General features: G+C 44.0%; 2 protein-coding genes across 4 annotated transcripts; one reads left to right on the top strand and one right to left on the bottom strand.

Annotated features, from left to right (window-relative positions):
* The first annotated feature begins 56,345 nt into the window (after positions 1–56,345).
* On the top strand, positions 56,346–80,752 carry RFXAP (regulatory factor X associated protein). Of its 2 annotated transcripts, XR_008443496.1 has the most exons (4): positions 56,433–56,968; positions 58,940–59,047; positions 61,025–61,209; positions 79,838–80,752. XR_008443496.1 is itself a non-coding variant. In XM_054015279.1 (3 exons), exons 1-3 carry the CDS (start codon positions 56,519–56,521, stop codon positions 61,133–61,135), a joined length of 669 nt encoding a protein of 222 aa, XP_053871254.1. In that variant the 5' UTR covers positions 56,346–56,518; the 3' UTR covers positions 61,136–62,608. The 2 variants fall into 2 exon arrangements, 1 of the variants encoding a protein (XP_053871254.1); XM_054015279.1 differs by lacking the exon at positions 79,838–80,752 and having other exon boundaries at positions 56,346–56,968; positions 61,025–62,608.
* A 135-nt stretch (positions 80,753–80,887) lies between these two features.
* Positions 80,888–143,953, bottom strand: SMAD9 (SMAD family member 9). Of its 2 annotated transcripts, XM_054015276.1 has the most exons (7): positions 143,844–143,953; positions 119,927–120,556; positions 113,298–113,555; positions 103,376–103,483; positions 95,141–95,362; positions 86,299–86,555; positions 80,888–81,707 (listed from the first exon to the last, which is right to left on the bottom strand). In XM_054015276.1, exons 2-7 carry the CDS (start codon positions 120,336–120,338, stop codon positions 81,564–81,566), a joined length of 1,401 nt encoding a protein of 466 aa, XP_053871251.1. In that variant the 5' UTR covers positions 120,339–120,556; positions 143,844–143,953; the 3' UTR covers positions 80,888–81,563. The 2 variants fall into 2 exon arrangements, with proteins under 2 accessions (XP_053871251.1, XP_053871253.1); XM_054015278.1 differs by lacking the exon at positions 103,376–103,483.
* Between the last annotated feature and the right edge of the window lie 226 nt (positions 143,954–144,179).

The raw sequence follows: 144,179 nt of genomic DNA, 5'->3' as shown, positions 1-144,179 counted from the left end.
TCAGCATTTGGGAGAGTTTTCTCTGGAACACCTCTGGTGCGGAGCTTATGCCCATTGGCATAAACAGCCATCTGTAGTGACAAATGGTGTTGCACAGATTGTCAGCATGCTGGACTCTCTATTCAAGATTATATGCCAAAACCCATTCCTCACATCACTGTCAAGATTCTGGCTTTGGAAAATTCTGGCAAGATGTCATCAATTGTTGGCAGTGAATAGAGGCATCTTTTCAATGCCTGGTTCAATGGCTTTGCATAATGCATAATTTGCCTGATGACTTCTTTACCATGACTATGATGCTTACCCAGGCTGTCCTGGCCTCTGTAGGAGCTATGATATCCCTGCTCTGCAGAGTTCCAATCTGCTTACTTACTGGATTACATAGTACCACAAATTGTCCTTTGTGGTAGGTATACACTTTCCACTATGGAGTCCATTTCCAGTCACAGCTTTCCTTCAAGGCACCCATTGCCTTTGAAAACATCCCCATATACTTTTAAAATTGTTTTCATTGCTGTCCAAGGGACTCCCCCCTTTTGCTTCTTGCACTTCAGGTATACAACTCTGATGCCGCACCCTGTTCAGAGCCCTGGCTTTATAAGTATTCCCTAGGAAGTGTATGTGGTGCTTACCATTCACCACTACAACTTCAGTTGGTACCATCTGTTTTGCAGGTTATTTACTTTGAGGTCATATTTTCCCATGGGCTGCATTATCCTCTCATTGCACATTACAGAGTGTGTTTGCTTTGTCATAGGTGTGTTTGAGTCCAATTCACCACTGAGCAATCACATCGCAGGAGGCCCTGGCTTTACCTTATTAATATTGTTGCATGGTCAGAGGTTGGTATTATCCCTTGTTACTTTCCTGTCCCAACCACCTGAACCTGATATGTTCCTGGACTCAAGGAAAGAGCCATGATGTCATCACTGCCATCTGATATGTCATCCTCCTCTTGTACATGTCTGACTGAATCTTTCAGAGACCTTCCTCTGCTCTTGCACACAATGCTAAAATGTTTCAACTTGCCACATTCCTTGCAATGCTGTGCTAGTGCGGGGCACTTCTCCTTTACCTGTGCATGCTGTTACCCACAGTAAATGCCTCTCATTATGGGTATGGAGCCCTGGCTACCTGCTGTCCTTTGCTCCGCACTGTATGTACTTCTGGGAGGTGCTGTACTGCTAGGGCTCTCATCCTCTCTCATGAGGCTTGTCTAAATATCTGTTTGATGGGAGATCGCCTTCCCAGATCAGCTGCTGGGAAGGCGATGGTGGTGATCCCAAGTGCTGCAGAGTATCCTGTTCCAAATCAGGGAGTCTGTCAAGTCCCCAAAATTGCACGTAGCAGCCAGTGTGCATGAGGCAGTAACACAAGGGCCTATCTCCTTCCCTTTGGATTGGTCTCTAGTGAAAAACCTGTGTTGCTCCACAGTTTCATTCTGCTTTGGGAAGCAATGGTCCCCCAGGGTTTCTAGAACTACTGTGATACTTGAGGCAATGGTGAGCTTCAGAGTGCTGCAGATCTCTTTCCTGATTTCCCAGTAAGGTAAAATAACACTTTTACTGACCTGCTGTTGTGAGCCTTCTGCATGGCCAGGTCTGTGTACAGCTCAAACTCCTTCTTCCACCGGGCCCATCACTGGGCTAGGTTTGCATCTGCAAAATCCAGGGCTCTGGGGGTCTTCAGACTGAGTTCCTTGGCTCATGCTGCCAGGTGCTGCATTGCAGAAAAGCCACAGCTCAGATGGTGCCACCTTGTTTCATTAGCAAAGAGTGAAGCTGAATGCAGATTAAGTTGAATAAGTGGAACCCTTGTGCACTGCTCTGTCTATGTGGCTGCCTTGCTGCCAGCCTAACTTTGCCTGTTTCCTATTCCTCTGGTGTCACCTCAATAACAGCCCCTCCAGAGACCATGGACCCTCTGACTTCAGTTCCATTTATAATGATACAGTGCTTTTAGCACTGGATGTTCCTGGTTCATTCCCAGTGTATAGGCCAATAGGGCAGCATAACACATGTTCTCACTTATGTATCAAACTCTGCCCTTCATCATTTTTGTTGCTCTTCTCTGAACACGCTCCAGTTTGTTAATATCTTTCTAGTAATGTGCCCAGAACTAATTATAATATTCCAGGATCAGAGCTGTATAGAATCATTGGCTCCCTGCTGTGTGATATGATGCCTTCACACAAACAGCCCCAAATCAGCCATGTCATGCTATAAACTCCTATTTAATAATTTCTTGTTCTGTCACACATAGGTTTGTTTCAACACCTCTGTTGCACTGGTTTCCTACTGAGAATCTGTTCCAGATTATCTTTTCCCAGTTACATTTGTGATGCTGGGAGACCAGATGGCAGCTCATGCCAAGGCCCTATGCATCAACTGAACACTGACAAATGCATAGCTGGAAACAAGTCTAGCTCACCTGTGTGTTAGTATTTGGAAAATAGGTATTATATTTATAAAAATGTGTTTAGACTTCATGAAATGCTTGTAAATTGCTGCATGCATTAATCTCACTTATAATGTCTGTAGCTCATGTGATAAGGTAATATTTTAGGGTTTGCTCCAAAACTGTAAAAGCATTTGCTCTGAAACTGTAAATCCCCACAGTCAGGAGAGGTGCATTACCAAGTGTGAAATATTAGTTTGCCACAGAAAGTGATATCTTCTACTCAACAAAAGAAGGCCAATAGACACCAGACAAATCATTGTGAAACAACAGGGGACAAAAGACTTCGTTGATTGCTCCCCTGACACCCATGAAGAGGAGATGTGCATGAGGACTTGTCCCATCAGCTTGAACTCTGGGGGAAGGGAATAAAAATCCCACCTTTTGGAACCTAAGACTGTAACTCATTTGTGTGTGTCTGTTTACTTGCTTTATCCTAGCAAATAATTCTCATTTTTGTTTTAGTTAATAAATCTTTAATTAATTTATTATAGGATCGGCTATAAGCATTGTCTTTGGTGTAAGCTCTGAGGTGCAATTGACCTGGGGTAAGTGACTGGTTCTTTGGGACTTGGAGTACCCTGAATATTGTGGTGATTTTTGGTGTAAGGAACCAACTATCATAAAGACAAGTTTACCTGGGTGGCCAGATGGATTGAAGTACCCGAGAGGACTGTTTGTGACTGCATGTTGAGGTTGTTGTAGTGCCTGACACTTGGTTAGTGAAATTTAAGTACGAATTTGGGGTGTATGTCCTGCTTCTTAACAGTCTGCTCTGAGGTTGGAACTCATGCTTCTGAGCCCCTCCAGACAGCTTGATAACATTAGTGTGCCTTTTTCCAAGATGAAGTTTATTTTATTCTCTTCTTCCTGTCTTTATAATCTATTTTTTTTTAGTAGTGCTGAGAGGCCCCAAGGGAGATTGGGGTCCCATTGTGCTAGGCATTGCACAAACAATGCAGATAGCTGACGCAAGAACAGTTAGCAATTATCTTCAAGAACTCATGGAGGATGGGTGAGGTCCAAGAGGACTGGAGAAGGGCAAACATAGTATCTATCTTTAAAAAGGGGAAGAAAGAGGACTCCAGGAATTATAGACTAGTCAGCCTAACTTCAATATGTGGAAAGATTTTGGAACAAATTATTAAAACGATCACCTAGAGGATAATAGGATTATAAAGAATAGCCAGTATGGATTTGTCAAGAACAAATCCTACCAAACAACCTAATTTCCTTCTTTGACAGGATTACTGGCCTAGTGGATAGGGGGAAGCAGTAGACATGATATATCTTGATTTTAGTGAGACTTTTGACACAGTCCCACATGACGTTCTCATAAACAAACTAGGGAAATGCCGACTAGATTACTTTACTATAAGGAGGGTGCACAACTGGTTGAAGTACTTTACTCTATGTGTAATTATCAACACACTGTCAAACTGGGAGGGCATATCTAGTGGGGCCCCACAGGGGTCAGTCCTTGGTCTGGCTCTATTCAACATTTTTGTTAATTACTTGGATGATGGAGTGCTGAGAACACTTATGAAATATGGGGATGACACCAGAGAGGTTGCAAGCCCTTTGGAGGGCAGGATTAGAATTCAAAACCATCTTGATAAATTAGAGAATTGGTCTGAAGTCAAGAAGATGAAATTCAATAAAGACAAGTGCAAAGTACTTCCTGTGATGGAAAAATCAAATGTGCTGCTACAATATGGGGAATAACTGGCTAGGTGGTAGTACTGCAGAAAAGGATCTGCAGGTTAGAGTGGATCACAAATTTGAGTCAATAATGTGAAGTGGTTGTGAAAAAGGCTAATATCATTCTGGGATATATTAACAGGAGTGTCATATGTCAGACAAGGGAGGTAATTGTCCTGCTCTACTCGGCACTGGTGATGCCTCAGCTGGAGTACTGTGTCCAGTTCTGGGCGCCACACTTTAGGAAATATGTGCACAAATTGGAGAAAGTCCAGAGGAGAAAAACAAAAACAATAAAAGGTTTAGAAAACTTGGCCTATGAGGAAAGGTTAAAAAAAAACTGGACATGTCTAGTCTTCAGAAAAGAAGACTGAAAGGGGACCTGATAGTTCTCAAATATATTCAGGGCTGTTATAAAGAAGACTGTGGAAATTGTTCTCCATGTCCACTGAAAGTAGAACAAGAAATAATGTGCTTAATCTTCTGCAAGGGAGGATTTAGATTAAATATTAGGAAAATCTAACTAATGGGGTAATTAATCTCTCGAATAGGCTTCCAAGGGAGGTTGTAGAATCCCCATCATTGTAGGTTTTTAAGAACAGGTTAGTCAAATACCTGTTAGGGATGGTCTAGGTTTACTTGGTCCTGCCTCAGGGCAGGGACCTGGACTTGATGACTTCTCACGGTCCCTTCCAGTCCTACATTTCTACGATTCTGTGAAGCAGACAATCCCTGCCTTGAAGAGTTTGAAATCTAAATAGATGCGGCTGGGAGAAAGGAAATGTTATCTCCACTTTACAAATGGATAAGTGAGGCACAGAGATTACCCAAGGTTTACACAGAGTACAGTCAAAAATTAACCCAGATCCCATGAGTCCTAGTCCAGTACACTAACTGTAAAACCATCCTTCCTCTCAGCATCTTTATATTATTTCCTTTGTCTTCACTATGCTCAACTCCTCCCAATTTGGTTTCCTCTCTGAATTTCTTTAATTTTCTGTTTAGTCCTTCTCCAGATCATTAAATAAGATGTTAAATGAGATTGGACATAACGCCAGTAAGCCACTAGGGACCAAACTGATCTATTAATGCTTAGCATTACCCTTTGGTTACAATTCAGGCAGTTCTCATCCCCATCAGTGTTCCTATCAAGACAATTATGAGAGTAATATTTCACAAGTCAATGTATCAAGTGCATTAATAAATCTAAATATACTGGGGCAAATGCTCAGCTGGAGTAAATTGACATAGCTGCCAATGGAACTATGACAATTCACAACGTCTGAGGCTCTATCCCATTATACTTATACTCCTTTTCCTTCACCTACTATTTTTAAAATTATATCCACAAAAGCATTCAGGAAGCCTGGCAAGATGTGAGATAAAATCCTGGTTCCACTGAAGTCAATGAGAGTTTTGCCATTGACTTCACTGAGGCCAGGATTTCACTCCTGTTCCTTACGATCCCACGCTACTAGGGTTCCTGGCTCTATAGGTATTTGATGATTTTCCTCTCTGAATATTTGCTCCTTTATTTTATGAGGGCTGGAAGCTGGACTTCACTGGAATGTAACTGCCAGTGTCACTCTTCTTTCCCTTCATGGAAACTGGAACCACATTTGCTTTTCTTCCATTTCCCAGGTATATCCTCAAGCCTTAAATTACCATTGAATTCCACTGAATAACACTGAGTTCCTGTAACGGAGACCTTCCCTTCATGTGGGACAGATGTAATTTTAAGGCTCTAGTGCTCCCCAGTTTTCCCTAAACTTTAAACAAAAATAATTGTCAGCAGAACATTAAAGGTTAAACTGCATCTTTGCCACAAGCCCTGAGAAAGGGGCAGGGCACAGAGGCACGGCCCTAAGAGCAGATATAGAAATAGATTGCAACTCAAAGTCACAATCTGGTTCCTCCCTTTCACCCAGGGCAGATTACTTCCCCTGGTACACTGGCTCAGCTACCTGCTCATTCCCCACTCACAGGTGCAGGATGGAAGTTGCCACAATGAAACTGTTCTCATCCTACAAGATGGGTAACCTACAGCCCTTCATTCCCTTGCCTGAGCACATAAATCAGCTCACAACTGAGCCCTATGCTTGTTAGGTAATTCCATGAATACCCTAGCATGTAAATTCCCTAGTATGTATATTATCTGAAATGGTTGATTTGTATATGTTCACATCCCCTGTCTGTTTTTCAGTCAATATTTGTTTGACAAGGTCAATATTATGCACTAATTGTTCAGACTTTTTTCCTTGTTAAAGATGGATTTTTAAGAGGAGTCCAGGGTCTTCACTGGTTTTGAGAATTTCATTCTCCTTATTTATTTATAGACACCTTTTCTCTCTCTGGTACCTCTTTCCACCCAATAGACGATATTTGTAAAACATGGGGATAATGATACTGCCCTCCTTTGTAAAGTGCTTTGACATCTACTGATGAAAGCACCATATAAGGGATTCATATTTATTAATTAATATTCGTAAAATTTATACATGATTTCTTATTCCCTTTTTGGGGTTAGTTCACTACCAGTCTTCTTTTTTTGTTTTGTTTTTGTTTTGCTGCCTCTGCTTTTTCCCTGAAAGCCTTAACTGGTCCTTTCTATTTTTGTTGGGTTGCCGCCACCGTTTTCTACTTGTGCTGTAGATTTTTTTTTTAACCTCAGATCTTTGAGCAGTCCCATTGGCCCCTAGACAGGGAGTCTGGCGGACGGTATGGAAGAAGTAAAACAGGGAGCTTCCCAGAGATTCAGTCCTTCCAGAATTAAACAAGAAAATTATGAAAGCAACAGCACATTCCAAGGTGACTTGATTCAACAGCCCTATTAATATTGGCTCTCCATGGGTACTTAACGCACTTAACCCTTCAGCTAGTGGCTCACAATACTCCCAAACATGCCATTATCAGAGTACAATGACAGAGCCATTCTTGTTATTTTTTGGGAATGTGGTGGTTTGAAGTACTAATAGACTCTGTGGAATTTATATAATTGACATAAGAAGGTATAAGAAGGGTTGAGGGGCTCAGTTTTTCACTGAAATGTTTGCAAATGTAACTTGTCTCAATATCTCAGTCAACATTAGAATTATTTGCTAAGGTAAATTCCACTGCTGCCTGAGTGGAAGATAGAAGTCTGAATGGAACATTTTCAAAAATCAAATGCTTTGCTCGGCCATATTTTGTCAGCTCAAAAAGCACTTTGCTGCTTGATGGGAGCACAAGATTCCATCCTGTGCAAAAGAGCTGAATGCCGACGTGATGCTTTTAGTTTTCCATGGCCTTACACAAAATCTCCACAGGTGTCTATTCAAAGCATTGAATCTGAGTTTCCCAAAGGAAAAATTAACAGTGGGTAATGTGCCACACATTAATACTGACTGGAATATTCAGAAATATTCTGAGTATATGCTGTACCTCAGAATGGCACCTTGTAACCCTCAGATTCATCATTCATATATGGTTGTGATATTTCATACAAAGGATGCCATATAAGGTATCATATGAAAGGTCATTATCTGCTGAAACCCGTTGTTCTGTCCAAATATGTATATCATTAGTATGTATAAAGTTATGATATTTTGCTGTATGGTTGTTGCGGAAATATGCTGTAAGTTTGCTAGGGACATACATAGGCCGCCCACCCAAGTGGGTGCTCCACAACCATTAATCAGCAGGGGAGTTGTAATCAAGGGATTTACAATTCAATGACAGTTGCCCAAGACCGCACAATGGGGATCTACTGGATCACTGTGACTCAGCAAAGCTCACTGGGACATGCTGGGCAAGTGTCTCCCAGGCACATGGATTGAGGGTATAAAATAAGGAACAGTTGCAGAGTGTCTTGGCCTTTCTCCTTCCCCACCTATGCTGGAAACAACTGGAACGCCAAGAAGACAAATGTCATCCGAGGAGACTGGTCCAGTTTAAGGACCAGTGTATTTAAAACGGTAACATCCAGTGGAGTGAGAAAACTGCTGATCTAAATACTGCCTAATGTAATAAGGTTTAAGATTTAGATTGTGCGTTTTTCTTTTATTTTCTTTGGTAACTTTCTCTGATGGTTTACGCTTACCACTTATAATCACTTAAAATCTATCTTTCTTTAATTAATAAACCTGTTTTATGCTTTACCTAAAACAGTGTATTTTGCTTGAAGTGGTTGGTAAACCTCAACTCAGATAGAAAAGCTGGTGCATGTCCTCTCTACATTGAGGGAGGGGCGGACTAGGTTATAAACTTACACTGGTCAGGCTATATGCATCCGAAGAAGTGGGCTGTAGTCCACGAAAGCTTATGCTCTAATAAATTAGTTAGTCTCTAAGGTGCCACAAGTACTCCTGTTCTTCTTTTTGTGTAAGTGCAGTATCTGCCAGAGGTTTGCAGATTAGCACAGCATCACACTGTGTGAGGGAGCATGGGAAAGAGGGCTCAGCGGTACCCCAGTTCCAGGTTGCACTCTGGAGACTCCATCACAGTTAGTTTAATGCTCTAACCTCAGCAGCTCTGTAGTACATTTTGAGATGAGCGTGAAGCTGTTTGCAAAAATCACAAAATATTCTCTTAATTCAAATAATTTTATGTAAAATAGTCATCAAAAGAAGCTTTCCTGGCAATACTTTTGGTATACTTCAGAAATGTGTTTGGACCTTTGCGCTGATCAGAGACACGTTTATATTTACATAAATTGAGAAGACACATGGAAAGGTGCACGTGACCTAGAAGAGCATTGGAAAACATGAAAGCATTTGTGTATGACTGTACCACTGTGGGGAAATCCCTCTTTAAATCTTTTCTCCTCCTCTGGCAGAGGGAGGAATTTAACTTGGATCTCCCACATCCCATCTAACTAGAGAATTAAAAGGTATAAGGTAAGTAACAACAACACTGCTTTTTCTAGCCAGAGTTTGATTGGGACACCTGGCAGATCAGGCCGTCCACATGACTTAGACATTCATCTACCTATCTTCCTCTAGTTTGTGAATCGCTCTAGGGCTTAGGTGAGAGATAGGTGTCCAATCACAGAGGCAGAAGTTTAGGTGCCAAAGGAATGCTTACCCTCAAAATGTAGTTGTCAACTGAGTTTAGACACCTACACGGTTCAGTGGAAGTTTTGTGGTTTGCAGTGAAGCCAAAAATGGGACTTAAGAACCTACATATCTTGTGGATCTGGACTAGAGAGACTGTGACTTTCGCAAGGTCACACAAGAAGTCTATGGCAGAGCTGAGAGTTGAACACAGATAGCCAGAGTCAAAATTCAATGTTTCATCTAATGGATTCCATTTCAAATTCAATCTTATGTTGAACATCTTCTCCCTGGCCTATGACTTTTAACCCTCTGTCTAATATAACAACCAAAGCCCACTCCCTGAGCCTCCTAGTTCCCTGTGCTAAAACTCCCTCCCCTTCAAATTTCAGTAACCATGTTGATCAAAATATGTAATGGAAAATTTCATGAAAACTAGGTCTGTTTGGGGTACCCTGGCAAATGAAAACAACTTTGAATATTTCATTTCCCCACCCCTCATTTTTCAACCAGCTCTACTGATTAAGAGTTCCCCTTTAATGGCTGACATACAAAGAGAATGTGAGCTTCTGTTGTCACCTGGTAAAGGAATTGCTCCTTTTACTCAAGTGGTGGAAGTTTGTACCATTGGTATTGAAGTGCCTGGCTTTTATCCCAGCTGCTAATCTGTGGTAGGCAGGCTGTTACAGATTGGCCTCCTATCTCCCCTTTCTGGACACTTCAAACCTTACCAGGTGTTGAACAGAGCCTCTCTCTACCTGCAGTGCTGAGCAGTGTTACTGTAGAGTACCCCACACTCCTTCCCCCGCCATGTGAAATGAGTGGAAAACATGCCATGTAGTGACAGATTAAAAGAGCTCAATCTATTTAGTTTAACAAACAGAAGGTTAAAGAGTAACTTCATCACAATTTGTAAGTACCTACATGTGAAACAGTGGGCATTTTGATTTAGCAGACAACAGTATAACAAGCTCTAATGGTTGGAAGCTAGACAACACAGAGTGGAAATAAGGCATAAAATTTCAACACTGAGGGTAATTAACCTTTGATACAATTTACCCAAGTGGCAATTTTTAAATCAAAATGGGATGTTTTTCTAAAAGACATGCTCTAGTTCAAACAGGAATTATTTGGGGGAAGTTCTATGGCCTCTGTTATACAGATCAGACTAGATTATCATAATGGTCCCTTCTGGCCTTAAAATCTATGTGCCTCAACCCTGATCTGTAATGACCACTGTGAGCTGGCAGAAAGTAGTTGTTTCTACACCCATTCAGCCTTTGCAATAGCAATACCAATAGTTTTGTGAAATTGAATTTGTTAATTTCACATAATAGCCCTCAGGTGGTAAAACCTTTTCATCACTATCACTCTGGGCCAGATTCCAACCCGAGACCTCAAACTGACAGGTTCCTGTCCTAGTACCCTCCAGTCTCCAAATAACTGGTATTTTAATGTACTGTGGAAGTTAATTTCTCCCCTTGTTAGTTTTTATAGTTTAATTTGGCTTGCAGTTTAGTTTGCTTTCTCTATGGGCTTTTGATGATCAATGGCTCCATGTCTAGTTGGCAGCCAGTTTCAAGCGGAGTGCCCCAAGGGTCGGTCCTGGGGCTGGTTTTGTTCAATATCTTCATTAATGATCTGGAGGATGGTGTGGACTGCACTCTCAGCAGATGACACTAAACTGGGAGGAGTGGTAGATACACTGGAGGGTAGGGATAGGATAGAGCGGGTCCTAGACAAATTTGAGGATTGGGCCAAAAGAAACCTGATGAGGTTCAACAAGGACAAGTGCAGAGTCCTGCACTTAGGACAGAAGAATCCCATTCATTGTTACAGACTAGGGACCGAATGGCTAGGCAGCAGTTCTGCAGAAAAGGACCTAGGGATTACAGTGGATGAGAAGCTGGATATGAGTCAACAGTTTGCCCTTGTTGCCAAGAAGGCTAACGGCATTTTGGGCTTTATGAGTAGGGGCATTGCCAGCAGATCAAGGGACGTGATCATTCCCCTTTATTTGACATTGGTGAGGCCTCATCTGGAGTACTGTGTCTAGTTTTGGGCCCCACACTACAAGGATGTGGAAAAATTGGAAACAGTCCAGCAGAAGGCAACAAAAATGATTAGGGGGCTGGAGCACATGACTTATGAGGAGAGGCTGATGGAACTGGGATTGTTTAGTCTGCAGAAGAGAAGAATGAGGGGGGATTTGATAGCTGCTTTCAACTACCTGAAAGGGGGTTCCAAAGAGGATGGATCTAGACGGTCCTCAGTGGTACCAGATGACAGAACAAGGAGTAATGGTCTCAAGTTGCAGTGGGGGAGGTTTAGGTTGGATATTAGGAAAAACTTTTTCACTAGGAGGGTGGTGAAGCACTGGAATGGGTTACCTAGGGAGGTGGTGGAATCACCTTCCTTAGAGGTTTTTATGGTCAGGCTTGACAAAGCCCTGGCTGGGATGATTTAGTTGCGAATTGGTCCTGCTTTGAGCAGGGGATTGGACTAGATGACCTCCTGAGCTCCCTTCCAACCCTGATAGTCTATGATTCTGTGAACTATGTACTCACCTGCACACTTATTATTTATTGATTCACACTCAGCATTGCTGTCATAGAATTAAAGGTCACATACTGTAGATTCTTCAGAGAATAATTCTACAAAGCATAAATAGCTCTAGGAGTACTAGTGCACTGAATTATTAAAAATTCCATCACTAAAAATGAAGATGTGATATCATCATCAGCCACTGTATGGTCTAATGCAGTGGTTCTCAACCAGTGGTCCGGGGCCCAGTGGGGGGGCCCACAAGTAGGTTTCAGGGGGTCCACCAAGCATGGCTGGCATTAGACTTGCTGTGGTCCAGGGCAGAAAGCCAAAGCCACACCACCTGGGGCTGAAGTCTGGGGTTCCAGCCCCACCACCCAGGGCTGAAGCAAGAGCCTGAGCAACTTAGCTTCACAAGGCCTCCAGTGGCATGGGGTGTTGTTGGACAGTTGCCTGGCTTGTTACCCCCTAACACTGGCCCTGCCTTTTATATGCAGAAAAACAATTGTTGGTGGCACAGATGGGCAGTGGAGTTTGTATAGCATTTTGCGGGGGCTCAGAAAGAAAAAGATTGAGAACCCCTAGTCTGATGGACTGAGCAGAGGACTGAGAGATGAGATTCTCCTGCTTTCTAAACCTGGGTCTGCCATTGGCTCACTGTATGACCCTAAATAAGTAGCTTAGGACCTAGGGACAGATCCTCTGCTGATGTAAATTATCCCTAGTTCCACTGACAATAGAGCTATGACAATTTGCTCCAGCAAAGAATCTGTCCCCTACTTTCCAGGGGTGCTGAGCACCCACAACTTCAGCTGAAATTAATGGCATCTCAGCCCCTCTGAAAGCTTGCCTCTGAACCTCAGCATATCTCATTTCCCTGATTTTTTAAAAAACTGCGAGATCAGGGGGTCAGCTGAGAAAACTGTGTCACAGGGGTCAGGCAAATGAATTAGACAATGTTTGAAAAGCACTTTGAAGATGTAAAGAGCTCTCTAAAGTGGAACTCATATAGGGTGACCAGATGTCCCGATTTTATAGGGACAGTCCTGATTTTTGGGTCTTTTTCTTATATAGGATCCTATTACCCCCCACCCCCAGTTCCAATTTTTCACACTTGCTGTCTGGTCACCCTAAACTCAGAGCAGCTGTGGTGTGTTGAGAAGCAAAAGTTTGTTACACTATCTAGCTGCCCTCTGCAATCTTGGGACTAGCCAAAAACTAGTTTGCCCCCCTACATAAATTAGAGAAGTCTCAGGGGTGCTCTAACTTATGTTGGCTAGGTCCCTATGAGGACTTTTGCCAGCAGAAGATCAGCTGGAGCACTGTGTGCTACCCTCTCCCCACCCCTTATGTCAGGGAAATCATCAGGAGTCTGTTTAAGGTAGTTTTAAATTCCTTTTGCATAGCTGAACCTTAGAACAGGATTGAGCCTGTGGTGAACATGGAGTTGAGCTGTAATAATTTTATGAATACATGACTTGAGCTGTTGAGATCGTCAAGGTACAACTGCACTGGGTTACTGGAATGTGTGAAAGTGTTGGTTCAATTTAATAGTGGGATATTGGGAAACAAGCAGGAAGACAACACAATAGCCTAGATAAGTAACAGCCCAGTAAACACTTAAAAGACAATAGCCAAACTATTAACTGTAGAGAGGCAACTTCCAAGCTCCAATCCATGTTACATAGCTGTTTCACCAAGGCTGAAACCCTAGAGATTGAAAGGGCACTAAGCAGTTAATGTTAAAAGACCCTGGAGATGGAGGGGTGAGCTGTCAGTTACTACTCACCTGCAGACTAACAGAGATACTGATGGAAACAGAGACTGCAGGTAAGAAGTCAGCCATGCCCTATCCAGTACTTGGGGGCAGGGGAGCACCTGGGGTATGTGGAATTGGCAAGGAAAGGCTGGGTTTTGGTAAGGTATATGCATATAGGCTTTTATTGTTACCCTGGTCTCTCTGCTTGTTAAATTACTGTGGACAAATAAATCATCCTTGGTTTTGAAGATACTGTCCTGAGGCACTGGATTTCATTCTGCTCACAAGCTCTTGGGGAGGATTTTATAGCTGGACTCAAACCCAGCTGGGCTGACTGAGGTAAATATGGTTAGTAAACAAGGGTGTTGCAGCCTGGTGATCCAGTCTAAAGTGGGGGTGAACTGCTAGATTCCACTCAGTGAAGTGCAATTGTAAGCCTGACACTTGGAAGAAATGCCCAGGGAAAGAGTGAGAAAGAGATCATAGGTGCAGCTCACCCCTGAACCGTAACAGAGTCCTGTATCTTCACTGACTGAACAGAAAAGACAGAAGTTTTGTCTCTCTAAAACTAATCAGAAACATGTTTTGTTTACAGAAGGTTTTGATACCACTGACACTTTTGCAGTGCAAAGTTGACTACAGTACACAAACTAGACTGTTCCTATTCAGAGGGGGGTCTCATGTGTGTGTACATTTTGCAGCACAACAGCTGGTGCAAACGAGTAATAATCATGAAGAAAATGTTAGTGAACAGTACACTGAAGATTCTTTGCTGAAAACCATCTATAAAAATGGCATTGTGGGGTTCCGGGTTTATTGTGACTTAGTGACTTCCTCTTCATATTTGCTCAGTAGACAAGATCCTCAGCTGGTGTAAATCAGCACAGTAGAGCTACAATGATTTACAGCAACTGGGGAGGACCTGGCCCATAGTTCCTAGATGTGAGTCCTGCGAAATCAACTTTGTCATTAGTAACAAAGATTCTGAGGGACAAATTCTGCCCTCAGCTAAACCATTGAAACCCCAGTATATCTGTTAGATATACCAGAGAGCATAATTTGGATCTGTCATTAGATATTCAGTTAACCATTCAGCTGATGAGGCATGAAGTCAGAACAGAATCCAAATCACTGTGTCAGATCTATGCCAGCTCTGCAGTGCAAACAAGTGTAAAAGTAATGGAAATTTATTTTTGTCACACACTGGGAGTGCATCTGTTGAGTAAAAATGTCATTTTTGCATAATCCCTTTTCACTGGAACAATTTACCAAGGGTTGTGGTGAATTCTCCATCACTGACAATTTTTAAAATCAAGATTGGATGTTTTTCTAAAAGCTCTGCTCTAGGAATTATTTTGGGGAAGTTCTATGGCCTTTGTTATATAAGAAGTCAGACTAGATGATCACAGTGGTCCCTTCTGGCCTTGGAATCTATGAATTATAAAACTGCACTTTACATGATCTTTCCATATTTGTTTAAGACATGATAATGGCCTATTACCATAATAAAGAGCAGGAGTGTTTAACTCTTGTTAATTTTCATTAATGAGTTGGTGACACATCGGGAATGATCCAGGTTTTTGAATTAATGAATAAACATGATTTAAAAAACAAAAAACCTGCCAAAGTAAGGCCCTTGCCCCACAAAGTGTTATTTTGTTCATTCACTTGATAATGATAATTCAGTTTGACAGTGTAGTTCTACTCTGAAAAGTGACTCTAAAAATGGCATTATAGGGTTCTATGTGTACTGGGTCACAGTTGCTTCCAGATCAACGAGGATTAGGTGTTCATAGCAGCCAGTTCTGAAATCACTACCTAGGATCTAAAAGTCAGGCTGTGTTCTTTCCTTCTCATGAACAAACACCCATAGCAAAAGTTCTCTAGGTCAAATGATGCTTTTATTTACAACGCTGCACCTCGTTGTCTTCCAATTGTGCACTCATTTACAAATTTGCAATTCCAATGCTCTGGAACTGGAACTTAGTGAACAATACTGATAGAAATAGTTGACCCAGAAGAATCCAGATCACTTTCCCTTACTTGTATTGGATGTTTCAAGGTGCTGGCAGGAATAAAAAGCAGTAAAAGTGTATTTGTCATAAAGTGAGCAGCTGTGACTGAGTGCACACAGGAATAATACTCTGCCTTGTCCTGTTGGGTTCTGGGAAGTGGGCGAGATAGTCTACCTTGGCTTGTTGGGTAGATAACACATCACAGAGACACAAATTAATGTTCTGTCTTTCAGCCATCTGAGTTTTGTTTGGAGTTGGACACTTTGGAGATTACGTGGACAGTGGAGTAAATATGTAGTTGACTCACTAGGAATCAAAAGCACATGTATCGATCTTTGCAGATTAAGACCTTAAGCTTGCTGGCCATATTGCCTGCTCCCAAGAAAAAAAGAAATGTCCTTGTATAAGACCAGGTCTACACCACAGACTATCTTGGTATAACTACGTCACTAAGGTGGGTGAAAAATCCACACCCCTGAATGACACAGTTATACTGACCTAACTCCCCGCGTAGACAACGCTATGTCAACAGGAGATCTTCTCCCATCGACATAGTTGCTGCCTGTTGGGGAGGTGGATTAACTATGCCGATGGGAGAAGCTCTCCCATCAGCATAGTAGCATCTTCACTAAAGCACTCCGGTGGTGCAGCTGCACCACTGTACATGAAGACAAGCCCTTAAAATTTGCAAATCAGAATAACAGCAAACAAGACTCCTAAGCATTGTAGAGACATTTCATTGATGAAATATTTTCTGTCACTTTGGCATACAAAAATGAATTCTCAAAAGCAAACTTCTATCAACAGAGTTGTCAGACACATCGGGGTTGAAACAGGAAAATCAGTTAATCATTGTCAGGCAACGTAGAATAAACTAATAAACCGCCCTTATCTTTATTATTACACAGATCTTCCAATTTTGCACATACGGAAAATTTAACAAGATCATAATAAACCTCCCTGCATAATACTGTTATCTTTAGTCATTTTAAGTTTTGCTGGGAGCAGAAAAGAGATGCAGCAGCCTAATGATAAAACATTTACACAAAGTGCCAATAGTGCTTATTACTATATGCGTTATTGACTTCACTTATATCTGGGCAAATCAAAATTCTTCTCTTTTGTAACAGTGTACTACATTTCAATCTCCAGACATTAGCTGTTGTCATCAATAACATTTCCAGCAGAAAGTGTGGAACCTGGCACTAAAGCATTTAGTTAAAAGGCCAGTAGGGGGAAAAAATGTGTCCATTGTTGGTAGAAATTTGTCAACACCTTCCTTAGGGAGGAAATATTGCCAATTTCCATTAAGGAAGCTGCTACAGTACTGCCTCTCAAAATGCCATCCCCTGAGCAACTATTTATTGTTCAGTGTCTAACTTTCTAATTTTGGTTAAGATTATTGAGGTAGTTGGGACAACAAAACTCTAAGCCCTGGTCTACACTGGGGTGGGGGGGAGGGCGATCTAAGTTATGCAACTTCAGCTACGTGAACAACGTAGTTGAAGTCAATGTACTTAGATCGACTTACCGTGGTGTCTTCACCGCGGTGAGTCAACTGCTGCCGCTCCCCCTTCGACTCTGTTTGCACCTCTAGCAGTGCTGGAGTACAGGAGTTGACGGGGGAGGGCTCAGGGCTCGATTATCGCGTCTAGACTGGAAGCGATAAATCGATTGCCGCTGGATTGATCGCTGCCCGCAGATCCAGCGGGTAGTGTAGACATACCTTTAGATTATCTGATTGCCTCAAATCTTGATCCTTGTTAATCTGGGTAGGGGCATCAGGGGCCAGATACAAAACTGGTATAAATCAGGATTACTTCATTAAAGTCAATGGAACTACTTCAATTGACACCAGTGAGAATCTGGCCCCGGGTACCCAGGCTGATGCTGTTCAATCTAACAGCTGCCTTGGATTTATAGGGCACAAATACATGACTCATTTTTTATCCAGACATTTGGGGAGAGGGAAGCACACTAAGGTGTGTCTACACTGCAATTAAACACCCGTGGCTGGTCCATATCAGCTGACTCAGACTTGCGGGGCTCGGGCTGTGGGATGGTTTAATCGCAGTATAGCCGTTCGGGCTTAGGCTGGAGCCTGGACTCTGGGACCCTCCCCCTTTCCAGGGTCCCAGCAAGCGTCTCCAGCCCGATCATCTACATTGCAATTAAACAGCCCTGCAGTCCAGGCCCCCAAGCCCAAGTCAGCTGACACAGCCATGGGCATTTAACTGCAGTGTTGACATATCCTAAGGGATAGTATAGTAGGCAGGATGGTTTACTTTTGGGATCCGGTTAATGTGATATATGTGGTTTTAGGGTAGATGGACCCTAGTGGTCCTTAAATTTTAATCCTTGTCCTCTTAAAAAGCCTTGTTAATCAGTACCAGTGTCTAAGTTAGACGGTAACGTTGGATTTCTCAGAATCTCAATCTGAGGTACTGTACTGAAGATTCTAAGGGATTGGAATTGTTCCTTTGTCAGATATGCTTTTAAAGTCTCTCTTATACAATTTTCATTTTATTGTAATTTTTCTTTGTACAAAAGGCCTAGATTAGAAGAAAAGCCACATATTGTATATTTTTAAATTCTTTGAGCCAAATCGTCTGCCCCTTGCGGATTTCCTGTCATCTGGGAGGGGGGAAGGAAGGTGTGGAAACAACCTGAGGAAGAATAAAATGTCCTTTGGTGCTAAAATGGGTAATAGGCTGATAATTCCTCTTCCAAGAAACTGATTTTCAGAGAAGGAAAGCTCTATAATTAAAGTTTCAGTGAAAAGCGGTCACAAGTAGTGATGACAGCCTTACATTTACATTTAAAAAGACCACTCAAAACAGGCATTTAAGAATTTGCACATCTTTCAGATTGCACAGCAGGCTACCAAAACTCTTTGTTTGCCATCTGAATATCCTTAGGATTGTATCAACCAAACTGAAGTCCAAAGCCACTTTATTTTCTTATATCAGAATAAATTAGTATTGTAAATAATTAATAATTTACACAGGTGATTTCAAGGACATACTGATAAAAGAAACACAGCATATTCAGCCCTGGGAATTCATTTACTGAAAGTATCTCTGGTTTTGTTCATTATTAACTTCCTTTTAAAGAGTTTTATTAATTCCCATTTACAGAAGCGATGTCAGAAGCCCTTACTCAGTTTTCAGAGTAGCAGCTGTGTTAGTCTGTATCCGCCAAAAGAACAGGAGTACTTGTGGCACCTTAGAGACTAACAAATTTATTAGAGCATAAGCTTACTCAGTGTTTACTCAATCATGGAAATGATGAGAGTTTTTGCTTGAGTAAAAAAAAAAATTAACAAGTGAATAAGGACTTCAAGATTTGGCCTATAAAGTTTATGTGAACAGATAAATACCAAAATGGGTTGAGAAATACATACAAATAGGTGACAGGAAAAGATCTGTATGCATGTATATATGTAGTTCAATGCAGTCAACAAGACAGAAACATTACTTAAAACACACCTTGTACTGAAAAAATTAACTCCCACACTAAAAGACAACAGGATAAATAGATATCCAAACACAGATGAAAGCCAAATATATACTGTTTATTCCAAAAATGTCTGGGTTGTAAACACAAGGATCCAACAGTAATCCGTGTTCTGAGAATGGAAATACTTAATGACCCTTGTCTCACTCTCCTCAAATCAAAATGCTCTTACTCACAAAAAGAATCCTCTCTGAAATGAATTGTTTCAGAGTGGTAGCTGTGTTAGTCTGTATCAGCAAAAAGAACGAGGAGTACTTGTGGCACCTTAGAGACTAACAAATGTATTTGAGCTTAAGATTTTGTGGGCTAAAACCCACTTCATCAGATGCATGCCATGGAAAATACAGTAGGAAGATATATATACACACACAGAGAACATGAAAAAATGGGTGTTGCCATACCAACTGTAATGAGAGTAATTAATGAAGGTGAGCTATTAGGAGAGCTATTATCAGCAGGAGAAAAAAACTTTTGTAGTGATAATCAAGATGGCCCATTTCCAACAGTTGACAAGAAGGTGTGAGTAACAGTAAGGGGAAAAATTAGCATAGGGAAATAGTTTTTACTTTGTATAATGACCCATCCACTCTGTCTTTATTCAAGCCTAATTTACTGGTGTCTAGTTTGCAAATTAATTCCAATACTGCAGTTTCCATTTATTCTTTTGTGTAGAGACTGTCCGGTTTGGCCAATGTACATGGCAGAGGGGCATTGCTGGCACATGTACATTGGCCAAACTGGGCAGTCTCTACGCAAAAGAATACATGGACACAAATCAGACGTCAAGAAGTATAACATTCAAAAACCAGTCGGAGAACACTTCAACCTCCCTGGTCACTCGATTACAGATCTCAAAGACGCAATACTCCAACAAAAAAAAACTTCAAAAATAGACTCCAACAAGAAACTGCAGAATTGGAATTAATTTGCAAACTAGACACCATTAAATTAGGCTTGAATAAAGATGGAGTGAATGGGTCATTATACAAAGTAAAAACTGTTTCCCCATGCTATTTTTCCCCCTACTGTTACTCACACCTTCTTGTCAACTGTTTGAAATGGGCCATCCTGATTATCACTACAAAATTTTTTTTCTCCTGATGATAATAGCTCACCTAATCGCTCACCTTAATTAATTACTCTCGTTACAGTTGATATGGCAACACACATTTTTTATGTTCTCTGTGTATATATATTTTTTCCTACTGTATTTTCTACTGCATGCATCCAATGAAGTGGGTTTTAGCCCACGAAAGCTTATGCTCAAATAAATTTGTTAGTCTCTAAGGTGCCACAAATACTCCTTTTTTAAAATGAATTATGTTTCACAATGCAGGCAAAATACACATGTATATTGATTTGAGGGGAGCATTTTTATTTGAGGGGAGTGGGACAAGAATCATTAAGCATGTCCATTTTCAGAATGGAGGAGGTCCATCTGGGACCAGTTTACCATAGGGAGCAATACTTTGATCCTGCTCACATGAAGTCAAGTTTTGCCATTGACTTTAGTGGGAGCAGGACATGAAGGGCTGAAAATAGTCACATGCCCTTAAACTAGATAAAACATCTGCTACAAGGAAAATGTATGCATAGATTTTAATATTAAATATTAGTTTTACTCAATCAACATACAACTAGATGACTCCAATCCTACATTGGGCACATTATGAAAAATACTAAATCTTAAAGATTCACTTATGTCTTATGGCAAACTATCAGTCCTGAAATGTTTAAATGATGAGACATTTTTAGGACAATTTCGACAACACTTTCATTGTAAGCCTTTTGCACAGCTGTGCTAGCTGAGCGAGTGAGCCTTTCTTGGCACATCCACAGTCCCCAAAATGGGGTCCTCCCATACGGGAAGTAACCGTGAGTGGGAATCAGGTATGTGTCTATTTTCCTGCCTTTCTTTCATTAAATGTAACAGCGTCACTAGCAGCAGGAAGTGTGATATCAGTGTACTCTCTTCCACCAATAAATGCATGTGGCTCCTCTGTTTAATTAAATTGTGCCTGCTGTCATTTTCCCAGTGCTGGTTTATGCAAACCCATCAATGAACTGATTACAAGGTCACATCACAGTATGCCAGATGTATTGTTAGTCTAAAAGTATAAGGAGGTGACGAGATACTGTCAGTGGTTTCCTGCAGTCATATGGTTTCCTTGCAGTCATATGGTTTATTAGGGAGTCATGATTCTGTTAACACTGTCTGCTGGAGTAATTGAAGAATAGTTCTGGTATTAAAGTGACACTGTCATGTTTATTTCAGCCTCAAAATGTAAGCTTTGTAAAAACAAGGTTTCCAAAAATCTATCAAGAGAAATTTTCTCATAATTTCTTTAAAATTCCAGTGGAAACTGTTTTTTAGTTGGATTTGAACATCTCCTGCTGTGTTTACAGTGCGCTGGGTGCTAATCACAGTGCTTAATCTATTATTGAAACTATGAAGGTTTCAGGACTTGAATAGAATAAAACCTACATATTCCAATATGAGAGCCAAAACATGAAACTGACTAGTAACAAACATGACACTGATTAGCTAATTTACATTGTCCAGCCCAATGCAGTGCACAAAGAATAGGGGTTGCATTAATCATAAAAGGGACCTTAGATTTTAAAGCCTTTTGAGTTGACTCTAACCAAAACCCTTTTTTTTTGTCAATCTCAGCAGAGAAACTAAGAACTGATTGAGCATAGAGACCGAACCCTTTTATTATAGCGGGGCAGTGGTAATGGTCCTTCCAATTTATGGAAGTGGCATATTGGCAAGATAGCATAGCTAAGTTTGTTCTGTTCATCCAATAGCTGATTTGTAGGTAGAGCTTCTTGCTCTCCAGTAGAACCAATCAGGAATTTTTTGATGAAACTTGGGGTGTGGGGGAGGGGTGTCAGAAAAGGCTGTTACATTTCTGCTGAAAGTTTCAATTAATCAGTTTCTGTATAACATGGGAGAGCCAGGGTTTCAAATCATTGCTCTGAATCAAGGAGCACAGGGACTTGAACAAATGGGTTTCCCACATCCCAGGTGAGTGCCCTAGCCTATTGGCTATTCTAAATTGGGTTTTGGGTGTGTTTTTTAGTGTGAAATTTTTTGAAAGATCTAGTTTCTCTTTCGTAGTGGAACAAAAAATGTCAAAACCTCAATTTTTCACAAAATGGAATTCTTTTTGTGCTATTCTTCAGGGCTTTCAATCTGGCATTAGAACCTGCATTATTAAAACAAAGCTAAAGCTTTCTCTTATATAGGACTAGACTGCATTAGGACCCACGTGAAGCCTCGCTGCCCCAGGTGAAGAACTGGAACGGACTGTGCCTAGTAGACGGTACTCCTGGATGGAGGGTGTCTGCAACTTGCCTTGTCTGCTAGCAGGGGCAGCTCTAGCTTTTTTGCCGACCCAAGCACGGCAGGCAGGCTGCCTTCGGCGGCTTGCCTGCGGGAGGTCCCCGGCCCCGCGGATTTGGCGGCGTGCCTGCGGAATGTCTGCCAGTCCCGCGGCTTCGGCGTACCCGCCGCCAAATTGCCACCGAATCCGCGGGACCGGCGGACCTCCCACAGGCATGCTGCTGAAGACTGCCTGATTGCCGCCCTTGCAGGGACTGGCAGGGCGCCCCCCCATGGCTTGCCGCCCCAGGCACGCACTTGGAGCGCTGGTGCCGGGAGCCGTCACTGCTGCTAGGCTGCTGCAGGCTGCCTACTTTGTAGGCCAATGTGGAGAGTAGGGTAGAGTCATAGCCCCTCTCCTCTCTACCCACTTAGGGTGGTTTGTGCTTTTAGGGTTGTGACATTACCCAAGGTACAATCTGGACTGTTGAACAGTTGAGTACCCTCAATTCTCTAACCTGGGGTGCCTTTTACACTGCTTTGCTGCAAGAACAATCACTCCTGGTCTGTTCACACATGGCCTCCAGTAGGTAATTCACTCCCTCTTATGTTAAATGAATGCTATGTCCAGACATTCGTGAATTATATTGCATAGTGAAAACAGCAAATTACCAGTCCCAGACTTGTCCCCAGAAATGTGCATCTTGTATTGCCCAGCTCTTTCCTTCTGGACAATACAAGTTCAGAGAAAGTCCCTCATTTCATTATTAGAAAATGATATGCTCTCTCAAATGGAGGTTCCCAAATACACTGGTTTAGATAAAATAATAAAACAAGTTTATTAACTACACAAAGAAAGATTTTTAAGAAATTACAAGTAATGAGGCATAAAAGTCAGAATTTGGTTCCAAGAAAATAAAAAGTAAAAACGCAACTAACATATAACTTAGCAAGCTAAATGAACTCAAAGCAAAGGTTTTTCTCATCACATGCTTTTGCAGTCTACTGGCTGGATGCCTTTCAGTCAGGACCCTTTCCCCAGTTCTGTGTCTTTTCAGGTGCTGGTGATACTGAGAGCAGAGAGAAAGGGAGGAGGAGTGATGTGTGTCCACTGTTCTCACTTCTTATAGCCATTTTCCTTCTTGAAGATCATCTCCAACTAGGGTTCAGGAAACAGGAGGTCTTGGGGATGGAAACCCCCAGCTGTTTCGTTGAAAATATGTAAATTTCTTGCTCAGACCCTTCTTCCTGCCAAAGAATGGCCACTTAACCAGGTGATAGTCCATTTGATTATATTGATACCTGGCTGAGGCATCAGTTTGCCTTTTGTTTCTGAGGAACTGGTTTCTGCCTGCTTTTTTAAACTTAGTAATGCCATACAGTAGAATCTTATAGCTTTACATACAATGTTGCTACACATATTTTACCAATACAATACTGTTCAGCAGATTATGAGTTTTCAAATGATAGCTCACAAGTCATACCTTGTACAAAATTTATCGTAGTCTCGTAAAAAGGGTGACCATAATGGTACAGACTGTCACAAGGGTATGCTGAGGGACTGAAATCATGTCTAGTCTTTGTGCAGGTTACTCAACAGGGGAAGGAGAGAGACCCCTGGCAACTTCCTCCCTCCATGTGCCTGCACAAGTGTCCCATAACATACCGCTTTATTTCTCAGACAGCTAATTGCCTGGGTTCACACTGAACTAGTGAATAAGTATCACACATGTCACCTTGATAACATTTTAGGTTCTGCTTTAGTTAACTGAACTTTACAATGGTAAAAACAGGAAGGTCTAATTATGTATTCATAAATTCAAAGTATCCTCATTTTTAGGCCATTTTTTATTTCCCACTTTGTTTAATGAAGGAGAAAACTGTCTTTATTAGAAATGTCTCATACATCAGGAAACTAAGATAGTGATAATCAGCAAAGAATGACATCATGCTGTCTGCAGCATTTGACTCCCGCAGCTCTTTGTAGAGCAGGGGTAAAGCCCTTGTAAGCAGAGCGGGGGTGGGCTATGCACTCCTCCCTAGGCATCTTTTATATGTCAGGATGCAATTTGTTCCTGTCAGGGACAGTTCTCTGGGGTGAATGGTAGTTGAGGCAGGGGATCTCTTCCCCTCTGCTCTCAGTTAAGATGCAGTAAGCTTTGCTGTTTCGCTTTGCTGCATTTGGTCAGACTAGCGCCTTAGCATTATAAGTAAGGATGGATGAGCCCAGACAAACAGGGGGTCATGTCACCATAGCAGGAGAGGTCAAAAGAGCAGCAGCTGCTCTCTCCAGCATGCTCCTCTGGGCACCATGCAGGTTTCCTAACTAAAATCTGCTTAGGAAGTAATGTTGTTCACAGCAGCATTAACTCCTCCCCTGTCGCGGCTAGCCTCAGGAGCAAACAGCCAATAGCAGCAAGACTTATTTGGATACCATGATGCCAGGGGTCTGGAAAGGTTAAGGGTAAATCATAGGGGGGATGGCTAACTGTATAAATGACCCTGGGTCATATGAAAAATTTTGTTCATCCCAGTTACCTGGACATATGGTCTTTTCAGTTGACACAGATATCCTTCCAACCCTCTGCTTCTTGAATGAGTGATACTTTCTTCCAGGAAAAATGCTGTAAGAAAAGCTAGGAAGGAATGAGATGCACAGAGAATTGCAAAGTAGTGGGAAAATAAATGTCATCATGTGATTTTTCCCATCCCTCCCTCCCTTCTTTCTGATGAGTGTAATATGGAATTAGAAACTTTAGTTTTAGAAATGATTAATGCCAGGTAAGAGAAATGAACCACCATCTCAAGCTGTCTCAATGCTATGTAAATAAGGATCCAGAATGAAACCCATTTGTCATAATGAAATGTGGTTTGGTGCCTCACTGCGGAGATTAGAAACAGAAGAGAAGCATCCAGTTTAGATTCTGAATGAACTTCCTTGCTGATTAATAACTGTTAAATTGTTGTCGGAGGTATTTGTACTGTGCCTTGAATGAAAATAAGATTAGACTATTACAGAGTGTGTGTGTGTGTGTGTGTGTGTGTGAGTGTGTGCGCACTGCAACACACACACAACCTCATTATTTTATTAATGCCTTAACATAAGGCTATGGACATCCACAATCAGTCAGTTAGACAGCTTGATTCTCCACTGAATGTAGACCAAATGTGACAGATAATTTTGTTGGATCAAACAGCAAGAGGTACATGAATGTCTGATCTTCAGTATCTGACATTTTCTCCCAGGTTATGTGTGCACTTCTTTCCACACAGAAAATCGCTTAGGAAAAAATACTTGGTATACTTTTGTCACTCTCAAATACTACAGCATGTGCCCCTAATTTGGAGATCATCTCAAACTGATGTGCTATGTGAACAAACTACCTCAGTGCACAAGGTCTGAAATATCCACAGTGACAGATGTACAGCGAAACTTTTAAAACATGCTGACTTTTTAAGGCTGTACATAAAGGGAACTGGAAGGTTTAGGGGACTGGTTATGGGTCATATTCCTCTGCTACCTTGTGTAGTTATTGATCCTTGAGCAAAGTGGGTGTAAAGCACTATAGGTCCAATTCTCATTTACACTAAGGCCACTTTACATCCCTCTTGCAAAGCAAAGTGGCTTTAGAACATAAGCACGGCTATCCTGGGTCAGACCAATGGTCCATCTAGCCCAGTATCCTGTCTTCCAACAGTAGCCAATGCCAGGTGCGTCAGAGGGAATAAACAGAACATGCAATCATCAAGTGATCCATCCCTTGTTGTCCACTCCCAGCTTCTGGCAGTCAGAGGTTAGGAACACCCAAAGTATGGGACTGCATCCATCACCATCTTGGCTAATAGCCATTGATGGACCTATTCTCCAGGAACTTATCTAATTCTATTTTGAACCCAATTATACTTTTGGCCTTCACAATATCCCCTGGCAACAAGTTCTATAGGTTGACTGTACATTGTGTGAAGAAGTACTTCCCTTTGTTTGTTTTAAACCTGCTGCCTATTAATTTCATTGGGTGACCCCTGGTTCTTATGTTATGGAAAGGGGGAAATAACACTTCCTTATTCACTTTCTCCACACCATTCATGATTATATAGGCATCTATCATATCCTCTCTTAGTCGTCTCTTTTCCAAGCTGAAAAGTCCCAATCTTATTAATCTCTCCTCATATGGAAGATGTTCCATATTCTTAATAATTTTTGTTGCCCTTCCCTGTAGCTTTTCCAACTCTAATGTATCTTTTTTGAGATGGGGTGATCAGAACTGCATATAGCATTCAAGGTGTGGGTGTATCACAGATTTAGATAGTGGCGTTATGATAGTTTCTGTCTTATTATCTATCTCTTTCCTAATGGTTGCTAACATTCAGTTAGCTTTTTTTGACTGCTTCTGCATATTGAGCAGATGTTTTCAGAGAAGTATCCACAATAACTCCAAGATCTTTTTCTTGAGAGGTAACAGCTAATTTGACCCCATCATTTTGTATGTGTAGCTGGGATTATGTTTTCCAATGTGCTGTACTTTGCATTTATAAACATTGAATTTCATCTGCAATTTTCAGAGGGGTAGCCATATTAGTCTGGATCTGTAAAAAGCATGCATCTGACAAAGTGAGTATTCACCCACGAAAGCTTATGCTCCAATACATCTGTTAATCTATAAGGTGCCACAGGACTCTTTGTCGCTATCTGCAATTTTGTTGACCAGTCACCAGTTTTGTGAGAACCCTTTGTAATTCTTCGCAGTCTGCTTTGGACTTAACTATCTAGAGTAATTTTATATTGTCTGCAAATGTTGCCACTTCACTGTTTACCCCCTTTTCCAGATCATTTATGAATATGTTGAACAGCACTGGTCCCAGAAAAGATATCTGAGGGACACCACTATTTACCTCTCTAGTCTGAAAACTGACCATTTATTCCTATCCTTTGTTTCCTGTCTTTTAACCAGTTACTGATCCATGAGAAGACCTTCCCTCTTATCCCATGACTAAGGCTACGATTTAATCACATTTTTAGTAAAAGTCATGGGCAGGTCATGGGCAAAAAACAAAAAATCATGGCCCATGACCTGCCCATGATTTATATCATAAATACCCAATTGAATCTTAGGAGAGAGGTGTTGCAGGAGTGGGAGCTCTGTGGGGCCTGTGGTACCAGCTGCCGGGGAGGGGGAGAGTCCCAGGAGCCTGCTGCCAGGGGGCCCCAGGGGAACCCACTGCCGGGGGGCCAGCAGCTACTCCGGCCGCCACCATGGGGGGAGTCTTGGGGGAGGGGGCAGAGGTGGCTCTGGCCACCTGGGGACCACTGCCGGGAGCCGTAGAACTGTGGTAGTTCCCTCCGCCACCGGACTGCTGCTCAGGCGGTCCCCAGGGCCAGCTGCTTCGGCTGCTGCTCAGGCGGTCCCCAGGGCCAGCTGCATTGGCCACTGCTCAGGTGGTCCCGGGGCCAGCTGCATTGGCCACTAGGGTCATCAGAGCAGCAGCTGGTGTGGTTGGTTGTGGGGCTACCTGAGCAGCTGGCTGCAGGGCCGCTCCAGCAGTGGCTGGTGTGGCTGTCACCAGGGCTAGCTGCTCAGGTGGTCTTGGGGTCAGCCATACTGGCCTCTGCAGAAGTCACGGAGGTCACAGGAAGTCACGCAATCCGGGACTTCTGCACCCTCCATGACAAACATGGAGCCCTACCCATGACTGCTTACTTTGCTTTACAGTTCCAATAAGTGGATTTATAAATCCTGGAACGAGGTCAAGTTGGCGATGGCTGCATCTGAGACTCAGCTAACTTCAAGGTTCAGCTGAAGACATGTGGCATAGCAAAACACCAGCCAGCTCTCTTACTTTTCATTTTCTGTAGCTAATACTGTAAATATATTGTATAGTTTTTACTTGTCTACTTATGAATATGAAATAGCCTTATTTAGAGCAAATCTCTGACAGGAGTTGTTTCATTACTAAGCTGATTAGAAATCCAGGAGCAACACAGCTGAGCTCTATTATAAGCTATCAGTAACAACCACTACTGGGAATTACTGTGTACTCCTGAAAGAGCAAAACCCATTTGAAGTCAGAATGAGAGATGTGGGAGAGTCAAAGAAGCTAGGGAGGTGACTGTGTAATGTTATCGGTTAATAGATTTTAAAAACATCGATTTCTTGAAGCTGTACTTACTAATGTACTGTAAAAGCAGGTCCTCTGGAACTCTCCATCTCTTCAGGGCCAACCGGAGTAGCAAAGGAAAAAAATTATGACGTAAATCGGTTCCAGTTGGTGTCCTGATTGACTTGACTTTTTGAAATTCCATAACCATCAAATATACCTGAACTTTTCAGAGCACTGAATGACACAGCAGACATCTCCAAAAAGGGTTCTTATAAGACAGCATGGGCATGCATTAGAGTTCACCATGAAAAACTGCTGAAGTGCAAAACCCTCAACGTGAATGAAAGCCTCAGAGACTGCATTCAGCTGACAAAGATGTCATTGAAGTTGAAGGATAGTTTGCTCTCTTCCCACTAGTGTTTGACATCACCATTGTAATTCATGTCCGATGCAGGCTAATTATGCACCATTGCATCAGCACGCGAGCTAACAGCATGCACACTACTGTCACACACTGAAGTGTAGGTCGTGTGACCTAGTGGTTAGAGCAGAATCAGAGAGCAGAGCCTGAGATATGTGGCAAGCCAGTGGTCGGAGCCAGGAGTCAGGAGCCAGAACAGAGCCAAAGGGCAGCGTAGGAGTCATGGTGGGGAGACAAGCCAGTGGGCAGAGCCAGGAATCGGGGTGGGGTGGGGTCAAAGGAAGCCAGGGACTAGGGCTGGAGCAGAGCAGGGGCTGGACAGGAAGTAGGTTTGGCACAGTTGCAGGCGTGGAATGCATTGAGCAGGCACTGTGCTGCTCTTGCTACCAGGTTTAAACAGGGATCTGTTGGCCCTTCTGTCCAATCAGGGAGCACAGTCACTTAGTGAGGGTTCATTGGGCCCAGCCAAGCTCATTGGGTTGCTAGACAACCATGCCCAGAGCCGGCTGAGTTCCTGACAGCTGCCAGCCTCAGTACAGAAGAAATCACAAGAGTCTTGGCTGATTTCTGTATTTTCTGGATAGGACATGGTTATGCACAACAGTACACCAGAACACTGTGACGCAATGGCTCGTGTGATGATGTAAGCCTTACACGGCGTTCGCAGTGATTTCACAACACAGTCATATGTGATGTAGAGAAGAGTACACAGAAATAACAAAAATAGCAATCTGGAATAGCCTCTGCGGGTAAACAGCGTGGGTTTGAGCAACATAAGGGTATTCCTTGTATATAAGAACAGCAATAAGGGAATGCAATGCTCCTGAAAGCAGGCAGTAGAATTATAGGCCTGTAAAATGACCGACAGTAGAATAACAGGCCTGCAATGACACAAGCAGAGGCAGTACAAGCTTGTCCAAGTTCCCCCTCTGATGTACTTCACCATGAACTTGGAGGATCACTTATTTTAGCAGGTCTATATCCACATTCAGCTCTCAGTATTTCTGTTGACATGGCCAACAAGCTTGACAACAGAATAGAGCAGCGTTTCTTCAACTGGGGTCCGTGAGGATACTCCAGGGGTCCGCAAGTCATATCCGGGGCCGCCAGCCCCACTGATCAACTCCTTCCCCTCCCTCCTGGTGCCTCCTGCAAGCCACAGAACAGCTGTTCAGCAGCATGCAGAAGGTTCTGGGAGTGAGGAGGAGGAGGGGGGACGGGACACACTCAGGGGAGGGGCAGAAAGAGGCTGGAAAGAAGAGGGGCAGGGGCAGAGCAGGCGGGGTGGGGCCTTGGGTGGAGTGGAGGCGGGGCCTGGGGCTGAGCCGGGGACTTAGGGGCCCACGAAAAAATTTAAGTCAAAATGCTGGTCTTCGGATTGCTAAAGTTTGAAAACCGCTGGTATAGAGGGCATTGCGCTAAGAATATTTATATAGTAGGAACAGGGCTGAGACAACTCATTCATTTCACATAGATCATCAAAGAGCCTTCATACTGTAACAACTTTTGGTTACTCACAACCTGGGCTAGATTTAACCTGGTGACCTAGTGTGTGATTTTCAAAAGCATCTAAGTGACTTAGGAACAATAGTCCCATTGGCTAACACTAGGTCAGCTATATAGGAAAGTACTTGCATACACAGCCCTCTGGCTGCATGGTGTGGATTAGATCTGCTCACCTGAACCAGTGTGGGCAATGGTGGAAAATCTTTCAAAAATTTCCCTCATGGTAAATGATTCATGTCAGATTCTGCATAAAACTTCCCAGCCTTAAATTACCCCACCCTCAACTTGTGGCATTTTTGTTTGTTTGTTGTTGTTGTTATTCCAAATACTGAGTATGCTTTGGTCTGTTAAATTGGGTTGTCCACCTTTTTTTCAACTGCACTGCGAGGCATAAAAACCTCCCTTTCAAACGGTGTTTACACTAGGGATAGTTTGAAAGAAATTTGTACCAGTGCTACTACTTGTGCAGCTGAACCACTGCTAAGAGTGGGGGGGTGTCCCAAAAAAGTCCCTAATGTAGACGTGGCATTCAACATAAGGGTGCAAATGTTGGGTGCTAACTGCCCACCTTCTATTACTCTTATTTAAGGCCTTTCAAGCACTGGAGTGTTAACCTGTCAGTGATCTGATGTATCTGCAGTGGCTCTCTGCAACAAGAGACTGGCAAAGTATGAGAGTGTTGCAATGCAGTGAGTATGCATCCAGTGCAACTGTATGACCTTTATCTGCTAGAGGTTACCAATCAGTCTTCTATGCATTCATATACTAGCCCCCACAACTAGATATTTATTAGATGGACAAAACAATAGCAAGGGAGACAAATGGATGACCCAATAGACTATACAAATACAGTCCTGTTATTTGCATTCATCTCATGTGTTTTCACTAAGCCATTCTGACTCAGTCCTTCAGAGAGAGGACCAAATACTCTGATTTCAGTGGAGTTAAGCCAGCAGCAAATTTGGCCCAGAGATTTATTTTTGTGTTGTCAGTTGTCAACCTTATATTTGGAACCAAAAGGAGCAGGTGGAAGCAATTCTAGTAACAATTGTGCCCTTGTAGTGTGCTTCAAAGAAACAAAAAATTACAAATAAGTCTTTTCCATCTATAATTGTATGTCAGCTATGATCTTCAGAAGAGCAGTAGTGCTGGTTGGCTGTAAGCCAGCTGATTTTTAATTCTCATTCATTTAGGGCTCTGGAAGCAACAGCAATACAATTTTACAGTACCAATTTCAGGATGGTTAGAGCATAAGCTATTTCATTGCTGTTCCTCCAGCTTCTGAGGTGCAGATATTTAGCCCCAGATATCCCATGATTTTCTGTGACAATTTCAATGAAATATTGCTATTATAACTATTATGTCTAATAATTATTTTAATATTTATGCAGAATCATTGGTGTGAGAGATATTTGCCTCAGAGACCTCACCTGCACTAGGAAAATGACCTCCTGCCGACATTGGGTCTCCTGGAACTAGTGCTGGAAGAGTTTAACCACAAGTGAGAATGGGACATGATCATTTTCAATGCTGTTACAGGTATTGTTCTTGAGACTTAGTTGGGGCAGCTCACGGGGACAAATGCTGACAACAACTGTCAGCAATGGGTCAATTTCCTAATGTTGATGAAGTCTCTGAGGCAAGGCAAGTCTCATGACATTAGTATCAGTAAAGAGCCAGTCACACCAATGGTGCTATATAAATAACATAATCATTAGCAATAATAATTAATGCTCATATTTCATTGAAATAACAAGAAGAGATCGTGGATTATCCCATGGCACCAGTTGTGTATGAACAGAGGTATATTCTACTCCATCTTCATACATAGCAGAGTAGCAACAAAGCAGTTAAAAGTGTAAGGATCAGGCAGTCATCCACTGCACTTTTATACTTCAGATTGCAAGAACCATGGAAAGATAATTTCCTCCTAGTAAACCCTAAGGAACTGGTTTTTTAACAAAAGTGATAATGCTTTTATTAACCTCATTTTTTTCTTCTATGTAGGCAGTGCTCAGTGCTTTGAGAAAGCTTTGCGACATTTCAAAGGTCATGATTTGAAGGGCATTTCATCATTTACTGAGCCAGAAGGAGAGCAAGATCCAGACTTTATGGTTCTCAGCTTGGGACAGCTTTCTAAGGCGCTTTAATTACCTGGCACAAAAGCTGGGCCACGTGTTGGGACCACATTCTGCCATTGTTAGTTGCTGGCTCAGAGGAATGCTCCTCCAGCAATTACAATTTTTCATTTGTGAGAAAGTACTTTGATGAATCAGCCAGGTGGTAGTTTAATTACAGAGATCAAGCATGATCTCATTTTGATTCAGGAAAAGGCTTTTGAATACTAAAATCATTCCATTAGCTCAATGTTTTCCATACGGATTTGGTGGGAGTCAATAAAGACACATGGTACTATTAGGCAGGATGAGGGGTAATGGGGAGGGAGACTTTTTTTGTGAGATTTCTCAGTTTTGGTGTGTGATTAGGCTTTTTGTTTTGAGTCCTGACCAGCAGAATTTTAATCTGGAATTAAAAGAGAATGCAAGTGTCTTAGGAAAATCACAGGGAAATAAATTAAAATCAAATGAATCAGGTGGCAAAAATAGGACTGCACTATTAGTGCTCTACACTTGTTTGAGGGGACATGACTGGATTTACGGGAATGAAAAATAGTGAGCAATTTTATATTTGTCTGGGACTATATAAAGAGACTGGGGAGGGGGCAAACAGAGATGAGTGTGTCCAGTGACAACAACCAACAAATTAAGGAAAAACTAGCCAAAGGAGGAGCAGGAGAAATGAGTAAATTAGAACCGAATAGTTTCAATAGGAGTGTAATGGGGTCCACTCACCTCTCGCGAGTGCCCCCGTTGGCCAAGTGTGTGTGCCTGCACTTTCTCTCTGATGTTTGTGGTGACTCCTGAGGAGAGACCGCTATCAATATACATAGCTCATGGAGCTCATCACCTTAGTAGATGGCTGCATGCTGTACTTGTGGATGATCCTCAGTGGGAAGACAATCACAGGGAACTACTTTGGGGTCTTGTTCATGACCACATACTAGTAGGGCAGAGTTGTACTCATGACATGGAATAAGCAGCAATAGCTGCAAAACTTTAGAATGGGGAAGCAGACTTTCCTGAGTGTCGTGGGTGAGCTAGCCACAACATTACAGTACCAGACCACAAGGATGAGAACTCCCCTCCTCATGAAACAGAGTGGTGTGAACACCTCGTGGATAATCAGTTGGCACCAGTTTGGAGGTGGGAGCTGGGGTGCTGGAACAATTTGTATAGTGGGGGTGCTGAGAGCCATTGAACCAAATTGTAAATCCAGTATAGAAATGAAACATTTCAAGCCAAGGGTTGCAGCAGCACCCGCAGCACTTCTAGTTCCAGCATCTATGGTGGGTGGTATACCCTGTTTCCCCGAAAATAAGACAGTGTCTTATATTAATTTTTGCTCCCAAAGATGCGCTAGGTCTTATTTTCAGGGGATGTCTTATTTTTCAGAAATGAAAAATGCCTTATTATCGGTGGATGCCTTATTATCGGGGAGGTCTTATTATCGGGGGGATGCCTTATATTACAACGAGAGGCAAAACTGTAAGTAGGCCTTATTTTCGGAGGATGTCTTATTTTCGGGGAAACAGGGTATGATGGGTGTTTCTGTGGGGGAGGTTTTCAGGGCAATCCATAGTGTGCTGCAGGGGGAGGAGATCAAGGTGGCCAACATTCCAGAGATCACTGAGAGAATTAAGAAGTTGGGGTACTTGAACTGTCCAGATTTCACTGAGGTAACCCATGTGCTACAAAATCCCAGGAGTACAGTAACAGAAAGAGGCACGGTCAACAGTGATTCAGGCTTTGGGGTTCATTGTGGAAGAGTCATTCATGTGTCAATAGGATGCCAGGCAGACTCCATCATGCTAGAATTTTCACAAATTTAGACTTTTGAAGATTGGACAAAGAGGAACTCTACACCTGCTGAACAACATTGACGCTAATGGTGTTTCTGCCCCCACTGTGATTCTGGGTGACCTGCTTACTCACTTTTACCATAGCTCATTTCCTGACTCCACAAACTCTGCAGGAGCAGGATGTCATGGTTCCTTCATATTCTTCATTTTATTTTTTAGTTATTCTTTTATTCTGTCTTCTCCACTGTTGGTCTTCCCTCAGAAGCATTTAAAGAAACATTTTGTAATACTTTTAAAATATTTTGGCTTATTTTTCTTATCATGATGGCACCTAGGAATGCCAATCCAGGATCAGGGCCTCTTTTTTTTGCAAGGTGCTATACAGACAAATAACAAAGAAACAGACCCTGCACCAGAGGGATTACAGTCTAGGTGTCATACAGGACACTACAAAACCACAGGAGGTACATGGGTAGAGCAGGCAACAAAGAGAACAGAGTTTAGCAAAAACACTAAAACCTTTTCTCAAGGTATTTTTTTCTAATTGTTTTCCTTTCTCCTCTTCTCTGTCTAACTTCAGGGTATTTTCTTTTCATCCACTCTCTTCTCCCATTCTCTCCCTCCATTCTTTTCCCATAACTACTGTATCCACTCTTGGTCCTCTCACTCTGTTACTCTCCTCACTATTTCTCTTCTCCTGGAGCCTCTATTATGGAGGGTATAGAGTATGTCTTGCTCATATTTCAGATATGGCTGGATAAGCATTTTGAGGATGAGTGGGCAAGAGGAATTTGCAGGCATTTCCCTCTAGCAGCCTGATCCAGAGATTCCCAATTGACATCAGTGGAGTTTAGATCAGGCCCCAAATATAGGTGAGTTGACAGGTTTGCTCTGCAGTGTCCTGTCCAGTCTTCCTCAGCTAGAATATTGGGGGCTGCAACGCAGGGCATCAAGAGTAAAAGTGAAGTGTAAAATACAGGAAAATGGGGTAGGTTTAGGGTTCTGATGGGGACATGGAAAAACTCTCCAGAAACAAACACAGTGAACATTAGGCTAAGTGATTCAAGGCCTAAACGATTTTACAGTGGTATTGCTCTTTACTAAGCCCTAACATTGTTACAGGAAAAAGTCTATAGCCTTCCAGGCTGCACTTAGGTTTAATCGCCAGTATAGCACATTAGCTGGAATTACATTTACTCCGTGTGCTAGCTAGACTCAAAGTTAAATTAATCCTTGGGAAATATATTATATCAAACCATTTGAAGGGTGGTTGGCAAGGCAGGAGTTTTTATTGCTATTCTAAAGGGTGGATTATGCAGTGACACACCTATCCTGCTTCAATAAATATTTCTCTTTTGGAATCATGCACCGATATTTTAAGGCTAGCTGTATATATGTTCTGCAGTAACTGCTGAACTTCTGCAAAAGGACACATTACATTCATCTTGCAGTAGATAATAGCTTTGGCACAAGGAGAGGCTAATTCCTAAACACTCTGTTTTTTGATGCTGTCACATATGACATTCTCATAAGCAAACTTGGGAAATATAGTCTGATGAAATTACGAGTGACCAACTAGTTGAAAAAACCATTCTGAAAGAGCAATTATCAATGGTTCACTGTCAAACCGGAAGGATGTATGTAGTGGGAGGTGGGGTCCGTCCCGGGGTCCAGTGCTATTTAATATTTTAATTAATGACTTGGATAATGCAGTGGAGAGTGTGCTTATAAAATTTGTAGATGACACCAAACTGGAAAGGGTTGCAAGCACTTTGGAAGATAAGTTTAGAATTCAAAACAAGCTTGACAAATTGGAGAATTGGTCAGAAATCAACAAGACAAATACAAAGTATTATATTTAGGAAGGAAAAATCAAATGCAGAACAACAAAATGGGGAATAACTGGCTAGGTGGTAGTACCACCAAAAAGAATTGGGAGGTTATAAGGCATCACAACTTGAATATGAGCCAACAATGTGATGCAGTTGCAAAAAAGGCTAATGTCATTCTGGGGTATATTAACAGATATATTATGTAAGGCACGGGAGGTAATTGTCCTGTTCTATTGGTACTTGTAAGGCCTCAGCTGAAATACTATGTCCAGCTTTGGGCACCACACTTTAAGAAAGATGTGGACAAATTGGAGAGAATCCAGAGGAGAGCAACAAAAATGATAAAAGGTTTAGAAAACCTGACCTATGAGAAAAGTTTAAAAAAAAAAAACCCTGAGCATGTTTAGTCTTGAGAAAAGGGAGGAACTGACAACAGTCTTCAAATATGTTAAGGGCTGGAGACATTATTTTATCATCCAGCTTCAACCTAGAAGACACCTGGCAGATGCAATGGACAGGCTCTGATGTAAACAACAAGCACCTCATTGATGATCCCACCATCTGGTTTCTTGCTCTGCCGAAGACAGTGGATGACCATCAACCATATTAGGATTTTGCACACACCTGATGCACAAATGGAGGATCAAGGATTTGCCACAGTGTGAATGTGGAGACCTCCAAACCATCATAGACTCATAGACTCATAAACTTTAAGGTCAGAAGGGACCATTATGATCATCTGGTCTGACCCCCTGCATGCTGCAGGCCACAAGACCCTTCCCTGGACTCTGCTGTTGAAGTCCCCAATCCTGTGTTTTAGTGACTTCAATCGGCAGAGACCCTCCTGCTAGTGATCCCTGCCCCATGCTGCGGAGGAAGGCGAAAAACCTCCAGAGGCTCAGCCAATCTACCCTGGAGGAAAATTCCTTCCCGACCCCAAATATGGCGATCAGTAAGACCCCGAGCATGTAGGCAAGAGTCTCTAGCCTGACCCTTGTTGGCCATTATACTATTTACATACCATCGCTTGGTTTTCCTCGGCTACTATGTTTTACCATTAAACCATTCCCTCCATAAACTTATCTAACTTAATCTTAAAACCCAACAGGTCTTAATGTGTTCAAACACATTGTGAACAAGTGCCCCCATCTTTTCATTTCCAGGAGGTATAACAAAGGTGCACTCGTCATCTCCTGAAGCCCTCAAATGGATTCAAAACTTTCTGTTAACTTGTAAAGGCTGCTATTTCCATACGAAAGAAGAACTGTAATAAAGAGGACAGTGATCAATTGTTCTCCATGTCCACTGAAGGTAAGGCAAGAAGTAATCTGTAGCAATGGATATTTAGGTTAGATATTTGGAAACATGTTCTAACTATACAGATAGGGTTCGTGTTAGGCTGGAATAGGTTATCTAGGGAGGCTGTGGAATTCCCATCATAGTAGGTTTTTAAAAACAGGTTAGACAAACACTTGTCAGGGATGGTCTCGATATACTTGGTTCTGCCTCAGTGGAGAGATGGACTAGATGACCTCTTTGGGTCCCTTCCAGCCCTACATTTATTTGATTTTATGATTCTATATAATCTGCTGGTGACACAAACTACAGCATTTGAGAGTAGCCTACCGCAAAGGCAGCTGGATTTATTTTAATAGGTGAGCGTTCTTGGAAGACTACTCTATGACAAATTATGAGGAATTAACAAATAAAGATGCATGAGCAAGTCAAATCAGTGGGAATTTTTAAAATGATGATGATTGCATAGCACCAAGAATGTACATGGAGCCATACAGTGGAAAATCTGTGTCAAAAAGGTAGCTACTCTCTTAGCCCAGAGCGACTTTGAATCTAATGGCCCCAGCAAAGACAAACATTGCAAACAGGACAGAAAGAGTGGGATTACAAGCAGACTTTAGGCTGAGCGGTGCAGCGCCTAACTTTTAAGCACCCTGCCACCAAGTGCAATTCACAGCCCCAAGTTGGGTGCCTAGGCTCCCTGTACAAATCATGGTAATAGACACATTCCTGGTTTTCATCCAAAGACTCAATGAAATTAGACAAGACTGTTGAAACACAAATTAACAGTATGCTTTACCACTGCAGAATTAAAACATACACCCTCAGAAAGAGCTAGTCACTTTAGCTGGGAGCTATGCACTAGAAAATTAAGAGCAAGAAGTAAAAGGGATGGAGCAAAGAGAGAACTGAGAGTTATAAAGCAAAACGTACATATTTTCGTATAGCATGGAATACTGACATTACAAGTGAGATTAATGCATGCAGCAGCTTACAAGCATTTCATAGAGTCTAAACACTAAATACATTCTTATCAGACTAACAGTTATTTGAGCAAAACTAACATAAAGCTGAATTGGTTTGGACGCCTTTATTAAGGCTTTTGATACTGGGCTTTCCCTAAACAAGCGGCGTCCCAAGTTTGGGAAACACTGGTTTAGATAATACTTAGTCCTGCCTTGAGTGCAAGGGACTGGACTTGATGACCTCTCGAGGTCCCTTCCAGTTCTATGATTCTATGTTTTAGGAACAAGGAAAAGAGCATATGGTTTAGAAGGGAGCAAGGGGGCTCCTGGATATGGACAGCCAAGTAGTGAGTGTGAGGTTCAGATTATCTTAGTCTCTTCTGTGGGAGCACAGCTGCCTTTTCTGCAAGCACCTCACACGTTCACAGCCAGAACTGTAGCAGTCATCACTCTAGAAATGTATACAGCTAATTTTTAAACATATTAAATTTCTTAGATGAATTTCTCTTATGGAACCTTATTAGTGGGACAAATGCAATACTGGTGACCGAGTAGACTAGAAAGGACTTTGCATTTATATAGCACCTTTAATAGGCTAATTAACGCAAAATGTTTTTCAAAGTGATGACTCCAACCCATCTGTTCCCTTCCCTTGGCACAGAGGGGAGGAGAAAGATCTTAAAGTCTTAGACGATGGCCAGCAGGGACTGAGAAATATGTTGTGCTCCTCTCACACTACTTAGCTGGTGGCAGTCCTTCTGTGAACTACTCAACAGAGCCCCTGTGTTGGGAAACATGGATGGCTTGGAAGGACAAGAAGCTGGAGATCTAAATGACACATTGCACTCATGAAGTGATGGAATTTGAGCCATAAAAAGTCTCATAAATTACGGTTGCTATAAATAGCAGTAAATTATACTTCCCATCGGGAGTGCTGCTAACATTGGGTAGGCAATGGCTGCATGACACCTCTGCCAGCCATCTTCCCAATGCTGGGAGGGGCAGAAGGGGAATGGAGCCAGGGTCCCTGCCTGAAGATCCACAGGGTTTTCTCTCACTAATCCTATGCATCCTTGGCCTCCCCCATTTGATCTGTAACCCAGCCTCTTCCCAGACCTGCATTGTTGTCGGCTCAGCCTCCCAGACAGGACAAAGCACGGAACAGAGGCAGCCCAGCAAACATATATATTTTACATTAAGTCCTCCCCTTCTGTGCCTGGTTATACAGAAAGGAGTACTGATAGAACCCATAGTACGACAACTGTGTAATTAACTATATATGTGTGGTGCAGCACAATTCTGCAGTATGATTTGAAATGCTGACGATTCACAGCAGGTGCGTTTTGTCCCACATACCAGCTAAGTGAGGCAGCAGTGAAGAAGGTAATTACTATCACAGATCCAGAATTTCCTTATTTCTATCTCATAGAGAAAACGCTGCAACTCTCAGAGCCCCTGGGGATAGCAGGGTCAGCTGCGGAGGCACAGAGCCTCTGCACAGTTCCTCAGACCCTCTTCCACAACCCAGTCCCCAATGGCAACCACCCCAAAAAAACCCTTCTAGGGGCTTTACCATGCAAAGCAGAGGAGAAACCCACAGGTACTAATGCTCACTGGGTCAGCATTATCTTGCATAAGGAAACCTGTGACAATACTGTATGTGGAAGGCATTCTCACAGTGCTGCTTCCTCCACAGTCGTGGAGGCCTGACACTTTATAGTAGTCTTGGAGAGTTTTTCACATGATAAAGGTGAAGGGAAGAACAATCTGCAGAACCAGTTTCCACGAGATTTGGCCCTCCGCCCCGCCATATACATACTGAAAAGACTATATGGGCCTCAGTGCAAACTATTCTAGTCCAGTAGTAGTAACGAGATCTGTAGTCCTTGATAATAATATCCCAGATACTATCACAAGGCAAACATCATAGTATTCATACAGGAGCAAAGGCCATTTATAGATTCAGGGTTTAAGGTCAGAAGGGACCATTAGTTCATATAGTCTGACCTGTATATCACAGGCCATTAAAATTCACCAACTTGTCCCCATATTGTGGCCAATAACTTGTGTTTGATGAAGTATAATTTGTGTTTGGCTAAAGCGTATCTTCTAGAAAGGCATCCAGTCATGCTGTGAAGACATCAAGAGTTGGAGAATCCATCACTTCCCTTGGTAGTTTGTTCCAATGGTGAATCACCTTCACTGTTAAAGCATTGTACCTCGTTTCTAATTTGAATTTGTCTGGCTTCAGCTTCCAACCATTGGTTCTTGTGATGTCTTTCTCTGCTAGATTGAAGATCTCTTTAGCAGCCAGCATAATGTACCTGTGAAGGTACTTATACACTGTAATCACATCATCTCTTAATCTCCTTTTTGATAAACTAAACCAGTGGATCTCAACCAGGGATACACATACTGCTGGGGGTATGCAGACATCTTCCAGGGGGTACAGAGAATCATAAAATCATAGGACTGGAAGAGACCTCGAGAGGTCATCTAATCTAGTCCCCTGCACTCATGGTAGGTCTAAGTATTATCTAAACCATCCCTGACAGGTGTTTGTCTAACCTACTCTTAAAAATCTCCAATGATGGAGATTCCACAACCTCCCTAGGCAATTTATTCCATTTATAACCACCCCTGACAGTTACAAAGTTTTTCCTAATGTCTAACATAAACCTCCCTTGCTGTAATTTAAGCCCATTGCTTCTTGTCCTATCCTCAGCGGTTACGAAGAAAAACATTTCTCCCTCCTCCTTGTAACAACCTTTTATGTACTTGAAAACTGTTATGTCCCCACATCAGTCTTCCCTTTTCCAGACTAAACAAATCAATTTTTTCAAATCTTCCCTCATAGGTCATGTTTTCTAGACCTTTAATCATTTTTGTTGCTCTTCTCTGGATATCAACTCATCTAGATGTTTGCCTAGTTTTACAACAGGCTACATAAAAAGCACTAGCCAAGTCAGTACAAACTAAAATTTCTTGTTTATACTGCTGTATATGCTATACACTGAAATGTAAGTATGATATTTATATTCTAATTGGTTTATTTTATAATTATATGGTAAAAATGAGAACGTAAGCAATTTTTCAGGAATAATGTGCTGTGACACTTATGTATTTGTATGTCTGATTTTGTAAGCAAGTAGTTTTTAAGTGAGGTGAAACTTGGGGGCACACAAGACAAATCAGACTCCTAAAAGGGGTGCAGTAGTCTGGAAAGGTTGAGAGTCACTGAACTAAACAGACTGAGCTCTTTAATTCTCTCACTGTAAGGCATTTTCTACAGCCCTCAAATAATTTTTGTGGCTCTTTTCTGAACCCTCTCCAATTTTTCAAGATCTTTTTTAAAATACGGATGCCAGAATTGTACACAGTATTGCAGTCAGTCACACCAATGCTGCATACAGAGGTAAAAATCACCTCTGCTCCTATTCACTACTCCTCTGTTTACACATCCAAGGATCACATTACCCTTTTTCACCTCACCATCACACTGGGAACTTCCCAGTTCCCCATTCTATATTATGGCCTAGGTTGTATCTAGATCTATAACTTTGCATTTGGCTGTATTAAAACACATTTTGCTTGAATGGGCCCAGCTTACCAAGTGACCCAGTCCAGTGATTAATTCAAATGTAACCCTCATAATGAAGTCCAGGTTATGTCGTATTGAGTATAATACTTTTTGCATTAGAAAAATTATCATCTATAATTTTTAAAAACACTAATGATATTTTATTACTGGTTGCCTGAGACTTCCAGCATATGCCACCATGGTCCTATTTCCCTCGATGGCATAGTACATTTCTAAGACAGAAGGATAATCTATTTATTAATGTTCAGAAGTCGAAGGATCAAAAGTTATGTTAAATTGCCTTACTAGGACATTCCTGAAAGGTCATTACTTTGCTATTACTTTAAGTATAATCTGTTTATTATGTGACAGTGAGGAAGCAGATAAAATAAGACTAGAAAAAGGTGAAAGTGAACCTCTTGTGGACTACATTAATATACCTGGCCAGCTGACAGCCAACAAGAGACTAAGGATATTGTGTACAAGTTCAGATGTGTGATCACAGTTGAAATAGGCCAAACACAGCCATATGGTCATGTCATTGAGGGTATCTGAAATACTTACCGTTAGCAGTAAGAGAGATATAGATTGTGAGCAAGCTAGAGGGACTTAACACAATGTAATGAATTATAAGTAGGGCCCTACCAAATTCACAGACATGAAAAACACGTCATGGACCATGAAATTTGGTCTCCCCCGTGAAATCTGGTCTTTTGTGTGCTTTTACCCTATACTATACAGATTTCACGGGGGGAGATCAGTGTTTCTCAAATTGGGGGTCCTGACCCAAAAGGGAGTTGCAGAGGGGTAGAAGGTTATTTTAAGTGGGGTTGCAGTATTTCCACCCTTACTTCTGCACTGCCTTCATAGCTGGGTGGCCAGAGAGTGGCGGCTCTTGGCCAGGTGCCCAGCTCTGAAGCCAGCGCCCCACCAGCAGCAGCGCAGAAGTAACAGTGGCAATACCATACCACGCCACACTTACTTCTTTGCTGCTGCCTTCAGAGTTGGGTGACTGGAGAGTGTCGGTTGCTGACTGAGGGCCCAGCTCTGCAGGCAATAGCACAGAAGTAAGGGTGGCAATATCATACCATGCTTACTTCTGCGCTGTGCTGGTGGGGGCTCTGCCTTCAGAGCTGGGCTCCCGGCCAGCAGCTGTCATTCTCCAGCTGCCCAGCTCTGAAGCAATACCATCACCAGCAGCAGTGCAGAAGTAAGGGTAGCAGTACCACAACCCCCCCTACAATAAACTTGCAAACCCCGCCCCCCACAACTCCTTTTTGGGTCAGGACCCCTACAGTTACAACACCGTGAAATTTCAGATTTAAATAGCTGAAATCATGAAATTTACAATTTTTTAAATCCTGTGATCATGAAGTTTACCAAAATGGACCCTGAATTTGGTAGGGCCCTAATTATAAACCTTCACGGATATGAAACAGGTAAAAAGGTAAAAGTGCTGCTGGGCTTTTTCCAAAAGCAAGATGGATCAGCCAGATACTGTATGGATACCTAAAGGTATCATGATCTTCTTGATGTAAGGGCTTGATTTATAAAATGAAACATTGCCCCTTTCCCCCAATTCATCAAGTAAATGATGCTTAGTGCCAAATTCTGCCCTGACGTAATGTAATTGTACAGGATGTAAGTCAGAGCAGAATTTGTCCCTTAGCATTTTTATATATATTTTATAGAAAACAGGCATATTTGTATATAATATCACTCTCTGAGATCTTTATATACATTGTTTTCAAAAGTGAAAACAGAAAATAGCACAGGAAAACTTTGTAACAACATACAAGTAGATTAATATGGCTTAAGATTGTCATTTATGAAAATAATATCTGCCCACAGTAGATAAGGTAGCTGATCAGAACTACAAGATACTTTCCTCCAAAAGATCTTTTGTGACAAAAGCTGAAGCATACCGAACGAAATTTCATCTTGTCATTATACTTACTTTCCAGAGCTCAGCCTTTGCACTACTCCTTCCCCACCAATAGAATCACAAATCCACACCATCTCCGCTTCCTACGTTCACCCAATTCAGATCCCATTGACCAGCGCACCAGCAATGGATTTATCCTCTGAGCACTGCACTGTTGCTTTCAACCCTTAACTACACGTACACTAAATCTCTTTTACCAAATGTTTAGAGCCAGATTCTGCCTCTCTTACAATGACTCCTTACAGAGGAAGTTATTATGGAGAGTGAGTAACGGTGGCAGAATTTGGTCCATAATAAGTGACAGAAGAAGCAAAAAATTAACATGGCTTGAATCATGTGCTTTCAGATTTTTAGAAAATACCCCTCTATCTTATAATAACTGCAGAAAAGTAGTATGAGATTAAAGTTTATGATCTGACTATTAATTAGATCCTTAATCAAATTTGGAATGTTACTTGGCATACCATATGCTTGGTTTCAGCTCATGTAACAGAAATTATTTATAAATGGGAAAAGAATCAATGCTGCAGTAACTAAGTTCTTTTTTGTACAGTTGTACAATGTGCACTTGTAATGTGACAAGGCACATTGAAGCTGGTGATGCCTTCAAGGGGCGAGGGAGTATGTTACTATCCCCACCTTACTGTCATTTCTGTGAGGAGAAAAGCAGAGTTGTTGATGTTCTGAGCATGCGCAAGATGCGTTTTTAAAGTATTCCCAACTCCATGTTTTTAGTGTATAACAATTTAGAGCCAAATGCTTCCCTCTATTGTGCACTTCCTGAAAACTGGTTTGAAAATTGAGGTTGGAGGGGAAAGCAGCCTAAGCAGTGTGTTTTCCCCTCCCTCCCAGTTGCCTCTCTACACAACACAGCTCATTTGAAGATCAACAGGGTCTGATGAATATGATTGCCAAGATGGCAGGCACAGTCAGAGAGCAGCTGCAGGGACATAGCACATACATATATTAGTCTGTTTCTCCTTCCATCACCCATTTCTGCATGTTTTGACAGAAAACTCATTGTGTAGCGTCAGTCGGAGAAAAAACCAGGGGAGAAGCACACAGCTGCTTCAGCACTGATGTGTTACATTCTCAGGATCATTCAGTGATTCAGTCCTGTGAATAGTGTGAACCTTTCTCTCCCTTGGGGGAGCTCTTTCCTTCTGAGATGCTCTGAACCTAATCCCACTGAAGTCAATAGAAGCTTTTGCTATTCACATCGGCAGGCTCTTGACCAGCTAATGGCAAAGAGAGTTAAAGCCCTGAGAGCAGCTGGCTGGCAAAACACATTAATGAAGAACTTATAAATATTAATTAGTGACAGTAATAGTGACTGCATAAGCCAACAACTCTCAATCTTTTCCATACCAGGACCACCCTTCCTCCCTATAGCCCCTTTCATCTACTTGGTGTCTAGCTGAGACAACCTCCCCACTAGCAGTCTGTGATCTCTTGATACCCATTCATGACAACCAATTTAATAATAATAAAAAAGCAGGTTCCTAAGGACAAACAAGTAACTGAAACATCTGTACCTGCACATAAGAATTTGCAGAATTGCTATTTCACAGCTTGAACGAGGCAGTAGGAAGAGGTGAAGAAATATAATTGCAGTCCAAGAAAAGAACTTTCTGTACATAACATGAAACAATTCTCACCCATGGAGGTGAATCATGAGTACTACACACACAAAAATAAATCATGAAAATCAGAAAAATTGGATGATTTTAAAAACACCTATATGTGAGAAATTCTTTGCATAAGACCAGGAAGACAAAATAAAAAATATAGTTGCTAAGCTTAATATGCACTCAGAAAGAAGTTTTAAAACTTTGTAAGATGTAGTTGTATGGAAATATTGGTTGCCCTGACACAGAATGCCCATGTATGTACTACACAAGTCTCACAGACGACATTTTTCTGGCTGACTAAAATGAAGGTGATAGATCTATGTAGGGCAAAACTTGTTGGTAGCTGGCTTGAGACGCTGATGAAATATGAATGGCTCCATAATCAGTGCATGAAAGAAGTTAAGTAGTAAAGCCAAAAAGATAACCCTCTGGCCCAACCATTATTATGAGTTAGAGAATGTAAACAACTGAAATTCCCCAAAGCCATAGATGTTAGAAGTGGAACGACTTGCTGGACTTCATAGATCATCTGTTCCATCTCTGTGACAATGCAGGATTGCTTCTTTACAATACACTTCCTAGTGCTTTATTCGGTCTAGTTTTAAATGTCCAAATCAACTGGGCTTTCATCACTTCTACTGGGAGAATGTTTCACAGCCTAATGGACCTCACTGATTTTCCTGACATTCAACCTCATTTTTTTCATTTCTTCATTTCATTGCATTACTTAGCCTTACCACTTCATCAAGCATAGTAGTTATGCCTACTTTTACCATACATGATAATTTTTCTCTCTTTTTGGTGTTCACATGCTTTGGGCTGCAAACATTGAGATCTTCTGCGTTTTCAGTGTGAAGTGGAAATGGATTAAATGCTTTAGAAAAATAAGAGCCAACTGATGTAACAATAGTCATCAGAATTAGGGATATCAACCATTGCCAAAGTAACAGCTATGCTATCTACATCAAAGTCATATGCTATACCCACACAAAAGCAACAGAAGACATCTAAACACAATCAAGAAGGACACTGGCTCTGCATTTGTTGAGGATATCCAAAATGCTACTTATAGTGCTCCTGTGCTAAAAGAAGTAACACATGCCCACCCAGTCACAGACAATGAAAAATGCAATAGCAGTAAACATAGGCTCCAGCTGTCAGATTCACTCCAGCTGCTGAAAAGGCCATTACAGAAGGCTTTGTGTTGAGAACAAGAAGTGGCCAGGTAACCAAAAAGCAGTTGAGGTTCAGCAATAGTAGTTCAGGACAGGTGTCTGATAAGAGGCAAAATAATCCCCTTTTCTCTCCAGGAGATTGAAATAATCTTCCCTGACCTCCCTCCTGCACATTTCTATTTATGTGTTTTATTAATTTTAATGAGATATCATTTTATTTTCATTTAATATAAAATAAATAAATGTAGGGGAGAAGGAAGATATAACAGTAACCATTAGAATCAGTGGATGTGCCTTGCAATAGGACAGAAGTACCTCTGAGAAATGTCATGTGCCTGAGACCAAGAAATAAAAACTAGCATTTTACCAGCACTCTGACATGTCACACCTTTATTACAACCTGAACCTTTGTCCACAACTCAGATCAAACTGATCCCAAACTTTTTTCTGAGTGTGACATACCAGGGCACAATCCAGACTAGTTGGGGGCTGTGTACCCCTGTCCCGTAACCTGGGGTGCCATTTACATTGTTTTGCTGCTATAGCCTCCAGTCTGGACTGGTCTTAAACAGCTTCCAAGTTACTCCCAGCTATGGCTGTGTGTGTGTGCTGCAGCCAGCCAGCCATACCTTGGCTCTTACCAGTCTGAGTTATGCTGCAGGGTGACCCCCAACACACCCCCAGTCCCAGATTTTCCCAAAGAAATGTATGTCCTGTACTGCCCAGCCCTCTCCTGGGCAGTTCAACATATTCAATTGGTTATTTCTTTAAGGGAGTAACATGCCAGCTTATTATCTTAAATAGTTATCCAGACAATTCAATTTAAACACACTGCATTAGATAAAACAATAAAACAAGTTTAATAACTACAAAGAGATAGATTTTAAGTAAGTGCAAGTAATGAGGCATAAAAGTCAGAAAAATAAAGATAAAACATTTACTAGTGCCTAAGGGATAGCTGAGCATTGACCTGCTAAACCCAGGGTTGTGAGTTCAATCCTTAAAGGGGTCATTTAGGAATCTGGGGCAAAAATCTGTCTGGGGATTAGTCCTGCTTTGAGCAGGGGGTTGGACTAGATGACCCCCTGAGGTCCCTTCCAACCCTGATATTCTATGATTCTATATTAGATCCAAGCAAAATTTCTTACCACATGCGTCCAGCAAGGTTACTGACCAAACTCTTCAGGTGAGGATCCCTCCCACAAAGTCCTTTTGTTTTCTCAGGTGCCGAGAATGTGCTGGGCAGGGAAAGAGAGGGGAGGGTGTCTGTCCCTTTTTTTTTATAGTCTCTTCCCCGCTTTGAGAAGCATTTCCAGCTGGGAGCAAGGCAACAGGCAGTCTACTGAAGAAAGAAAACTCCATACTGTTTCTTTGCTAAAATGTAGATTTTTGTCCCTGCCCAGTTCCTTGCCAAAGAATGGCCACTTAGCAGGTAATGGTCCATCAGCCTTGTTAACACCCGCTGAGGCATCAGAGCTTGCTTGCCCTTTGTCTCTGAGAAACTGGTTTAGCCACACCCCAGATTTATCTGGGAGACATACTTCTGTCATGATTTCAGCTTATGTTCATAATTTTACATATAATGTTGCTACATGCATTTTATCATGATATTCTTGATGAGCAAGTTATTTAAATAATACCTCACATGGCATACCTTGTACAAACATTATTATAATAGTGTGTAGGGTGAACACAGGGGTATATTCTGTCAAACTGATGTTGGCAAAAATGTAGTCCATTTTTATTTTTGAAAGGCTATGTCCTTCTGCACGTTCCAGTCTTGTCTGGAAAAGAGAAACACTTCAGTCTTGTGAGAAAGGCTGTTTATAGTATTTGATAATATAAGCATCAAAACTTTTGTTTCAAAACCAAACCTTAAGAAGTTCACCACTGGCAAGCTAATGCAGTTTGCATTGCCATTATTGATGGGAGTTCAACATTAATTGCTTTCAATGAATTAATATTTGTAAGGCACATTTCACCATTTTGTTTGTTTTGTCTTTTTTGAGTGTATCAGGTTTTCCTATTACCAGGCTTTTGAATCTCCTCATGGCTTTCTCACGAGGTTATACGACTCAATACTATGGATGGTGTTAAGCAGTAAAATGAGCAATAGAACTAAAGGACAAGAAGCCTTTTTTCTGCTACCAACTTTTGAATCCTTTTTAAAAATAAATGTCTTTGTTAAGAAATGTGCTTTAAATGAGATTAATTCTCAGTTTAGGGTTGCCAACCCTCCAGGATTGTCCTGAAGTCTCCAGGAATTAAAGATTAATCTTTAATTAAAGATTATGTTATATGTGATGAAATCTTCAGGAATACATCCAACCAAAATTGGCAACCCTATCACAGCTTTCCTCAGAAGGCTCTATTTCCTTATATCATTCATGTATCTTTCAAAGCTGTGTTTTAAAATCTCAGGCACTCTCCTGACTTGATGTTTTCATTTTATAATGGTGTAATACAGTTACAAGATAATTTGCATTTAGATTATGGTTTCTCTGTAGGGCCACCTTAACATTGGATGTATGAATTTCATCATCTCACTTTCCACTGAAGTTCTTAATATTTCATGAGATACACACATTAGACAACAGCAAAAGCACTTTGTGTGCAAAACACTCTTAAACAACAATAAGCAAACAGATTTCATACCCTCTGTCCTCATAAAAGGGAATATTTTGCTGTAGCTGCAAGTATACACATCAGTGCCATCTTATCCCAGAACTAGGGCAGCTCAAGTGGCCTAATCACTTCGTATGGGTAGTGGAAGACAGGCTGATGTGCTAATACTTAGTTCACATCCTTAAATTAATATTTGGAATAAACATCACTGTCTGTCAATATATTCTTAGTGTATTCCAATAGATAATGGCTTCCCCAGTTCCTCAATTATGATGACCATCTATATCTAATTTATCACCAATCTATACATTTGTACAAAATGAAAAATGGTGGTAGTAACGCTAATAATATAGTTTGGGAATTTTACCTCTGCTGGGAAGTTATAGTATATGAAGACATGAAGGATACAAGACCTTCAAATCTTATATCAAAGAGAAAAAGATGCTCCAGAATTTTGAAAAATGTGTTATTTGCCAAGTATCAGGGGGTAGCCGTGTTAGTCTGTATCTACAAAAACAACAAAGAGTCTGGTGGCACCTTAAAGACTAACAGATTTATTTGGGCATAAGCTTTCGTGAGTATAAACCTCACTTCTTCGGATGCATAGAGTGAAAGCTTTCACTCTATGCATCCGAAGAAGTGAGGTTTATACTCACGAAAGCTTATGCCCAAATAAATCTGTTAGTCTTTAAGGTGCCACCAGACTCTTTGTTGTTTTTGTTATTTGCCAAGAAAATCAAAACAATGCAAAACTGTCAAAAGCCACCAGTGCTGTGTAGAATTCTGTGCTGTTAGCAGCAGAAGCCAGGAAAGGTGACTTGTACTAGTGACTACTGGATGAGTTCACTAGTGTAGATGATATGCCACCAATACTCTCGCCATCACCAGTATTATCACGATCTTCTTGAGTTCTGTCCCCAGTGACTGCTTTTCTAATGAATACTTCTCACCAGGATAGTTACTGAGGACTAGGTACTGAAAAATTGGCACAAAAGCTCTGGCACATCAAAATGAACCACTTTATGAGCACTAATGTAGATTGCAGAAATATACAGACTCTATTCAAACCACGAGTAGGCAGCCTGCACACAGATGAATATCTATAATTTAAGCATGCAGTTTTTGGCATCTGATGTTAGACACACCTGGGAAGGCCAAAGACTGTGTATCTGTTCCCAGCTGGGCAGCTGGGACACGTAAGTTAAGGACCAAATTGTCAAAACATGGCCTTCATTCCCCAAAATCATGGCTGGTACAAATGGTATATGGAATATAACATTTGTTTTTTGCATTTGAACCTTTCTTGCTCAACATTTTCTACAATCTCTCCTAGGCACATCAGGAACAAAACAATATTTGATTGCAGTTTTTAACCCATAATATTCCATAAGTTCAAAGTTAGGCTAAATTGATTAGCTACCCATTCCTTTTCCATTTGTTTCTTCTTATGCACAAACATTCCAAATCATTCAAAAAGCAACCTTTTGGTTAATACAAAGTAGAAGCATCATAATAATATAATATTTTGCTTTGCATTCTAAAGTGCTTTTCATCAAAGGATATCAAAGTGCTTTGCAAACTAATTAAGCCTTACAACATCCCTGTGAGATCCATCAATGGCTATTAGCCAAGATGGTTAGGGACACAATCCCATGCTCTGTGCGTCCCTAGTCTCCAACTGCCAGAAGCTGGGACTGGATCACAGGGGACTGATCACTGAAAAATTGCCCTTTTCTGTTCATCCCCTCATAAACATCTGGCACCGGACACTGTCAGAAGAAAGGATACTGGGTTAGATGGACCATTGGTCTGACCCACGGCAAGCCTACACTCAAAACGCTACATGGGTGCAGCTGCGTCACTGTGACGCTTTAATGAAGATGCTCTAAGCTGATGGGAGAGAGTTCTCCCGTCGGTGTTGTTAATCCACCTTCGCAAGAGGCGGTAGCTATGTCAGCAGGAGAAGGTCTCCCACTGATACAGCGCTGTCTATACAGTGGGTTAGGTCACTGAGCGATGCGGGCATACCTATATAGAGCAGTAGTGTAGACCAAACGTCGGTATGGCCATTCTTATGTTCTTATGTATTGTTATCTTCATTTTTTCAGATGTAGAAATTGAGGAACAATTATACTAACTAAGGGCCAAATTGTGCCTTTAAAGCACAGCCCTCCGGTGAGAACTCCAGTGCTGCATCTGAGATCAGTGAATGTGCCTGAGATACAGCCTCCTCAGGTGAAAACAGAGGGAGCTGCTAACAGGATGTTCTTCACAAAGACCTCTTAATTTTGGACATAATCCTCCACTTTGGTCTGAAATAGCCCATACCTGTTGGCCTTCCTGGCATGTTGCAAAACCCATCTGTCTGACAGGGCTCTTAGGGAGGGCTGGGGTATTTGGTAAGGAGTTTTGTCTTTGCTTGTGGGGCATGTGAAGGGCTCTAATGTATAAAATATGCTCCAGCTACTTATTATATGGTTTTGGGGGAGGGGGGAAAGAAATGTGGTAGTATTCTGGTTTTGTCATTATTTTTGTATTGTGTTTTTAATTAATCGGAAGGACATCTAGAGTTTCAGACAGGCATTCTTTCTAGTTGCATTTAAATCAAAACAAAATTATTTGACTTCAGCAGAACTACTCAAGTTCACCATTGAGTAAAAGGGTTCTGAGTATGGCCCTAACTGTTTGAGGTGTGTATTATTACTCTCATTACTATTGCTACATATTTGCAGTAGTGCCCTCTATTTGTAGTAGTTCCTTCCAAACACCTTATGAATAATCCCTGCATCACAGAGCTCACACTCTAAAGACAGAGATCAGAGAAGGAAAAAAAATAATAGGCAACTGTGACGTTGTGCAGTCTATATGGTTTTATAAAAACATGATAATAAGTGAATATAATGTAACTGGGATAGTTTTAGAAAAATATGGTAATAAGTGAATATAGCGTAACTGGGATATGCTTCATGCAAAAGGTCTCTTGTAAGGTATCATTACAAAGCTTATAATCTACCGAGTATGATCATCTGCTTTGTATAAATGTACCACTCTTGTATCTAAAACTAGAAATATAAAATGTAACTCTGAGGGCCTATTGTAATTATGTAAAGTGTGGGCCATTAATGATGGTTTGGAATCTTGATGACTCCCATTAACCAGGACCATTGTCTGCAGATGACTGTGTTTACCTGTTAGTCTTCCTGTATATGTGTGTGCTGGCAAGTGGGCAATGAAGTCTTGCAGTGACATGTGATCATGTCACCTGAACTGGAATCCATCTTTAACCTGGTATTTTTCCAGTGGGGGGGGGGGGGTTGGAAACCCAGAGGGACAAAGGGTTCCCGCCTTATGCAAAAGATATATAAAGGGGTGGAAGAGAACAGAGGAAGAGTGGAGCCATCATGAAGAATCCCCTAGCTATCACCTGAGCTGGAACAAGAGCTGTACCAGGGGAAAGAATTGTGCCCAGGCCTGGAAGGTATCCAGTCTGAGAAAAATTTACTGAAGCATCTCTGAGGGTGAGATTATCTGTATTTATTTGATTAGACATAGATTTGCGCATTTTATTTTATTTTACTTGGTGAGTTACTTTGTTCTGTCTGTTACTACTTGGAACCACTTAAATTTCTATTTTCTGTATTTAATAAAATCACTTTTTATTTAGTAATTTACTCAGAGTATGTATTAATACCTGGGGGAGCAAACAACTGTGCATATCTCTCTATCAGTGTTATAGAGGGTGAACAATTTATGAGTTTGCCCTGCATAAGCTTTATGCAGGGTAAAACGGATGTATCTGGGTTTAGACCCCATTGGGAGTTGGGCATCTGAGTGCTAAAGACAAGCACACTTCTGTGAGCTGTTTTCAGGTAAACTTACAGCTTTGGGACAAGTGATTCAGACCCTGGGTCTGTGTTGAGCAGACGGGAGTGTCTGGCTCAGCAAGACAGGGTGCAGGAATCCTGAGCTGGCAAGGAAAACAGGAGCAGGAGTAGTCTTGGTACATTGGGTGGCAGCTCCCAAGGGGGTTTCTATGATCCAACCCGTCACAGCAACTTCTATACAATTTATATATACATCAGCAAGATTCACTGTAGGTACCAGTTGAGAGCTGGTTGTTTCAGAGGGCTACAAATGCGGCGAGGCTCTTGTTGTGTGCATGCAAGAAGGCACATCAGTGCTTTTCAACAATGGAAGGTGTCGGTGCTATTGATACATGTTTCGGTTCTTTCCACTGCATCCTAGACAGAGCTGGGTAACAATGGGTCAAGGAGCAGTCAAGACTCTGCCCAGCCCTAGGTGTAAGGCTGCAAACAGGCTGATTCGTGGGGCAGATGAGCAGGACAGTTGCCTGGATCACCAGGTGGCTTGGTTTTGTGGCTGTGCTGCATGGGGGAGCGGGTGCCTAGAGGAGCTGTCCATAAGTTACATAGCACATTTCTGGGTCATTTTCACCTCCTCCTCCTTGTCACTCTTTGAAACACTGTAACAAACACGCAGTATTAAGGGCCTATGACAGACTGTACTTCTGTATTCACCCTTTGCAACTATTGTAATAATCTTCGTACAAAGTAAGCCTTATGGGATATCATTTGAAAATTCATAATTTGCTGGTCGTTATTGTTCTGGTAAAATATGTGTGGCAAAACAATGTATGTAAAACTATAACATTCCACTGTATGGTGTTACTAAAATATGTTTCAAGTCTGGGGAGTGACCAAACCAGTTCCTCAAAGACAAAGGGAAAGCTGACACCTCAGCCAGGTGTAAACAAGATCAATGGGTCATTACCTGCTAACTGGCTATTCATTGGCAAGAAAAAGGGCATGGGCAGAAATAAAAATTTTATTAAGATGATGTTTAAAAAAAAAGTGAATGGTACAGAATTTAAGCATAGAAGTGTCTGGTTATCAGGGAATAACATTCAGATTATCAACGGGTGCCAAATTCGGTTTAAGATTGGATTGCGTAAAGAATACATAATCTGCAATATCCCCGACTGGGAGTAAAAGCTTAACGGGTCAAAGTACAGACATTGAGATACGAGGGTCTGGTGTTCATATAATGGCTATGTTCAAGTGTATAATAAGTGACTATAATGATGAGGATGGATTGACCTTCATTTGATGAGATTTAAGGTTCAGTGAGTTTATTGTTCCAGTTCATATGGTCCAACGGAAAAAGTCTCTCAGTCCCTTTCTCGTAGTCGATGCACGATGTCGCTCAGGCTCACGCCTCCTGGTACTGTTGGTGGCTGGCGATGTGTTCGATGTAGATGTCCCTGGACCATCAGATGGTGTCTGAGACCATAAGTCGCCGCATGAACCATGCATAGCATCGGCCAATCCCGCAGGTCCACAGCACACACTTGTTGCAGGGGTCCCAGGCGCCCAGGGCTCCGACGATCAGGGTGTCCATCTGCACCTCGTAGCCTTTCACTCTCAGGGTGTCGGTCAGGGGAGCGTACTTTTCCAGCTTACGAGCTCGGGCTTTGTGAAAGGCCGGGGTCCTGTTCTCAAAGGAGACCGTGACATCAATAAGGATGATCTTTTCCTGGGCCTCGTCGGTGACGACGTCAGGTCACAGCTGGCTGTCAGTACTGGGGATGGCGCAGTTTACAGCCACCTGCCCCAGGCGTGGTGCGATGGCTTTCACCAGGCGGTTCTGGATGGCATTGTGGCACAGATCTACATCTTAGCAAAGAAACAGAATGGGGTTCCTGTTCACAGAGTCTGCTTGTCACCATACTCCCAGCTGAAAATGCTTCTCAAAGGGAAAACAGGACTATAAAAAGAAAGGGAAAACACCCAAGGCACCCCTCTTCCTTGCTCTCTCTATTGATTCACTGCATCAGAAGGAACAAAGGAAGCAGCCATTAAAACAGAAGGAGGGGTCCTGACCTAGAAAGTTTGGCCAGGAAGTCTGTGGAGAGCATGTGGTGTGAAAACTTTACCTTGAGTTTAACATACTTTAAGTTAGGCACTAGTTGCATTTTATCTTTATTTTTATTGTAAGCATTTCTGACTTTTATGCCTCATTACTTGTATTCACTTAAAATCTCCCTCTCTGTAGTTAATACACTTCTTTTTGTTTGATCTCATTCAATGTGTTTGAATTTACATGTTTGGGAAACTCCATTTGGAACAACACAATCTGTTCATATCCTTTCTATTAATAAAACAAGGGCCTTCCTATATGCTTGCATTGTCCAGGAGAGGACTGGGCAGTACACAATGAGGGAAATCCTGGCCTGGGGGAACAGCGGCTGCACTGGGGGTCACCCCACAATATGACCCAGGCTGGAGAGCGCCAGAGGGTAAGCTAAGTGTGGCTGGCAGGTGGCAGTTGCACAGACACTCAGGGTGTGGCCTGCATGCTGGGCGCTCCTTTAGCAGGGCATTGCAAGGCACCCACGGTTGCAGCGCGTTGTGACATACTCATCAGTCTGGGCTGTACCCTAATGCACGGGTAGCTCCAGGTGCCCAGTGACACCGCTCGCCTGCAGGAAAACACAGGTGGGACTGGGGCTGCCCCGCCCAGCACGTGGCACACATAAGACCCTCCGCGGAGGAGGATGAGGAGGCTGCATTGTCACGTGACCACCCCAGCTATTCGGGGGCTTAACGACGCCTCAGGCGCGCGCTCCTCATCTCAGTCCTCGACTCTTCGCCCATAACGGGTTTGCGCACGTGCAGTAAATTGCGTCTGGGGGTCGCGACAGAGCGACCGCCGCGCACGCGCACTTGATTTTCTGTCACCCTGGTGTGGCACTTCCCTACGTGCCAAGTTAGTTTTCCATAATACGCATGCGTGCTCACTCCACACTCCCCCTCAACAGTTGCCGCCATAAAGCGGGCGTAGTCGCGCGTCTGTCACTGCCCCCGGCCTCAGGGCGCATGCCTTCCCGGGCCCGTCCGTAGTAGGCAGCTGGGGAGGTGTACAGTGTAGCCGCGCACGCGCACTAGGTCTCAGTGCTGGCACGCAGCGTGTGCAGTTGGTCGCCTGTCAGGGCCGCTGCGCCTGCGCAGTCACTGTTCTGTGGCTACCGGTCCAGAGCCGCCCGGCGCTCGGCGGGTGGGAGAGCGGAACGGAGGGTCCGGGCGGCAGCAGCAGGGCCCTGCGGCCCGGCCCCGCCGCCGCTTCCTCCTCGCCCCCCCAGCTGACGCTGCTGGTGATGCAGCCGTGCAGCGGCGACGAGGAGGCGGCGGGGGGCATCGGGCGGCCCCGGGGCCCCGCGCAGGCCCCGGAGACCTCCGGAGGCCTCGTGTTCCTGTGCGAGGTGTGCCCCAGCGAGGGCGAAGGGGACGCGGCCGAGGAGGGCGAGCCGGCGGGCGGCGAGAGCACGGCCAGCCCGGAGGAGCTGGAGGACGAGGAGGCGGCGGCGGCCTCCGGCGGGGAGGGCCCCGCGGGGGGCGGGGGCTGCAAGAGCTGCACGTACCAGGGCTGCAGCGAGACCACCACGCAGGTGGCCAAGCAGCGCAAGCCCTGGATGTGCAAGCGCCACCGCAACAAGATGTACAAGGACAAGTACAAGCGCAAGAAGAGCGACCAGGCCCTGGGCGGGGCCGGGGCGCCCCCAGCGCAGGGCGGGGCTGCCACCCCCGGGGGCAGCGCGCGGGCCGAGGTGAGGGGTTAGTGCCCGGCTCACGGCTGTATCACAGTGCCGAGGTATTAGGGCAGAGATTTGGGGGGGGGGGGTAGTTGAGGCTACATATAAGCCCCCCCACCGCTGTGTGCAAGGGTAGCCCGCTGTGCAGCGCCCAGTTAGCAACACCCCGAATCACTTGAGCTAAGGGTGAGTTGCAGGTAATCAGCTTTTCGGTGGGCTCCCCCATTGGAGGGGGGGGACTTAGCCTGCTACTATGTGCTGCTGTTACAGGTGTGTGGGAGCGGCACCTCCCTCACTGGAGAGCCACATAACTCTCCTAGTTCTCTCCTCCACTAAGGTACAGATTCAGTGCAGAATGGCATTAGTTATTTACATCGCCTGCCTAGCTTTTTGTCTGCTCCTACTCACCGCACAAAGTGAGTTCTTTCTAAGGAGCCTGTCAGCTTGGTATGATTTCCTGTCCTGTTGAGTTCCAATTATCTAAGCATGTTTGTGGTGGCCCAGGTAGTTCCAATAATAGTAATGGTAATTCTCCTGTCCCAGAGAGAAATCCACACCCGTCTTGTAGACCGAGGCCACTGTGCCAGGGAAAGCCTTGCAGAGAATAACTTTGGCCATCTGCTTTCCTGCTCCTTCCTCCCTGTTTGTTACACTTATGAAACCCTCTAAGTATGCTTAGGCATAAGTGTAATACTTTAAACATTCAGAGCTATATTGAGCCACACAATATCTTCCTAAATGTTATCTACAGATTGAAAAACAGAGGCACAGGGATCACACAGTAAATCAGTGGCAGAACTGGTATTAGCACTCAGCTTGTTTTCAGCAGTTTGGGCTCTCAATCCCAAACTCTATACAATGTAGTCTCTGATAGTTGCCATAATTTTTATAAAGAGTTTTCAAGCAGATCTTGCATTTTGTGCATGCATTGTATTTTGGAATAGTTTTGGGAAGGGGGAAACCGCATTTCTTCTACTGAGTTAAAAAAAAAAAAAGGTGATGGAGGCGTTTGTACTGAGGGGGTGGTTTTGGCAGGATTTTCTTTTTCCACAACTATGTAGTGTCTACACTAGCCTTTGAAGATTAGTGAGACTCAAGGTAGAATACCCATATATGCATCTAATAAAGGCTGAGCCTTTTGACATTTCTTCAACAGTGTTGAAGTAGTAGATGCTAGGATAGATATTTGTCTGACCCCTTTCAGTTGGAAGAACAGTTAACAAACTACAGGTTGGGATGCCTCAGGCCAGAGAGAAACCAGTGAGGAATCTGCAGCACCTTATCTGTGCTGCAGTGTGGCTAGAACTGCCTCAGCTGTGACTATAACCTTGACCTAGCCTCCAACCTGAGACTCTCTAGACCAGTGGTTCTCAAACTTTTGTACTGGTGACCCCTTTTACATCGCAAGCCTCTGAGTGTGACCCCAAAATAAACTAAAAACACTTCTTTATATATTTAAAACCATTATAAATGCTGGAGGCAAAGCGGGGTCAGGGGTGGAGGCTGACAGCTCGCGACCCCCCATGTAATAACCTCACAACCTCCTAAGGGGTCCCGATGCTCAATTTGAGAACCCCTGCTCTAGACACACATTACTTTCAGGGAAATATGGTTAAAAAGTGTGGAGGGAATAATTGGGCTGTTTCAAATTACTTAATTTTTAATCAAATAGATTAAAGTTTTATTAACTAGCTGTGGTAACTTGGTTAGGAGTCTAATTTAAAGTCTAATTCACCAGTTTCTGGAGTCACACTCACTGTGGCAAATGGAGAAAGTGGAGACTGGAAGCTTTATGGAGGGAAAGGGGAAAAACAGAACATTGGGTGGATCCTTTTCCTCTCTGGCACACCTTATTTCCTTCCACAGGTTAGGAAGGGGACGCAGGCCCTTTTATTCTGAGATCTCCCCTGTAGAAATGAAAATGCATTGTAATGACAAAACATATTAACATCCATCTTTCCTCTTGTATTTGTCTCTTATGTCCAGGATTGCGTTGAAGGTTCAGTTTCTGTTACAAAACAAAGAACAGGGTCTATTGGAGATCGCCCAGCAAGACCTACTCTTTTAGAACAAGTATTGAATCAGAAAAGGCTGGTAAGTACCATGGCTTCACAAGGCTGAAGATAGTAGGATTGCTTTTTGAGAACCAATTTTTGTAAATTGCTCACTCCTTTTCTTAAAGATACGGTTAGAATATGTATTGAAAGTTATTGGTGCCTCTCTGGAAACTTGGAAGTCAGTAGATTGCTGTTGTGCATTACATAGTTATATAAACAAGTTTTTAAAACTGAAATATCACAGTAGACATGGAAGATGCACATTTTGACATCTGCACAGAACACAAATATGAATAATCATGAGTATGTGAATCACAGCTACATTAGCTGAACGTGGACATTTCTGTACTATTAGAAAAGTGTGTAGTTCTTTGGGCAGATAGCATTCATAATGTATCTAGGATGTTTTAATCTGTTAATCCAGGGATCGGCAACCTTTGGCACGTGGCCCGCCAGGGTAAGCACCCTGGCGGGGCAGGCCAGTTTGTTTACCTGCCGCGTCCGCAGGTTCGGCCGATTGCTGAAGTCAGTAGAAGTCTTAGACTTGCTACCTCACTTACTATGATATTGTATACACCAGTGGTTCTCAACCTGTGGCCCAATCAGCACTGAGCTGTGGTCCCCCTCAGGGCCATACAGGTAGTATTGGATGTGGCCCATAATGGTAAATAGGTTGAGAACCACTGGCATACACTAACATTTGGAGTCACAAAGCCGCCCATTGCTATTGGATTGCACCTCTTTGGCTCCCTTGCCTGATTGACAGTACCTTCACAGCTCTTAGCTGCACTTGATAAGGTCCTTTTAGTAATGGAAACTGAAAACACTTTTATGATTTCCCTAGAAATATAGCAACCAGATGCTCTTGGAAAAGTAAGTATTTCTTTTAAAGGCCTTTGCACAAGATTGAAGCTCTTTCATTCCTGGTTCTGCCCACCAAACAGGAAATGTGAGGCACAGGTTCTCCTTGAACTGTGTTGCTGTCTTCTTCAGTGATTTGATCCTTTCTCTCATTCAGCAATATTCCTTTAGGAAAGATCCCTTTGTTTTTAATATATCCCACCTGGGGCAAAGTATATGGGAAGGAGGAGAACATGATCTCATAAACCATAAGGGTATTTTTAAATGGAATGTTATTGTATACATCTTGGAAAAAGAACTGGCTTTCTGGAAAACTTCAAGTAACACAAGGATGAAAACATTTCCTAATATAGTAGATAATGTCTAGCACTTTTATGGCACCTTTTAATCAAGGATCTCAAAGGATTTTATAAGTACTCATTTTGGGAGTTAGATAATTATTCCCATGCTGCAGATGGAGGGGTGGCGGTGGGGGTGGGGGTGGAAGGGCTGGCGGGAGGAACGGGGGGGGAATTGAGGCACAAAAGTTGTGATTTGGCCAAGGCCCACAACAAGTTAGTGATAGTGCCAGGAATAGAACCCAAAACTCCTGACTCCCATCCTCTTCACAAGACAGTGCCTCCTTTCATGCTTTCATAAGGGTTATTTGTTTCTATCTGGTGACCAGTTAGTGTGATAAACTATAAATATTTTATATTTATAGAAATCTTACTTCAATGACAGGCTCTGTATTTCTACAAAAGAACAGGGATTTTAGGTAGTTTGCTACATGGAATACAAGAAGTATAGTTCAAAATTAAACTGCAGTTAAACATTTTTAAAGCAGATGTTTACATTGTCTATATGACAGTAACTTATTTTTGTTTAATAAACAAAAGTATATAGTATTATGAAGTGGCATATCATGCACATCTTTCAGTCTTGATTCAGTTAACTGGAGGTGACATTAATGTTGACTCCATTTCTTTTCTGGAGGTATTGTAATGATGAAAATGGTTCCCACTTTGGTGTGTTTTGTAATATGTTAATTTTATTGAACTCCCATTTATAAAATATAAGGAACAAACTGATATAATGCATAGTTCACAAATATGGGATATTTTTCTATTCTAAATATTTTGGTGTCCATTTAAAAAATCCTCTTTTCTTTAAGTCATTGTTAAGAAGTCCGGAGGTCGTACAGTTTCTGCAGAAACAACAGCAGCTGCTAAGTCAACAAGCTTTGGAACAAAGGCAGCAACAGTTTCCAGGAGCACCTGTGTGATGGGGACAAAGATCTGCAGCAGAATCTTATGCTGAAGTGGTGGAGGGATATGTCTCTTACATAAGTGAAAAAAGGCGAGTTAAATATTAAGATGGAAGACTAAACTTGTTGCTGCTGTATTATACCTGTATTGTTTTTTGGTTGCACTTTTGGGGTTCTGAGCTGCATGGATGTCCACAAATTTGTGAGCAAATCAGGAGGAATCTGATTCCCCATTCTGTTTCAGAAATGTAACTTATTCATAATTTTTTATGTAAATGTCATTGTATCAGTAATCCTACTCCTACCAAAGTCTTCCATTATAAACTAAACACTTTGCTATGTGAAAGATTTCATAGCTTCAGTGTAGTCACTCTTTGATGACAATCATTGAAGAAATAGAGGCAATTACTTTCTGTGGAAGTTGTGAAATAAAAAAAATGTACTGACTTTGAGCCAGCCCAGTAAGATGACATAGTAGCATATTGCTCAGGGATATAGGAGGCTTGGAGTCATTAGCTTCTGTTGCACTAACAGTTAAAGACAAAATAATGCCATGCAGTAGCTGCACTAATGGCTAATTGTGTAAAGCATTGGTTGATCCTGTTGGTGTGTCCATAATTCACAAGTCTAGCTGGATTGAAGTGTTTAACCATTCTCTCTAAAAGAAGTGCTACAGGGCTGTAACCAGCGTAATAGGTAGTTTGAAGGAATTGATGTGGAAAATAGCCCCAGAATGTATAGAAAGGAGAAATTGCCATTTAAAGGAAGAACTAGAGGCAAAAAAGAAAATAACCTAAGTTTTTTTTTCATTGTTTACATGGCCTTCCACTATCCCATGCTCATGAACTTTACAAAAAGTAATATTTAAAGAACTGGTGGTCAATAGTGGTGGACCATAGCTTGCTGAGTGATAGTAGAATAAAGTGACCTCTCATGGAATGAACCAATTTAAGAATTATATTAATTATTATTTATTTGTCTTGGATTTGAAAACCATGAGTGACTTTCATTCCTCTCTGTAAGTGAATAAAATGAAATATTTAAAGTTGTTGAATTTAGTTATAACAGCAGCTGTGTGCAAAGAGTAAAATTAATTCCATATCACTTGTTCCTTATCAGTAATCTTCCTCCTCCAAAAACAAACCTTTTAAAAAGAGCTTAATACAAAGGAAATAGAATCTAATCCACTCGGGTTTCTAGTTAATTAAAATTGTTCATTTTAACAATTGGTTTACCTGTTTAAGAATCAAAACATATCACAAAACAATGAATCCTGAGTTTTTCTTAGTATTAAAACTAATTTTCTAGTAGAGGGTTTTTAAGTAATAGCATAGGTACTTATTAAGCTGTGACTTTGGTACAAACTTTTAAGGTCCACTAATAAGTATCAATTCAATAATATTTTTGCTACTCTTGTATGGGTGTTGTGTAAGATGTATTTATTTACAGAAATCGTTCAGATAGCGATCTATTAAACAGCAATTGTGTGTCTGGAATTGTGCAGGTGGTTCTCATTTCAAATATGTTTTAAGAAATTTTGTATAAAAAATTTTGGACCAATAAGTGTTCTTTGAGCAACTTTTTTGTAAAAACTCATGTTCATTTTTTTTCTTCTTTGAACTTATTGTACATTCATTTTTATGTTCTGTCTCTGTATTCAAATAGCTAGCTCTGGTTAGGTAGCCTTAAACTTTGCTGCATTTCCAAACTGCTTGTGTTCTTTCAGAGCGAGAAACTTCACATTTAAAAAAAAAAAATCAGATACTGTGTTTTCAGGGTGTAAATGGTTATATGAAAATTAAAAATAAATACCAGTTTTATAGATTTTTATTCTGATATTTATATATAGAAGAAAGTAGTGGGTTTTTTTTTTTTTTTTTTTTGGTCTAATTTAGCTAACTTTTTTAGGGTTTTTTGTGAAAACATTTTGGGGGAGACAACTTGCAATTCAGTTAACTTTTTTTTTTTTTAAACAGTAGTCTTAAGTATTACACTTGCCCCAGAGCTCCCATGCCAATTATTGTGATTTTATACAATCTTTTTCTTATTTTTAAAGTTTTCTGGCTTGTTAACAATTTGCTGGGCCCATTCATAAGAACATCTATACTGCGTCAGACCAATGGTCCATCCAGTCCAGTATCCTGTCTTCTGACAGTGGCCAATGCCAGATGCTTAAGAGGGGATGAACAGGACAGTTATCAAGTGCTCCATCTCCTGTTGTCCACTCCCAGCTTCTGGCAGTTAGAGGGTTAGGACGCCCAGAACATGGGGTTACATCCCTGGTCATCTTGGCTAATTGTCATTGATGAACTTATCTGAATCTTTTTGAACCATTATAGTTTTGGTCTTCACAACATCCCCTGGCAATGAGTTGCGCAAATTGACTGCATTGTGTGAAGTACTTTTTTTGTTTTTTGTTTTAAACCTGCTTCCTGTTAATTTCATTGACCCCTGGCTCTTGTGTTATATGAACAGGGCTGGCCTTACCATGAGGCGAACTGAGGCGGCTGCCTCAGGTGCCAGACTGTGGGGGGACACCACTAGGATCCAGAGTGTAGAATATTGTGTCTGCTGCTGGTGCATATGTATTCTCGCTGCTCTAGATGCACAGAGATGGTGGAGTGCTGTGCTGGAGGAAGGAGGGCACAAGAGACATGGCAGGCCTGAGAAAAGGTGAGAGGGAGATACATAGACACGAATGTTCACGGTGAGCCTTCTGGCCGCAGTGAGGATGTGAGTGGTGAGGAGATGCCTGATCTTCCAGGTAGTCGGAGTGCAGGTGACTGACAGCTACTGCAGCATCCATATCTCCATCTCAAATGGATGTAACCATGCACATTCCTGAAGAAAAGTGTAGATCAGAGAAGAGTGTGGTGGAGGTGCAAGAAGCAGCTGCTGCTGAGTTTAGTTTCTTACGTCTAGATGATCCAGGACTCTGGACCCACTTGAGCAATAGCCTGTACTGCATGGGCCACAGCAAGTGAAAAACTTCATGTTCCCCAAAGACCATGAAAATAGAAGTTTCCATCCAACACATTACTGGCGTGAAATCCCCAATGGGACAAAGTGGAGAGGCCATGGCTTATGTACTCAAAACCCCAAAATGCTGCATACTGTGTTTGTTGCAAACTCTTCCAGTCTAATGTTCCAGTCACATTGGGTTCTACAGGAATAAAGGACTGGAAAAATCTGGCTAGAAATCTGGCATGCCATGAGAAGGCAGCAAATCACCAGAGAGCATTCCATAGGTGGAAAGAGCTTGAGATGAGACTAAGGTTAAAGGCCACCATAGATGATCAGCATCAAGAGAAGATTGCATCAGAGTCTCTACTGGCAAAATGTTCTGAAAAGGCTCATTGCCATTGTGAGAATGCTTGCTACCCAAAACCTAGCACTTCAGATCAGTTGTATGTGCCAAACAATGGAAACTTCCTTAAAATTGTGGAGCTGATGGCTGAGTTTGATGCTGTACTTCAGGAGCATCTAAGAAGAGTCACCACCCAAGAAATGTATACACATCACTACCTTGGAAAAACAATTCAAAATGAGATCATACAGCTACTGGCAACAAAAAAAACAGAAGATTGTGGCAGATCTGAAGTCAGCAAGTCTGTTGTTCTGGACTGCACACCTGACATCAGCCATATGGAACAAATGACTTTAATGGTGTGTTTTGTAACAACAACAGAACCTAGTGAAAATGTCCCTGCAATGGTGACTGTCAGAGCATTTTCTAGAATGTATTGACATTGATGATACTACAGGAGCTGGTATGACAAATGTGCTCTTCAAGAAGCTGGAAGATACAGGAATTGCGATAGCCCTGACCTCTCATGTCAGCTATGATAATGGTGCCACCAGGAGAGGAAAGAACAGAGGAGCGCAGACATGGATCTGAGAGTTAAACCCTCGAGCTTTTTTTGTCCCATGTAGTTCTCATTCATTGAACTTGGTGGTCAGTGATGCAGCATCAGCTTCTAGTGAGGCTGCTGAATTTTTTAATGTAATTCAAAGCATCTATGTATTTTTCTCTGCATCAACTCATCGATGGCAAATTTTGAAGCAACATTTGGGAACATCCTCTCTGACACTGAAACCACTGAGTGCCACACAATGGGAAAGTTGAGTGGAGACGATAAAGCCTATCAAACACCAAATTGGGAAGATAGAAGATGCCATTATGGAGGATAATGCTATGACAGGAACTGTTTGTGGGAGAACAGTGGCAGAGGGAAATGGAATCACCAGAAACATACATAACTTCAAATTTCTGTGTGGCTTAGTGTTGTGGCATGACATACTGTTTTTGAAATAAATGTTGTAAGCAAAGAGACTCCAAGGTGTTGACCTTGATATATCTGGAGCAATGGAATAACTGGATAAAGCAAAGTCATACCTACAGTCTTACCGGTCAGATGAGAGATTTCAAAACGTTCTGAAGAGTGCACAGAAGTTGGCAGAGGAACTTCACACTGAAGCTATTTTTCCCACCCATTCAGGAATACAAGAGTCACTGAAGAAGAAGACATTTTGATTACAAGGCACAGGATAATCCCATAAGAGACCCCAAACAACAATTCAAAGTTGAATTATTTAACCGGGTGCTAGATTTTGCAATACAGTCAGTTGAATGTTTCATGCAGAAGAATGTTTCATGAAGCTCAAGGAAAACAGCAGTATATTTGGGATGTTGTATGATATTCCAAAACTCCTCACTATACTTGAAGACCTACACCAGCAATGCAGAGCACTAGAGACAGTGTTGACACATGATGACATGCACGATAATGATGCGAGTGATTTAGGTGATGAACTGAAAGCCCTTTCAAGATACATTTCAGCAGGATCAACTCCAAAGGCTGTTCTGGAATATATGTGCACAAATAAATGACCACCCTCTTTCCAAATGCTTTTGTTACTCTGTGCATACTTCTAACACTTCCTGTAACAGTTGCCAGTGGAGAACGCAGCTTCTCCAAGCTGAAGTTAATAAAAGCATATCTATGCTCCACAATGACCACAGGAGAGGCTGGTTGGCCTTGCAACCATATCAATAGAGCATGAGCTGGCCCAGACTGTGGACCTTCAGCAGGAAGCAGTTCAAATCTTTGCAACCAAGAAGGCACAGAAAGCACTACTTTTATTCAAACAGATAAAAATGCCAGTGTTTACTATGCAGACAAGAAAAGTTACATTTGCTGTTCAGGCATTTGAAAGTTGTTACTTAAAATTTTTAAACAAGGCATTTTAAGTTGTTAGTTCTCCTTTATTGGGGTAGATAGCAGAGCAGTACCATGAGAGGAGTAGAACAGGAAGAAGGCAGAATTGAGACCTTTCAAAGTTTTGGCCCAAGCGAGAGGGCATGGGGGCGTCATTTGTGCTCCCCGTCTCAGGTGCCAAAATGTTGTGGTCCTGCCCTGGATCTGAAGGGGTAAAGAGTGCTTTTTCTCCACACTATACATGATTTTCTAGGCCTCCTCCCCCATAGTCAGTTTTTCAAGCTGAAAAGTCTGAATCTTTTAAATCTCTTCTCATAGGGAAGCTGTTCCATACTCCTAATCATTTTTGTTGCCCTTCTCTCTACCTTTTCCAATTCTAATTATTTTTTGAGATGGAGCAACCAGAAGAAACTGGTCTACACAGAGTAGATCTGGAAATGGACTATACAAAGTGCTGTCAAATGCAGAAGTAAATTAGAAATTTTTTTTGTAATCTTTTAGTAATAGTTAACATGATTGTTAATTGTTACAATAATACATAATTATCAGAATTTGTTTTGTTAATGTTGTCTTTCTAAAATGTCACTCAAAATACTCATTCTATCTAAATTATGTTTGTGAATGTTTAAATCAAATGTCTGATTCAGCAAATCCTCCATGTACACAGCTACAGTAACTTTCAGCATTTGGCTATTGTGAAGCTGAAATCATTAAAAGAGTGTGATATTCCTATCTGTTAAAAACAATCTGACATTAATTTATTAAGGTGAAGTGGTAACTCAGGAAGTAGTTTGTTGTTTGTGATTTACTGAGCTTGCAAAGCATGTTAGGAGTCTTACAATTTAAAGATGTGACATAAAATGACTTCAGTTAGAAGAACTATGCTTCAAGAACTAGGTTGATTTAACTCAGAACATAATAAAATGTATGGGATGAAAATAAAATATAAAAAAGGAAAGCAGAATCCAGTCATGTTGGGACTAGCAGCTTCTTTGTAAGGCTTGTCATCCTTATATTGATAACTTGTTATACTGTTATCTTTCCCAGTACATAGACATAACAGCTTGTGATTTGATTTCACTCAGACTGTCAAAGGAATCAAACAAGGAAGCTATATTTTTCATATGCCTTCCTTAAACTGTGGGAGATATACTTGCATCTGAAAATTAGAATTTTGCATGCAGTGGTTGAATAGGCTACTTCCTTGAATAATAACTTAGGCATACAAGTCCATTTTGCAAGCACATCACAACTCAAATATCTATTATCTACGATGTTGCAATCTGACTGAACTGTGCTATTTTAGTATGTTAGCTTCATTTTCTCACATACGACTTCTATTTAGGGCAGACTGTCTTTCTTGTGTGTTTCATAGTTCCTTTTCAGAGGTTGACATTTCAAATAAGTATATTTGATAGATCTAGCTTACCTAAAGGCACAAATTTTCAACAGTGAGGGTGATTAATCATTGGAACAAGCTATGAAAGGACATGGTGTATTTTCCATCTCTTGAAATCTTCAAATCAGACTGGATGCCTTGCTGGAAGGTTTGGTCAAACAAGTTAGTGAGCTTTTATTTCCAGTAAGTTGGGATGCTGGAGACAGAGATTCAAATCCCTATTTTGCCTGATTTGGAACAGAAACTTCAATCCTAGTCTCCCACCTATATGCCCTAACCACTGGGCTATGGAATATTCCATTATGGATTTCTCTCACTATCTTCTGTTGAAGCTCTTCCATTTTGAATAAAACAAATAGTCTTTGGAGTAGGCATTGGAACCCGGGTCTCCAGTGTTTGTGCCAACCATGGGGCGACAGAGTCCTTCTCAATATTTAAGTTTTTTTTTTTTTTTTTTAAATATATACAGCTTCTACTAGAGAAATTGAGAGAGCCCACCCCAGAATATGATTTAGCTCAGTAGCGAGGGCTCTTGTCTGAGAGGAAAGATTTGGGTTCAAGTGTGTGCCCCAAAACAGGCAGAGTGGGGATTAGAACTCTGGTCTTCTACATTCTGGCTGAGTTCGCTAACCATTAGATGATATATAGAATGGGGGGACTGAGACATGCCCAGCATTCAAATGTATACACCACTTACCCCATGTACATAGGAGCAGGGACGGCGCTAGCTTTTTTTGCCGCCCCAAGCACGGCAGGCAGGCTGCCTTCGGTGGCAGGCCTGCAGGAGGTCCCCAGTCCCACGGATTCGGCGTACCCGCCGCCGAATCCACAGGACCGGCGGACCTCCCGCAGGCAAGCCCCCGAAGACTGCCTGACTGCTGCCCTCGCAGGGACCGGCAGGGCGCCCCCCGCGGCTTGCCGTCCCAGGCACGCGCTTGGAGCGCTGGTGCCTGGAGCCTTCGCTGCATAGGAGTCTTCGCTACTCCTCCAAGTCAGGGACCAGATTGGGAAAAACTGGCACTACTGCTCCACCAACAACATACTCATGCTGTTAAAATGAAATCAGATTCACAACAGGTCACATTGATCTATGTCCAATCCCACCTCTTTTCTACGATGTTTGCATGCTGTGACACTGGCTGATCATCATCCACACAGAAGCCATTATTTGATGATATTTCCTAGATCAAATGTTCTGCCAGATGGCCTATCAAGGCTCACAAACATCTATTCAGGCTGTATAAGCATTGAGTGAATGGAGTGACCTGGATACAAAGTATTGTTTATGGTACTGAATCTGTCACATTCATCTGTGAGAGAAGATGATCAGGTTACTATTCCAGTTTTCAGTCTTCTCAGGCCAGGCACTACGGTGCCTCCATAGTCCTTGAAAGGGGCTGAGCCCTTGTAGTGATCTATTCAATTTATATTAAACATTCTACAGAGGCTTCCTATTTCTCTATCAGTTTAGTTTGTCCACATTAGCAGGCCAGGTATTTGCCTGATCGTAGCAGTAATGAATGCAGGCAGTGATCCAAGAAGAAATTCTTTGAGCAGACACCGGACGACCTTTCATTCTGTTGGCCACTGCAACGAACAGCTGCGTAGATTGCAGAATGGCTTGGTTCGTTCAATGTAGAAGGCTAGTGCTCTTCTGACATCTAGGGAATGCAGTCGATGCTCCTCTGACTTATGGGGCTTTGGAAAAAAGATAGGCAGATAAATCTCCTGGCCCCTATGAAACTCGGTAGGAAGACTGGGTGTGGACGCAGTTGGACCTTGTCCTTGTAAAAGACTGTATAGGGTGGTTCTGAGGTAAGTGCCCTAATCTCAGAGACCCTGCGGGCTGAAGTTATTGCAACCAAGAACCCAACCTTCCAAGAAAGGAGGAGAGAATAGGAAGCCAGAGGCTCGACGGGTGTGTGTGCCATGAGCCGGGATAACACGAGATTTAGGTCCCACGGAGGGACTGGGTCCCGGACGTGCGGATAGAGGTGCTCAAGGCCATTGAGGAACCTGGCAGGCATGCTGTAGGCAAAAACCGATCTGCCCTCTAGTGGCGGATGGAAAGTCAAAATAGTACCCAAATGGCCCTTAATAGATGACAAAGACAGGCCTTGGAGCTTGAGGTGCAGAAGGTAGTCCAGGATTAACTGCAGCGAAGCCTGACCGGGCCGAATGCCTTTATTTGAGGACCAGTACGTAAACTGTCTCCACTTGGCCGTGTAGGTCGCTCTAGTGGAGGGCTTTCTGCTGCCCAGCAAGACTTGCTGGACTCTGGCCGAGCACTCCTGCTCCTCCTCATTTAGCTATGCCACAGCCAAGCCATCAGATACAATGCTGCCAGGTTCGGGTGCAGGGGGGCGCCATGGTTTTGTGACAGAAAATCCGGCCGGAGTGGTAGCTGAAATGGAGCCACCACCGAGCAGTCCAGCAGAGTGCCGAACCAGTCTTGATGTGGCCAAGCTGGCGTTATGAGGATCACCTTCACTCTGTCCTGCTTGATCTTCATGAGGACTCTGTGGATCAGTGGAACTGGGGGAAAGGCATACATTAAAGCCTTCAACCGTGAGAGCAGAAAAGCATCGGATAGAGAGCCTCTGTCAGACCCCTGAAAGGAGACGTCGTGGCATTTCCTCTTGTGTCTGGACGCAAACAGGTCCACCCGGAGAGTACCCAACCTGTGGAAGATGATGCTGACCCCCTCCAGACGGAGAGACCATTGATGGCAAGACGAGAAAGTCCTACTGAAACAATGCGCCAAAGCGTTCCTGGCCCCGGGGAGGTGTGTGGCTACGAGATGTAAGGTCATATTGCACACAGACGTCCATAGCCCGAGAGCTTCCTGGCAAAGGGCAGATGACCTGGCTCTGCCTTGCCTGTTGATATAGAACATGGCCGCTGTATTCTCTGTCAGGACCTGGACCACCCTGTTTTTCAGCTGAGGTAGGAAGGCATGGCAGGTCAAGTGGACCACTTTGAGCTCCCTGACATTGACGTGTAGTGAACAATTGAGTCGGGACCAAATTGTGTCGAGCACCCAATGGTCCGAGGTCAGCCACAACCAGGCCGAACGGAAGGGGGGTAGACGGTCGAGGAAAAAGCAGGGGGGTGGATCCTGGGCAGTGGCTGGGGCGCCGTTCTCGGGCGCATCCTCAAAACGCCTGCTTCTGGCTGCCCTGATCTCGAGAGGGGCCAACCTCGGCAAAGGAGCGGGAAGACGGAAGGTGCTGTTGCTTAAACTCCTTGTCTTTCTCCTTTCATGTAGGAGCTGGACCAGGGAACGCCCCACGACTTTGATGGCGGCGGCGGCCGGAATGACTTTCTAGCTGGTTGAAGGGTGTACAGGCCCAAGGACTCGAGGGTGGCATGGGAGTCTTTAAGGTTGTGGAACCATGCATCGGTCAGCTCTGAGAAGAGCCCTGCTCCCTCAAACGGGATATTGTGGAGGGTAGTTTGCATCTCCTGTGACAACCCGGAGGACTGTGACCAGGAGTTGTGCCTCATGACCACTGCAGAGGCAATCACCCTGGTTGTCGAGTGCGTAGTGTCCCAGGCCATCTGGAGGGCGCCTCTCGCCACTGGTTTACCTCATCCACTAAGGTGGCAAACTCCTCGACTTAGTCCTGTGGAAGGCCCTTCTTGAACTTGCTGATGGAGTCCCACAAGTTGAAATTGTATCTGCCTAGCAGGGCCTGACAGTTAGACACCTGAAATTGTGGGAGACAGAGGTGGATCCCTGGCTGGGCTAGGGGGTCTGACCACAGCGGTACCTCAGTGTAGCTCCGGGGCAGGCACGTGGCCTAACACAGGTCCTTTGACCAAAGTCCCCTTGTCCTGCAGTGCCCACGGGCCCTTGGGCTTCAGCCATTTCTTGGGTACCGGCAAAGGGGAATGGTGCTGGGTGGGTTCCGTAGCCAGCAGTGCGCTGCACACTGATGCCGAAGTACTAGGCATGGAGTTTGACCGGAGGGCTCTGAGGCAGGACGAAGCATAGCCTCTGTGAGGAGGGCCCTCAAGCGGATATCCCGCTCTGTCTGGGTTCTAGGGCAAAAGATCTTGCAGATCCTGCAAAAGTTCTTGCATCCTGTCTTTTCTGTGTGATTTCCCCAGACACTTGAAACAGCTGTTATGGGGGTCACGATGGGCATCGCTGGGTAACATGATGAACATGGCTTAAAGCCTGGAGCATGGGGCATGCCCTACTTCGCAGCAAACTCCCAGCTGGGACTCTTAACTACTAAAACTATCTGACACTTAGTTTGACCATTAAGTACCTAAAAGCTAACTACAAAGGAGACAGAACAATGGGCTGAAAGAATCGCTAACGTTCTTGCAATGCAAGACAAGGCATTCCAACTAACCATCACGGATGGTAAGAAAGAACTAAGAGGGTGTACAGCCGGCGGTGCCTGATATACTGATGCATGAGCACGGCCCTCAAGGGGGCGCTGCAGCCGACCCTACAGATACTGTTACGGCAAAAGTCTCCGATGGCTGTGCACATGGGCACGCACACACCTAGAATGGAATTGACGTGAGCAAGCACTTGAAGAAGAACCACTGATTCCAGTGGACTATGTGTATAAGGTTTACTCATCTGATTGAAGCAACAGAGAGTCTTAAAGGTGCCCCAGGACTCTGTTGCTTCAATCAGATCCAGACTAACACAGCTACCCCTCTGATACTTGTCATCTGATTGAGAGTTTTCTAAGGGGAGTGCTCCTGCACCTGTAGTGAATGGGAGCAGGATTGGGCCCTAGACCCTTATCAAGGTTTAATTTGTAAATCTCAGCCACACAGAAAAATGCACACCAAAAAACTGCTCTGTTTGGAAGTAACTTTATTAACAATAAGCACAAGACATGTATGATCACTATTACACTAGGATAATTCTATCCAAAGAAATGAAAGATTGATAAAAAAGTGTGTTATTCAAACATCAGATTAAGTACATTGTTTTCAGGCAGCCCCAGTCACCCTTGACAGGACAAAGGATTTGGAAAAGCTACTTAACTATGTAGCAAGCATAATGTTTTTCTCAATGTGATAGCAAGGCCTAGTTTGCCAGTTGGAGGACTTAACGTGGTTTTGAACTCCCAGGCTCATGAAGGCTAGAGTACAAGTGGCACTATCCATGCACTAATTTGCATTAGCAAGTTTTTGGAATGCCAAGGACATCTGCCTGAGAATGACACAGAGGGTACGTCTACACTGCAAAGAAACCCCTGCAGCAGTGCGTCTCGAGCCTGGGTCATCTTACTTGGGCACACAGGGCTTGTGCTACGGGGCTAAACATAGCAGAGTAGATGTTCCATTTGGCTTAGAGCCCAGACTCTGAAAGCCAGCTAGGAGGGTGGGTCCCAGGCTCAAGCACAAGCAGGAATGTCAATACTGCTATTTTTAGCCCCATGAGCACAAGCTCTGAGACTTGCTGCTTTAGGTTTATTGTTGAAGTGCAGACGTACCCTAAATCCCTTTTTTCTGGACGATGAAGAAGTTTTGCTCAGGCTGTGATAGTGGGAGGAAGAAAGGGCAGAAATCAACCAGAGAAAGAACTTGTGTATTTTACTCTTGTTTATTTAGGCTTGGCAGAATTCGTTGTTTTAGAAATAATTTTGACAGATAATGTTTAATTTTAAGCATTTTTTTCAATTTTTATTTATTTAAACTTTCACAATTGCACAAAATTATGGGTTTTAAGCATTTTTTAATTTCTATCAATTTAAATTTTCACAGTTGCAGGAAATTACGGGGGTGTGTGTGTGTGTGACAGACAATAATTATTTAATGACAGCAGACGTTGAGATCCAAAAAAGTAAAGCTTTCTAACCACTAGAACACACATTTTCAACATCACATATGAAAATATACAAAGTAAATATACTCTCATAGGTTCACAAACTGCATTTTTCTTACTTCACCTATCTGTAAATTTTTATTATTATAGATGGATATTTTCCCCACTGGTTTGTGTGTGTGCTGTGAAATTGATGTTTACTGACATTCACCAATAAAAATCTAGTCCTTCCAAGCCTTTGTATATTTATATATTCCATTTGGTACTGGTTTTACCCTCAACTAGAGTGTGATAACTAACACATACCAATAAACAGCAGAGAACCCCTCAAATCCATAGTTTTGCCCCTCACATGCATACATCTTTGGAGGATTAGAGCCTTCATTACTATACACACTTTATAATCCACACAGAAAGGGGTTAATCTCCCCATTTATCAGCAAAATTTAAATAGAGGCAGTGCTGTAATGAGATTTTGAATTACTAACTGAGTTATCTTTACAAAATATGCTGTGATAAATTTATTTGTATTTTAGAAAGAATTATAATTAAAACAGAACTAAAATTGCCAAAATAAATGAAGAAAATGTAGTGATGATTTATCCCTGCTCTTTGTTAAATTTGTTCCCGTGCTCACTAATCTGTAGTGTCTCGCAGGCATGAGTGTGAATTAATGAGACTGTAATATTTTAGCACATTGTAATATCAGAAACATTTTGATTCAGATGACATGATAATGTATTTGAAAGTGCAAGGGGTTAGGATTAACCAAACTTCCATGGATTTCAATTTATGATGAATTATGTATTTGAAATCAACTCATTGGTCTAGTTTTCCTGTGCTATTATTGTACATGACCATTTTAGGACTAACTCAGAATACAAAATAGCAGTATACATATGTAACAAAAAAAAAACCTAAGACTGCACATCAGAAAAAAGTTCACAATTAGTTGGAAGTATTCACGCTGGCAATGAGGGAAGTGCAACTGACTTCAAGGGACACAGTGCGTAATTTAAAACAGAATTAAACAAACCAACCCCAAAATGGTTATTAACCAAGATGGTAACCCCATGCTCTGGCTGTCCCTAAGCCTCTGACTGCCAGAAGCTGGGACTGGATGACAGGGAATTGCGCAATAATTGCCCTGTTCTGTTCATTCCCTCGAAGCACCTGGCATCGACCACTGTTGGAAGACAGGATACTGGGTTAGATGGACCATTGGTCTGATCCAGTATGGCCAGTCTTATGTTCTAACCCAGGGAATCAATTTAAGGAGGAAGTATTTGATCTAATTTGCACAGGCAGTTAATTTTAAAATAAAAGCTATAAGTTGTCTTGTGCAGGTGCTCTGGGGCAAAGTGGGTGTTTGACAGGAGTATTAGCGGACCCCTGCTAAACAAAGGGTTAACTACCCCTCAGCCTATCTTCTTGCAGAGGTGCTCAAAGGAAGGGGCTCTGAGAATGGTTGTTCTGGGAGGAGAATGCCATTAAGAAGGTAGCGCTCTGCACAAGGAGCCATGGCATTATGCTGCAGCCCCCAAGCTGGGGAGGTATTTTGTTCACATGAACTTATTTTGATTTCTTGTTATAAAGGTTATGCCTTAAGAAACAGGCCTTGCTGACTGTGACTTGGTTTTTTTTTCCTGTCGAGTCATTCCAGCAGCTTACTGGGTGAAAGAGGGTACAGGGATTCTCTCCTCTATCCAGGAGCCAGGCAGAACACAACTCCCTAATAGTGTGGGGGCAGCTAGCCGGCCATAGCCCTTGTTGTGCTGTGCCCAGCTAGACTGGGCCTATGGTTAGGCCCTTTTGCCCCATGCACAGACTCAGATGGAAGGATAGGGAGGCATGCATAGCTGCACATTTCTGCAGCACATAGAAGAACGCTGTCCAGCATGCTCCCTACCATCACACCTTTCCTTGGTGCAATGGGGCATTCTGCTCATGAGCTACATCTCCACTCTCCCTGGTCCCGCAGTGAAGCAGAATTTAGTCCTAAGAGCTTTAGAAAGCTGCAGCCCTACATGGGCCCTTCTCAGCTCTTTCACTAAAGCTCCCAATTGCACCTGCAGACTGTTCTGACTAGCTGCCTGTCCCAACTCAAAAGCAGAAGACGCCCAGGATAAAACCAGCTTCCCCAGGTAACGGTACAATCTGTATTATGGGTAACATGCCTCAGCTTTGAAAATGACACTTTAATGAGTGTTCTATTCTGAGTTTACTCCATTGCACCCCAATCTTTATTTACCGCATCTGCTTCTAGTTTTCTTGGAATCAGTAATGAGAGAGAGAGATTAATAGGAAGAAGGATTAAATGCTTGTCGATGGTTTTGACTTCCAGCACAAAATGCCCTGCACTGCTAGGGATGATATCACACATTACATTTCAAATGGTCTATAGATCTCCCCCAGCTTTATCAGAGAGAATTTAAGTATTGTTAAAGTTTAATACAAAAGAGAAAAAGTCCCTAATGAGCCAAGAACACTGGCTTTCCCCTTGAGATCCATTCCAAGAACAAATAAATTAAGCCACGCTTCTTTATTAATGATTCTATTCAACCAAAAGAAACAGATGCAGTTTCTCCCATAGTAGTCACTATAAATCTAAGGAACTCTACATCTCTCTAAGCAGCAAGTGGTGAGTGATGCTTCCTGAATCTCATAGCTTTGCAAGCAGATAATAAATGCTGTCAGCCATGAAAGACCAGGGTCAGATCAGACAAAGCTAGACACAGATGCCTCTCCCTCCACCCTTAAGTTGAGGGGGGCCCACTGATGTTCATGCTTCAGTGCCATAAGGTATGGAGTACAAGTTGCCTCTCCTTAGCAGAGCTCTCCTGTGACAATGTCGCAACCACCATCTTGGTCACCACCAGGGATGAACCTGCAGAGCTAATGTGTGGGACACTTCACTACAGTTTGACTTAAAGGACTATAGTCCTGACTGAACACCCATTGGACTCATTGGCAAGACATACTGACTTCTGTGGGTGTTGGATTGGACTCTAGATCCCTAGCTGGCAGCTGTGTCACACTCATATCCCCTGTGGAGCAGGGACAACAGGACCTTGGGCCCTAAGGGGAATGAGGATGTCTGCCCCTTTATTGCAGCCATAACTATTGCACTGCAAGGCCTTCTATGCTCCTGTTTAACAGGAAACCTCCTAACTCTCTCCACAAACACACACACAGACCGGGTCTGGCCACACTACATACCTGCTCATCTGATGTGGGGTAAATGGGGATTAAGGGTGGGAAAAAGAAGGGGCCAACTGATGGCTTCATGGGGGATGCAAGGTTTGCTTGAACAGGCTCTGAAAAAAGGTGATATATTAATACTGGTATTTCTGAAGTACTGGCAGCAATTAAACTATCATCAACCCACAACAATTTTCTTGCACAGATTTCTTAATAGGAAAATAAGTGGTCTGAGCACCATGATGAATGTTCTTTGTGCCACCAGCAGCTCAAATCTCATAACTCTCTCTTGATACATTGCACTTCTCGCTAGGAACCTTAAACATGGTTTGAATTGTTGATTCCCAGAAGCTTTAAAAAAAAAAAAAAAAAACATAAAAAAAACCTGTCTTTGCGAATTAGTTTTCCTCTAAGTGCCTTTTAAATCTCTCTGGCAGCCTATCAAAAACTGGAGTATTTATGAGTTCGTTTAAAGGTTTTTAACTGCATACTAGCTGACAGATTCATGAGGACCTTTGAGCAGAAAATATCACCGTTTACAATGGGGAAACATTGCAGTGAAATACAGAATTACCTTGCAATAAGTTATGGGAAATTTATGCCCAGTTTCAGACAACATGGGCCTATCATTCAGAATAGGCTGACCACTCAGCTAAAGTCGATGAGGGCTGCACACATTGAGGCCCTTTGAAATTCAGGCCCAAGGGCCCAGATTCTCAAAGGTGTTTAGGCCCTTAGCTCCCATTGAAATTAATGGCGATAAGCACCTAAGTATCCTGGAGGATCTGGTGTAAGGCAGCTGAAGTTGGGCACTGCAAATCAGTGGCTGCTTTTGTAAAATTTGGCCTGAGTGTAATTTAGGGTTTTGCCAGGTCTGCTGTGAGTGCTTTAAAATCTGATGAAATACCTTAACAAGGCAAGTGGGGTTTACACACTAGGAACTTGGTACTACAGCCTTTACTCAGGGGTGTAGTCCTACTAAAGTCAATGGGGCTGTTTTTATAAGGATTACTCCCAGAGGGTGGAATGCAGGAGGGAAAAAGCCAACCTGAGGTGACTGGTGTTTTAATCACACACAAATCACATGGGTTATTACTGTGCAAATGCCATTGCTTTCCAGAGGTGAAACCCCCTACGAACCAAAAATATTTGAGAAAAGAGACCGGTGCAGCTGGTCAGGTGCTCTGCTGCACTATCAGCAGGAGACAACTGGATTCTAAAGCTGACAAAGACCAGGTGCACCTTGGAAGGGACATGTTCACTCTCTGAGTAGAAGAGGAAGGTGCTGAGAATGTCTATAATCAAGCCCAGCGGTCCATTCTATACAGGCATTAACAGGGGATTGAGGAGGAGGTTGTAACTTCTGCCTTCTGGGCTGGAGGGAGTCAATTGTCTTTCACTGAAAAGGGCACTGCAGAAGGAAAGGACAAACCTGGGATACAGAATGGGGGAAGTAACTAGCTGCTGAAATGGAACACGTGGGCTTTCTCCATTCTCAGTTCTAAAAAGGGAGGGGGAGCCGCAGTCAGTAAAGCCCAGAAAAATTGGAGAAACTGAGCAATGAGTATTTTGAAAACCACAGTTCAAAGACCCCAGTAGGGTGACATTGCTGATGCAGAGGATGCTGTGTAGAGAAGATTAGAGAGCTGATGAAAATGTCTTTTCAAACTAATTTTCTCAACTCTGCTAAGCAGTAAATGGCATGTCTAGATTTCTCTGTACCAATATTACTTGATTTCACTGCTGTGGGAGATTATAAAGCTTCTCCTATCAGATAATGATGCTGCTGCTATCAAGTGGTGACAGAATGGGGCTCTTCACCAATACACATTTCCCATGAAAATGTGCTATCTTGCACAGAATTTAATGATCATTTATTATTCTGTGCACTAACACTGTTGGAAATGCTTGAAGCTGTATTCAAAGAAAGTAACCCTGTTGGTTTATTAAAAATTCTTATGCTACATTCATAATTATCACCTTATAATAGGTATTACACAGCTTCTAGAAGTTGTGAGAAGTATTTTTAACAGATGTCGTTTGGCTTTTATGCAGAATATACTTAAAGGTTTCAGAAATCCTCTTCTTACAATTAGACAGTGCAATGCTTAGTTCTAGATATTATGCAAGGAGAAAAGAAAAATCATTCTGTTCAATAAAAGTTTCAGGGTAACACTTCTGTTATAGTAAAAAGCAGGATCTATGAAGTTACTGGAGTTTCTGTCCCTTATGGCAACCTGGTTCCTGGCAGCTAGCTAAGCTGTCCTGCCTAGGCATAATCAAATATTCACCCACCTCTTTCACATGGTGGTGGTGATCATGAAAAAGGATTGGTGCCCTTCAGAAAAGGTGATGTGCCCTGGGTGAGTGGAGTTTTGCCAGGCTGGTTCCATGCACCAGAGTGTAGGCAACAGCATGTCCCACTTGCAGAGGGAATGTGGACTGGAAGCTTATAAAATATTTTTGCCCACTGCTTTGCTCTGGACTTCCTGTTCCCCCTGCAGCCCTGGCCATTCCCTGCAGCATAGCCAAAACCACTGTGCAAATGCCAAAGCCTATGGCTAAGATGGTAAACAGCTTGTTCCAGCAACTGTAGGGGTGGGTACTGTGTCCTTTACCCCCTGAGACTGGCTGAGAGCATCATCTGCTGAACCCCTGAATAATCAGCGGCCCAGAATCAATCCCTGAAGCAAGACACCATCAATACAGTAAATGTATCCGACTCAATCGCACTCCCACCCTTGTATGTTTGCTGCTCCCAACTCTGCCATGTACCCAGTACAGAGGCTCTCCCAAAGGAAATGATAAGTTAGTTATGTAATTCCACAATTTACACTTCACTTCCCTTTTGTGACTCACAGTCCAAGTCCCTTTTAGACGTACCATGGATAGCAGCACAATAGTCTAACTACAGATAGTTCTAATTTAAAAACAAAATACATCAATACTGCTCAGAGGAGAGGATGAAGTTTACATGCCAGATAAGTATTTATTTATTTTTTATCTTGCAAAAAGCAGTGGAAGTTAACTCATTTTTAAATATATATATATATATGCATAGATTTTGGTTTTGTTTAAATGAAATTGTTCTTGTTTTTCAGTGCAACAGTACCATACACTACTGTGTCAACAGTATCTGACTACTTGGGTTAGCCCAGGATGCTCTGACAATGAAGGGCTGAACACCTCCTGTGAGCCAGCAGCTCCCACTGAAATCAACGGTAGATGTGGAAAACTAAGCTCCTCATAGGATCTAGCCCATAATGCTTTGCAATAGTGTGACAGACTGTACTCGTATGTTCACCACTTTTACAAAACTATGATAAATCTTGTACAAAATATGCCTTGTGAGGTATTGTTTGAAAACTCATATCTCGCTGATCATTATCGTCCTGATAGAATATGTCTGGCAACATTGTATGTAAAGTTAGTAACATCAAACAGTGGAATCTTATATGGCATATTCCAATTCTGGGGAAGCAGCCCAAACCAGTTCCTCAGAGACAAAAGGAAAATGGACGCCTCTGCCAGGTGTCAACAAAATCAATTGGACAATCACCTGGGTAAGCAGCCATTCTTTGGCAGGAAGAAGGGTGTGAGCAATAAATTTTCATCTTGGGAGACAGATTTGCTGCCACCTGAACCCCAGCTGGAGATGATTCTCTGAGAGGAGGAAAAGATATAAAAATGAGGAACAGAGGACACAAATCACCTCTCTCCTCCCTCCCTTTCCATCTGCTCATGGCGTTAATGACACCTGAAGAAACACTGAACGGGGGGAGGAGGCCTGACTGAAGGAGTTCAGCCAGTAAAAGCATGTGGTGAGAAAAACCTTTGCTTTGAATTCACTCAGCTTGATAAGTTAGGTGTTAGTTTGCATTTTACCTTTTATTTCTTTGTAACCAGTTCTGACTTTTATACCTCATTACTCGTAATCACTTAAAATCTATCTTTCTGTAGTTAATAAACTTGTTTTATCTAAACCAGTGTGTTTGGACTGAAGTGTTTGGGAATCTCCGTTTGAGATAACAGCGCTTGTGCATATCATTTCTATTAATGAAATGACGGACTTTCTATGAACTTGTATTGTCCAGGAAGGTTCTGGACAGTACAAGCCGCACATTTCTGGGGACAAGTTTGGGACTGAGAATTTGCTGGTGTCACTGTAATATAATTCAGGAGTGACTGGCTAGAACACATATCTTTCAGCTGGGAGGGATTTTGCATGTTAGAGGCTGTGTTTGAACAGGTCAGGAGTGGTTGTTCTCACAGCAAAGCAGTGTAAAAGGCAACGCCAGGTTGAGAAATGAGGGGACACAGCTGTTCAACAGTCCAGATTGTACCCTGCGGAATGTCACAAATAGGGAGGCAGACAGGAACTGCTGTTTATTCCTTTAACTCACCAGCTGCAATTCACCCTCTGCACAAATCCTGCAGGCCACTTTGGTCCTGCTTAAATGGATTTAAGTGGTGCCCAGCTTGGCGTTGGTTCTCTGCAGCCAAGGGTTCTTAATCCATATGGCGTGCTGAGTGTTCTCACCTCTCGAAGACTTGGGTGGGAAGTGAAGATGCTCACAGGAAATGTTTAGCTCTTTGCAGGGATCTGGTTTATTTCATATGAGAACAGACATGTTAACCCTGAATTCTAACTTTGTCATACTAGCATCATGTTAACTAGAAATGACAAAACATACCATGAAAAAAAATAGGGATAGTAGACTATGTATATATATTTACATCTACATATAGAAACTTCTTTTAATTGGAGATTCTATAAGCCACTGCCTGCAATAGCATCCATCCTATAGGTAATACTAGAGATGATTCTTAAGAGACTGAGGAGATGGGGTTATGAGGTGAGCCCATCTGTGTGAGCACCTTATCCAGCCATTGCAATGGTCCATGCAGATGAATCTCAATCCAGCAAGGAGTGCTTGTAACGTCCTGGCGATGATACTCCGCTCCCCAGCCCTACAAAAATATCAAAGGATCAAAAGGTGAGTTTCTTTTTCATTGTAATTCCACCACTAAAGGCCCGGCTTCATTGCAGCCAGTGGGAAAGTGGCCAGCGACGTCAACTAAGTTGCCAGCATTTAATACATTTTCCTAGGGACAACTTCTCCAACAAATGGGGAGCCTTAAGGGCCAGAGCTGTGTGTGCATTTCAGTGAATTTAAGATTATTGGTGACACGATTATTTAAAAGTCTGTGGTTCAGACAGATGTTTGAATACTGAGATTCCTACAAGGCCCCATGAGCCTCTTCTAATTTACACTTAGTTTATTTATAGGCTTTTCCATCCTCCATCAACCCCCTTCCTCTTCTGGCGATTCTGACCTGCAATTGTCCCTTACGGGGAGGCTCCATAGCTTTCTCATTCTGGGTTTTTGAGGCAACGGGTTTCTCTCCCCATGCCTTTCTTCTAATGGGGAGTAGAGGGGTTCCTCCTCTCTTTGAGTCTCCTCTGAGGGGGGAACATTTTGGGCTTCACTTATTTCTGTATGTTCCCTTTCCTTATCTCATCATCCCTTCATCTCCTGCTCCACCATTCTCACTTTGGGTCTTCAATCTTCCCATGTCCCTCATTTCCTATTTCCCTCTGTCTCCTCTATCAACTACACCCTCACCTTAAGATAAGGTATATGGGGCATACACACACTTTCTCTCTGTTCCTCTCTGTGCCTGGCTCTCACAGACCCCACCACAAGGAGACAGGATATACAAGAAGCCTCAGGCTTCTCAACAGTTCTCCACAGTGGATCCTGTAGCAGGAGGCCACTCTGCCAGCTGCCCAGGACTCTGGCTGGGGTTTGAGAGACCCCCAAGAGAGTGTGATGGAGTTAATAATGCACTGGAGTCCTGGAGCAACCAGGACAACCAGCAAGTCTGTTTCAATGAGTGCAGAACTGAGTTCTTATTGTGCTGCATAAAATAAACCACAATGTTCAGTATGAAATCTAGTGGAGCTACTATGCCTAATTTCAGCCCAAACACAGAAGGCCCAATTCTACCACACCTAGTGGGGCTACTAGTACCTTATTGTGCTGATTTCACTGAGTTAAGTGGCTTGAGAGATTACAAGACTAGCTCAAAGTCACACTTCTGGGCAATGTCAGAGCCAGGAACAGAACTCCAATGTCAATAGGACTAAGCACAAACTAAGATATTAGTGAGCATGAGTGGGTTTGGCAGGAGCAGGCACTTTTAGTGGGTCACTGAGCAAAGATGCTGAGGTTTATCTATGTTGCTGTTGATCAGGAGGGCTAATAGGTTTGTCATCACCAAAGAGACATTTACTTTAATATGGTGGAATTTTTACAGTGAGAAGAGTAAGCTTTGGGGCCTCTCAAACAGGCTCCTTTTAATCAATTAGTGTCATTCTGGGCTGCAGTGAAGTCAGTTTACATTAAAGTTCTGGAAAAGTTTTCATAAAAACTCTTTTTCTTCACATTGGCCCCAGTTTATCTACCAGATCTCCTGGATCTGTAATACTGGTGTGTTCTATACTCTTTTTTCATCAGAAAGTGCATAGACAGTAGAACAAATGTCAGAAGTGCCTAAGCCCCTCACTTTATTGGCAGTACTGCCAATCTGGGGGGGGGGGGGGTCAAAGTTTGTGTACACCTGAGCAGTTTGGTGCATGGAACAGTGACTTACATTGCAGTAAGCCAAATGTTTAGGTGGCTGGACAGCTCCCTCTCGTGGCAGCTTGAACACATTCTCAGGCTCTTTCATGGGTTTGTTACTATTCATGCTGCACACTCAAACCCACCGTGACTAAAATGGCAAGGAACTGTGACTTCTGCTTGTGTCCCTATCAAAGAAAGTTACTCCAACTCCAATGCTGCTTATGAACGGGCTGCCCTGGGCTGCAGCTGGCATTCTTGGCTCCCAGTACTAAAATGAAGCTGGAAGCTTAAGCAGACGGAGAAGCTCTCCGAAGTGATTAGAAAGGGAGTGAAATCAAAACTACGGGCAACATCCTAGCCTTGTTGTCTTGTGCCATATGATTGCGATGGGGATGGCAGTGACTAAGTGGAGGGTCCAAGAGCCAGCTTGCCAGCACAGAGCAAATGGCTCAGGGGTTTGGAGGCAATGAACTCAGCAGAAGTCCATACTGGCGGCTCCAAGTAGGAGCAGCACAGGCCACTCCCAGCAGGTTCTGTCAACAGGAGCCTACATGAAGGGAGCCTGGGGCTTGGCCATGCCCCACATGAACAAGCGATGCAGTCCCTTCAAGCTGTGGAGCACCACAGTAAGTGTGTTTTCCAGGTCCTCTCCTTAGTACTGCAGCCTCAGGCAGTGTAGTCCAAGAGGAAGTGAACCAAACTGGGAGTCAGAAGACCTGATTCCTGTTCCTGATACTGACAAGCTGTGTGATTGTAGAGGTCTCATTTAACCTCTCTGTACCTCGGTTTCCCCATCTGCAATAGGGAAAATGATACCCACCTTTGTAAAGAACATCGCCATCTATAGATGAAAAGCATTTGTTAAGTTCTTAGTATTATTACAGTTGTAATCCTAACCAGTTGCTGCATGGGTGCACTGGGGGAAGAAGGGACAGAAAGTGGCTTCTTGCACTCTCCGTCCCCAGTGGAGGAGAGGACAAGGTTTTGCTGCCAAAATGGCCATAAGAGGACTCCCAAAGCAGTTTTCCAAGGAACAAATAAAAAGGAGCAACGAGGTTTGAAAAGATTGGAAATGGACCTCTCACACATTGATGATAGGGAGCCAAAAGGGTGATATAGTGTTTACAATTGTTTCAACAACGCAAGATGATAACATGGGAACAGTCTGGTTCAGCATGAAAACACAACGGCATTCCCTGCCACTCAGGTTTGATTCCAGATAACACATCAAAGAGAGCGCCAGCGAGTTACTGAGATAATGAAGGTGTTGCGTGCACTTCCTGAACAAACATGCCCATTCATGTCTTCCACTAACAAAGAACACTGTTTTCGCTACTAATACTTGAGTTGTACAAGACTTCAATCCCTTCCCAAACTGGAGCACAGCATAACAGTGCAGGCCATGGTTTGGGAGACTTTGCCTTAGGAAAAAAGTGCCAGGGGATTTTTAATGTCCACAAAATGCAGACAGGACTTCGGTCCTTAAGGTTTTATAGGAAAGGTCTGCACTCAGAAAGCTGTTTAGACACTTTGCAAGGGGGGGGGGGGGGGGTTGACCCTGCTGATATTCATTCTAGGCATATCAGTCCTGATTCTTGGCCCAAAAGCCCCGTCCCCTCTGGCATAAATACAGTCAGCTAACTGCAGTCATTTGGACAGCACCACTTCTTGTATAAAGCTGCAAAAACCTGTCAGTTATTACAAACAAGATAAACTAGGGGGAGTCTTCCAGAGCTGAAGAAGTACAGAGAAAAACTTCCAGTCCTCTGTGGTTAGCTTTCTCCCAGAACTGCAATCATAAGCTCGAGAGGCACTGGGAGAGGTTTGTTCAACCACCTGAAAGTCACCAGGCTCCTCTTAGGCTATGTCTTACACTGGCAATTGAACGACAAAACTTTTGTCGTTCAGAGGTGTTAAACTTTAACAGAGGTGTTAAAGTATTTTGCTGGCAAAAGAACCAACAAACAGCAGCTACACTGCCCGACTTTTAACGACACGGCTGTATCAACACAGCCGTGTCACTAAAAGCTGCGTAGTGTAGACATGGCCTTAGTCAGGACAAGCTAATGGGAGATGGATGGGCCTGTGAGGTTATAAACTGTAATTGTAAATGAGAGGGCAAGCTGCCGGCAGAGCTCAAAAAGTTCTGTATTCTATCCCTTGCTCCTAAGCGTTGCCATTTTTCACTTAGGTCGATATTTCCAAACCTGGGCGCCTAAAGTCAGGCTTCGAACTCTGCACCTAAACAGCAGTGGGCTGGTTTTCAGAGGTGCTGAGCAACCCCAACTCCAAAGGATAGTGAATGGGAATGATGGGCACTCTGAAAATCATCCCACCTTTATCTAGGGGCATAAATACAGATTATGGAGTCTGACTCTGGGTAAGTAGATGTGAAAATCTGGCCCTAGTCTCCTCTTGCTGGGAAAAGGCATTGAGAAGACAGTAGAAAAATCAACTCTAGCAGAATCTGATACGTTCCAAGTTTCTGGAGAGCAGTTAGTCTGGCTTTAGACCAGGCCATGGCCCAGAAAAGCAATAGTTTCAGTGGTCAACAGTCTCCTCAAGTCAGTGGGCAGTTATTTTCAATACTATTGATCATAAGGAGCTGCTAACTCATTAGCTGAACATGGCTGGGAAGGATGAACAGCTTTGAAGAAATTCTCTTCGTTCCTTGCGGCGAGAGATCAGAAATGTGTGGAACACCATCAATTCCTACCAAGTTCAATGAAAACTGAAGGTGTTCAGCACCTCACAGCTAGGCCCCATCACTTTCATTCTACAGCAACTACAGACTGAATTGTTTAGTAGCATTCATGCATTTTTTTAGGTTGGTGGCTAGACAAAACTCTATTGGAAAAAATCAACACAGTTAACTAATCCCTGAGATTTCCCTTTTCTTTCCAGAAAGGCAACAGAAGAAAAGGAATCCTTACTTTAACAAAGCTCATTCGGATAGTGCACATCTTGGTCAGCTCATACACCACCTCAAAGCCATGGTTGACTGACTGGGCGAGCAACTGGGCAAAAAGCTGGTTGTTGAAAATCTTGAGGCTGCAGCCGCTGGGGATCTTGCAGACAGTGGCTGGGTGGAAGCCATGCTGATAGTTACAGTTGCGGCTCTGTACAAAAATGCTGCTGTCACTCACGCATTCTGCATACACCTCGCCACCAACATAATAGAGATGGACACCTTGAAAGGACAAAACCACAAGTTATTTCTCTGTAATCCTTGACATATATTATATCAGGGCTTTATGCTTTGGCTACTTTACTTCTGTACAGTGTAGCGAGGGGGCGTGGCCTCCCTTGGAGACTGATGGGAAGGAATCCCTGTCCACATCTTGGTGCACAGAGCCAGGACATCCACGCCCACCCTACTGGAAGCAGAGGGGTGGGACAGGAAGTATAAAGGGCGGGCCCTGAAGCTCAATTGGCCTAGAGCCACCAAAGGAGACAGATGCCTCCCACCTGCTGCTAGAACGGGAGCCTGAAGAGGACATCAACTGCGCTAACTCACCAGGATCACCAGAGCTGCCAGCCAACTAGGATGCCGAGGAGCTGCTGGGACTGTTGCTGGCGACATATTCTGGGGAGATTGAGGACAACCCCAAGACCCAGGTACACAGTGAAGGGAGTATAGGATGTAGCCCAGGGACACCTGACTATAGTCCAGTTGTGTTGTTGCCTGAATCCAGGTCAGCATGTTTTGCTGGATCACCGCGACCCATTGACGGAACCATGTTAAGGCCTGCCAATGTTATGGCCCTGGGCTGGAACCCGGTGGAGTAGGGTGGGCCTGGGGCCCCCCTACTGCCAACCCCACCCCAGCGTGGCAGCCTCCCCACTTTAGGCCAAGAAGCCTGTGTTTGTCTGCTGCTTGCCAGAGCTAGGATGTCAAGACTCTTTGGTGCGCCATCCTGCCTGTAGGCCTGAGCCCCTAGATTGGTGCTCTAACCTGTTTGCAGGCCTGAGCCCTAGATTGCTTATTGCTCTTCCTGCCTGAGGATCTGAGCTTGTTAGACCACTCGTTTCTCTGCTCTGCCTGAGGCCAGAGCCCTGGACTACTTGTTGCCTGGCCCTGCTTAGAGGGCCAAGGCCTCAGAGACTGGGGCACTCAAAATTAGTGAATACATTTGGTGTTAATCTGTCTGTGCTTCGGTTCCCCCATCTGTAAGGTGGAAGTGATACCCCCTCATCTCTCAGAGTGTTGGGAAAAGTAATTAATTAATATTTTTAAACACTCAGATGCTGTAGCGATGAGCGGAAAACGCATGAGGAAATTAATACTGTTGTCTTTGTAGCAGGGTTTGGGTAGTGTAAATAAGGCAGGGACCACATTGAACAATGAGGCTAAAACGAACTGTTGAATGGCTGCTCAGTAAGCGAGCACCATCCATTCTGTGTACTGAATGAGGCACATCAAGTGTGCATTGGGAGTGCAGGGGAGGAAATTAAGATTCCGCAGGCAATCTTAATTCTGGCATTTCCTAACTTTGTAGTATGCTTGATTTTGCAACCTTAATAATGTTCTTTTGGTGTAGTTTTTTTTGGTATGGAATAGAATTGTGACATAAATCACTGAAAGGTTTGTTCTGTGCATGATAATGTTATATTTAAAGTGTATGTATGTAGATGTTTATATGTATCAGTAGCAATATTTTATTATTCTGTATAGGAAATTTGTGACTTTACAGTAACTACCATGAGATATAGTGATTACATGGATGGAGTAATAATGGGCTGGTACCTGAATGTAGGACTGCATGTCTGTCTCTCCCCATCAGTCTCCAAGGGAGGCCATGCCCCCTTGCTCACGGGCCCCTGGCAAGACAAGGGTTACTGAACAAGAAGTAGGACTGAGTGGACTTGTAGGCTCTAAAGTTTTACGTTGTTTTATTTTTGAGTGCAGGTATTTTTTGTACATAATTCTACATTTGTAAGTCCAACTTTCATGATAAAGAGATTGCACTACAGTACTTGTATTAGGCAAATTGAAAAATACTATTTTTTTACAGTGCAAATATTTGTAATAAAAGTAATAATAAAGTGAGCACTGTACACTTTATATTATATGTTGTAATTGAAATCATTATATTTGAACATGTAGAAAATATCCAAAAATATTTAAATAAATGATATTCTATTTTTAATCGAGTGATTAATTTTTTTAATCGCGCAATTAATCATGATTTATTTTTTTTTAATCGCTTGACAGCCCTACTTAGTATTATATAGTACTTTATGAGTTCAAACATCACACAGGAGCACTGGGGCAGAGGCAGAATCCAATTTTTCAGGGCAGCATTCAACTGCCTTCAACATGAGACCATGCTTTCCTTTACTGTAGTCCCCTGCCTCATTCACCACACACCTTCCAACTTTGGCAATAAATGAAGCAGGAGTCACACAGACAACAGTTGCCTTCACTACACAGCCCTGATTCATTTCCAGAGCAGGTCCAACCTGTGCATTGAATGAGATGGGTTCTGTGGAAAACACACTATATGATCACGTAATTAAAGACTGTATCATAACGCACATGCATAAGGAAGCCAAATTAATGTTGCACAGGCACTAGCTAGAGTTAATCTCTAGCTCAGTGTGGCTGCTCTCACTCAAGCTAAGCTATCTCAAGTGTAGTAACTGTGGAGCTACCTGTTGCAATGAAGACAAGCCTCTGTGCCTCTTTTTTTTGTCCATCTGTAAAGTGGGAACAACAGGGGTGCTGTGCGGATAAATATATGTAATAGTGAACTGCTCAGACACTACAGTGACAGGGCAATAGAAGTATGTGATATAGGCAGACAGAGCGAGAACACTGCCACTGACCAGCCTCGGGGCAGGAAGAGAAAACTAGGAATAGAAATATTCACTGTGGCTTAAATTTTCAGCAGATGCTAGTAATTTTGGGTGCCCAACTTGAGACAACTTAAAGGACCTGATTTTCAGAAAATGCAGAGTACCCACCCTCTGAAAATCAAATCCCTTTAAAGGTATCTCAAACTGAGCATCCAACATGAAAGACAACCAAACTCATAAGTCACTTCTGAACATTTAGGTGACAGTATTTTATTTTTGTGGATTTAAAAAAAAACAAAAAACATGAATATAATGAAACTAAAATGCCAGTAAGTATTTCCATTTCTCCAGTATGCATTCACTGGAGACAAGCACTTTCAATGACAGCCAGTCAGCTGCACTCACTTCCAGAATCCCCAAATCAGGAGTTCCCATGCTTTTATGGGATATTGTTCATCTCTTCAGATCCCTGAGATCTGGCACCCTAGAATCCTCCAGATCTTTTCGGTATTACAAAGTAAACAGATTAGAAGCCTCATGTGTGTCTTTGAAGTTTGACTGCTGAAATTGGACCAATTTCTAGCAGGTAATTGCACTGTGCTCTGGATTATTACTTGCTTTGATGTGGTATTTCCAGGAAACTGTTTCATGCTGGTACACTGGATAACAATTCTATTACATACACTTATCCTAGTGACCTAATCTTGTTTACTCACTGTTTTTTCTGTTAACAGAAGAGATAGTTGTATCCATTTCAACAGCTTTCATCTGTCTATCTGACATGCTTTAGGAACTATGAATCATTGGACCTCTCTTACAGTCCTGTGCTTAGGGCATTTCCCCTCCTTCTGGGCATTTTCCTTTCAAGTTGGATGAATAGGAAATGCAGAGAAATTAAGAGTCTCGGCTGGATGAGGATCCTCCATGGGCAATTAGCTTTCTTCCTTTGAGTAGATTCCTAATGTAAGGTTCTAGGATTTTTTATCAACACAGACAGATCTTCAAATCTGAACAGATGAGAACCATTAGTGTTTACCATATTTTCTTCCTGCTCTGGAGATCATTCCCTCTCTTGCCCTTTGGGCAGAAACTCATAGGAACTAGCTGCCTCAAATGAGAATCTTAACCGTGAGAGGCCTAACAATTGTTGTTTATGGATCTACAACACACTACTAGCGTATGTTCTTATACAGTCTTTGTCTTCATTTTAAGATAAACTGGAACTGGACGACTCTCTCATTTCCACTGTTCAAAAAGAAATATTAACGATTTGGGGTTTCACGAAGCATCACAACATCTTAACTGTTCCAAAGGACAATACACCTCTACCCCGATATAACACTGTCCTCGGGAGCCAAAAAATCTTACCGCATTATAGGTGAAACCGCGTTATATCGAACTTGCTTTGATCCGCCAGAGTGTGCAGCCCCGCCCCCCCACAGCACTGCTTTACCGCGTTATATCCGAATTCGTATTATATCGGGTCGCGTTATATCGGGGTAGAGGTGTACGTAGAAAGGTGGGAGGCCGAGGAATGGCCTTGCATTTGGCCTTCAGATTTGCTGTTTTTTGTACCAAGCATACCAGATTTGTTACTTGGCTTAGGCCTTTACCATATTCAATCATTCAGTCTCAAGACTGGACTAGAGACAATTAAAATATTGTTTTGAGATTGGGAACTGGGTGGGGCCACTGAGAGTTGGTTCTGTTGGACCCTCATTTAAAAAAAAAAAAAAAAAAAGGAAATGTAGTTTAGCTGATCATTGCTTAATGAAAGCTTCTGACCAAGACTTACTACTGCAACTAAATAAATTACAACCTGAAAAAACTTGAATGTATCTTCAGCAGGGAATAGTCCAGTTTAATTTGGCTGTTTTATGTCCTCCAGCAGAAGCCATTCCAATGGAAGGGGGAAATCCATAACTGAACACTTCAGAGTTTGTTTGTTTTTTAAATGCAGACTGCAATAGAGGCATTTGGGATTATACCAACAGGGGCATGTATGTTTATTGATTATTCTGGATCCCAATCAGGAAAGGAGACATTATTTAAAAGGCTAGAATTCTCCTGGAAACACTTGTAGTAGAGATGGGTTGCTTATTTTTCTGTGGCAAGGCCAAATTTGTTCACATTTCTTCCCTGTTTCTGTCGTTGGCCTGCCAATGCATCAGTGACCTATATCAAAACTTTTATAAGACTAAATGTCAACATCATTATCCATAAATTGTTTTAGATCTTCTAAGTGACATTCGGATTCTAACTACTTAATCCTCAAACAACTAATGTCAATTAGATAAGTATTATTATTTCAGCTTTACGGAGGGGAAACCAAGACACAGAGTTTCAGCAACTCATCCAAGTGACTTAGTGGCAGAGACAGAAACAGAATTCAGGAGTTCCTGGTTTCCAGTCTGATCTTCAATCATTTAATGAAAAAAGCAACAGAGGGTCCTGTGGCACCTTTAAGACTAACAGAAGACTAACTTCTGTTAGTCTTAAAGGTGCCACAGGACCCTCTGTTGCTTTTTACAGATTCAGACTAACACGGCTACCCCTCTGATACTTGACAATCATATCATGGCAAGTGCTGATTCAAAGTTGTGTGAACAAGGAAGAGGACCAGTCACAGAACAGAAGATCATTAGGCTCAAATCCACAAAGGCATTTAGGCTTCTAACTTTTGTTGATTTCAGTAGACGGTAAGGGCCTGTTTTAACTGAGCCTTAGGCCATGTCTACACTGTATCACTGCAGCTGTGCCGCTGTAAGATCACTTGTGTAGCTGCTCTATGCCTGTGGGCGAGAGCTCTCCCATCAACATAATAAAACCACCTCCACGAGTGGCAGTAACTGTGCCAAAAGTGGTAGTGTAGACATAGCTTTGGTTAAAATGTCCCAATTACTCTGATCCCCTCAGAGAGAGAAGTAACAAAAAAGAAAGCAGTGGTCTATGAAGAGGGAGAAGGAAATCCAAAACTCCATGCTTTGTTTTATTTTGAGAAGGTTAAAACTGGTGATCCATTTGCTGGTCACAGAAGTGGCAGGAAGATATTGTTATGAGCTGGGTGAAACCTTATTGTGGGTTGAGTTAAACCCCCATTGAGATTGATAGGTGTGAACTCACCCTTCAATTAACATGCCTATGATCATAAATCCCCATCTAAGATACAAGGAGAGTGTAAAAAGCAACAGAGAGTCCTGTGGCACCTTTAAGACTAACAGATGTATTGGAGCATAAGCTTTCGTGGGTGAATGCCCACTTCGTCGGATGCATGTAATGGAAATTTCCAGGGGCAGGTATAAATATGCTGGCAAGAATCAGTCTGGAGATAACGAGGTTAGTTCAATCAGGGAGGGTGAGGTCCTCTGCTAGCAGTTGAAGTGTGAACACCAAGGGAGGAGAAACTGCTTCTGTAGTTGGATAGCCATTCACAGTCTTTGTTTAATCCTGATCTGATGGTGTCAAATTTGCAAATGAACCGAAGCTCAGCAGTTTCTCTTTGGAGTCTGGTCCTGAAGTTTTTTTGCTGTAAGATGGCTACCTTTAAATCTGCTATTGTGTGTCCAGGGAGGTTGAAGTGTTCTCCTACAGGTTTTTGAATATTGCCATTCCTGATATCTGACTTGTGTCCATTTATCCTTTTATGTAGTGGCTGTCCAGATTGGCCAATGTACATAGCAGAGGGGCATTGCTGGCACATGATGGCATATATAACATTGGTGGATGTGCAGGTGAATGTACCGGTGATGATATAGCTGATCTGGTTAGGTCCTGTGATGGAGTTGTTGGTGTAGATATGTGGGCAGAGTTGGCATCGAGGTTTGTTGCATGGACTGGTTCCTGAGTTAGAGTTGTTATGGTGCGGTGTGTGGTTGCTGGTGAGAGTATGCTTAAGGTCGGCAGGTTGTCTGTGGGCGAGGACTGGCCTGCCTCCCAAGGTCTGTGAAAGCGAGGGATCATTGTCCAGGATGGGTTGTAGATCACTGATGATGCGTTGGAGAGGTTTAAGCTGAAAACTGTAGGTGAGTGTGAATCCACCCAAAAGTTTTTGGCTGAATATTGTTTTGGGTAGGTGTGTATGGGGGAGGGAGAGGAATGGCAGAAGCGATACAAGACTGAAAAAGACAGGAACAGAGAGAGAGAGGCAAAAAAGCAAGAAGGCCAAGCAGTAGCCTATGAACACCATGTGACCCTGGAAAAAGCTAGAGAGATTTTTTGGGGCTGTGGACTAAGGAGTCTTGGATCTGTAAACTAAGAAACTGCTCCTTTTGTTCTGGGTTCCTCCTGCATTCGGAGAAGGAGGACTTTGTACATTCCTAGTAAATAAACAAGACTGCATCAAAGAGAATATCAGAATCCATCAACTTCTACTTCCAGCTGGAACATCCTCAGGGCCCCATAAATGTGACTAGCCGCTCAGGTTGAAAAGGGGCCACGCTGATGCCAAGAGCGGCATCCAGTTTCCAAGGGGAGAGAAAAAGAGACTGTGAGCTGGATTTCTGTTGAACCAAGACGGAACAAATAAAGGAGGTGCTTGCAGAATCAAAAATGACCAGTGGGATTTTAAACAAGACATACAACCAGAGCTGGAGTTTTCTCAAAGGAATTTAAAACAAGACCTGGAAGCTTGACAAAACAAATTACAGCAGCATCTGGAGGATTCCCAGAAAGGGCTGAGGGCTGTCAAATCTCTGTTGGAGCAACAACTGCAAAAACTCCAGGCAAGCTGGGATGTCCAGATGCCAAGCTCCCAGGGAGGAAAGACATGACAGATCAAAGAGATGACCAGCAACCTGGCTGCCACAGACTAGAAGTTTCCACTAAATACTGGCAACTGGGCAAGCTTTACCCAATTTGGAACTTGCTAACAGAGATGAGCTGCAGCAAGGAGCAGCCTTCTGTGTCTTCTTGGAGAAGGGGTGGGCAGATGGAGAATCTGATGGGGATGTGCCCCTCTTCAAGGCAAAAAGACACCTAAAATGCTCATTGAGTAGAATAGTTGCATCACAGGAGGGGCAAGTTTTGAACTCCAGGGATTTTGTTTCAGCTACAGCAGTCTTGGTACCAGAGAAGCCTCTAAGGACACTAAATATATATATATTTGTTTTAAACCTAGCAGGTGTAAGAGAAAAATGGCAACTATACTAATGACGTTATCTACAATTAATTTATATACATGAGTAGGCAAAGTCACACAATGCACAGTGAAGCGGCACTGCAGGGGTTTGGTCTTACTGTCACAGGCGATCAGAAGGAACTGATGGACGGCTGGACCTGCTCTGCTCTTTCTGGCCTCAGGAGGGGGACACGAGGGCATACAGAGTTCAGGCATGGTCCCAGTGGACACTGCTGGCCAAAAGAATTCAGTCGTGTGTGTATGGAACACATGTGCACTTCAATGGAAGTGGAATACATGCGGGCAATCACTTGAAAAAGAACCTTAGATTTCTCTTAGATTTAACTGGTAAAAGTCCCTAGAAACACAGAATCAGATTGGACTGGTTTCCTTAACAAGAGAAAAAAAAGCAACAGAGGAAACTTTAGCAGTCTATCTAAATTTATAGCTCAGCTAGTTAGCATGTTGTCTCTCTCCACCTGCTTTCTGGTGATAGAAAAACCAGCAGTCAGGGACCAATAATTATTTTTTTAGTGACATTTCAATGGCAATATTCTCCGTTGCCAGAAGTTCTGATAAATACAAATGAAAACACATACTTCTAAGTTAGAGTAAAGTTTTGTTTTTAATTATGGGTTCCATGTAGGCCAAGTAAATAATCTGTGTAAAAAGCTACCCTCTTCCCAGTAAAGAGCCAATGCCTCATCTACTGCTTCAGAAAGCAGCCGAGCAGGTGGCTTTACATTCATGTTTGTTAGGTAGATAGACAGATACAACGGACAGACAGACTTTTCTAGTTCTAGACCATGGACGTTCTTCCAAGCTCTGTTCCTTACCAATAAGAGGAAATTTGCTCTTACCTTTTCCTATGTGTCGCCTGGTGTTTTCTATAGTAGAATTCCTGTTGACATTAGAGAGCAGTCCAAGACAGAATCGGTTCCTGTTATTTGAAGGATCCGTGAATCCATCTATAAGAATACTCCGAGAAGAAGCCTGGAAAGTCTCCCCTACTCGGTTGTTGAGTTCATAGTAGGCAACTGAGCACCAGTGCTGGGGTTCCTCGTAGCAAACAGGTCGAAAGTCTGTAGGAAATAAAATAAATCAGGTGCCAAGGTCACAGTAATGCTTGTTTTTCTATCCAAACTCTCTCAGACCATGATCTCCATCTAATCAGTCACTTTTCGTCAGGGGCAGTCTCAACAGCAGATTCCATTTCTTCTTAGTTTGCTGACTAGTGCTCCCAAAGGGAGAACATTAGAGAACTTGAGCATGTGCTTAACTGGAAGCATGTGAGTAGTCCCACTGAGACTCCAGTGAGACAACTCTTATGCTTAAAGTAGAGCACGTGCAGGTTGAGTTAACTGCCCGGGCACTGCAAAGCTATGTGCACTGTATCTCTGCCAAACAACAGGAGCCAGGAATGAGCAAACTGGTTCAGTTTTACAATAAAAAGTGAGCTAAGCCTTCATGCAATGTGTGATTAAACCTAACGCCAAGCAAGGAGGTTTGAATGTATCATTCCTCTGTTTTATTTCTTATTTCTCATTTTCACACACCTCAGGATGGCCTGTTTCCACCTGAGAGTACAGGCAGAAATGCCAAAATGCCACACGAAAGGCCGTTCTTGCTGGAACCCCAAGTTTTGCAGACTCAAAGTCTGGTTAAGGATCCATCTGGGTGCTTATTTGTACTGAATCTTATTTGTCCCATGAGCATTAATTAACCTGTCCCCCTGCCATGGGCATGTGAGACCCAAAAAGCAGTGAAACCCACTCCTGCTGTGAAATGTACAATATGTTTCCAACTGAGAGTAGCTAGGCAGGTGGCCAGCAGAATCAATGATGTCCTTAATGTTTCTGGGAGTATTTATTTGTGGTGGGGGAGAGGAGAGGAAAGATGACTGGAAACCTGGTGGCTGTCACATGGGTGTGATATGTACCCACATGTTCCTAGCATGGTTACCCTCATCCTCCCTCCCCTCCAGTTGTTTGCTACATACACTTGTTACTTCCTGTCTTAATTGAGATTGTAAGCTTTTGGGGGCAGGGACTGTCCTTTAATATGTGTTTGCACAGTGCTCAGCACAGCCAGGCCCTGAACCTGGTGTCCGTGCAGTACTGCAGTACAAGGAGCAATCGTAACAACTGCACTCAGAGCAGGCCATAGGAAACGAGAGCAGGGGGACTCCTCATACCATAGATTCCATGGGGCACTGCTCCACGGTGGTGGTCTCTGAGACAGGTGAATGTGTGGCTAAGGGAGGAGCAAGTCAGTAAGCCTGCAAGCTGAGGTCTGTAGTCACTACTGCAGCCCAGAGGCCGTAGAAAGAAAAAGTTACTCACCTTCTGCAGTAATGATGGTTCTTCAAGATGTGTCCCCCTACGGGTGCTCCACTGCAGGTGTATCTGTGACCCTGCGGCTCTAATTGGAGATTTTAGGTCTGTTCAGCCCGCACATGCGCTCTCCCTCCCTTGTGGTCTGCCTCGAGGCTTTCTAGCGCAGCGTAGGCAACCCCCCCTCAGTTCCTTCTCTACCGCAGAGCCCCATATTAAGAACTCCAAAGTAGAGGGGAGAAGGGCAGGTTGTAGAGTACCCATAGGAACACACCTCTCAAAGAGCCTCAGTTACTGCACAAGGTAACTTTTTATTGTTTGAATAGTGTCCCTATGGGTGCTCCGCCATTGGTGACTTCACTGCAGTATCCCCCATGGAGGGCTGGGGCTTCACAGTGGAGTCTGTTACTACAGAGAGTACGGAGGAACGGAAGATGACATCGGAGGCCGAATCTCCAGCGAGCACATAATGGTCTGTGAAAGTGTGGGCAGAGGCCCAAGTTGCTACTCTGCAGATTTCCGAGATAGGGACATCTTTAAAGAGTGCAACTGAGGTAGAAATTGACCTTGTGGAGTGCGTACGTCCGGATGGAGGCAACGGGTTGAGTCCTTGATAACAGAGATTAATGCAACCCAAGACCCTTTTGGGTAGTCTTTGAGCCAATATCTCAGAGCCTTTGTGTCTTTCTGCGAATGAAAGAAAGTCCTTAGTCATTAGGGAGAAACTTGGGATGCAGCCTCAGGGTTACTTTGTCTTTAAAAAAGACCACAAATAGGGGGTGTACGATCAGGACCGCAATTTCTCCTATGCACCTACCTGAGGTGATGGCAATTAGAAATGCTGTCTTCATCGACAGGTGAAAGAGAGAGCAAGTTGCCATGGGCTCAAAGGGAGGTCTAATTCTAGATTAAGATCCCAGGTCAGAGAGGGTGATCTCATATACAGGAAGAGATTACCAATGCCTTAAGAAATCTATGCATCAGCAGGTGAACGAACACTGAGTATCCGTCTACTTGATGGTGGAAGGCCATTACGACTGAAGATGTACCTGAAGGGAGTGGAGTGAGCGTTTTGACCTCTTGAGGTCTAAAACCAGGGGGAGAGAGGACAAGGCCTTGTATATGTGCTTAGAATGACACCAAATTTGTAATTATTTCCATTTTTGTAGGTAAGTACGTTGAGTGGTCAACTTTCGGCTGTATAGCAACACATCTTTCACCTCGTCAGAGCACTCTACCTCTTAGTCTTGGAACCACGAAGGGGTGAACCATGGAGGTAGGGGATCCGCAGATTGAGGTGAAGGCTCATCCTGTTGTTTTGAGAGAGCAACGGAGGAATGGGCCAAAGAGGAACCGGAGGGTATACCGTCGTGTGTGTCTGGTAAGGGAACCAGACTTGTCTTGTCCAGAAGGGACAATCAGAATAACTCTCACTTTGTCTCGCTGGATTTTCAACAGGACTTTGGATAGAGAGGGAATGGGGGAAAAGGCATACAAAAGGCCCCTGTCCCATAGGAGGATGACTGCGTCTCCCAGTGAATGTGTCCCCAGGCCAGCCCTGGAGTAGTAGCGAGAACGTTTCTTGTTTCAGTAAGTAGCAAAAAGATCTGTAGGGTTCCCCAAAGGGTGAATATGTTGCGAAGCACCTTTGAGTTCAGTTCCCATTCATAGTCGTGAAAACAGTTCCAACAGACTGTCAGCTGCCGCAGTCTGCAGATACACAGCTGAGATAAGCACATTGTGATGGATGCACCAATCCCGAAGTTTGAGTGCTTCCATGCAGAGGGAGAGAGATCTGGTGACCCCCTTGGTGATTTATGTAAAACATATAGTCGTATTGTCCATCATGACTTTTGTGTGGTTATTTTTGATGAATGGCAGAAAGTGTGCACAGGCGTTCCTGACTGCTGTTACGGCCAAAGGATTGATATGGAGGGCCACTCCTGTGGAAGACCACTTGCCCTGAACCTTTTGGTCATGTAGGTGGGCTCCCAAGCCTATTAGGGAAGCATCTGTTGTTAGAGTCAGCATTGGTGGTGGTTGCACAAATGGAACACCTGCTCGAAAGTTGGATGGGTCTTTCCACCTGTCCAGAGAATATTTTACTATGCAGGGCACTGATAGCAGTTTGGTTAGTCTGTCCCTGTTTGGAGAACTGACTGAACTGAGCCACATCTGAAGACACCTCATGAACATCTGGGTATTTAAAGTGACAAAGGTTCATGCTGCCCTATGACCAAGCAGCTGCAGAAAGCTCCTAGCTGATGTTTGGGGGCTGGACTGGACTGTCCCTATGAGACTCGTGAAGGTGAAGATCTGGAAGTCGGCATCTTGTAGGTCGAAGGCTTCAACCCAATCTCCTTACTCCAGAGCTGGAATAATGGCTGCTAGGGTGATCATCTGGAACTTCTGTGCCTTCACGTATTTGTTTAGTGCCCTTAGATCTAGAATGGGCCCCTACCCGCCCTTCACCTTGGGGAATCAAGAAATAATGAGTAGAACTCCTTGCCTCTGAGTTGCGTCATGATTGGTTCTATGGCCCCTAAGTGTAATACATCTATTTTCATGGTGAAGTAGGTTCTCGTGAAAAGGGTCCCTGAAGAGGGAAAGGGAATTAAATGGCATAACCCTTTGAAATAATCTCCAAGACCCATCTGTCGGAGGTGATATTGTCCCAACTGCTGTGAAAGAGGGCCAGGCGACTTCCAAAGGGACATGACAGGCAGAAGTCATCTGATGTTGCAAGAAATAGCTATTTGGACCCTCAACCAACCCGTTAAAAGTGTTCAGCAGAGGAGGGCAGAGAGGATGCGGATTGGGATGCTGACTGCTTCCAATTTTGTACTGCGGGCTTTTTGTGCTGCAGTTTGTAATTGTGCTGTGACGGTGGGTACTGAGGAGGTCATGACCTCTGCTGTGGTTGAGAGCTGTATCTTCTCTTTTGTCCTGCAGTGTAGATTCCCAGGGAGCGTAATGGGGCCCGGGAATCCTTCAGGGTGTAGAGAGAGGAGTATGTCTTATTCGCAAAGAGCTTGGGCCCTTCAAACACGAGATCTTCCACTATTGTCTGCAGTTGTTTGGGCAACCCTGGAAAGGTGTAACAAGGAAGCCGGCCTCATTACCACTGCCATGGAGACCGGGTGGACCGCTGTATTGGCTGCACCCAGTGCTGTCTGTAGCACAGTTCTAGCTATTAACTGGCCCTCTCTGACAATGGCCTGAAGCTGCTCCTTTTGTACCTCTGGAAGATGATCCACAAATACACTGAGTTTCACATAATTAATAAAATCTTATTTGGCCATGGAAGCTTGGTAGTTCGTGACTCTAAAAGTCTGCCTCTTTGGGAGGGATGTAGTACTTCCTGTCAAGCTTTCTCGCAGGTTGGTGCAATGGAGGCTGGTGTCTGCCAGATGATTTTGGCAGGATCTAGAATCATCTCGTTAATTGGGAGGGCAATTCTGGATGAAGAGGCAGCGTGCAGAATATTCACCAGTTTACAATGTGCCTGTTACCTCCTGCAGGCGAATTTACAGCTCATCTGCCACTCTCTTGGTCTTAAAATCACCAGCAAGTGATTGTGGGGGGAGGGAGGTAGTACAGCCTCGTCTGGTGAAGATAAGGAGAAGATTTCAGGAGGGGTAGCTTCTCCTTCAAGTCCTTTTTCCTGTTCTTCCAAAACTTCCTCCTCCACTGGCTCAGGGTCTCTGGACAGAGAGGCCAGAGGGGACCATTTGGTGGATTCTCTCTGAGAGACAATGGACACCCTTGACACGTGGGATGTGTATGTCGCCCAAGGATCCCAATACAGACATAGGCGAGGGAAAGGCATGGATGGCGGAGAAGCCCAAGGGGGGCCATAGCACAATCATGGGTTGGCTCAATGGAATTGAGGACCCTTGTATTGCGATGGCAGGCCACGGTGAGAAGCTAGGGAAATGACATCCTCCTGGTCACTGTCAGGCTCATCACTGGGTAAGGATGGCGTTGACCGAGATATTGGTGGCATAAGGCCTGGTGCTGAGGACGATTCCGGGCACTGGGATGTGCTTGGTACCGGGGCCCCGATACTGAGTAAGGGCGACTGTTTCTTCAACCAACCATCAGGTCGCTGGGGTACTGTAACTCTTGCAGTATCATCGGCTCACTCGGTACCACAGAGTGTGTCTGTGATACACTGCTGGTACCGATGGTTGCCAAGATGCAGAGCACTCCCTAGATGTGAGTTTTGACACATTTGGTAAAGGTTTACTCAGTGCCACTCCTTTAGAGGCAATACGGTATTTATCTTTCTCCTCGGGGGCAGAACCACTGCCTCAAAGCCTGAGCCCTGACTTCTCTAGGCGGTGCGGCTGAGCTCACAGCGGAGGCACCCTGATGCTTCTGGGTACCGCGCTTCGGAGCCGCCAGTACCGAGGTGGCCGATCGCACTGGGGAATTCCTCTGACAGGCCAACAGTGCTTGGAGCCCTTTTTCCTCAAGCCTTTATGGGGGGAATCTGCTGGTTTTTCTGCATCTCTACTCCCTTTGAAGTTGAAGGCTCTGGGGAGGATCCGGGGTCGGCACCGGAGTCCCCTGGCAGCTGAAGTGCCTTCTCCATAAGGAGGACTTTTAACCTGGGGGGAGGGATAGCTCAGTGGTTTGAGCATTGGCCTGCTAAACCCAGGGTTGTGAATTCAATCCTTGAGGGGACCACTTAGGGATCTGAACTCAATGACCTTTCAGGGTCCCTTCCAGTTCTAGGAGATAGGATATCTCCATATATTATTATTTATTTATTATTATTCAGCTCCCAGTTTTTGCGAGACCTCAGCTTTAGCTGGTGGCAGAGGGAGCACTTCTGAGTGATATGGGACTCTCCCAGGCACCGGACATCATGATAGTGTCTGTCCATTACAGAAATCTACTCCTTGCAGGAGAGGCACCTCTTGAAGCTGGGAGAGCCAGGGGAGGTGGAAGCTATCACCCTCTAGCAGAAAAAAGATGTTCTGTCCTCGTCTTCTCTCTCTTTTTTTTTTTTAAACCAAGAGAAGTTAGAATAACCTCTAAACACTCCGAGGGTGAGGGGAGGGACAAGGAGGATACTCCCAAAAGGGCAGGAAACGGAAACTAAAGTTCTTTTTCTTCTTTTAGCCCAGCGGGGGGGGTTGCCCACACAGCACTAGATAGCCTTGAGGCAGACCACATGCGCGGGCTGAACGGACACAGCTACCTAAAATCTCTGATTAGAGGCGCAGGGACGTAGATACACCTACAGTTGAGAACTCATAGGGACACTAGTCGAAGAAGAATAGTTGCAAAGTGGCTCTAAAGCTGTTCCATGCACTAGCCTTTAGCATGGGGATGGGGGCTTACAACCCTCCCAGCTTTCACTAGGTCTCCCACACAGAGCATGGGAAGGAAGATCTGACCTTCTGTAAAGCTCTTTCTGTGCACTAGTGACACTACTTATTATTCAGAAAATATAAGTATGTATTACAGCAATGTGACATTAAAAAAAAAAAAAGATAGAAATACTAAAGCCTCTAAACAGAGTGCTTTACGATGGATAAGTAACTCACCCCAAATTGAAGTCAATAAAGAAATCGGTCCTGATTTTGACTTAGCTCTTGCTGCGTTACACATTCCTCCCTCCCCTCATCCCTTATTTGATCTTCATCACTGCAATCTGGATAATGGTGTTTGTTTTCATTATTACTTCTAACTTTTGTGACCCCCACAGATGCAAATAAAATCAGAATCTTTTGTCCTGGTACCTAAGTCACTGAATTCTTAAATCCCTCTCTTGTTACTGAATGACAAGCCTGGGCTGCCTCCTTAACTTCAGATCTGGCAAAGCCCACTGTTACAGATGTGCCTTGTCCTCCGATCTGGGGGTCACCAGCAGAGCTGGTTCCGTAGGAAACTTTTCACCTCACCTGGACAGGCTCAGGGAGGAAGGGTGTTTCTTGTGGACAGTCCTCGGTGGGGATCTGTCCTTGTGCCCATGAGGAGTGCCCTCTACTCTCATGGGGAGCCCTACAAGAAGAGTCCTTGGGCTTATATGTCAAAGGCTCCACTCCAAAGCATGTGCTTGGAGGGGCACAGATGAGGGTCACCTAGACTTCTCCCTCAGGTGCTTTCATAGGCAAAGCTCACAGGCTTTTCGAGTTCTGGGTGGGAAGGAGCGACAGATCCTGCACTTTGCAGAGATATGTGCCTCACCCAGACAATACAGGCACCGCTGATGTTCAATCTGATGGAAAAGGAGCAAGGGCGGGAGATGCAATTCTTGAATCCTGGGAATCTGAGCATAGTCCCTGAGGTTGGAGGTTCCCCAACCTGGGAAAGGAAATACTCTGTGCTAACTACAAATTTAACTACTAATTACTAAGTTAAAATATATAACTATTTACAAATATTTTCTTTCTTTGCAAGTTATACAACTGAGCGACGGAGGACATGAGTCTGACTCAGACTATGTGGGAGTAAGAAGGAACTGGAGAGGTGTTGACCCTCACTGCCTCTTATACCCTAGGTCAAGAGCACAAGGAGATCTACTGTGCATGTGCGGGCCAACGGACACTGCTCTGAAAAATTTCCAGACTTGAGTGCACGGTGCAAATGCATACCCACATGTGGAATACACATAGGGACCAGCACTCGAAAAAGAACAATAGGCCTTCCTGCTCTGAAGAATATATAATAATTCTTTGGCTAAGAATTTTTCCCTGGGAAGCAGTACAAATACTTGTATATTTTCAGTTTCTCCAGCAGCAGATTTACCTCCATTGGGCAATGATAGCACTAACTGATTGTCAGCTGTTGCATCCACTGATCGTCCATTTTGGTTTCCTGGTGTTTCTCTTGCATTGTAAGGTGGGGGTGTTTCAACTAAAAAACAGAAAGACACTGAGATCAGCAAGTTGGTAAATTCTACCCAGATCTGCCTGGGAACTATTCAACTCTACTTCAGCATAGTTTTAACTAGAGAAGGGTCCAAAACAGAATCCGAGTCTGAACCTCTACCCTCCTCAAACTCCAGGTCAAGACTGTTTCAGATTCAAACCCCTGGAGATGAACCTGTCCCTACAGTTTAGCCTCTGTGTCAGGTCCAAAGGCAGAAAGATCCTAATTTCCAAATACAGATTGGATGTGGCCCAAGATGACAGAAATTTCAGCTTTGATTTTGGCACTGGTTAGTCTGCACCCAGTCCTAGTTTGGCCTCAAACCCAAACTCCATGGAAAGAGACTGGCATCCATCTTAAGGGTGGAGTTCCATAAGTGGGCTCCCTGAGCCCAGCCCGCTTCACATGGAATCCTGGTGAGGATGGAGAGCAAAGACACACTAGCTGACCTCAACTGCCTTGACGGGGGAGACAGAGCCGCACACAGGCCTAGACTAATATAATGTCAGCAAGACCTGGAAATGAATCAGATGGATTACAGGCAGAATGTGGAAACCAGGCATTGCTAAATGCATTGCCCTATGCCATGAAGCAAATGAGAGGCATTGCATTCTGTAGCCATCGTAGCCTCTGGATCAGATTCAAGCAAAGACCAATCAGGATTCAATTACAATAGTCTAGCCAGGAGGGGAGGAACGTGGGTATAGCTGTAGTGAGTTCTGCATTAGACAGAATTGGGCAATTTCCAAGTCTAGTGATAGCCACTGTGAAGTAGTGTTGTACTAGGAGCTTCCATTCTGGAAAGCAATGCAGAATGACCCCTATTTTCCTGACCTCCCTCGCAAGTGGTGGCCTTGCCCTGGGCATAACGGAGGTGCATAAAGCATCCACAATCGCTTCAAAACAGGAAGTGCCAGAAACATTACATAAGCTTTATCGGGATTGAGTTTCAGCCAACTGTCCCCCATCTAAACGAATCTGTCTGCAAGAAAACCAAGAGATAGTTAAAGCAGGACAACAGGAAAGGAGACACAGAAGTAAAGGTCACTAGTATCACCCGTATCCCAGTCTGTACCCCTATCTCCCATCAGGCTCATACACGTTCAACAAGATAAGGGACAGAACAGCAGGGAAACTGGACAATGATGAGCACCATTAGCTTTTGGGAATTCTCTTCTACAAGACAGCTCAGTCACAATAACCGCTCTCACAAATGGAGGAGCAGAGGCTGGCCAGTAATTTGCAGAATGAATACTTTAGAACAGAGGCGGCCGTTCCACACATGTATGCACAGAGGGAGCCTGGCCTCTCAAACGTTTGATCACTTTCACTAGTACCTTCCCTCTAGCCTTAACCAGCCAAGATAACCTATGGCACCGGCAGCTGAAAGAAGGCACAAGCTGACGACGCTCACGCGGGACAGAAGGGGTATTCATCCCTCACACTTTGGGGAGGGCCAACTCTCTTTTAATCTGACCAAACTTCTTGTCAAAGAAGCATACGCGCTAATGAAAAAATAAACAAATGAACTACAGAAACAGCCCTCCTAATTCCTGAATTGTTTCATTTATAGAACAGCAGCCTAGGAACAGGAAAACACATCCTCCATTCTAATATATGCCAAGAAGGAATAGAGCGCATTAGAAAGCTGAAATAAAGACCTTGTTTTCATGTTAGAAAACACAGATGTAGATCTCGATCCTGCAAACACTTAAGCATGGGAGTCAATTTACTCATGGGAGTAGTAACTTAATGGGATTACAGGTTGCACAGGTGTTTACATGTTTGCAGGACTAATAAAAGTATTTAGGTTGAAATTCACCCGTGCAGAGAGACAGCAAAAGACATCTGTGTCGACCTGGCTTGATGTTAGTAATTGGACATGAGTGAGAGTTGATTTATTTGGAGATAGGATTAGAGAGGTAAATGGATCAGCAGGCGAAAACAGCAAGTCTGCACTGGCTAAGATATGTGGGAAAAAACCCAGGGAACCATTTACAATGGACAAGTTAAGTCGGAAACATAAAGACGGGGTGAAGAATAAATTCTACATGGATAGAGAATGCTGTACAGGGATTGGTTCCTACAAAGTGACCAAGCCAATCCCAAAACATGTGATGCAATGTATAGTAAATGCAGTATAGTTTGTAAATGTGTATAAAGGAAAGTTGCAGTGTAACTTTGGATGTGTTGTATGCCCTATACCAGGGGTCGGCAGCCTTCGGCACACAGCCCATCAGAGTAATCCGCTGGCAGGCTGCGAGACATTTCGTTTACATTGACCATCCACAGGCACAGCGCCACCACAAATGTCGACGGTTTCTGATCCCTGCCCTATACCAACCCCCTACACTTGAATCTGATCAATTCAGCATAGCTTTGCTGTATGACCCCAAAAAAAGAACCTGAGTGACCAGACTGGAGTCCAACTGAGTTCTTGGGGAACTGCAACACTGTGCACCACTTAAACCCTATTTTGGGGGCTTAAGTGGGAATTAAGTGGTACATAGGCATTGGGTGGTCCTCCGCACAGGATGAATTCACGTATAGCGGATAAATACAGACTAACTTGTAAAGCGACCACGGAACTGGCAAAACAGCAAGAATTACAGTATCCAAATTGATGTCATTATTATGTATATTTCAGCAGTGCCAGGACCAGGGCTCCAATGTGCTAAGTCAGTGTTTCCCAAATGGTGGGCCCCAACTCACAGTGGGCCCCAGAAGGGTCCAGGTAGGTGGGTCGTGCATACCCCAGAACCGCTCCCCCCCCGCCCCACACACACTGACTTCCCCTGGGCAGCAGGCAATGGCGTGGGAAGTGGGATCCAGGCATCAGAGCGGAGGAAGCACCTCCGGGATGGGTACAGGCTACTGTTTGTCGGCTTGCTGGATCTGGTTGTTTCTGCTATGCTGTTGCTGCTGCCTGGATCCTGCTCCCATGTCTCTTGGGCAGCAGTGTGGAGAGAGGGATGTGGGCAGCAGCAGTGCTGAAGAAATGTCTGGAGCCAGCAAGTGGACAGTTAGCACACTGGTGGCAATCACGAACCACCTACAATGAAAGAGGGACTATCTGGGGCTGTAAGAGGGGAACAGGGGGAGCCAGGATAATGGTGGGTCCTGTGACAGGGTTGGGGGGAAACCATGTCCTGTGCGGGGTGAGTGTGCCCACCTCTCTTAGGGAATTAGGGGGAGGGGGACATATTTATCTTCTGCCTACGTCTCTCCCAGCCCGAGTCCATACGCTCGCTCTTGTCAGCAGGGCGGTGCGGCCTAGTGGCCAGAGTCCATAAATTTGCCCTGGTCAACCAGGCAGTAAGGCCTAGGGGCCAGTGTCAGTCAATCTGCCCCTTTACGCAGGGCAGTAAGGCCCAATGGCCACAGTCAGGAAATCTCCTCCTTTTCGCAGGGCGGTAAGGCCTAATGGCCCAAATCACTACATTCGCCCCTGTCCACAGGGCTGCAAGGCTTAGTGACCAGAGTCAATAAATTTGCCCTTGTCAGCAAGGCAGTAAGGCCTAGCGGCCACTGCCAGACACAGAGGGAGGGGTTGTACCCCCAGCAGGGGGGTCCAGGCCCTCCCGCTCCACCGGACCCCAGCCCAGGACCCTGGTAGTGGTTGTAGCACAGGCCACTGAATCAGCAGGGGAAAGCTCTGACCGAAACATGCTGACTCAAGGCTTCGGCTCAGTCACCGGTCCGCCGTCCGATTCCCCTGGGCTGCTTCCTGCCCTCGTCTCTGCTGCCATGGTCTGAGCGTCCCTGTTACCTCTAGGTTCTCCGGTCTGCCCTTTCTCCGGCACGTTCGAACCCTGTGAGGCCTCCGGGGTTGCCTTAGCGTCTGCCTGGGCTGTGGCATCCCCGGTGCCTAGGGTCTTGGGCTTCCACTGAGCCTTGGCTGGGACAGGTGGCATACGTCCTTCCTCCACGGCAGTCAGCCCCAACTGAGCTGAGCTGCTCCCTTTTATACCAGTGCACCTGAAGCATGCTCAGTAGAGTATAGTGGGCGTGGCTTCCTCAACCCACAATGTAGGGTTAATCCTTCCCCGTCCAGTGCAGGGTGAGTGAGCCAATACCTCTTGGTGAGATCCAGAGTCGACAGGAACTTAGCTCCCGCTAACCTCTCAAGGAGTTCATCGACTCGTGGCATTGGGTAGGCATTGAACCGAGATATATCATTCACTTTTCTAGAGTCAATACAAAACTAGATGGAGCCGTTCGGTTTCGGAACTAGGACTTCTGGGCTTGGCCACTCACAATGAGATTATTCTATAATGCCCATGTCTAACATGACCTCGACTTCCTTCCGAATGGCCGCCCACATCTTCCTGGGCAGGGGCCACTGGGGTTTGCGTACCTTCTGTCCCGGTACAGTTGCAATATGACGACTCATGATGGTCATCCATCCTGTCCAAGCCGACGAGACCTCTGGGTAAGACCGCAGGAGTCCTTGGAGTTGCTTTCTCTGTGTCAGGTGGAGTCCTGCTCCTATCGCTACAGGCCCATCCTCAAAAGGTTCATCCGCCAGGGGCCCTAATTCTGGTTCGGATGTGGGGGTAGGGAGTGATCAGTAACAGATCCCTGCTCCTCCAGGATTTTAGAAAATTGACATGATACCTGCATGTCTTGCGGCGCCGGCCTGGTAGCCGAATGTCATAATCGACCGGTCCGATCCGCCGCATGAGTTCAAAGGGGCCTTGCCACTTAGCCAATAGTTTGGATTTGGTTGAGGGGAGCAGGATTAGGACCCAATCTCCAGATTCAAAGCTCCGAAGGCCTGGCTCCTTTGTTATAGTGCGCCTACTCCAGATTCTCCCTAGCAAAGCCTCTGAAGCCTCTCCTGTAGCTGTAGCATGTGATGAACAAACCCCTTTGCCTGGGTCCCTTGCTCTTCCCAGCCCTCCTTCAGAAGATCAAGGATACCTTGGGTCTGTCTCCCATATAAGAGTTTGAAGGGGGAGAACCCCGTGGATGCTTGGGGTACCTTACGTATGGCAAACAACAAGGCTGGGAGTAGAGTATCCTACCGTCGTGGATCCTCTTCCACAAATTTGTGGAGCATGCTCTTCAAGGTCTTGTTAAAATGTTCCACCATCCCCAGATGGATGGATTGGTATAGGGATGTCCTGAGGGCTCATATACTTAAAAGATGGCAGAGGTCAGCCATCAATCGGGAAGTCACATTTGTCCCTGATCCGTTAAGCTTTCGCGGGGTATCCCCACCTGGGAAAAGACCTTAATGAGTTCAGTGGCTATCTTAGGGGCAGTGGCAGTCCATAACGGGACTGCTTCTGGGTACCGGTCACGTAATCCATAAATCACAAGGTGGCCAGATGCACTCTTTTCTAGTGGGCCCACCAAGTCAAGTCCTATTCACTCAAAGAGGATCCCGACCACTGGGAGGGGAACGAGGGACGCTTTCGGCACTCTTTTTGGGCCCGTGCATTGGCACTCTGGGCATGAGGCACAATAATTCTTTACCTCCTGGTGGATACCTGGCCAGAAGAACTGCCGCACTACCCGTTGGAGGGTCTTTTCTCTTCCCAGGTGTCCTGCCCACGGCACTGAATGGGTGAGGTGTAAAAGACCTTGGTGCAACCTCTGTGGGACCAGCAGTTGATGGAATACTTAGAGTCTGCGGCTCTTCCACCAGCCGATAGAGGTAGTCCTGCCATATTTCAAAGTGTGGGCCTTGGGGCTTTAGGGGAGAGCCCCCCACTTCTTGCTCTCTAGCGGTGGCCTGTTCCTAGGCACGCCTAAGTGTAGGGTCCTCTCGTTGTTCCTGAATAAAGTCACCATCACGTTCGAGCTCTGTCTGTGCATCATTAACAGAGGAATCCATTTGTGTAGATGGGGGTACCAGGATCTTGGCAGACCTGGAAGGTCCTTCCCCTGGGTCATCATCCTGATCCCTCCCGAGCAGCCTTCTTTTTACTCACTCCTCGCCTTCTCCTACCGGAGTGTCCTGGGTGGACTCTTGCAATAGTTCTAGGAACCACGGCCAGTCCTGCCTCAGAATCACCGGATAGGCCAGTCTGGCGGTCACGCCCACCAAGAGGTCCGCTCTTCGGTGGTATATCTCCAATGTCACTCAGGCAGTAGGATACAAATGTAGGTCTCCGTGGATGCACTGGACGTAGATGGGGATTCTGTGTGGCTCAAGATTGGGTACAAGATCACCCCGGATGAGAGTCTGACTATAGCCAGAGTCGATCAATGCCAATACCCAGAGTTTCCCTGGGCCCCTCTTTCGGGCCCAGGGGCTGGCTACCCAGACCTGCCAGTAATTGCATTCCATGTAGGAGCAATCCCAACAAAAATGTCCCTCTTGACCACATTCATAACAACAGTCTCTCACTCCTCTGGGCGGCGTATCTATTCAAGTTGGCCCAAACCCAACAAGTGGTGTCTCCTCCCGCTGTGTAAGACCTTGGGTGGCAGTCGGTTTTTCATCTGGGTCACAAGTCCTGACCGGGTCTCCTGACAGACACTATAGTCCTCCCAGGGGGCCAAGTGGGCTGGTTTCTCCCCCCAGGTTCCTCCGTCTTGCAGGGTCAGGGTTCCGTAGTCTCAGCTGCCAAGTAATCTTCCATCAGTCCAACCACTCCCATAAGCGTCGTGAGGCGGTGTCTATGCACCCACTCCTTCCCTCCGGCAGTGAGGATTTGGGTGAACTGTTCCAAAGTTACAGTTTCTGCCACCTGAGCACCGGAGCGCTGGTCGAGCCCTAGCCATCACCAAGCGTAATCCCGGAGACATTGAACCACTGCTCACGGTCTACCCCACGGAGGGTACCGTTCCTGACGAAAATACTGGAGGTAGGTCTCTGGGCTGATACCTGTCTGGTCTAATACAGCTGCCTTAACCTTTTCATAATCCAGGGTGTCCTGGGTGTCCAGGTTGCAGTAGGTCACCTGGGCTGGCCCCGTTAAGTAAGGGGCTAGAAGGGTGGCCCAGTGTCCTGCTGGGCATCGTGCAGCGGTGGCCACCCGTTCAAATGTCATGAGAAAGGCTTCAGGATCATCCCCAGGCCTCATCTTTGTGAGCCTTAGGGGGAGGCCAGATGATAGAGATCTCGGGTGAGGGTCCGCTAGAGGGTTGACTGACGGCCCACCTGGCCACAGTAATGCTGTCATTTGTTGGACAAGCCATTCCTGGTGGGCTTGCTGCTGGGCAGCCAACTCCCGCATCATCTCCTGTTGGTGGCTCGTCACCTGTTGCAACAGCTGAGTGTATTGCTGCTGTTGTTGTGCAGCTTGTTGCTGCTGGCTTTCTAGGAGCCATTTCAAAACCTTATCCAACTCCATGCTGGTGTCCAGTAATCTCGGGTCACTAGCAAGTCAGGGCAATCAAGGGGAGAATCTGTACTCCCCTCAGATCTACTGGTTTTAGACCTCTCCTCAGGCCTGGGTCGTTGCCCACATTCTCCACCACATGTGACAGGGTTGGGGGGAAACCCCGTCCTGTGCAGGGCAAGTGGGTCCGCCTCTCCTAGGGAATGTGTGTGTGGGGGAGGACACGTCCCTCCAGCCAGAGTCCATACGCTCGCTCTTATCAGCAGGGCGGTGCGGCCTACTGGCCAGAGTCCATAAATTTGCCCTTGTCAACCAGGCAGTAAGGCCTAGGGGCCAGTGTCAGTCAATCTGCCCCTTTATGCAGGGCAGTAAGGTCTAATGGCCAGAGTCGGGAAATCCACTCCTTTTCGCAGGGTGGTAAGGCCTAATGGCCCAAATCACTACATTCGCCCCTGTCCACAGGGCTGCAAGGCTTAGTGACCAGAGTCAATAAATTCGCCCTTGTCAGCAGGGCAGTAAGGCCTAGCGGCCACTGCCAGACACAGAGGGAGGGGTTGTACCCCCAGCAGGGGGGTCCAGGCCCTCCCGCTCCACCGGACCCCAGTCCAGGACCTTATTAGTGGTTGTAGCACAGACCACTGAATCAGAAGGGGAAAGCTCTGACCGAAACACGCTGACTCAAGGCTTCGGCTCACTCACCGGTCCACTGTCTGATTCCCCTGGGCTGCTTCCTGCCGTCGTCCCTGCTGCCATGGTCTGGGCGTCCCTGTTACCTCTAGGTTCTCCGGTCTGCCCTTTCTCCGGCACGTTCGAACCCTGTCAGGCCTCCGGGGTTGCCTTAGTGTCTGCCTGGGCTGCGGCATCCCCAGCGCCTAGGGTCCCGGGCTTCCACTGAGCCTTCGCTGGGGCAGGTGGCATACGTCCTTCCTCCACGGCAGTCAGCCCCAACTCAGCCGAGCTGCTCCCTTTTATACCAGTCCACTTGGAGCATGCCTAGTAGAGTACAGTGGGCATGGCTTCCTCAACCCACAATGTAGAGTTAACCCTTCCCCGTCCAGTGCAAGGTTCACAGTCCACAAAAGAGATGAACTGCAGTTGGTGGGTCGCCTTAATAAAAAGTTTGGGAACCACTGTGCTAAGCACTGTACAAACACATCAGTAAGCTAGCCCGTCTTGAGTAACTTACAATCTAATTTGTGAGAAGATTCAACAAGTGAGAGTGACAAAGAAAAGGAAGGAAGGGGGAAGGGAAGATGAAAGTTATGAAAAAAGGGTCATGCGGTTACCCAGATAGCTATTGCACATCTTGAAGGTTCCTGAAATTACCACAGCCTTTTACAAATTAAACTCAGCTGTCCCTGACTCAATCGCAATCAGATAATTTTGTCTCCAATTCAGAATCACGTATGCGCTGATATGCTAAAATGCAGATTAAGCCACTTACATTTTCAAGTGGTTTTACAAGCTTTCAGGATCAGCTGAATTGGCAGGACATCCACACTGTGTAATTTACGACAGGCCTTACCTACCAAGGACACCAGTATAAATCAGGAGCAGCTCCATTGAAGTCAACGGTTACCCAGGTGTAAAACCCCAGTGAGTGAGAAGAGAGGCCCTACATATACCCTGTCATTCTGGGGGAGTACATCAGTGAGGTTGTGGATTATGAGCTAAAATGATTAAAGATGCAAAAAAGAAATGATAGAAAAAATAGGAAAACAAAATCTTATGTCCATAGTGTCGGCTTATAAATAAAGGACAAATGAAAACATTAAGGACAGGAATTTAGATGCTCAAAAGTCAAGACATTCAAAAGTTAAGATGCAAGATTCAACTCTGAATTACATCCATGTAAACCCAAAGTTGAAATCAATGGATTTACACTGGTGTAACACGAGCAGAATGTGAGCCAAGATTTCTGTAGTAATGTTAATTTGGAGTTGTTTCACATGGCATATGTTGAACACCACAGTACTAGAAACTTTAAAAAGTAAGAGGTTCACAATATGTGCAACATGAATGAGTGAACTTTAGAAAGAAGGAAACCTTGGAGCTGACTCAGCATCCTCTGAAGTCAACGGGAGTCCCTCCATCATCTGCAGTGGGTGCTGGATCAGATCAGTTACCTTTTTAATTTCCTGAATTAAGTCTTTCTATTCATGAACTTCAAGTGACATCAACAAATGTCTTTATATTTTACTTTCCCTGTTTCCCCCGCCTCCTCTCCCCCCCAAGGAGAAGTACAAACCTATTGAACTTGGGGAGTTCACAAGTTCCACTGACTTTCCTGCTGGAGTTTCTAAGCTCCTTGAGAGCTATTGGGTTTGCCCAGAGCTCACAGCCTCTATTAAAGGAGAGCCTCATTCGATTTCTTTTAATCTATTCAGCCTCCTAACAGAACATGTCCATCTTTTGCTTCAGCCTCCAAACACCATGCAGGATCTCCTCCTGCATTCACATTCACTGGCACGGGTGGGCATCTGGAAACCACCATTACCTCTTACCTGTGAGTTGATATGGACTTCCTGGTCCAGAAGAACTTCCTGGAGAGTTAGGATAGCTGATGCTGCTGGGTGACTGAGAGAACATATTACTGGGTGATGATGGAAAAGGGGTGCAGGGAGTTTGCTGGAAAGAATCAGGATAGGTGGCATTATGTGGCATCAGAGGCTCACTGTGGAGGGAAGCACTCCGGAACTTGGCAAGGAGGCTGAGATGTGGGTTAAACTCACTGTGTCTTGGAACCAGTACTGGAGGCAACACTGAAAGTAAAAACAAGCGAGTACAAGTTTTAGTCAAACACCCACTCTAGCGTGCTGTATCTCTTTCTGCATCTGAGCGACACACCACACTATCAAAACGTCACTTCACATATACTATCCTCTGAATGCTGCTATAAATGTGTTACAAACATATTTTAAATACCTTTTACCAGAGTCCTCACAGTTTGTTGTTGTTACAACTCAGTTCATCCAGCACCCCTCACTGAAACTAGAGGATAATAAATCTGCAACTGAGCTTTCTTCTTTCTTCAGTGGCAACACTATCATTCCTTACACAATATGACTAAAGCTTTCAGATAGCAGGCCAGGTCTGCAGCTGCTACATGAACAAAACTCCAACTGTCTTCAACAAGGAGAGATAGTATGCACGCACACATACCGCCCGCCCCCCTAAAATAATGGAAGTGGCACATTTATACCCATTAAAATTACAGCTCTCACAATCTCTTTTCTGGGATGCTGAAGAAGTCAGAGATTTGCACAATACTCTTGATAAGCAGGATTTGTCAAACTCAGAGCCCACTTCAATAATAAATAATATCATCTGGCACTTTTCAGGGTTAGGGGTCAGTATAACTACCTGAATTTTACAGATGAGGAAACGGAGGCATGGAGAGGTTAGAGGCCAGTTTTTAAAAGGTATTTAGGTACCTGAAAATACAGACAGGTGTCGAGTAGGATCTGTCTATAGCATTCCTTTCAGAATATCAATTCATTTATTTGTTCTGGTATTTCAACCCAGGTCCAGAGAAACAGGGGAGTCATGGTGCTCATGGTGGAATCCATGTAAGAACAGCAGCAAGATAGACTTGGATAAATATGGTTGCTAACAGCATAGCAGAGTCAGTGAATGCACCTAAAATGCCTGGAATAACCTTTTGTGCACTCTAGTCCAAGGACTAGCCCTACTAGCAAGGGTGAAAATTATCTTGTACTGCTATGTTGCTCCCAAGGTCATGCCCCCAGCAATGGAAAGGGACAGAGCTGTATGCTGTATTTAATGATAGCGAATTGTCAATTATTTTTCCATTTAATAGATTTTTATGAATGTAACTTAAGATCACCTTTTTTGTTAGACATCCTTGTTTCACATCATTCTCTCTCTTTTCTGTGAAAAATGGGGGTGCAACTTTTCCTGTCTGTAGCATCTGTTGTTTTTAAAATTTCCTTCTCTCTCTCTTCATATTGTGTTCTTTTTCTTGCCCAACATTGAATCCACTAGATTCCCCCCCAGATATTCTGTTTCTCCTGTCTTCCCCATTTGCTACCCGCCAATCTCTTTCAATATCATATTGCTCTTTCATAACTTATCCCACCAACCTTTTCCTATCTCCTGCTTCTCCCAATACTCCCACCCACCCGCTGGCACATAACACCGAATAGCCTGAGGACTGAGTATTAAAGACCAGTACAAATGGTTGGAACGGAGTAGGGAAGGGATTCACTGTCCAGAGGCAATGCCCAAGAGAAAAGCCATCACCTCATTCCCATCACTACTGGGAAACAGGGAAGGCACGGGGATTCCTACCAGGGTGCTGTCCACGGGACCTACTCTAGGACTCCATCTGTCTAATCTGCCTCTTGCCTGAATGTGTCCAATAAACTGGAACCCTCCACCTGGCACGAACCCTTCTGGCTGCTGGAAAGAAGAAGGAATATTCTTTCCTGTTCCTCTCTCCTGGTTGCGGTGAGTTTGGGTTGGTGGTGCCCCCCCCCCCCCCCCGCCCCGCATTTCCATCTCCTTACTGTGGTGCGTCTCTGCTGCTCAACCTCTCCCTTAGCTGTTGTGGTTTAAAAGTCTTCTTTCTCCAATGAACAGCTCCAGTGCTTGACACTGCTGCTCTTCAGAATTTCCCCAAGCAGCAACATGAAACTGACCTGACTTTGTTTCCTGGCAGCCCACAGGGTTCACAGCAGCCAAAAAGGGGATGGCCGTGGTCAGTTTTCACTGTACTGTAGTTTGTGGAAGCTCTGAGCAGGAGCAGTCAAACTACAGTAGCCTGTCTATAGACTTAGGAAGCTAGCACTGGATCACCTGTGCTCTCTTTGTATTTGGAAGGTTTTCTTTGCCACCATGAGGACTAGAAACAATTCTTTGCCTAAATGACCTCTGAAAGTCTGCAGGTGCTGATGGCACTTGCCAGGGAAGGCTTCCTACTTGCCCAGGATAAGTGGGCAAGGGGAGTTTCCAAGCCTTGCAGCTCCATAAGCCTGATAAACTGTTATATCCAGCTCTGACTGGCACACCCACACTTCTCCAGTGCACTGCTTCTGTCACAGCACTCCATCTTTCTGCTGCCTATGCTATACTGTGCCTAAAGGGGTGAAGCTACTGGGGTAGCAAGGAGGGTGGAGGTTTTTTCCGTTTGTGGCTAGTGAATCTCCAGAGGTTCCTTATTCTCCCTGCTCCTTTGCCCGAAGACGCCGTTCTCTGAATCGTAAGAGATGGCCAGGTTGGAGACAGGGTAACCACAGGTCTGACACTGAAACCCTGTATGACCCTGTCACACCCAGTCTGTGCGAGTGATTTACCTAGATCATCTCTACTCACCGCTGTTCCTTTGCCCCACCTTTTGTCCAATATCTGTAGCTGGCCCTGTGGGGGTATATTATTCCTCCTGCTCATTACAGGAGTATGACAATGTGCCCCTAGCACATCTGGTGACTAATGGGCTGATCCCCTGAGTCCTGCCATTGCTGCTCCTGGACTAGATTCTTTATTGGTCATTGCCTTCCACCCTCATCTATTGCGGTAGGTCTTGCTGAAAACCTGGCCAGGCACCAGATGAAGACCGTGTTGCACTCTGAGCACTTACACATGCACCTGCCTGTTGTCCCTGTGGCTGCAGTTGCTAATGAGCACAACAAATTTTCCACACATTTCCCCCCCCCATATAATTGTTTAATGAAGGGTACAATCAGTGGCGGTTTAGCCAATGTGCCAACAGGGCCCATGCCCAGGGGCCCTGGCAAATTGGGGCGTCCATGCACACCCTGGCACTCCTGCCGGGGAGCGGGGGAAGCCCCTGCACCCAAACCGCACTCCCCAGCAGCTGTGCTGGACAGGCATGGTATGGCAAGGCAAGCCCCCGCACCCCTCCAGGAGCTCCAGGCGGGAGGGGGGAAGCCCCCACGCCCCAACCCCATTTCCCCGGCAGGAGTACCGGGAAGGGGGCAGAGGGACTGCAGGTGGAAGGGGTGGGGAGGGGCCCCCACTTGCTCTGGCCTAGGGCCCCACAAATCCCTAATCTGCTTCTGGGTACAATAGCACATCTTCAGGTTCTGACCCTTGTGCACGACTGCAGAGTTTTACACTCCTGAGAGTGCAGTCCTACATGAGATTCCCCCCTTCCCTGAACTTTCCCTGTGTCCTTGATCATGGGCAACCCTACAGTAACAACATGTAGCATGTGAAGGGAGAAAATGGTCAAGAGACACATTTCAGCTTGCATCTGATGAAGTGGGCATTCACCCACGAAAGCTTATGCTCCAATACGTCTGTTAGTCTTAAAGGTGCCACAGGAGCCTCTGTTGCTTTTTACGGATTCAGACTAACACGGCTACCCCTCTGATACTTGATTTCAGTTTTAAGCTTCACAAGGATTCAAATCGTTTCACAGGGTCCTTTCCACTCGTGGACCACAGCCACTTTTCCATGCTAACAACCATACAAATATTGTGGAGGAGATTTTTAGGCAGCGCACTGGCTGGCTGGGGAGTTGCCACCCTTTCTGGTCAATGAAACTCATTTATAGCAAGTCAAAAGTTCACCTTTGCTTCTGCTGTCTGCAGCAGCACTGCACATTAGAAGCTCTATTGTCTGTCACGCAGTACACAGAGTGATCTCATTTAAAAATAATAGAGCAGGCAGTTTTTACATTATTTTAAAATTGCAGTTTTGGTGGGCAGTAATCCATTTCTAACTCAGACTTCTGACCTGGAGAATAGGGAAATGACTCTAGCCACCCAATCCACCTCCTCTAAATTGGAAGGATTATTCTTAATCTCCAACTCTCAGTTCTGCGAATCAAGGGGACGTTTCAAAAATGGGGAAGTGACAGTGGTGCTTTCTAACAGCACCTACTGTGCACGGGGCCAAAGTCACTGCCTGGATTCCACCAGGAGTTGTGGGCTTGGGGAAGTTTCACTGGAGGGAGGCTGGCAGTGGCAGAAGCCACACGCAACCTATGTTCTGTCGTTCGGCATACGTCACAAAGCTGACAAGGTGGCCTGAGGGAAGAGAAAGAGGGGTCAGTGCATCTCGAGTTCCAGGCTGGGGCTTAAGAATTGGTCTCCCTGGGGGATATCTACTGCTCCTTCTTTCCCCTTCCCCCCCTCTGCCATGGTGAGTCCCGTCCGTCTTTGGGATGGGAGGAACTCACTGAATAAATCAAAACCACTGGTTTTGAATTTAACTTATGGATTGTTAAATTCATAACATTGGAGTATAGAATGAGTCACTCAGGAGAAGGGACAACAGAATGGGAACAATGGAATTTATGGGAAGAGTGAGTTGAAAAATAAAGGACATTTGTGGAGATCAATACAGCATAGCAGTTCTGTGACCATCACTGGGTTTATTATTGAACAATCCAAGATGCAGTTTCTTTAGCTCCAGAGGCTAAGATGCAAAGAAACTCACACAAGCCTACAGGAACCACAGTTAGATATGAAGAGTGTTGTATTTTTCTGTAGCTAACCAAAATTGTTATTTAAATGGATTGCCGCCTAGACAATTGGGAGCTGTCACATTTTGTTCAAAGGAGAGGAGTTCCCGACACCAGAACCAGATACTGACAGAGCCTGACCCGTAACCCTCTGGGCTTAAGGGCAAAGACAACAAACTTCAGAGCTCTTGCAGCAGTATCCAGAACTGTCACAGAATAACAGCTGTTAGCAGACATTGAATAGATCATAAGATCTGCACTGTTTGTGATTAATATACTGATTTAAATGAAATTACTCCTGATTTACACCAGTGTGAGAGGACAATAAAGCCAACAACCTTTCAAAGACAAAGATATCCAAAATTAGGGTGACCAAATAGCAAGTGTGAAAAATCGGGACAGGGGTGGGGGGTAATAGGCACCTATATAAGAAAAAGCCCCGAATATCGAGACTGTCCCTATAAAATCGGAACATCTGGTCACCTTACAGAAAATGGATATCATCTTAGTGTCTTTTTGAGATTATTTGAATAGCTTATTTTAGTAAATCATTAAATCAACCACTTCCCATGCAAATTAGACAACTATCAATTCACCTGTAAGATTTTAGACAAATCAATGTTTTTAGACGTTCAGATCCATTTCAGAGTGAGAGCTCAGTTTTAAAGTAAGGAACATCAGGAAGGGCAGCAGCCATTGTTGCATTAATGTTAATAAATCCCTTTCTCGCTCTTAAATTATCTGAAACAGCAATAAAAGAAAAATCCCATGGTTCATTTTATTTGATCTTAATGTCAATTCAAAGTTTATGACTGACCGAGGATCATCAATGGCGGTACCTGGTTTACAGTTACTAACTACAAACCCTATTCACTAGTAAATTGCCACAAGACAAGGATTGGGCTCAATAATTTTACAATCGTTGTTCAGCTGTTTCTTTGACCACACAAATCCAATGACTTGATCCCGTGATAAGGGCAGGGATTTACAATGCTGGTTGACGTCTACCCTGAAGAGGTTCCTCAGCAGAAAAATTTAAAGTTGCATGTGGACTTTGGGGTGGAGTGGGAGGGGAGGAGCTAGAAGTGTCCACCCAGCTATGAAAAACTCACAACGGCAGGACAGCAGGTATTTTAAGAGGCCTTGACTGATCTAAGGTCTAGGATCTTTGGTGCACTTTCATGACAATCCATCCCTGTGGATCCACTCTAATCTTTAAAAAGGCCATTTACTGTGGATTAGTAAATCAGTTTTTGTCCTTTTAGAGTTGGGCAAAGATCCAACCAGGATGAAGAGACTAGTTTGTGCCCAATTTCATGCTAATGGGCACAATAGTGCCAGCACATTAGCTAGTGAGGTTCTCAAGGAAGCTAGCACCCAATACATCAAAGGAAAAAAGCTTTCAGCACCCTGGACAAGTTCCTGATGTCCGATTCTCCTCTCACACTTCAATGGGATTTCCTTGTATCCTGCCAGAGGAGAGGAGAGCCCCTTGTAAAATCACAATTATGGGCAGAAGCTAGATCTGGGATCCCTTTCAGCAGAAAAGACAGCTGATCTTTCCAGCTGAACAGAGCCTTCTTTGTTATGATTTCACAATAGGATTAGTTATGATGCACCAAGTACAGACATTTCACCCAAAGAGCTGATATATACTTATATCATTTTCAGCTGATATATTACCTGGGGTCTCCACCCGCCGGTAATGGTAGGGGTTGATGCAAACTTCTTTCTGCTTCGAGCCAAATGGGAACTCGCAACATTCCAGTGGTTTCAATTCATGGTGAGACTGTAAATCGGGCCAACGCCACACTCGGCAATAGATGACATGGGGCAGCCCCTTGCGATGAGACACCTGCAGCCTCCCATCCAAGGAGCGTGGGATTGTGACACATTTACTGGGCTGGCCAGGACAGCTCAGAGCCCTCTCAAGTTCTTCCATAGCCCCTTTCTTCTTCTTCAGTTTCTTCACCAGGGAATCCACAGCCTTCTCTGCCCACTTCTCCTCTTCATCTCCTTGCTTCCAGCCCAGCAGTCTCTTCACTGCTGGGCTGGTGAAGGAGAACAATGAGCTAATAGGGGTGCTGGAGTGCATAAGAAGCAAAGATTGTGTGTAAGTGTAAACAGAAGCACAAATCTCTCTGGTGATTACAAAGCCTGGGTGAAGTCTTCACAATATTCAGATGGGTAGCCGCCTTCACAGAAAGTCTCTTCCCCACATAACAGTCTTCCTAATCTTAGACACAGTTTGAGAACATTCCAACTGGGTGGGACTCAGACCTCTCCACAATACCAAGAAAATGTTGATCAAGCCTGAAACAATAACACAATCCATAGTTAGGTTTAATACATTTCCTGACTTATGTTTTAATAAAATTAGATAAAAAGAGAAAGAAGTTCAAAAGTGTGTTTACTTTTCACTCTGTTTGCTATTTTGGGCCCAATGCTATCCCTGGAAGCTGGGCCCTTGGTTTTTACATTTCTCTCATGTTAGACTGAGCAAAGAGTCTAGTCACTTACAGTCAGCTTCTAGGGAATTCACTTCCTGTTCTCCTGTGGTCAGCTTCTTGAGGGCCCTCCTTAAAGCATGGGAGGTGGAGGACCTCAAGAAGCTGACCACCACAGTGACTGTGCCCAAGCGAGTCTGTACACCCTGCACCCCACAGGGCTCTGTACCTGAGAGCTTTCCTCTGTGGACAAGGAGGAAGGGACATTTGTCATGCAGCCCCAAATCACAGTGGTCTTTGTTGTTGCCCATATGACCCTACTTGCCCAGTGGATGTACATGACAAGCACTGGGAGAAAAGACTTATCATAAAAACATGAACGGCATGAGTGAATTGAAAACAGGGAGGAAGAAACACATTTATGTGTACAAAATACACATACGCTTATTTCAATGCCATAGTGCCAAGTCTCTGTGCTATGTTATAAATTAATTCAACAAGCCAGAATGATTTATCAAAAGAAAATAGAGTAGCTGATAAGGCAGTGAACTGTAATTGGTCTAGATCAGCAATTCCCATCCTTGTGTAATGACTGGATCAGTTTACCAAATAAATGGCCTGGTCCTTCCAGGAAGTGTTGAGTGCCCTCAACTCCAACTGACTGATGCTCTGCACCTCCTAGAAGCAGGCCCTAAGGCCTGTCTGGAATCAGCTAGGCAAGGCTGAGAGCTTCTTAATGAGACTTTGATCCTTGATCTGTTTAGGATCCATTAACCAGGGGACCGGGCTACTTAGGGAAAACAGGGGTTTAAAAAGCCAGTGCCTAAGCAACCAGAGGAGCAAGTGAACAGGAGCATAAATAGAGGAGTTCTGAGAGGGGGCCAGAGAGCCAGATCCACCGAACATTCTCGAAACTTAGGCCAATAAACCACTCCCCACCCAAACCACGACACCTCTCCTCCACCCTCCCCCCCACAAAAAACCAACAACCCCAAAAAAGCAGCAGGAGTAAAAACAATGCAGGCAGAAGTCCAGCAGCAGAGTGGGGGCTACCCAGTTTATTGCACGGAATGTAGCATGTATGATTACCTGCTTTGTGGGCAGGTACCATATGTGTGCATTCAGTGCAATGTGCTCATGGCCCTCAGAAACTGTGTATGGGCTCTTGAGGCCAGAGTGGTTGAACTAGAAGAGCTAAGGGAGACAGAGAGACACACAGACGTGAGTTTCCGGGACACAACAGAATAGTCCTACCCCCAGTCTGACAGCCTCTGTGCTGTAGAGGATGAAAGTCTCGGGGAAGGAAAACATCAAAGTGAAGTGGAGGGAAACAATTTCATAGCTGGGACCTTCCTTCCAGATAATGTTGTGGTATCCTCTTGTGCTGAGGATACCTCCCCGGAGATGGAATACCAGTTATTGGGAAGAGACCGGTATTAGTAATGGGGGATTCGATCTTTAGAAATAGATAGCTGGGTTTGTAGTGACCAAGACAACCGTATGGTGAATTACCTGCCGGGTACAAAGACTGTGGATCTCAAGATACCTAGACAGGCTTATAGGCAGTGCTGGGAAGGAGCCAATGGTCATGGTACATGTATGCACCAATGACAGAGAAGGTCAGGAAATAGGTCCTGGACGCCAAATTGAGGCTGCTAGGTAAGAGATTAAAGTCCAGAACCAAGGTAACATTCTTTGAAATGCTTCCAGTTCCATGTGTAGGGCCAGCTAGACAGGCAAAACTGCATTAGGATATGATGGTGTAGGGAGGGTTATAGGTTTATTAGGAACTGCGGAATATTTGGGAAAGGGGGAGCCTATACAGGAAAGATGGGCTCCACCTAAACCAAAACGGAACCAGATTGCTGGCATGTAAAATTAAAAAGATCATAGAGGAATTTTTAAACTACGGGCTGGGGTAAAGCTGACAGGTGCAGAGGAGCACACAGTTTGGGCAGAGACATACCACAGGGGAGGCTGTATTAACAAGGATCCTCTATATCCTAGTAAAGAGAAGAGGATAAAATTTGATAAGTACAGGTAGGAACTGCAGAAAAAAAAACAGTCATATGACAAAAAGTCCCATTCAATTACATCAGGTGAAAGCAGACAACTAAAAAGTGACAAATTATATAAGTGCTTGTATACAAATGCTAGAAGTCTAAATACTAAGATGGGTAAATTTGAGTGCCTAGTATTAAGTGAGGATATTGATAGAATAGGCATCACAGAAATTTGGTGGAATGCTGACAATCAACGGGACATGGTAAAACCAGGGGACAAAAATATGTAGGAATTACGGAGTAGGTTGTGCTGGTGGGGGAGTGGCACTATATGTAAAAGAAAGCATAGAGTCAAATATACTAAAAATCTTAAATGAATCAAACTGTACCATAGAATTTCTCTGGATAGAAATTCCATGCTTGAAGAGTACAGAAGTAGGAATATACTACTGATGACCTGACCAGGCTGGCGATGGTGAGTGTGAAATGCCTGGGGAGGCTAGAGAGGATATAAAAATAGAGAACTCAATAATAATGGGGGATTTCAACTATCTCCATATTGTCACCTCAGGAGGGGATGCAGAGAGAAAGTTTCTAGACACCTTAAATGACTGCTTCTTGGAGCAGCTAGTCTTGGAACCCACAAGGGGAGAGGCAATTCTTGATTTAGTCTTAAGTAGAGCACAGGATCTGGCCCAAGAAGGTAAATATAGCTGAACCACTCGATAATAGCAACTGTCATATAATTAAATTTAACATTCGGGGTCGGGGGGAGAGAGAAATACCAAAGGAGACCAGCACAGTAATGTTTAACTTCAGAAAGGGGGACTACTGAAAAATAAGGAAGCTAGTTGAAACAGAAATTAAAAAGGTACAGTCACAAGAGTGAAATGCCTGCAAGCTGCATGGATTTTTTTTTAAACACCATAATAGAGGTTCAAACTAAATATACCCCCCAAATTAAAAAAAAAAGTAAAAAAAGACCCCAAAAAATGCCACCATAGCTAAAAACCAGAGTAAAAAGTGGCGATTAAAGGCAACAAAGCATCCTTTAAAAACTGGAAGTCAAATATTACGGGAGGAAAACAGAAAGGAGCATAAACTCTCAAGTCAAGTGTAAAAGTAAAATTAGGCAGGCCAAATAAGAATTTGAAGAACAATTAGCAAAAGACACAAAAACTAATAGTAAATTTTTTAAGTACATCAGAAGCAGGAAGCCTGCCAAACAATCCGTGGGGCCACTGGACGATCAAGGTGCTAAAGGAGCACTCAAGGAAGACAATGCCATTGTAGAGAAACTAAATGAATACTTTGCATCAGTTTTCACCACAGAGGATGAGAGGAAGATTCCCACACCTGAACCATTTGTTTTAGGTGACAAATCTGAGGAACTGTCCCAGATTGAGGTGTCAATAAAGGAGGTTTTGGAACAAATTGATAAATTAAACACTAATAAGTTTCCAGGACCAGAAGAAACTCAAGTATAACATTACAGAACTACTTAGTATGGTATATAACCTATCACTTAAATCAGCTTCATGTGATGCCGATGCTTAAAAAAAGGCTCTAGGGGCAATTCTGGCAATTACATGCTGATAACCCTAAAATCAGTACCAGGAAAATTGGTTGAAATGATAGCGAAGTACAGAATTATCCGAAACATAAATGAATATGATTTATTGGAGAAGAGTCAAGACAGCTTTTGTAAAGAGAAATCATGCCTTACCAATCTATTAGAATTCTTTGAGGGAAGTCAACAAACATAGGCACTAGGGTGATCCAGAGGATATAGTGTATTGGACTTTCAGAAAGCCTCTGACAAAGTCCCTCATGAAAGGCTCTTAAGCAAAGAACGCAGTCATGAAATAAGAGGGAATGTCAGTATAGATCAGTAACTGATAAAAGATAGGAAACAGAGTAGGAATACATGGTCAGTGGAACCAGCAGTATCCCCTAAGGATCTATACTGGGATCAGTGCTGTTCAACATATTCATAAATGATTTGGAAAAAGGGGTAAACAGTGAGGTGGCAAAGTTTGCAGATAATACAAAATTTGTCAAGATAGTTAAGTCCAAAGTAGTCTGTGAAGAGTTACAAAGGGATCTCACAAACCTGGTCAACAAACTGGCAGATAAAATTCAGTGCTGATAAATGTAAAGTAATGCATATTGGAAAACAATCTCAACTATACATACAAAATGATGCGGTCTAAATTAGCTGTTTCCACAATGACTCCCAAGATTTCTTTCTTGAGTGGTTAGTTCCTGAAAACATCCATTCAATGTGCAGCAGCAATCAAAAAAAGCGAACAATGTTAGGAACAATGTTGGTTGTATGCAGTGTGGTAGCCATGTCAGTCCCAGGACATTAGAGAGAAAAGATGAGTGAGTTAATATCAGAAGAGCTCTGTGTAGCTCAGAAGCTTGTCTCTCTCACCAACATAGGTTGGTCCAATAAAATATATTAACTCAACTACCTTGTCTCTCTAGGAACCATTAGGAAAGGAATAGGTGATAAGTCAGTAATCATAATGCCACCATATAAATCAATGGTACCTCCACACCTTGAATACTGCATGCAGTTCTGGTCACCCCACATAGGTGCTGGAACAAGGAGCATTGGGGATGTGGCAGCTTGAAGTGGTTTCCATCATATACAGGGTTTACAGTTTGGTTCAATGGCTCTCAGCAGCCCCACTATACAAATTGTTCCAGCACCCTGTCACCCTATCTCAAAAAAGCAAATATTAGAAATGGAAAAGGTACAGAGAAAGGCAACAAAAATTATCAGGGTACGGAAGAGTTTCCATATGAGGAGAGATTAAAAAGCGTTGAACTGTTCAGCTTGGAAAAGAGATGACTAAAGGGGGGGAATAATAGAGGTCTATAAAATCATGAATGATGTGGAGAAAAAGTGTCTTATTTATCCCTTCACATAACAAAAGAACTAGAGGTCACTCAATGAAATGAAGAGGCAAGTTTAAAACAAACAAAAGAAAGTACCGTATATACTCGACCATAAGTTGGTTCGTTTATAAGCCAGCCCCCACACAAGATGGATAAATAAAAATGGAAATTTTTTATTACCCATTTATAAACCGACCCTATAATTCAGGGGTCGGCAAGCTTTGGCTCCCGGGCCATCAGGATAAGCCGCTGGCAGGCTGAGATGGTTTGTTTACCTCGAGCATCCACAGGCACGGAGGTAAACCTAAGTAAACGAAGTGTCCCGGCGCGCCAGAGGCTTAGCCTGATGGGCCAGGACAGCAACTGGTGGGGAAATTTGGGGGGGAGAAGCTGGGGGTCAGGGGAGTAACCCCTGTGACCATCCCCCATATGCCCCCACCCCTAGCCTGGGACCCCACACTATCCCCAATCATCCCTTTCCACCTTAGCTGGGGCAGGCCAGGGGAGGTTGTCTCTGGTCTGGCTGGAGCTGCTCCTGCAAGCCGGGCGGCGCGGCTGCAGCCTGCCAACCCCAGAGCTGCAGCTGCTTTGGCGGCTAGGGGGAGAGCAGCGTGGCCAGAAGCGGAGAGACTCTGGCCCCACCTCTTCCCTTCTGACTCTGCTGGCTGTGCTGCCTCTCCTTGCCCCCTATGTTGGGGGGAGGGGCTGTGTCCCACCTTTCCCTCTCTATACCCGTTCATAAGCTGACCCCCTTCTCTGATGCTTCCCTTTTTTACTAAAAAAAAGTTCAGCTTATGAACAAGTATATACGGTATTTCTTCACGCCATGCACAGTCAACCTGTTGCCAGGGGATGTTGTGAAGTCCAAAACTATAACTGGATTCAAAAAAGAATTAGATAAGTTCATGGAGGATAGGTCTATCAGTGGTAGATAGATAGGTCTATTAGTCAAGATGGTCAGGGATGCAACCCCATGCTCTGGGTATCCCTAAGCCTTTGCCAGGTGCTGGGTCTAGACAACAGGGGATGGATTACTTGATAATTGCCCTGCTCTGTTCATTCCCTCTGGGGCACCTGGCAGTGGCTACTGTCAGAAGACAGGATACTGGGCTAGACAGACCTTTGGTCTGACCCAGTTGTCAGATATCCAGACTCTACTCTGCACACAGCTATTGAGTTTGGGCTGCTCCAAATTCCAGCCTCATGAGAGAAAACAAAAACCTGAATAGGAAGGAGCCCTGATGATGACTAGTGGATCAGGGCCAACAGTAGGAATGGGGAACCTAGAGAGCCAATGACTAAATCCTGCTGTATCAGTACGGTTGTAAGTACCTGCTATAGGCTGCTGGGGAAAATGGGGCACATTTTTTATCTGAGGGGTGTCCCCAGGCGTTAATGTATGTAAACAACTGTTCTTGATAAGGTAATGTAATTTTACAATTAGCAGATCTGAAAGCATACGCGGAATACAAACTTACATAGGTAAGAATATTGTTCTGAGATTTTTTTCCATTTTGAGCAAGGTTTTAAATAAACACATTAATCTCTTCCAGTCAAATTAAATAATTCAACAGTGACCTCAGCATGAGTCTGAACACTATTGTTGTTAGTGGGAGAGAAGCCAAGGGTACATGTATAAAAGCAAAAGCAGTGCTCTGCAGACCATGTGATGAAGTCTAAGATAAGGCTATATTGCACAATTTCCTTTCATGCTCCTTCATTTCTCTCTTAAAACAAGAATTTTTAAAAAATCTAAATGATCATACGAAGTATAAATGGTATTAAATGCTGCTTTTAGATATACATATCCTATACTGCTATTGACTAACATTAACATCAGAATAGCCTACTTCAGAGCTATTAGATTACAGAATACTGCAGGCTGCTCAACAGACGAAACCATTTGTTCCTGTGCCTAAATGTTCCATTAGGAAATACTTAGGCAGCCTCTCTGCTCTAGTGCTGTAAAGACAGAAATATGGTAATTCACCACTTAATTTAATTTAAACAATCTTTTAGGACCACATTCGTTTAAGAGATTAGCATCTCGTATCGAGCAACTTATCCTGGTAGGGGGTGCCTGCAGCACTGGTAGGGGGTGCCTGCAGTTCTAAAATGCTGTAAGCAATGCTTGAGTCGGACGTGTTTCCAGCATTGATGGTCTGACATGTTTTCCTATGCGAATGATTTGAGTCCATGGGAAAAGCGTGTCTCAACTCTGATGATCAAACTCTACAGTTTTACAAAGTCATGAGCTTTGCCATTTGAGATCCGGTGTTACCACTAGTTCTGGTCTCACTGTTTCTGAATTTCAAGCTTTGTGGTGATAGCACATGCAATATTCGTGTGAATGCCTTGCATCATTCAGTCAATAGTTACTTCCCTAGCATACCTCACTTTCCACAGAGCTCAGGATGGAAGGGTAAGACAGCATGAAGCCATCTTACTCTTCCACTGACTCCTTCTGTGATAGGAAGACCCTTTAAGAGGGATCCAAGGGCTGCTGCAGGCTACAGAATACCCTGGCAGTGCGGATCTATTGAAGCCATGCTGCTAGGGAGCCGGATACTAAGAGAAGAGGACTGCAGAGGATACAGAGCCATCATACGCTTGCTGTTTTGTGACCTGATCCAACTCCCTATGAAGTCAGTGAAAAGGTATCTAGTAAGTTAATGGAAGCTGCATCAGTTTGTCCAGTAGGAGCACACATCCCTGGCATGGTAGAGCCCTGCATTCAGGAACGGATCTTGGGAGTCTCAGAAAATTCAAGTAGCGCCCACCGAAAAAATGGTGCAGCCAATGGAACTTATTCCTGGACAGAGGACTCGCACAAGGCTTATGCATCACTTATGACCCATTTAAATCCAATTTTGAGGACTTTCGTGGTGCATAGACCTTGTGCTGATCTTCTACACAGGGGTGGATTTCACCGAACAGGTATAATCCTGCTCTTGTTGAAGTCAATGGGAAAAGTTCCACTGGTGTTAAAGGAAACAGGACATGGCTACAAGCTACTGTGTAGAGAGCAGAAGCCAGGTTTGCCTAATGCTGTATACATACATATCTACAGTAAGAACTGCACCCTACTACACATCCATCCAGGACACAGTGTTAGATTGTCTTGCTCTCACTGTACACCCAACCGACTGACTCACAAGCAGCCTGGGTACCAGAAAAAGACTGCTGTCATCAGTCTCGGTGTCACTGAAACAGCTAAATATGTGCACAGAGTAGATATTCTCAGAGGGCTGTCTAGACATACACTGTGCAGTGCTTTGGGATCACATATTGCTAGACACTGGGAAAGGGTGAATCTATAGGACAGCAACTAAACCGCTACAAGAATCAAATGGAAAAGAAACCATCTGCAGAGAAAATATCTCCAACATAAAAGACTGTGTGTTTAAAGCGATACTATCTGTACATTTCTTACATATTACTGTTACAGCTAACACCTCAGATTACTGTAACTAAAAGAGATCATAGGGAAAGAGTTTTTTCCCCCCAGAGGTTTTTCTAAATGTGTGCCTTTGAAATCACTTTGTGTATATTCTGTTTCATTGCAGTCATTTCTTTGTGCAGGTCTTTCACACAGCAGCAAAGGACAGAAAAACAATTTTTAAAATATGAAAGTGTGGTAAAGTCATATACATTTGGGTCTAAAATGAGTACAATGCTTTATCAAAACTAGCTCTTATATAATATTTTTCATCAGTAGGTCTCAAAGAAAGCAGGACATCAGTATCATTAGCTCTAGCTCTATTGTACAGATGGAAAATTGAGGCAGAGAGGTGAACTGAGATCAATGGCAGAACTGGGAACAGAATCCAGGTCCCTGAGTATAAGTCCAGTGCTGTATCCACTAGGCTACACTAACTCCCATAACAAGGTACAGTTGAGAGGCATGGAACTAAAGTTGAGGGGGTGAGGAACACAGAGAAACCATTTTGAAAGGGAAGAAAGGGAAACCAGGCAAGCAGACAGGACAGGAGGAAAAAAGCTGAAGGGAAGGAAAAACTGAGGTAAGATGGAAGAATCTTATTGCAGCTGCAGATTAAGCATGAAGATGAAAGGAGGCCTGCAACTGAAGGGAATTCAATGACCCATATACAGAGTTTATTTTTAAGTGGCCTGTATTTTGAAGCCTGTGAATTTCAATTTCAGACTATCTACACAGCTGAACACTAGGCCCCACCCTCCTTTGTCATTTACAATTTCTAAACCCTGCCGAACGTGTCTGAACACGTATACCCTTTAATCTAGCTTTAACTTGTTTATACTAACTGTGACTTGGGAGAAGGATTTTTGATAATGGTAATTCTAAACCTTGTCTTTTTGTCACATGCAAATACTAGCAAAGCACCTGGGGTGAAATCCTTGCCCTACTGAAAGCAATGCGGGTTTTGCTACTGAATTCAATACGGTCAGGATTTTACCCCAGAAATTTTACTCTTAAAGAATTCTCTCACTCACTCACCTTTGAATGACATGTAGTGTAATGAGAGAGATCTTCACTCCTTTCTCCCTGAGCACTGCAATCAGTCCTGGACCTCTTACCCATGATTCTCAAACTACTTCAGCTGTATGGTACTGCTAGTGACTCCCCATGCCCGATGGAAAGAGAATCAGCTGCTTCTACAGCACCAGACCTCTTAGCTCGGACCCTGCAGGGCCTTCTTAGGGTACGTCTATACTGCAATAAAAGACCCGCAGCATGGCTGCAGCTGGCCCAAGTCAGCTGACTCGGGCTCGTGGGGTTTGGGGTATGGGGCTAAAAACTGCAACGGAGATGTTTGGGCTCGGGCTGGAGTGCAAGCTCTGAAAATGCACGAAGGGGGTGGGTCTCAGAGCCTGGGCTCCAGCCTGGGCCTGAACAATACAATAGTGTTGCGGGGTTTTATTTCAACATAAACATACCTTTTAGGGGCTGGCATCTGTGAGTGAGGAGGAGGCGGCAGGTTCTCCCAATCTAGCAAAGAATCCACAAGATAGATAATAAGGCTAAATTAACTGTCTTACACAGCTCCTTTCACCATGGAACCTTAAAGGGGGTGAGAGTCTCAGGGCAGCTTCAGGCTGGGGCAGCAAAGAGCCCTTGAGCCAGTATGGAAGCACTCAGCATTCATGAAGACATCTCTGTGCCTCCAATAGATTCCCGACATCTGTGTAGGACTCACAGCACCCATGGGGGCTTCCGGACTCAACCCTCTGTTATGTCCACTGGGGTCAAATCGCCTCTCTCTGCACAAAGACTCGAGAGGAATTCTGGGCCTTTCAGATTTCTTTACATGGCATTCTGCCGAATCCTGTCATTCTTTAAAGTCTTTCCATCCACTTACTGCTGATTCACAGAAACAGGGCCCAACCTGCAGCCCTTCCAAACCCCACTGTAATCAATAGTAGCTTCAGATACAGAGCTTCCAGGATCAGGCCCAAAGTAAGTATCAATTGTCTTCATCTGAGATGGATATTGCTCTGATCTTACAGTTTACTGCTGTGATGGGAGGAGCAAAGCAAGAAAATCACTATGGACCCGTAGTGAGGCAGAGTGGCCTCCCTTCACTACGGATGGGGTTAACTCCCCATGGTGGGAGTAGCTAACTCTGCCCCGCCCCTCTTGCAGGAAGTGCACAGGCAGGACAGGAAGTATAAGAGTAGGGCTCTGAAGCTCAGTTGGGGCCAGACTGGAGAAGGAGGCAGACGGTCCCTCCCAGAGAGCTGAGCCCTCAGCAGAATCCAGGAAGAAAGTCGTGGGGAAGAAGGTCTACCCACTGCCCCAGGAGACAAAAGACCCTGAGAAGACACCGGAGTAAGGGTCGCCTGACTGTAAATCTGAGAGCCAGAGCTCAGCAGCGACAGAGCAGCACCAGCCAGAACCAGTAGGAAGTAACCCCGAGAAACAAGAGGTTGGTCCAGTTGCACTGCCGGGATGTGAGGCAGCAACGGCATGTTTCCCTGTGGCAGGATCGCCCACTCCTCCTAGGGCCCGGGGCTGGGACCTGGTGGAGTAGGTCCCCTTAGCCTCTGTCCCCAGTCTGGTATGCGGTCCTGGACACACACTAAGCTTTAGGCCAGAAGGCTGAAGTCAGACTGTTGCTGTTTGCCCCCGTCAGGAGGCTGAGGGCCATAGACTGTTTAAGTACTTAGCCCTCTAGGCATGGGCTAGACCCATAGACTACTGTTCACCCTGGCCAGGAGAACAGGACTACTGGCTCATTGGGGTGTGCTGAACCCTCCTTCTGGAGACCTGAACTGCTATTCGGCCAACTTGCATGGTCGGGTCAGACCACCTGACGTACATCCGGTAGGCGTGCGGACTTCCCGATACCACCAGAAGGCAGTACCCTTGACCCCGAGAGGGAAGAACAAGGTGGTGAAGAACTCAGGCATCATCCCACCCCTGAGTCAAGGGGTTGAGCCAAGGGCTAACCAGAGACCACCCCACAGAAGGGGGACAGAAAGAGACCCCACTGTGATGGACTCGTGGAAAGCCAGCAACGGCTCCTTCAACAGCTGGGCAGTCAGCACCAACAACAGAGTTGGGGGCCCAGCACCAGGAGGAGCAGCAATGCCTGCAGCAGCTCACTACCCTACTACCGACACCTCTTGCCCCTAACCCTGGTGGAGAAGCGACTCAGACTGGCCCCGCAGTGCCTGTATGCCTGGCTAAGATGGGCCCCAACAACAATCTGGAGGCCTTTCTTGTCATGTTTGAGTGGGCCACTTCAGAAGCCAACTGGTCCCTTGAGCAGTGGGCCACCCTTTTGGCTCCATACCTAATGGGGCCCAGCCTAAGCTGTGTACCACGGACTCCTAGTGGCTGACGCCCAAGACTATGGGTGCCTGAAAAGTGATGCCCTCGACATCACACCCAAGACGTATCAGCGACAACTGTGCAGAAAGACGTACCCACCCGGGGCCAGGCTGAGGATGGTTGCACAGCAGCTCACGGATGCACGTTGGTGGTGGTTACAATCTGAGGGCTTGTCTACACTTACAGGAAGATCAACGCTGTGACGATCGACGCATCAGCCATCGATTTTGCGGGTCTAATGAAGATCCGCTAAATCGACCGCCAATCGCTCTCCCATTGACTCCTGTACTCCACCTGATCGAGAAGAGTAAGGGGAGTCGACGGGAGAGCGTCTCCCATCAACGTCGCGTAGTGTGGACCCCGTGATAAGTAGATCTAAGCAACATCGAGTTGAGTTACGCTATTCACGTAACTCAAATTGCATAGCTTAGATTGACTTTTCCCTTTAGCGTAGACAAGGCCTGACTGGCATACCAGGGCCAAGGTCCCCGACAGGTGGTGCTGGAACAATTTGTGCACATCCTCCCACCACAAGGAAGCATATGGATCCTTTGCCACCGGCCAGCGACCCTGAATGAGGCAGTCACCCTCATGAAGAATTTTTTGGCCGTGAGATCCCTGTCAACCCCGGAGCTTGTGCCTCCACCCTAATGACTTCGCTATCAAGAGAAGAGAGGACCCAAAGCCAGTGAACAGCCCCAGCCCCGGCCCAAAATGCTGCAACAGACGAGACTTCGCCAACCCCCAATGATCACCTAGAGCATCTAGGTGAACCACCATGCCCTCGGACATAGTGAGGAAATCCCAAACCCCAGGCGAGCAGACCTGCTCGACAAAACCCGAGGACAGGCCCAGGTGCCCTGAAATTGGCCCATGTTTCACCTGTGGCCATTTCGGCCACCTCCGCCGGGAACATCCAATAATGGGCTGTATCTTCGGACAGGTCTTGACCGGGGAAGCTAGAGTCCATAAACAACCCTCCGGCAAGCTGATGATCCCGGTGGAGGTTGGAGGGGTGCAGGTCTCCGCACTCAGACTTGGGGTCTGGGTAGACCCTCATCCGCCAAGACCTCATTAGGACCCCCAGGCCCACAAGAAGGGATCATCTGCCTCCAGTGCATTCAGAGGGATGTGAAGCCCTATCCCACTGCTCAAGTCACCAGGATGGTAAACAGTGAAACTAGGACCATGACAGGCTCTGGCCTTGAAGCTGGCATATCCAGTCATCCTTGGCTGCGACTGGGGGTGAATCATGGAGGTCCCATGCACCGCAAATCCCAAGTCCAATCATCAAGAATTGGCGTTTGAGGGAGACCTCCTTGAAGGGAGATGCCCAGTGACCCGACCTGAGTGTCCGGGAATGTCAAGATAGTGAGCTTGACACTGCTGACAAGGGAAACACCCCGTGCAACCCTGTGATGAAGAGTTATAATATATGGAGATATACCTATCTCATAGAACTGGAAAGGACCCCGAAAGGTCACCGAGTCCAGCCACCTGCCTTCACTAGCAGGACCAAGTACTGATTTTGCCCCAGATCCCTAAGTGGCCCCCTAAAGGATTGGACTCACAACCCTGGGTTTAGCAGGCCAAATGCTCAAACCACTGAGCTATCCCTCCCCAAGTTGTCAAATTTGGGGGCAGGTTTTGGCCAAGATCAGGAAGACCCTCATACTTAGTCGAACCTATGAGCAGTCAGCATCAATGGGAGAGTCACGGAACCCTGCTGGGCAGCACAGTACCCCCAATTCGAGATAACTGGTGACGCCTATACCACATTGACCACAACCCCCAGATGCAAGAAACCCGGAATCAGTTGGTGGTGCCCCGGTGCCACCAACAAGCCATTCTGCAACTTGACCATGACGTCCACACCAGGGGACACTTGGCCACGAGTAGGGCACTACCAAATTCATGGCTGTGAAAAATATGTCACAGACCATGAAATCTGGTCTTTTGTGTACTTTTATCTATACTATAGGGTAAAAGTATACAAAAGTAGAGTGTTTGTCAAACTGAGGATCCTGACCCAAAAGGGACTGCAAAACTGTTGTAGAGGGGTTGCGGTATTGTCCCCCTTACTTCTGCACTGCCTTCAGAGCTGGGCGGCCGGACAGCTGTTCTCCGGCTGCCCAGCTCAGAAGGCAGCGCAAAAGCGAGGGTGACAATACTGCAACCCCCTCTTGGGTCGGGACACTCAGTTTGAGAAATGCTCACTAAACTTTACATGTTTATATTTTGCTGTTTTTAAATACATATTCATCCTTTGTTACAACACCATGCAATTTAAGATTTAAATATTTGAAACCATTTAATTCAAGATTTTTAAAATTCTATGACCATGAAATTTACAAAAATGGACCATGAATTTGGTAGGGCCCTACGTATGTTGCAGAAGTTTCCCCCAAAAGTCCTCCAACATTGGGACCAATTCATCCCACCTCTACTACTGGCCATCTGGGAGGGTCCCACAATCATCAATAACAACAAGGAGTCTGGTGGCACCTTAAAGACTAACAGATTTATTTGGGCATAAGCTTTCGTGAGTAAAAACCTCACTTCTTCGGATGCATCCGAAGAAGTGAGGTTTTTACTCACGAAAGCTTATGCCCAAATAAATCTGTTAGTCTTTAAGGTGCCACCAGACTCCTTGTTGTTTTTGTAGATACAGACTAACACGGCTACCCCCTGATACTTGACAATCATCAATGCAGTTCCCCCCCCTTTGAGCTGTTGTATGCCTAGGGGCCACGGATGTGGGAGAGCTGGGAACAGGTACCGTCCCCATCACAGGGCTTCCTGCAATGACTTGCAGCCATGAGAGCAGCTGGTGAGAGTAGGGGGTCTTAGCGAGAGAAATATTTCCACAGCGCGCAGAAGGCTAAACAGCAGACCTATAACAAGGGAGCCCGGGAGAGAATCTTCAAGCCCGGTGAGAGGGTCGTCCTCCTGCTCCCCTCAGATGAATCAAAACTGGTAGCAAGGGCCCTGTGAGGTCATCTGCCAGGTGGGGCTGGTCACCTATGAGATCTGGCAACCAGACAGGAAAAAGAAACAGCAAGTCTACGATATAAATCTCCTATACCCATGGCAGATTCGAGAGGGGCTGCTGGATTGCCCCATATGTCCCAAAGCAAGACTTAGGACCCCCATCCCGACGGACTCCGGAGAGCCACAGATTGGGAACAACCTGACCCAAGACCAATAAAGGCAGGTCAGGAGTCTACTAAAGGTGTTCCCCAAAACCTTCATAGCCTGACCAGGATAGACCACCTTTGCGCAGCACAGGAGATTGACGACGGCAGGGAAGATTGTCGGAGAGACCACTCGGCCCCTGCTGCAACGAACATGGGAGATAGTGGAAAAGGAGGTACAGGCCACGTTGGACCTGGGGGTGGTTGAAAGGTCCCAAAGCAACAGCCCCATCGTCCTCATCCTGAAACCTGACAGGACCCTTAGGTTTCTAGATTTTGGGAAGGTAAATGCCATATCCAAGTTTGAATAAGTCGGCTGAATAGCAGTTCAAGTCTCCAGCAGGAGGGTTCTGCATACAACAATAGTCTATGGGGCTGGCTCTCTGGGCGGGGCTAAGCACTTAAACAGTCAATGGCCCTCAGCCTCCTGACTGGGGCAAACAGCAACAGTCTATGACTTCAGCCTTCTGGCTTAAATGTTAGTGCACATCCAGCCCCTCATACGGGGCCAGGGTCAGGGGAACCCAGGCCCACCCTATTCCACCAGGTCCCAGCCTAGTAGATATATAAGTAGCACAATTACTCAGAATTATCTCCCTTTGATTGTACTGGCCTTCTGGGTATTAAAGTATTACCTTCCTAGGGAAACTGGTGTCCATGTCTATACATAATGAGCCAGCTTGGCTTCACCAAGGGCTGGTCTACAAGAAAACTTACATTGGCATAGCTATGTCTCTCAGATGTGTGAAAAATCCACGCCTCTAGGAGAGATAGCTATGCCAATTTAACCCTCCTGTAAACAACATGAGGTTGATGGAAAGATTCTCCCATTGACCTAGCTACTGCCTCTCGGGGAGGTGGATTAACTACAGTGACAGGAGGACCTCTCCCATTAGCATAGGTAGTGTATACACTGAAGCGCTACAGCAGCGCCACTGTCACACTTCAAAGTAGACACTACCTACGCCGACAGAAGGGGTTCGCTGGTTGCTGTAGTTAAACCACCTCCTCCAGCAGCAGTAGCTTGGTGGATGGAAGAATTCTTCCATTATCCTAGCGTTGTCTACACGGGGACTTAGGTCAGCTTAACAACACCACTCAAGGGTCTGGATTTTTCACACCCGACTGACATAAACTGATCTAGTTTTCTAGGGTAGACCGGGCCTTTGATGCATAGCTGGGGCTTAATTCTCCAGCTGAACCTCAGATATTGATTTCAATCAATGATCTAGACCTTCACCAGAATAAAGAACAAGGGCCCAATCATGCAGTCCTTGCTGAGGCAAAACTTCCATTTGAAGCCAATGGGAAGTTTTGTTTGATTAAGGACTGTTGGGAGTGGCCTCCCGAGACCAATGAAAGAGGAGGCTTAACCAATTATTGCTATTATTTATTAGTGTCTAGACTCCCCAGATGATAGCAGGACCCCTTGGTGAATGGCACTACAGATACACACAATAAGAGAAAGTCCCTTCCCCAAAGAGTTTACAACCTAAATAAACAAGACAGACAAAGACTGGGAAAAAGGAAATATTATCCCCATTTTACAGGCAGGCAGAGTCCCGAATTCCTTGCATACCAAGCATTCCCATCTAAGTTATAGCAATGTCCAACATTGTTTCTAAAAATGAAATGGTTGAAAAAATTAGAAAAATAGAGTTAATGTTTTTTAAAATAAATGCTGGCCCTTCTCAAACGAGGTGCACATCGAAATGCCATCAGGACAAACACTTACAGGAAGAAGGAGACTGCAGAAGTATTTCAGTGTCAGAGCTGAGCTAGTGTATTTCCATACTAATCAGATCTTGTAATCCTTGTGATCAGTCACAGGTTTCCTGGAGATTTTCCCACACAACCATTTTAGGAAAAGGAATAGCTCGGAATTAGATGTTCAACATATTGTAATGGAGATATATGTAAAGAGCTGTTATCTATCCTGTACTTAATGTGGACTTTTCATTTGGAGGATATTTTAGGTGGAAAATTTAGTATCTCAGGTCCCTAGAACACAATGTACTATTTGATCTATACTGTGCAATAAAAACAAAGGTACTAGATGAAGCAAATGTTATATCTTCATAAGTGTAAAATTTTCCACCTTATTACAGAAGAGATTTTGGGCCCAATTCGGTGAGGTTCTACAAGGTGCTGAGAGCCTTCAATTTTCCCTGAAATCAGGGGAAACCAAAGGTGTTTGAAACCCTTCAGCATCTGTTCAGCATTATGTTAACACAGTGTGATGTGTTTTACAAAGACATGGTTTGGTGTAGCTGAATGCAAAACAAAATACAGATGAGGTTTCTAAATTCCAGAAGAGAGAACTTTCAGAAGTGATTCCAATCTGATCGACAGCAGATACAAATAAAGTAGCTGTAATTCCATCATCCTCCATTTTCTCCTAAGCACACAAAGTTTAAAGTGCGTATAAGGATGCAAAGATTTTTTTCTTCTTTTCAGTTTTTTTATATATATATTTTTATGTACAGAAGAGATTTCAACTTCCCATATTAGCAGTTTTCCACTGAATCACATTAGCGTTGCTCAAGTCATATCACATTCAAATAGGTTTTTCCTAAATGGCTTTCATTGTGTATTACTATGGAAGATGATAATGTAATAAGACTGTCATACAAGCTTGCCTGCTTGAGCAGCCACAGTACTCTGCACTAATGAGTGCTCTATAGCATGGAACCCCATGATACCCTTTGGGGCATCCACAATCTCTGCCTGGTGGGGAATTAGATCCAAATATGCCAGTAACAAGGAGGAGTGTTGAGCGCAGGCGGGCAGTGGAGTTATTTGCCTCTGTAAAACAGGACCAATGGCAAGGACTCCATCACCAAAGAGACCAAGTAACAGCAGCTCAGAGGCTGCTGAAGGTGGACTGGGCATTTTCCACTTAGCTCCTGCATAACACAGCTGGATAAGCTCAGGCTTTATATGGGATTTGAGTATTTCATTATAACATGGCTAAGGACCAACACAGCTGGGCACCCATCCATCCAGGTACGTATATAGTCCCCATCAGTGGCACACCTGCGCTTCCTAATGACTTCAATTGGAGTTCATTCCCTCTAAAAATCAGGGTGTTTTTATAAGAGACAACATGTGGCATTAGGTGCTTAAATTTAAGCACCTGAAGTGTGAAAGTGTCGGCCAATGTCTTATTTTCTATTTCAGGCAGCTTCATACCATTTTAAGGATTTCACAGTTAAGTTAAACAATCTAGAAAATTAAATGCAAAAAAACAAAACAAAAAACAAAATAAAGAACAAACCCCCAAAACAATTCAACTTTATTGAATTTTGGTGACTTCCTAGCACAATCATTTGCATTTAAAAGTATTATTTACACACTACAGTACAGTTATCAAACACTCCACTGCAGAAGCGTAAACCAAATCACGCTCCACGCCTCTCATTGCTTACAGAATAGAAGCATAAGCAAGTACAATGCAATAGAGAACAAACAACAGAGTACCAGCTAATGGTGATAGACCTACTCTTGCTGCCAGTGAAACCTGGGAATGGGGGGGGGGGGGAAAAGGAGGCCTAAAACTGAACAAACATCCTGATTTGTTTTTAAATGGACCACAGCTCCCATATGAGATCTGAAAGTACGAAGCTTAAATTTAGTGTGAAAGAAAGAAGGAAAGCTGGTGTATAGAGATTCCAGAGGGCATACTTGTGTGGAGACATGACTGAAGCATAGCGGAAAAGGAACAGGATTTTGGCAGTGGTGTTTCTGATGGGGAGCAGACATGAGGATGCTGGAGAGCTTGAGGCTGCAGTATCAAAGATGGAAAGTTGCCGCAGCATGGACTAATGCTGTGGCAGCAGTGAAAGAAAGGAAGGGAGGAATTTGGAAAGTACGGTAAAGAAAGAAAAAAAAAAGAGACCAGATTTAGCTGAGGATCTGAGGAAAGAGAGCGAAGTCAAAGTTGTCGCCAAGAGTTCGGATGAGGGGAGGATAGTGATGTTATTGACAATGACAGAGAAAGTGGGAAAAGATACAGAAATTGCATTCCTGCTCTGAGAACAGTGAGGATACACAAAGGTGTTCCTAATCAATGGGGGCGGGGGGAGCAGGGCAGTATAGGGTGAATTTTGCAATCCCAACCTTAAAGTCAACCACCAGAATGATGGGGATTAGCTCTGTGAAGATGTGTTGCATTTGAAATTAGGTTGGAAAGAAAAAGCCAAAAAAAAATTCTACATCTGTGCGCCTACTGAGGTGCACAGGAGTCCCCAAAATATATCTGCCTGGAAGAGTTACACCTCTTTGCCGCAATCCTGATTCTGAACTTAAAGAAACAGTCTATATCTGGTTTGTATAAGGTGTTGCAACAATTCTTGCAGAAACCTTTAATGGTGAAAATCACATCTGTCTAAAGCCACATGCATCTGCAACACAAATCTGGTTAATTAGCTTAATTCTAATTCAAATGTATTTACTAGAAAGGATCTTAGTAGTCTTGGTTCCAATCCTGCAACTCTTTAGTATTGCTCTCTTGAGTAGAGGTTGCAAGATTTTCAGTTAACTAAAAATAAACAATAGATTTTGCACTGCATTCTCAGGAGCAGTCCCAGATTCTTTATTATAAACACCTTTTCATAAATATTAATCTTATTATTTGAACATGATGCAAAAAAAATGCCAATGAAAATGAGTTAGGTTATTTTTTTTGAATGGTCATTTTATGAAACTGAATTCTGTTTCTAGTTTTTTCTTATGCCAAATGCTCTCAGACAGTACTAAACCAGCATAAAGCTCTCGTTGTCATTTACTTATTATTTTGTGCTGCTAATGTACAAATAAACATTCATATTATTGTTTATACCAACCGCCAGCAGGAAATCAGACAGTCAGGAACAACCACCAATTGCATACATGGTTTTTTTGCTATATTGTTTTAATTTAAAATATTTCCCATGCTTTCTTCCCCCCTCTGCACTTATTTCCAAAGAATAGTTGGAGCAAACAGAATCTATACAAACGCTCATTAGTAATTGTTACATTATATTATTTGCAATGGACAAATTACTCCAAAGCACATTTTCTTCCTTTTGGCCAGCTTTAGTCTCTTAATGTCATTTAAATCAGAAGGCACAGTCCAGCTGATCCTGGATTTGCTGCTAGCTACTGTCACGAGTAGTAATACTCTACTTAGTGCTCTGGTTAGAGGTCACTAATAATTAACAGCTATCCTCCTCAGAATTAAACAAGGGGAAAATAAAACTTTATCAAGATGGATTAGCCTGGCCACTAGAATTACAACAGTTTAGTATTCAAGAGAGAGGATTGTTGGACACACTATCTCCCTGACTGATAACAGCAGATAGTTAAGATGAAGAAAGTTTGTAAAGAAAAGAAGGGGGGAGGGGGAATTAACTGTCCAATGTTTTGTGACATCTTTTATTGTGAGTGTATCTAGTCTGATTCCAGGGGTTTAGGCCCAATTATGTTGCCACTGAAGTCAATGCGAATGCTACCACTGATTTCCAATGGGAGCAGCATCCAGACCTTCGTGATATTTGATTCTTCTAAACATATTTCTATCCTCAACATATGTTTTGGGCATATATGTATGTGTCTCTTGGATTTGGACAAATATGTTAAAATAAGATACCTACCTATCACACAAGCGCATTGTGAAAATGAGTGTATTAAGGCACTGAGGATGTACACCATTGTATTTTATTTCAGTTTATACATAAATAAAAGCATCTATCCCAGACTCTGGGTACCTTTAATAATTTTACAACCTTAATTACCACAGTGAGTGGTAATAAAATACACTAGATCCATATTTTAGTCATTTTTGCAAAACTGCTGGTGTTTCTAAATGTCAGGAATAAAGTGAAGAAGAAAACATTTACCTCTCCCTCTCCTAGAAAAGCCAGACAGAGATGAGAAACTGAAACCACTGTAGACCTCAGTAAACATATAGCTATATATATTTCTCAACAAATTTCATTTACCAAAAACTCTGCTGATATATACTTATTTGAACTGGTATAACAAAGGAAATGTCGTAAAAATTACTTCCCTGTTTTAAAAGCAAATAGGAAACAAACACAAACCAGCCAACAAATAAAAAGAACAGGAGTACTTGTGGCACCTTAAGAGACTAACAAATTTATTTGAGCATAAGCTTTTGTGGACTACAGCCCACTTCATCGAAAGCTTATGCCCAAATAAATTTGTTAGTCTCTAAGGTGCCACAAGTACTCCTGTTCTTTTTACGGATACAGATTAACAGGGCTGCTATTCTGAAACCAGCCAACAAATGTTAGCGCAGATCAGCAATGGCATTGGTACCTATCAAATCTAAAAGAAGGGAGTCGTCTGGCTGAATAAAAAGGATGAACTTTGAGAGATGACAGTTGTCCAAGCTGTTGCTATGAGGATTCATTGTGCTCACAGACAAATTTTACAGTACTTCTTTTAGATTACACCACAGAAGATTAGAAGATAATGTGCTCCTAACATTTATAAGCATGTTCTTACGTGCATCTCATTTATAAAGTACTGAATCTTTGTCTTATCTGCACTGTCCTTCCTGCACAACCCCAAACCTGAATACAGTCCAAGAATTTGTACCTTATTTCCTACTTCTAAGAGTTTAAGGGAAAACTCATTCATTGAGAGGTTGCCTATTTTTTGTCAATAATTTATTTTTTCCTTATATCTATTTAGACTAAACCAGGGGTTCTCAAACTGGGGGTCAGGATCCCTCAGGGGGTTGTGAGGTTATTACATAGGGGGGTCACGAGCTGTCAGCCTCCACCCCAAACTCCACTTTGCCTCCAGCATTTATAATGGTGTTAAATATATAAAAAAAACTGTTTTTAATATATAAGGAGGGGTCACACTCAGAGGCTTGCTATGTGAAAGGGGTCACCAGTACAAAAGTTTGAGAACCACTGGAGTAAACATTTAATTATACATGTATTCTTCATTTTCATTCACATTAATGAGAATCCTTTAAAGCAAGTACCATTGGTAACAGTTCATATACATTTAGACTGAAAGTACACATATCTGGAAGTCACCCACTATATTATATAACAATTTAGAAATTGAACCAACTATGAATTTCCTCCATTTACAGCTGTCCAGGCTTGCTTTAAAAAAAAAAACAAAAAAAAAAAACAAAAAAACAAAAAAAAAAAATCAGGCGACTTCCCATAGCTGAGATTATTGTTTTGGAAATCCTGCTCAATGGCACTAATTGCTTGTCCAAAAGACACTGATCTGATTCAGATTGATATGCTAGTTACACAAATGTGTTAACAAAATTTGACAAATACTGATGTCTCATTGGCAGGTATTTCCAGTAGCAAGATTTCTAGACTACAAAATGAAATGTGACGGGGAAAAGTGTTTCAAAATGTGCCATGTGGGTTTTTTTCCGCTAAATGAGAAGGAAAGAAATCATAATAGTGGGAAGACATGTCAGCGTTTAGCCATCCATAAAAGTGTTTTTCCTTGTGCTCCTCCTTTCGATCACAATACTGGCGTCAGTTTGTCTCCTGTATCTGTTTTCCCCCTCCCTCCCTCTTGCAAATATCTGGCATAGGAACAGCCAGCAAAGAGGGGGAAAAAATCAAGTATTTTAGCACAAGGAAACAATCCGCGTAGCAGCCTAAAAACACTTGAGAAGCACATTCTTAACTTTGTTTTTAAATGCCTACAAGGTAAGTACAATACAGAGCAATTAAATGGAAGAGATCCACGCGACCACCCCATGGGAGAGGCCATTTCTTTCATTGCCTCCACTGGACTGTAATTATAAAGCCCTGGATAGAGGGGCGTTTTCTTCTGGGTCAGCACGGGAAAGTGTGCCCCGAATCAGTGCCTGGCCAGCTAGCGATGCCTGTGCAGAATCGGCAGCCTCCACCCCAGGCGCACACACCCTGCTGCAGCTGATCTGTTTCGGGACAGGCAGACAGGCAGGGAGCGCGTTCCCGCCTGTGCTCACGGCCAGCAGGACACTGACAAAGGTCCAGTCCCGTCCCCCCCCAGTCTCCCCATCTCTCCTGCCATGCAAACGTGCCAGTCTCGGCACCTTCCTCCCAAGGTGCGGGGCGTGCACGTGCCGCAGGCAGTCCTGCCAAGGGAGAAGTTTGCAAAGCCGCGGGAGGTTTGCAGGCAGCCTCGGCCACCCCTGGCCGCGGGGAAGCTCCACGCCGCGTCTCCGGCTCGCGTGGGGAGGGGAAAGGAGGCTCTTACCTGCCGCTCGCGCCTCGCCCGCGTGTCTCTCTGCGGCTCGCACAGCCACTCGCTGCCGCGGCGGGGACGGGGCTGCGGCAGGGGCCAGCAGCAGCAGCAGTCCCGGCCGGCGTCAGTCAGGCTGGAGCCGCCGAGCCTGTCTTAGTGTGCCGAGCTGGAGCGCGGCCAGGGGGCGCGTCTGCCTCGGTGCCGCCCCTGGGCGCTGCCCACGCCCACCGCAGCCGCGCGGGGGGGTCCAGGGCTCCGCCGGACTCCTGCTCCCCCTAGGGGGCCCCTTCTCCGCTCCCCACCAGCGGGTGCTTGGCATTCAGTGAGGGGAGCCCAGCGTGCTAGGCG

This window comes from Malaclemys terrapin, chromosome 1 (genome assembly GCF_027887155.1).
Source record: "Malaclemys terrapin pileata isolate rMalTer1 chromosome 1, rMalTer1.hap1, whole genome shotgun sequence".
NCBI classification, from domain to species: Eukaryota; Metazoa; Chordata; order Testudines; family Emydidae; genus Malaclemys; species Malaclemys terrapin.
Note: the sequence above shows the minus strand (reverse complement) of the source record. Positions and strands in the feature narration are given on the sequence as shown.

Excerpts from the sequence above, each read along its gene's own strand:
- SMAD9 (XM_054015276.1), bottom strand. The coding sequence starts at position 120,338 with ATGCACTCCAGCACCCCTATTAGCTCATTGTTCTCCTTCACCAGCCCA. Across the intron at positions 113,556-119,926 it reads CCGGCGGGTGGAGACCCCAG|TGTTGCCTCCAGTACTGGTT; the intron begins GTAATATATCAG and ends TTTTACTTTCAG. Across the intron at positions 86,556-95,140 it reads CAGGCGACACATAGGAAAAG|GTGTCCATCTCTATTATGTT; the intron begins GTAAGAGCAAAT and ends TGTCCTTTCAAG.
- RFXAP (XM_054015279.1), top strand. The coding sequence starts at position 56,519 with ATGCAGCCGTGCAGCGGCGACGAGGAGGCGGCGGGGGGCATCGGGCGG. Across the intron at positions 56,969-58,939 it reads GGGGCAGCGCGCGGGCCGAG|GATTGCGTTGAAGGTTCAGT; the intron begins GTGAGGGGTTAG and ends TCTTATGTCCAG. Across the intron at positions 59,048-61,024 it reads TATTGAATCAGAAAAGGCTG|TCATTGTTAAGAAGTCCGGA; the intron begins GTAAGTACCATG and ends CTTTTCTTTAAG.